Source organism: Dasypus novemcinctus, chromosome 18 (genome assembly GCF_030445035.2).
Source record: "Dasypus novemcinctus isolate mDasNov1 chromosome 18, mDasNov1.1.hap2, whole genome shotgun sequence".
Classification (NCBI taxonomy): domain Eukaryota; kingdom Metazoa; phylum Chordata; class Mammalia; order Cingulata; family Dasypodidae; genus Dasypus; species Dasypus novemcinctus.
In genome coordinates this window covers 62,966,031-63,078,727 of record NC_080690.1, presented here as the reverse complement: position 1 = coordinate 63,078,727, position 112,697 = coordinate 62,966,031, and the positions used below count along the sequence as shown (strand labels likewise).

General features: G+C 56.1%; 6 protein-coding genes across 8 annotated transcripts; 4 read left to right on the top strand and 2 right to left on the bottom strand.

Moving 5' to 3' along the window:
* The first annotated feature begins 3,660 nt into the window (after positions 1–3,660).
* On the top strand, positions 3,661–28,885 carry CIC (capicua transcriptional repressor). The gene is given in 22 exon segments (XM_058280324.2): positions 3,661–3,793; positions 6,129–8,936; positions 19,825–19,974; positions 20,057–20,291; positions 20,370–20,499; positions 20,594–20,609; positions 20,612–20,775; positions 20,862–21,027; positions 21,849–22,051; positions 22,149–22,374; positions 22,800–22,903; positions 23,169–24,405; positions 24,491–24,678; positions 25,103–25,224; positions 25,323–25,489; positions 25,593–25,880; positions 25,977–26,302; positions 26,623–26,870; positions 26,952–27,103; positions 27,182–27,313; positions 27,650–27,781; positions 27,888–28,885. Coding segments are annotated over 21 exon segments (7,539 nt in total). The 5' UTR covers positions 3,661–3,793; positions 6,129–6,151; the 3' UTR covers positions 28,256–28,885.
* Positions 28,886–30,198: 1,313 nt separating this feature from the next.
* On the bottom strand, positions 30,199–32,790 carry PAFAH1B3 (platelet activating factor acetylhydrolase 1b catalytic subunit 3). The gene is made up of 6 exons (XM_004463262.4): positions 32,657–32,790; positions 32,301–32,394; positions 32,023–32,112; positions 31,244–31,360; positions 31,043–31,165; positions 30,199–30,519 (listed from the first exon to the last, which is right to left on the bottom strand). Exons 2-6 carry the CDS (start codon positions 32,376–32,378, stop codon positions 30,232–30,234), a joined length of 696 nt encoding a protein of 231 aa, XP_004463319.1. The 5' UTR covers positions 32,379–32,394; positions 32,657–32,790; the 3' UTR covers positions 30,199–30,231.
* Positions 32,791–34,555: 1,765 nt separating this feature from the next.
* Positions 34,556–36,610, top strand: PRR19 (proline rich 19). Its single transcript, XM_058279490.2, has 3 exons — positions 34,556–34,843; positions 35,386–35,995; positions 36,079–36,610. The coding sequence occupies exons 2-3, from the start codon at positions 35,392–35,394 to the stop codon at positions 36,534–36,536; spliced, it is 1,062 nt and encodes a 353-aa protein (XP_058135473.1). The 5' UTR covers positions 34,556–34,843; positions 35,386–35,391; the 3' UTR covers positions 36,537–36,610.
* Positions 36,611–38,444: 1,834 nt separating this feature from the next.
* TMEM145 (transmembrane protein 145) lies at positions 38,445–46,394 on the top strand. Of its 3 annotated transcripts, none has more exons than XM_071209283.1 (15): positions 38,447–38,595; positions 39,344–39,418; positions 39,533–39,610; positions 39,684–39,770; positions 39,875–39,976; positions 40,075–40,159; positions 40,268–40,339; positions 40,483–40,551; positions 40,784–40,864; positions 40,969–41,047; positions 41,187–41,280; positions 41,964–42,136; positions 42,937–43,057; positions 44,902–45,108; positions 46,041–46,394. In XM_071209283.1, the coding sequence occupies exons 1-15, from the start codon at positions 38,476–38,478 to the stop codon at positions 46,119–46,121; spliced, it is 1,524 nt and encodes a 507-aa protein (XP_071065384.1). In that variant the 5' UTR covers positions 38,447–38,475; the 3' UTR covers positions 46,122–46,394. The 3 variants fall into 3 exon arrangements, with proteins under 3 accessions (XP_058136306.1, XP_071065384.1, XP_058136305.1); XM_058280322.2 differs by having other exon boundaries at positions 45,597–46,394; XM_058280323.2 differs by lacking the exon at positions 46,041–46,394 and having other exon boundaries at positions 38,445–38,595; positions 44,902–45,730.
* Positions 46,395–46,994: 600 nt separating this feature from the next.
* Positions 46,995–100,741, top strand: MEGF8 (multiple EGF like domains 8). The gene is given in 42 exon segments (XM_058280321.2): positions 46,995–47,949; positions 59,631–59,794; positions 60,069–60,275; positions 61,131–61,311; positions 61,391–61,479; positions 62,132–62,547; positions 63,001–63,146; positions 63,266–63,388; positions 65,222–65,376; positions 65,675–65,794; positions 66,109–66,253; positions 66,336–66,499; positions 68,040–68,240; positions 68,641–68,841; positions 69,282–69,509; positions 70,289–70,407; positions 70,487–70,618; positions 70,711–70,824; positions 71,370–71,618; positions 72,109–72,308; positions 72,648–72,858; positions 72,957–73,206; positions 73,716–73,848; positions 75,540–75,787; positions 75,867–75,977; positions 76,138–76,256; positions 76,602–76,809; positions 77,267–77,447; positions 77,959–78,122; positions 78,841–78,985; positions 79,597–79,828; positions 80,879–81,002; positions 81,189–81,402; positions 81,591–81,805; positions 85,822–86,029; positions 86,200–86,359; positions 86,771–86,963; positions 87,378–87,548; positions 87,688–87,818; positions 88,302–88,396; positions 88,399–88,433; positions 99,336–100,741. Coding segments are annotated over 42 exon segments (8,364 nt in total). The 5' UTR covers positions 46,995–47,756; the 3' UTR covers positions 100,605–100,741.
* A 4,980-nt stretch (positions 100,742–105,721) lies between these two features.
* On the bottom strand, positions 105,722–107,264 carry CNFN (cornifelin). Its single transcript, XM_004469497.3, has 4 exons — positions 107,106–107,264; positions 106,570–106,680; positions 106,030–106,166; positions 105,722–105,935 (listed from the first exon to the last, which is right to left on the bottom strand). Exons 1-4 carry the CDS (start codon positions 107,140–107,142, stop codon positions 105,846–105,848), a joined length of 375 nt encoding a protein of 124 aa, XP_004469554.2. The 5' UTR covers positions 107,143–107,264; the 3' UTR covers positions 105,722–105,845.
* Between the last annotated feature and the right edge of the window lie 5,433 nt (positions 107,265–112,697).

The following is a 112,697-nucleotide window of genomic DNA, read 5'->3' as shown; positions in this document are numbered from 1 at the left end:
TCCATCTACCATACAGGAGGTCCAGGGTTCGAACCCAGGACCTCCTGGCCCTTATGGTGAGCTGGCCCATGTGCAGTGCTGCCGCATGCAAGGAGTGCCCTGCCACGCAGAGGTGTCCCCTGTGTAGGGGAGCCCCATGCGCAAGGAGTGCGCCCTGCATTGAGCTGCCCTGCACACAAAAAAAGTGTAGCCTGCCCAGGGGTGGCACCGCACACACAGAGAGCTGACCAGCAAGAAGACACAACAAAAAGAGACACAGATTCCTGGTGCCTCTGAGAATGCAAGAGAAGAACACACAGAAGAACATACAGCAAATGGACATAGAAAGCAGACAACGGGGGGAGGGAGGCAGTGTAAAGGGAGAGAAATAAATAAAATAAATCTTAAAAAAAAAGAAAATGGTGAATTCCCGAATGGCAAGGACTTCCCAGGTCCCAATCCAGGACAGAGTACATAGACGTCCCAAGTCTCATTACTGAGCACACGCCACATGCAAAGCCCTGGGTGAAACATCTCAACTGAACGAGGTAGGTTCTCTAATTATCCCCATTCTTCAGATGTGTAGAGTGAGACTGAGAGAGGTTATGCACCAAGGTCACACAGCTGGAAACCGTTGCAGCTGGAACCACAATTGCATTCAAGCAGTAGGCCATAATGCCTCCTGATAGATTGATAAATGCCCATAACATGCTGAACCCCGGGATCCTTCTCCCCAAACACCCCATACTACCACAGCACATAGCAAGTAGAAGCCTCACAGACAAGGTTCCCAAGAAGACTGGGACAGTATAAACTCTTCAGTGGTGAGAAACTCCTGAGTAATAATAATTCTAACTGTAGCTAACATCTTCGAGCACTTACTCTGCTCCCAACACTGTTCTAAATGATTTGTCCATGTTCATTCATTTTATCCTCCTAACAACCCTATGTGTCAGGGTACTCTTACTATCCCCTTTTTACAGAAGTGGAAACCAAGGCACAGAGGGGTTAAGTGACTTGCCCAAGGTCACACAGCTAGGAAGCAGCAGAGTTGGGACTTCAGCCCTGAACAACCTGGCTAAGCCTGTGCTATCCTGCCTCCTGCATCTGCATCATCTCTTCCACCCCACATGACAGTGTGATTTCAAAGAACTGTGTAACTATGTTTACTGTGTTTTATATAATCGCTCCCCCTCCCCCACCCCAGGGCAGGGAACAGCTTCCAGTGTGCACCTTTCCTTCATGAAAGAGAAAATAGGTGGCCTCAGACAGTCTGAGCTTCCAAGGATAGGTCTCCTCCTTCATGCAGGGTATAACTCACATACACAGTGGGGATCCCTCTGTGGACATCATGATTATACCATAGTCAAGGACAATCCTGCTCAGACAGTGGAGACTTCCTTTCACTGCAGCAGAATGTTCCCAGAGCAGGATGATTTCCTTGATGGAGAGCAAAAACCATTCCACTTATGGTCTAATTCCATCTCTTACCTGATGGGCACTGACTGAGGAACATGAAACCACATCCAAAACACAATGTGAACGCCTGCATGATCTGACCCCCCATGTACAATGGCATCTCTTTTGTACCCATGAAGAAGTTAACACAGACAGTGCACATCTCTGTGCATGGGGGACTTCCTGTGACTACTGGGAACCACTTTTGTGACAGTATGAACCATTTTTCAGGCGTCTAATGTGAGCATTGTGAATTCCCTTGATTAGTGCAAATTTCAGCATAAACTGCCCAAAAGGTATAAAATTTCCCTCAGCTCAGGACTCATCCAGTATGGAAGCATGAACTCTCTTTTAGTATGAGATTAAATCAGTAATAATGGTATGATGGCACTAGGTGATAGTATAAATAATAATATAATAGCGAAAGGAATGGTAGACGAGTCCTTCGGAGTGTGAACTCCTAGTAGACAGTGAAATACATTTTCCCCATTCTCAAAGCCAATCCTCTGTGGACAGTGAGACCTTTCCATAGATAGTGGGAAACTCTTTCTCAGCGAACTCGGTGGATTCTGTTATTTCTTCCACCCCCTGTGTGAACTAGCCACACACCGTCACACATTCTCTCAGGCATAGTGTGAATGTTATGTGGACAGAATGGACCTGCAATAGGCTGGGTACATTTCCCTCACACCTGGTGTTAAGCCCGAGTGGCTACTGGGAACCCATCATAGGCAGCAGAGATCTCCCTTGCGGCCAGTGTCCATCGCTCCCCATCACTCCCTGTCCAGTGTAAGTCCAACGTGGACAGAGTGGGTACACCGCAGACAGGTTCACACTTTGTGTAAACCCCACATCTGGGCAGCGGGAATCTACTTCTTGACAGGGCATACATAGCTCTCCTTCAAACCCACAGAGTGAACTTCCCCCAGGGACCTTAAAAAAAACTCTCCCTCCCGCCAAGTGTGGACATCCACAAAAGAGTAGTTCTTCACAGGATGCAGTGTAAAGCCCCACGGGTGCTGCCTTTTCCTATCTCGTGCCAGTCTTCCCCCCCGCCCCCCCCAATGCCTGACACAGGCGTGTATGTCAGAAAACTGAGCCACTCTAGACGTTAAAGTCTTTACGGAGGTGACTTTGTCCCTAGGGCCCCCGAATCCCAGGGCGCGCGCGTTGCCTACACGGCAGCGCGCACCAACCCCCACGCGCGCACTCTCTCCCCTCCCGGTGGCAACAGGGCTTTCCGCGAGGCCGCGCCAGACTTTCTGGGACTGTTGATTGGTCACAGTCCCGGCCGCCCGACAGCCAATCAAGCGGGGGAAAGGTGACATCACTTGTTCTCCTCCTTTCCCCCCTCCCCCAAACTTCCCTACTCCGGGCTACCAGCAGCAACAACCACGTGGGGGAGGGGTAAGAGAGTAGAACCCGGTGAGGTCATTGCACCGCCCCGGCCACTGCTGATTGGTTGCGGGGCTCGCGGGTGGCGGTTGGCTGCTTCTCGCACCTCCCCCTCGTGCTGCTACCGCCGCCGCTGAGAGAAGCCACCGGCGACGCTAGAGCCGGGAATCTGGGTGAGTCGGGGCCCTGGGTCTAAGATGCTCCTGGTGTCCGGTGAGACTCTCGAGGAACTGCCCTTTCAGACTTTTTCTCTTCGCCCGGGTTCTTTCGTGCTCCAGGCACTCTGTCACATGGGAGTTGTAGTCTGCCTTTTACTATGGACTATGGGCCGGAGCCGTAAGAAGACTACCATTCCCAGCAGGAATTGCGACCAGCAGGTCAACAAACGTTCGGGCCACGCCTCCTCTCGTTGTTCATTGGATAGCTCGTCCCTTCGCCCCTCCTTCTTGCATTTAATTGGCTACTGTCCCTCCCAGAGGCTGGGTTCCGGCATAGGGTGCCTGACGACTGGGTACTGTATTCGTCACTCGGCAATAAGGCGGTCTGCAATTGGCCAAGACTGGTGTCCATCACTTGTTACGGGGCAGGACCCTGAGCAGATCGGGCGGTCGTAGGCTCAGGTTGGTGTCGGTCCCGAGGGGAGGGAGGTCTTGGACCTTGGCCCCTCCCCCTGGCGCTGCCGGGTAAGCGCGGTTGGTCGTGGCGAGCGTCGCTCGTCGTTGAGAGGCGGAGCCGACCAGGCTGCTAGTATCTATTGGTCCATGCCGACGCCGGTCAGCGGGGTTGTGGCCGCTGATTGGCTGGCTGCTCCAGCTGTTGCAGGTCCATTCACCATTTTGTGTGTTGGAGTAAAAAAAAAAAGGGAGAATCGAGAGGGAGAGCCGGAGGGGGGGCGGGGAGGGACCGGACCGGACCGAGCCGGAGCCACGGCCCCCCGCCCCGAAACCCCGCAGAGCCCGAGGTGAGGGGCGGGGCCGGGGCTGACACGGTCAAGGAGGGCTCGGGGGGCTTGGGGCCGGGAGGGGACAGGTGGCAGGGACCAGGAGGGGGGTACAAGGGGAAAGGGGTAGGCGGAATGGTGGGAAAGGGGAGACAAAGTGAAGGAAGTGATAGGGAGGAGGGTGACAGAAAAGGGGTGACTGGGGGAGGGGGTGGTGGGCAGAGCACAGGTAACAGGAATGGAGGGGTGACAGGACTAGATCAGGGTGACAGTGAGAGGGAGGGTACAGAGTTGGAGGGGTGACAGGGAGAGGTGATGGGTAGAGTGGGTGACAGGTCTGGCGATGGCTGACAGGAGAGTGACTGGGAGGTAGAGGTGACAGGGATAGATGAGGGTGACAAGGAGGGGTTGACAGAGGAGGGGGCCTAGGGCCTGTGAGGAGAGAAGTAGAGGTAGAGGTAACAGGAAGGCAGTGAAGCTGGTGCCGGGAGGGCTGATGAGCGCAGAGGGCTTAGGACCTGGCAGAGCTAGGGCTTGGGCTGGCCTGGGCTTAGGTAGTTACTGCTTAGATTCTGAGGGAGGTGGTGGCCTCAGCACCCTGGGGGGAGTCATCCAGGGAGGGGTAGACAGGAAGGGAACAGGGCCCCAGGGGAAAGGAAGAGGCTGGGCTGCGCAGCCGGGTGTAGGGGTACCGGGGCAGTATGGTTGTAGGCCCTGGGTGGGGTATGCCAAGGTTTGTGTTGGGGAGTTGGCAGGACTGGAGCCGGATCTCGGTACCCAGGCGGGTAGCCCTGTGGGTCAGTGGGGAGTAGGTGGCAGTGGCTTCCCAAGTCGTGGGCACTTGGGTGCCAGCCCCAGTGTGGGAAGGCCCAAGCTCTCCAGGCTCTGACTGGGAGGACCCCAAGATTGGCCCAGGAAGAGGACAGGCCTGGGACTGCAGGGTTCACTGGAGGAGCAGGCCCAAGTGGGAGAGGAGGAGGTCAGGGGTCCCGGGGGAGCCTGAAGACTACTGAGTCAGGGGTGCTTCTGATTGTGTTTGGCCTATGGTCCTTAGCCCCCTGACCCTCCCAGAAGCACCCTTTTGGCCTCTTAGGTCCTCTCAGTCACTTCGGAGTAAAGTTTTTTTTTTCCCTTTTCTTTTCTCAGGGCAGCCTGAAAGGGGGCGGGCAATAATGACTGTTCAGGAAGTGGGTGAGGTTGGCCTGCTGGGCTTGTCCTGCTTTCTTTGACCTTCTCCCACTTATCCCCACCTGCCGTCAGGGGGCATATTTGGGGGCCAGGGGAGGCCTACTAGCTCAGTCACCCTGTCAGAGCCAACCCAGCAAGGGTGGGGATGCATGCACGCCAGAAAGAGGGGGTGCTGGGCTTGCAGTTAGCACAATAGCAGGCTGGGTGCTGTGGGGGGAGGGGCAGGGTCCCCTCCAGTGGGACAGTGGGACAGCAAAACCCTGAGGTGTAGCTGTGTCCTACTGTGTGATGATGCGTGTGTGCCCGTGTGTGTGTGCGCGTGTATGTGTGCTCATGCATGGTCCCGCGGCAGCCCTGGGTATGATGAGCTCTTGCCCCAGACGTGCTGCTGGCAGGATCTGGGGAGATGGCTATACCCAGCAGGCCTGGGACTCTTGGCTGTCCACTCCTGCCCACAGTGCCTAGCCATACCAGCTGCCCGCGGTCTGGCCACTTCTGTTTCTATGACTGTGCATGTGCATGGCACGTGTGCATAAGCATGTGTGAGCATGTGCACCCTCGGGACAGTGACAGCATGAGCGTCCCCTCCAGATCATGTGACAGCTGGCACACAAGAAGGTTAGGAGCACAGACTCTGAAGCCAGATTGCCTGGGTTCAGTCCTGAGTTTGCCGTGTCCCAGATGGATGATCTTGGACCAGTTGCTTAATCTCTCTCTGCCTTGGTTTCCTGAAGTGTAAAATGGGGCTAATAGTAGCACCTGCCTCTTAGGACTGTTGTGAGGATGAAACGGGTTAATAGAGGCAAATTTTAGCATAGGGCCTGGCACATGGCGAATGGGTCGGAGGTGTGAGCTCTTACTGCTTCTCGCGTCCCCTGGAAGCAGTCAGGGCACGTGTGCATGTGTCTGTCGTGTCCTCTGCAGAGGGAGCAGGTGCATGTGAGCACATCCCGAGGAGACAGAGTGGATGCACTCAAGGGACACAGGTGCCAGTCTGCATCTGAGTGCTGGCCAGGGGCTTACATGGGCTGGGGGCAGCCAGGGAAAGGGCCTTGGGGACCTTGAAGTTGAGGTGGTGGCTTCAGCAAGTGGGAATTCTTAGGGGATGCTGGGTCTGCAGGGTCCCTGAGTTGCTCCCGATGATCCCTGTCTGCCCTCGCCCCTGCAGGAGTCTGAGGGTGTGCAGAAAAGATGAAACCAATGAAGAAGGCGTGCAGCAGCCTCCCAGGGCCCGGGAGTGGCAGCAAGTCCCCCCCAGCTACCAGGGCTAAGGCCCTGAGGCGACGAGGGGCTGGGGAGAGCGACAAGCCAGAGGAGGAGGATGACGAGGCACAGCAACAGCAGCCGGGACCAGAAGAGGCTGAGGAGGGCGAGGAGGAGGAGGCCGAACGGGGCCCTGGGGCTGAGGAGCCACCCCCAGAGCTGCATCCTGATGACCCTGTCCCAGGCCCAGCTGAGGACCCCAAGGGCGAAGGGGAGGCAGGCCGCTGGGAGCCCTCACTCAGCCGCAAGACAGCCACATTCAAGTCAAGAGCGCCCAAGAAGAAGTACGTGGAGGAACATGGGGCTGGCAGCAGTGGGGTGGCCGGGGCGCCAGAAGAGCTGGCCCGGACCCCTGAGGAGGCCAGCGCACTAGGCCTGCCTCCGCGGCCACCTGCCTCCACCCGCTCCTCCTCCACAGACACAGCCAGCGAGCACTCGGCGGACCTGGAGGATGAGCCAGCCGAGGGATGTGGTCCAGGCCCCTGGCCCCCTGGCAGTGCCAGTGGTGGCTATGACCTGCGGCAGCTGCGGTCCCAGCGGGTCCTGGCTCGGCGTGGTGATGGCCTCTTTCTGCCGGCCGTGGTTCGCCAGGTGCGCAGAAGCCAGGACCTGGGCGTGCAGTTCCCTGGAGACCGGGCCCTGACTTTCTACGAGGGCGGGCCAGGCAGCGGTGTGGACGTGGTGTTGGATGCCACGCCACCACCAGGTGCCCTGGCGGTGGGCACGGCCGTTTGTACCTGCGTGGACCCTGGCGTGGCTGCCTACCGCGAGGGTGTGGTGGTGGAGGTGGCCGCCAAGCCGGCTGCCTACAAAGTCCGCCTCAGCCCTGGCCCCAGCTCCCAGCTGGGCCCACCCCCCACCCTCTCACAGCCCTCACAGCCCCCACACCGGGAGCCCGAGGAGGCCGTGTGGGTGGCCCGCTCCAGCCTGCGCCTGTTGCGGCCCCCCTGGGAGCCTGAGGCCCTGCCAAGGAAGCCCCCCATGGGCCTTGAGGAGGAGCCGGCTGAGCCAGGGGCTGCTTTGCCCCCCTGCCCCACTGCCCTGGACCCCAAGCAGCCTGAGGACGCAGAGGTATCCAAGATCAGCTTTGGTGGCAACCTGGGAGCTTGCGAGGAAAGCGAGGAAAAGCACCTGCCAGCCCTGGGCACCCCAGCTCTGCTCCCATTGCCCCCGCCCCAGCTCCTGTCACCACCACCCAAGTCCCCGGCCTTTGCAGGCCCCGGCCGCCCTGGCGAGCAGCCCTCGCCCTGCCAGGAGGGGAGCCAGGGTGGCAGCCGTAGCAGCAGCGTGGCCTCTCTGGAGAAAGGCGTGGCACCGGCGGCCCGGGCTCGCACCCCACTGACCGCTGCCCAGCAGAAGTACAAGAAGGGCGATGTGGTCTGCACCCCCAATGGAATCCGCAAGAAGTTCAATGGCAAGCAGTGGCGCAGGCTGTGCTCTCGAGATGGCTGCATGAAGGAGTCGCAGCGGCGCGGCTACTGCTCGCGTCACTTGTCTATGCGAACCAAGGAGATGGAGGGCCTGGCAGACAGCGGGCCCGGCGGGGCTGGGCGCCCGGCCGGCGTGGCAGCCCGTGAGGGCAGTACTGAGTTCGACTGGGGCGATGAGACATCACGGGACAGCGAGGCCAGCAGTGTGGCTGCCCGGGGAGACTCACGCCCACGCCTAGTGGCCCCTGCTGACCTGTCCCGCTTTGAGTTCGATGAGTGTGAGGCCGCCGTGATGCTGGTGTCATTGGGCAGCTCACGCTCAGGCACGCCCTCCTTCTCACCCGTCTCCACGCAGTCGCCCTTCTCACCTGCTCCTTCGCCCTCGCCCTCACCGCTCTTTGGCTTCCGCCCTGCCAACTTCAGCCCCATCAACGCTTCACCCGTCATCCAGCGCACTGCCGTCCGCAGCCGCCACCTGAGTGCCAGCACCCCCAAGGCAGGTGTGCTGACGCCACCAGAGCTAGGCCCCCATCCGCCACCACCGGCCCCCCGAGAGCGCCACTCCTCCGGCATCCTACCCACCTTCCAGACCAACTTGACTTTCACTGTACCCATCAGCCCCGGGCGGCGGAAGACAGAGCTGCTGCCCCACCCAGGGGTGTTGGGAGCCCCAGGCGCAGGAGGTGGAGGGGCACCCCCGGACTTCCCCAAGAGCGACAGCCTGGACTCTGGAGCAGACGTGGTGTCCCACACGCCTAACCCCTCCACGCCATCTGGCTTCCGGGCTGTTTCACCTGCCGTGCCCTTCTCCCGTTCCCGCCAGCCCTCGCCATTGCTGCTGCTTCCCCCACCAGCCGGCCTAACCTCGGATCCAGGGCCCTCTGTGCGCCGGGTACCTGCTGTGCAGCGGGACTCCCCTGTCATTGTCCGCAACCCCGATGTGCCACTGCCCTCCAAATTCCCTGGCGAGGTGGGCACTGCTGGTGAGACCCGGGCTGGGGGACCTGGGCGGGGCTGCCGTGAGACCCCAGTGCCCCCTGGGGTGGCCAGTGGGAAGCCTGGCCTGCCCCCACCTCTGCCAGCCCCCGTGCCCATCACCGTGCCTCCAGCTGCGCCGACTGCCGTGGCCCAGCCGATGCCCACCTTTGGCCTAGCTTCTTCGCCCTTCCAGCCCGTGGCCTTCCACCCCTCACCTGCCGCCCTTCTGCCCGTCCTGGTGCCCAGCAGCTACACCAGCCATCCTGCGCCCAAGAAGGAAGTCATCATGGGCCGGCCTGGGACAGGTAAGAAGTATGGGTGGATGGGCTGGGCGAGAGCTCACTCCTTTGCCAAATGGGCTCTTCAGAGAGCGGTGAGCTGCCCTCCACAGGAGGGCTCCGAGGGGAGGCTGGCCTCTCTGCACAGATGTTACAGTGGGAATTCACATGTTAGGCCAGCAACCTCCAGGCTGTTTCCAGAAGGCCCCCTGTTTAGGAATGCAGCTCTCCACTCTCAATAGGCCTGTCAGTTGTGAAAACTTTATGGAGTGCTACTTCTGAGCCAGGCCTTCCCAGGCTGATGTGGCAGTAGAGAATGATGGCCAGCAATGGCTCCGTGCACTGGGTTTGGGTGGCGGGTCACTGTGCTTCACATTGCCTGTGGCTTTTCCTGCCAAACCCTCTTACACACCCACCCAGTAATGTGTTGCTCACAACCTGTCAGGCCCTGCTCCAAGCCCTTTTTGAAGATTAGCTCATTTTGTCTTCAGAACATCCTACAAGGCAGGTACTATTATTATGCTTGTTTAGGGGAAACTGAGTCCAGGTTATTAACTTGCCCAGGGTTCCGTGGCTGGTAAATACTGGTGCCAGCTTTCCAAGCCTGTGGTCTGGCTCTTAACCACGTTGCCACAATGCTGACTAAAGATGAGGAGACTGAGGCTCCTAGAGGTCCTTCCATCCGGAGGTGGCAGGCCCAGGGCTTGGACCCTTGTCTTCACCACTGCACCCAGTAAACATCATGGGCACAATCATTGCTTCGGTGCACCTCAGGGTGTGGACAGAGCCTGGCTGCCCTCGGGTCAGGGAGTGCGAGGCAGAGTTGAAGAATGAGTGGGAAGCCCAGAAAAAGGGTCCAATCCAGCCTGGGAAGCCAGAGGAGGCTCTTTTTATTTTTTAAATGCCTTTTTTTTTTTAGGAGGTATGGGGGATTGAACCTAGTACCTTGTACGTGAGAAGCAGGCGCTCAACCACTTGAGCTACATCCACTCCCCCAGGAGCGCCTCTAGCAGGAGGAGCCCAAGGCCTACTTACCAGACCCGAAGCGGGAGCAGGAGTGAGCCAGGCAGGCAGGCAGGGCACCTACCAGGCAGGAGCAGTTTGTACAAAGGCTTTGAGGTGGAAGCAGGTATTTGAAGGAAGTCAAATCTGCAAAGTGAAGGGCTCTAGAAGGCAGGTGAGTGTTGGTGTGTGTGGCTGGATGGTGAGCAAGGGCCAGGTCACATAGAGTCCTTACAAGACATTCAAACGTGATCCTGAGAGCACTGGGAGCATGGGAGGGACTGAGCAGATCCAGCCACTTTGGCTGCACCTTGGAGAGTGGGTTTGACTCGCTGAGGCCAGAGGCAGGGAGACCAGCAGGGAAGGGGACTGGTTTGTGTATTTGGGCAGGAGCCAGCCAGGCCTTGGGTTAGGGCAGGGGTCCCGATTTGAGAAAGGTCCTGGACCCTATCCTCACAGAGCTCCCAGCCCAGCCAGACCCAGGAAAGGCAGGGGTGGTGCCTGCCCTTCATGCTCATGTACTGAGGTGGTGAGGTGTAGCTTTTTGCCCCCCTCTCTCATTATTTAATGTGAACAAAGTTCCACAGAGGTGGACACAGTGGAGATTTCTGTCTTAGGCAGATGAACAGACAAGGAGAGGGGCTCTTATCTGCCCACCCCTGCATCCCCCAACTTTGCCTTCATTGCGTTGTCTCATGCTACAGTGGGTGGAGGGGTGGCACTGATGCAGGTGACACAGTTCTAAGAGGGCAGGCCCAACAGGGGTTCCTGCTGCTGTTTTTGGATGAGGAGAAGTGAGACCCTACAGAAGAGTCCTGATTGAGGTCCCCTAGCCAGGATGGGGCAGAATCAGGCCTTGACCCAGATCTCCTGAACCTCCAGATCACAGGACTTGCTATCAGGAGCTACAAAGATAAGAACTGGCCTTGGTCAGTAGTGTGGTTTGAGTATTTACTCATTGAATCTTTACTGTGCCCCAGGATGTCAGTACAGTATGAGTATTAGTGCCACCTGACAGCAGAGGAAACTAGTCCAGAGAGGTTGAGTGACTTGCCCAAGGTCACCTAGTGAGGAATAAATAGAGCTAGGATTTGAACCTAGGCTGCCACCTGGCTCCAGAGCCTACGTTCTTAACCACTCTCAATAATAACGCCGATAACAGTAATAACAAGCACTCCTTATTGAGCATTTATCTGGGCCCAGCTCCAGGCTTGGGGCCCAGGTATTATCAGCCCTGCTGTCCCGGGGAAACTGAGGTTCAGGGAAGGGAGGCCGCTCGCTAGAGGCCATCCTGTCAGAACTTGTGCAGCTCTTGCCTGGCGGTTCTGAGCAGTGACTCCCTGACAGCACCCATCCAGATGGCCCTCAGTTTCCCAGCCAGCAGGCCTTCTTGGTCTTTTCCCAGAGGCCTCCTTGGACTACTCTACACTCTTGGGAGCTAGGTTTCTTGGGGCCTTCTCCCTCTGACTCCCAGATAGGACAGACTGTGCCTGGAGGCATGGTGAAGCCTCGGTCCTGGCTCCTTTTGCCCACCCATGCCAGGGCCTGACCCTTGCTCAGAGGGCAGCAGGTGTGAGGGGCGGCCTGGGGGCAGCCTGCCTGTTCCTGCCCCCTACCAGGCATTTGCTTCCGCTGGGGGACATGCCGGGGCAGGCTGCCGGCATTCTCCACATTCTGTGCATGGCGGGGCGGGCCAGCTGTTGCTGCCACCTCCCTCTGACTCTTCCCCCTGCAGCCCTGGCCCAGGAGGCCAGATGTCTCAGCCTCATTCCTGGCAGCCTCCCTCCCAGCCTCCAGCTTCCTGCCTGGCTTCCCCTTACTGACAGGCATCACCCCTTCTTGTGAGCCTCTGTCTGACCGACCGTCTCTCTTTGGGCCATTGCATGTTTATCTGTTTCTCCCCTGGGGTCCTAGGTCTAGCTCTCTCTGGCTCTATTTCTGGGCCTGTCTACCTCTGGACCTCTGGCTGGCTGGCTGGCTCTCTCAGAATCTGACTCTATACCTTTCTAGGTTTGCTTCTCCCTGGGCTTCAGTCATTGTCTGAGCTTTCAGCCCTCCCTCTTTTGTGGCCCCCAGTCTTGGGATCCTATCTCTGGGCCCTTCCCTGACCCTCCCCCCCCCACTCTTTAGACAGACTTGCTGTCCCTGTCTCAACCCCCTTTCCCTTCCCCCTGTGCTTGTCAGGTGTTCTGTTTCTTGAAGTCAGTGGGCAGTGGCCAAACACCAAGTCCCCTACTCCCTTCTTGGGGAGCGTTGGGAGGTTGTCCAGGCCCTGCTCCTTGACAAATTTTTTTTGTTTTTGTTTTTGTTTTTGTTTTTTCTTTTTTTTTTTTTCCTTGACAAATTAACTGACCGTTACTGCCCCTGGAACCTAGTAAGTGGTGTTGGGAGCCTCCTGCACACCCATCCAAGCACCTGTTTCCAAGATGGGCAGGAAGGCGGGGGCTGTATGAGCCAGCCAGGAGATCCGCTGTGGGGGAACAGCAGGAAAGCAGCTCCTGTGCCCACCCACTTGCTAGAGGGCATGACCCAGTTCATCCCACTCCACCTTCCAGGAGACAGCTGGTGCCAGCTCCATTTAAATGAGTCTTGGATGTAGTCCACTCCAGTGGACTGGGCTTGGTAGAACTCACCAACTAGGCTTGGGCAAGTGGGGAAAAACTGAGGCCCAGAGAGAGGGGCTGAGGGGGTTGAGCATGGGTCTCCTGGCTCCCAAATCCAAATTCTGCCCACCAAAATTTCCATTTGTCTCAAACAGTGAACCCCATCTTTACCAACAAAAGTGGGTTCTCTCTTCATCCCTCTGCCTAGCTCAGGGCTAAACAGTCCTGAAGCAGGTGGTGGGAAAGGCAGACCTGAATGCAGGCACAGGCCACAGGGATCCCCAGAGACAAAACTCTGTGGGTCATGGGAGGTGAGGGAGGTTCAGCAGGGCTTCTCATTGGAGGTGACATTTGAGCTGAAGTGTGAGGAATGAGTAGGTTTCAGGCGGTGAAGGAAAGGGAAGGGGCAATCCAGGCTTAGCAGACACAGGAGCAAAGGCCAGACGGGGTGAAAGGGCATGAACTCTGAGTGGCTGGTTGAGGCTGGATCTGAGACTGGAGCCCCAGCTTGGCCGAAGGGTGCCATGGAGGGCAGGCCCAGCCCGGCAGACCTTGAACGCCAGGCTGAGAAGCTGGAGCTCTTATAGTGGGGAACCTTCTTTGGTTTGGATTGAGGACAGGGGAGGGAAAAAGTTGCATCTGAGCGTCAAAAAAAGATCCCTCTGGATTCTCGTGGAAAGGAAGGATACCCAGGCTGGGAAGAACAGACTGAGGATGGGGGAGTTTGTGAGGTTGCAGAAGTGTCTTGGTGACTTCGTGGAAGAGACCCTAGCTCCCCCAACTGCGAGGGGCCGCGCTGCCTCCTGGCGGCCGGCAGCGGTGAAGCGGGAGATGCGCGCATGCGTAGCGGGGGGGGGGGGGGCGGGGGGGGGTTGTGGCCGAGCGCCCCCGGCGCCCCGACATTAATGGCTCCATTAGCGGCTGGGAGGCCCATTAGCGGCGGCGACGGCGTCTGACTCCCATTACCACCGGCGGCAGCGACTGCACCGCAGGCGGCTGGACCCCAGCCCGCCGCGCCTCCTCCTCCGCCCGCTCCCCGGTCCCCGGTTCCTGCTCCCCACAGGGACCCGGGCCAGAGAAACACCCCCCCCCTCCCCGGCCCCATTTCGACGGAAAAGCTGATTGTGAAGTTTGGCAGACGAAGGATCAAATCCCGGCCGTGCCACCTGACTGCAAGATCCTACTCCCGTCTGAGCCTGTTTTTGCGTAGTAACCAGGGACACTTGGTGCAGAGGGGGCTTTACGGATGGGAACCCCGTAAGAGCCGCGCCCAGCTCCAGCCAGCCCTAAGGGGCGCCTGTTCCCGCGTCCCTAGGGGTAGGTCTCCGGCGTGGGCCTCCGGCCTTCCCATTGGCCGCCGTCGCGCACGCCGGCCACCGATTGGTCGAGGCCCGCTCCCCCGCCCCTCCGCAGTTAACCCCTGCGCAGCCGCGCCCTTGGGCTAGGTGGGGGCCCCCGGGGGGCCCCCCCCCCCCCGCAGACAGCCCGGGTGCCAGCTGGCTCGCGCCGTGCCGCGGCCCGCGTGGGTGTCAGGCCGGCCGGGCGCCCGCCCGCTCGCCCAGCACAAAGCGGCTTTATGAGGCCCGCCGGGGACTGGCTGGGGGCCAAGGAGCGAGTGGAAAATCTCGTGCGCGCGGGGAGGGGCGGGGAGTGCAGGGCGGCGCCCCCTCCTGCGCCGGGGCCTCGGCGCCTCCCTCAGCCCGCGCCGACCTACCCTCCCAGCCCCGGCGCCTGTGCGTACCCCCCCTCCCCCGCACCTTCCCATCTCAAGCCCACATCCCGGCCCCTGTGTCCGCATCCCGCCCGTTTCCACTCTCTGGGGACCCTCTCCCCTGCCTCTCTTTCCCTCCTGGTCCCCCTGCCTACCCCAGCCTCACTCACACTGACTCACCCCGGCGCTATTTTTAGCCCCCCAACCCTCCCGAGCCGCGCCAGCCCAATCCTGGGCTCGTTCCCCAGGCAACCCTGGCGGTCGCCGACGCGGCCCGGGATGGGTGGGAGAGTGGGTGTGTGTGTACGTGGAGAGCGGGTGAGGGGAGCTGGGGACACTGGGGCGGTGAGCCGAGGCGGGGACCGGGCCTGTAGAGCCGGGTGAGGAGCCACGGGCGGCAGGGGCGTGGTGCCTCGCAGGCACAATAAACGAGCCCTCGAGTTCAGAGGTGTCTGCCCCTCTCCGTCAGCATCCTTGGCTGTGAGCCCCGGGCCTCTGGGCAGGCCTCGTCCTGCGCCCCACGGGTGGCTGTCGGTGCCTCCCTTTCGTCTGGGCTCTCTGTCCCCAGGCCCGGGTGGTGCCGTGGGAGCTGTTTAGGGCCAAACCTTCTGGGTAGCAGGCCAGCCCAATACCCCTGGGGCGGGCTATGGCCCAGGTTAGGGAAACCCCTCAGTCCTTTTCCACCTAAGGAGGCCCCAGTTAGGGTGGGGTGGCTGGAGAGAGGTAGCTGTTTAGGAATAGGACCTGTTCCATCCCCTCCACCCCTAGTCACCCCACCCAGGGTTCCTCCACCGAACAATGGAAGCTAAGTATAGGGCTGGCCCAGAGCCCAAGGCAGGGGGGCCCTTCCCACTTAGATTCCTGCCCCTCCCTGCCAGGCTGGGCCCCCCTCTTGGCTGTACCCTGTTCTTCCCCATCCCCTCTCTGGGGGCACTGTGTCTTCTACCAGATGTGTAGCCTTTCCAGATGTGTGGGGCCCTCTCTCCTTGCTCTGCCAGGCCTGCCTCTTTTGCTTACCCAACAAAAGCAGGGGAGCTGAAGGCAGGGTCCCTCTGAGCTCTTCCTGGCCTGCATTGCAGTGGGGAAGGGGTTAAGTTGCCAGTAGGTGACTCACCGGTGGGGAGAGGAGGGGGCAGAGGTGGGGAGATAGCAGGCCACATTGATTTCAGCCTCAATTTCTGCTTCAAGTTGCAGTCCCTGGGGCAGTGAGGTAATGGAGGGTCTGAGTCTGGGGCTGCATAGGGAGGAGGGGGCAGTCACCTAATATTCCCTCGGGTGGCCCCTCCAGGCTCACAGCCAAGTGTCTGGAGGTCAGAGGGCTATAGGCCTCCCCTTCCCCTCTGCCTCTGGTTACCTGGTTTTTGCCCCCCTCCCCATGCCCTCAGCTCAGTGGATGGGACAGACTGGGAAAGGGGGTTGTCTCCTGCCTCACCTGTGTAGGGGGTCCATTAGGAGCCTGTGTGACTTTTACCTGACCAGGTGTGATCCCCAGGCCCTTCTTAGTGCTTCAAGACCTCTGCATCCCTACCTGGTAAACTCCAAACCCTCACCTGTACCTGTATGTGTCCTCTGATTTTTCTGTAGTTCGCCAGTCCTTCTGTATGTTGTCTGGCCATCTTCCTGAGCCTCTTGTTTCTGAGTCCCTGTCTGTGTCCACCCTGAGGTTAAGCAGTGAGTGCACTTGAGTTGGAGCACTAGGCTGCTATGTTCAGGCTGCGTGATCTTGTACAATTTAGTCAGTCTTCTGAGCTTTTCATTTTTTCACTCAACAGTGGGCACAGTAAAGTGTACTTCCTTAGATGGCTGTGAGGATTCAGTGAACAAGATCATACACATTAGCCCCCAGTACCTAGCAGCCCTGGTATGTTAGTGTCCTTTCTTCCTCCTGTCTCTTTTCGGGGGGGGGGGGAGCTTCTAGGTGATGGCGGCCCCTGTGCTGGGTAGCTGAATCTCAGTGGATGGTCATGGGGTTCTGTATACCTGTCGGGCTGGGTGCTAAAGTGGTTAGTGCCTGTGAGGGTTAAATTTATATAGCAGGTGAGGTCAGTATGATAGTGTGAGAGTTTGTGTTGGGGATTGGGGGCTTTAGGAGTGTCAGTAAGGCTGTAGGAGAGGGTGTGTGAAGGTGGAAGAGTGTGTTTGTGTGGGAGGACTGTGGGATGTATCTGCAGTGGCTGTGGTGATGTGTGTGAGATCATTCTGCTGTGTGTGATAGGCTATGTGTTTGTATGATGACTCATGTGGGCTGATGGGTGTGTGATGAGATACGAGGTGGTGGGCATGTATGGCACAGTATGTATGAAGTAGGTGATGTGAAGAGAACACTGGAGAATGTGCATGATGGCAAGAGGGGAGTACTGGGCTTTTTATGTGAGGTTGTAGGTATATATGGGAGCAGAAGTGTGACAATGTGGGCGTAAGACCAAGGGTATATGCTATATGTGGTCGTGGGGGTGTGTATAAGAGAATGGGTGTGGCACGAAAGTACGCGTAGGAGGAGGAGCGTGTGATTGATTGTGCTAGTGTGAGAGTTGGTGAGAAGGGCTCAGGGGTGGCTCGCCGAGTCCTACCCGCAGTTTGCCTGCTCTGCGGGCCCGTGCGCACCTTCCTGGGCATGAGGGAGGCGGGCCGAGCCGCGCGTTTTCGCGCGGGCCTAGACTCGCACAACACCTCTCTCAGAACCGGGACCTCCGCAGCGCAGCGCCGCGAACCGCCCCCCTGGCTCGGTGCCTTTACTGCAGTGCGCCCTCCCTGCCACCCTCCTCCTGCGGGCCCGCCCCCGGCCGGCTAGGGGCCAACCGGCGTCCGCCCCGCCCTGCCCTTATTTGCATATGACTGACGTTCCCCCGGGGCGGCCAATGGGGGCGGGCGCGGCGGGGCCTGACCTGCGCGCGCGGCGGCAGCCAATGGGCTTTCGCGCGGGGGGCCGGGCTTGCGCGGAAAGCCGCGGGGGAAGCGGGGAAGGGGCGGGGGGAGCCGCGGCGGGGGAGGGGGAGCGCGTAGTAGTGGCGGGGCGGGGGAGGCGGCGGTGGTTCGGCGCGGGGCTCGCTCGGAGCGCACGGACGCACGCACGCTGGTCCGTCTACCCGCCCGTGGCCGGAGGGCGACCCGGCGCTGAGCCCCGGCCTCGAGGCCCGGAAAGGCGGGGCGGCGGCGCCGGCAGTCCGGGCGCGCGGGGCCAGAGCCGTTACCCGCCGGAGCTGCGAGGGAGGGAGGGAGCCTGCGAGCGGAGAAGGGAGGGGGGCCGCCCCCGCGCACGCCGCGCCGCGCCCCGCCCCACCTGCCCCGCCCGCCGGCCTCCGCGCGGGAGGAGGGAGAGGGAGGGGGCGGTGCCGATGGCACCGGTGCCGCGCGCCCCGTGACGGCCCCCGCGGGCGCCGGGGGGCGGGGCGGGGCCGGCGCGCTCTGACCTCCCCCGCCCCCCAAGGCGGCGGGAGGCAGACGGCGCTGTGCGCAGGCGCGCCCGGCGGAGACCCCCGCGCGGGGCAGCCGGAGGGGGGGCGGCGGGGGGGGGCATGCGGCGACGGCCTCCCGCTCCCCCCGGGCCCAAGCGGCGACGGCGGAGAAGCCGGCGGCGGGGTGGAGCGGCGGCGGCCGCTGAGGAAGCGGGAGTCCCGGCCGGGCCCCCCCGCGCCGGACCATGTACTCAGCCCACAGACCCCTGGTGCCCGCGTCCGGCGCGGCCTCGCGTGGCCTCGGCATGTTCGGTCAGTAGCGCCCGGGCCGTGGGGCTGCAGGGTCAAGGGGGTCGGGGTGATCAGTGCGGAGTAACGGTGGCGGGGGTGCAGGATGAGAACGGTGGAGTCGGAGTAAAGGGTTGCTGGGAAAGTTACTGAGCTCGGGCAGCCGGAGTGGTTAGTGGCGGCAGGTGGGAGTGGAGCGGAGCTGGGAGCATCTGGAACAGCCATGGCCTTTAGATGATGGGCTATAACAGGCCCTTTGTAACTGCAGGTGAGAGGTGCAGAGCAGTGGGTTTTGGGGCTTGGCCCTAGGTGTGGAATGGAGCGGAGGACGGGGCCTCGAGTAGAGGGGCTAAGAACAGGCTCGCGAAGTGAGTGAGGCACTGTTTGCTTAACGCAGGGAGATAGGCTGGAGTGTTTGGGGTGTACTTTGCCAAGAGATGAGGAGTTCAGGAGGGGCAAGGACCAAATACTGGGCCCGGGCCCCTTCTTCCCCATCCCCCGGAAGGAAGAAGAGGCCCTGCTGAGAGAGATCTTTGTGAGAGAACAGGTCCTGGACCGTGGGGACCGGGATACAGCTGGAAGGCTGAGCAGACTTTGGGACCCGCTAGGGTTGAGGAGGGGCATCACAGTGCCCTCCAAGACTGTCTTCTTTATTCCTCTCCCTAGTTTCCTTAACATGTACTTTTTCATTTGTCAGTCTCTCACAGGATCAGGTTTGGAGGGCAGTGTCTCACACAGAGCTCCCCCAGTCCAGGTTTCTGAAGGCATTGGAGAGGGGGTCACCCCAGGTCAGGTTGACCTGACTCAGGGGGAGGCCTGGAAGGATGGAGACCAGGGCTAGGGCGTTTCCCTCCTCCTCTAATCGGCTCCCCTAGCACGGGCCTCCTTTGCTGGTTCCACTTCCCCCATGGAGCCAGGCAGCAAGAGGGGAAGCCCGGCCTAGCCCCAGGAACCCAACAGGGTGGGTCCCAGGCCAGGGCTTGTCCTCCTTCCATCCAGCTCATGGGGCCCAAAGATGGGACCTCAGGGACCGCCCCCTGGTGAGGGAAGTGCCTGCCGCTACATATTCTCAAGGAAACACCTGGCACTTAGGCCTGCCCTGGGCTGAGAGTTGTAACAATTCTCCCCTCTGCCCCATTGTCCCTGCCTTTTCTTCCGAGGAGTTTACCATACCCTCCCTTCTTTCTGGGCAGGGGCAGGCCCCAGGCTGGAGGGAAGATAAGCTCTGGGGTTGAGAGGAAAGGAGGCTGGGAGGCCTCTTCAGGGATGGTGGATTCTCTTTGGGGTGGAAAAGGAGAGCAGTGCAGCATCATGTGCCCAGCCCAGGGAGGGCAGGTCTAGTTCCCTGAGGTCTATGGTAGAGGGAAGGAGGCAAAGAGAAAGACCTGAACCCCACTCCCTGTGGGTGATGGGTGGGAGAATCAGGAGGGAAGGGGAGATGGGGCCATCTGCCTTAGCAAAGGGAAAGGGGATGAGGGGCTGGCAGCCTGGGGAGGGAGGCTGTATCAGATGGCAGCATGGGTTCTGGGGATGTGGCACAGCTGCGGTGGGGGGGTCCCTGGTCCTGCTGAAATCTTGGGGCTTTGGAGTGTGGGATGGCAGCTGAGCATGACCTGGTTTGTGGCAGGAGCCAGTCGTTCCTCTGGCTTGGTCCCTGGTGGCAGGGCCTGGGGGAGGAGGTTGTGCAGAAATGGGGTATGAGTACTGTTTGTTTTCCTTGCTTCTGCCTTTATAAATCTGGAAGCTTTTCAGGGAGAAGTTTTCGCTGAGTGACGTTGCATGGATGAGCCCAGGAGGCTCTGGGTTTGGGGAAAGGGGTGTAAAGGAGGGGGACCACCTCCTCCAGGTTCAGCAAGAACTGAGTGGGGGGGTTAGGGCAATCTCATGCTGCCGAGTTCACCTGGCTCCTTCCTCAGTGTGGACGAATGTGGAACCTCGCTCTGTGGCCGTGTTCCCCTGGCACTCCTTAGTCCCCTTCCTGGCTCCCAGCCAGCCTGACCCCTCTGTGCAGCCAAGTGAGGCCCAGCAACCTGCCAGCCACCCCGTGGCCTCCAACCAGAGCAAAGGTGAGGGGTGGGGGCTGTGGGAAGGCATGGGGATGGGGTCCAGGTGGCCCAGGGGCTCTCTGATCCGCCTCTCTGCCCCTAGAACCTGCTGAGTCGGCAGCAGTTGCTCATGAGCAGCCACCAGGAGGGACAGGGAATGCTGATCCTGGGCGGCCCCCTGGAGCCACATGCCCGGAGAGCCCGGGACCTGGACCCCCTCACACTTTGGGGGTGACCGAACCTGGCAAGGGCCCCCCTCCCACTACTGAGGAGGAAGTCCCTGGCCCTCCAGGAGAGCCCCGGCTGGACAGTGAGACAGAGAGTGACCATGATGATGCGTGAGTGCCCTGGGGGCTATGGCTGGGGAGGGGTGGCCAGGAACATGGCCCTCACTGTTCCTGCCTCTCCCACCATAGCTTTTTATCCGTCCTGTCTCCTGAGATCCAGTTGCCTCTGCCACCCGGAAAACGTCGGACCCAGTCCCTCAGTGCTCTGCCCAAGGAACGGGACTCATCGTCTGAGAAGGATGGACGCAGCCCCAATAAGGTGACTCATCTTCCCCCATCTCTGACCCTGCCTGGTCTGTCTTTCTACCCCTAACCATACCCCCCCCCCCCACTCGGGGTCTTGTCTCCTGCAGCGGGAGAAGGACCATATCCGCGACCCATGAATGCCTTCATGATCTTCAGTAAGCGGCACCGGGCCCTGGTCCACCAGCGTCACCCCAACCAGGACAACCGGACCGTCAGCAAGATCTTGGGCGAGTGGTGGTATGCCCTGGGGCCCAAGGAGAAGCAGAAGTACCATGACTTGGCCTTCCAGGTAATGCCCCCTCCTCTTGAGTCTTCTCAGCTTCCTCTAGTGGGGCAGCTCAGTGAGCAGTAGGTCCCCCTGCCTTCTCCTGCCAGGTGAAGGAGGCCCACTTCAAGGCCCACCCAGACTGGAAGTGGTGCAACAAGGACCGGAAGAAGTCTAGCTCGGAAGCCAAGCCCACGAGCCTGGGGCTGGCAGGTGGGCACAAGGAGACGCGGGAGCGGAGCATGTCGGAGACTGGCACTGCTGCTGCCCCTGGAGGTCAGCCAGTCCCTTGATCTTCCCTTTCTGCCCCTCCTGCCCCTTTTCTTGCTTGTCCTTGCCCTGGCAATGCCTGCTCCTCTCTGTCAATCACTTTTATTCGAGGTCCCTTACCTGAAAAGGAACTGGCATTTGTTTCTCAGGAAGGAGCCAGGGAGGTCCAGACAAATGAAATCTTCAAATGGCAATTTTGTAATCAACTGCCATTTATTGAACACTTACTGTGTGCCAGGTGCCTTTTAATCTGTAGTACTCAAAACCACACCCATTTTTAGACATGACTTAAGGCGGGGAGGTCATTTATTTGAAATCAGAAAACCTGTAAGCGACAGAACCTGTCAAGTTCCCAAAGACCATAGGTGGAACCACCGTGGCTCATACTGTGCTTGATCCACCGCTTCTTTCTTTTGAGGGTATCTTGCCTCCTGGCATACTGTTCTGGGGTGCTTTTTCTAAGTGGATAGGGCCCCACAACTTGATGAGGGTGAGAATGTTGATTTCTCTCTGAGATGATGGAACTGAGGCTCAGGGATGCCAGAGGTGTTAGGTATCCAGGGCTGTGTGAACGCATTTCCAGGCTTTCTTCCTCTCAGGAGGGCTGCCTCCCCATGATGAATGGGCTAATTTTTTGCAACCCTTGATGGTGGGAATCAGCAGGAGATGCTGGATTTGTGGGTGGAGTCTGTTCCCCACCCAGTGGCCCAGGAACTCCAGCCTGCGTCTGCCCTGTACCTGGAAATGTCTTTGGATGGCTGGGCCAGTCTGGGTGCTGGGGAGAGGCTTTCTGACTTTGTAACATCCCTACCTGCTGCACTCTACAGTGTCCTCGGAGCTCTTGTCCGTGGCAGCCCAGACACTCTTGAACTCAGACACCAAGGCTCCAGGGAGCGGCTCCTGTGGGGCAGACCGGCTGCACACAGTCGGGGGACCTGGCTCAGCCCGGCCCCGAGCTTTCTCCCACAGTGGGGTGCACAGCCTGGATGGTGGGGAAGCAGACAGCCAAGCACTGCAGGAACTGACTCAGGTCTGGGGTGCAGACCACCTGGGACGGGGGGCTGGTGGCAGGGTGGGCTGCTCGAGGCAGCAGCCCCGGCTGAGCTTCCTTGCCCCCTGCCCTGCAGATGGTGTCTGGCCCTGCGTCCTACTCTGGCCCAAAGCCTTCCACCCACTATGGGGCCCCAAGCCCCTTTGCGGCCCCCGGCGAGGGGGGTGCTCTGGCGGCTAGTGGGCGGCCCCCACTGCTGCCCACCCGAGCTTCTCGTTCTCAACGCACAGCCAGTGAGGACATGACCAGTGATGAGGAACGCATGGTCATCTGTGAGGAGGAGGGTGACGATGATGTCATTGGTGAGCAGCACAGGACCCAGAATCCTGCCCAGGGACTTGCAGGCTGAGTCTGGGAGGGTGGGAGCGACTTTGACCCAGGCCCTTCCTTTTTTCCTCGTCCGTATTTGTTAATGAGTGTACGCAGGTTCAGGTCAGGCCCTGTTGATTAAACTGGGTCTTGATCTCAGGAAGCCCCCGGCCAGGCAGGAAACCTGGGGGACATGGCATACCAGACCTTTAGGTGGTGTTTGTTTGATGGTCTTACCCGCGAGCCCCAGGGCACCTCCATCAGGCAGGTGGCCATAGCCCGGGCTGTGGAATTGGGCCTGCAGACACCACTGCCTGCTTGCGGCTGAGTTGAGACCAGGCCTTGGACTCCAGACTGTTCCTCCTGGGCAGCATGACACCCAGCTTCTCTACTGACGCTGTTCTCTCTGTTCCTGCAGCTGACGATGGTTTCAGCACCACTGATATTGATCTCAAGTGCAAGGAGAGGGTGACCGACAGCGAGAGTGGAGACAGCTCTGGGGAGGACCCAGAGGGCGGCAAGGTAAGGGTCTTGGGACGTGGCGCTGTCCCCTCACACTCAGTCCCAGGAGGGGGTGTATTTGTTCGTTCTTTGGGGTATTTGAGAGATGGGTGCTTAAGACTCAGAGAGGGCAAACTACCTGCCCTGTGGGGAACTGGGTCACAGCTAGGAAGAATCGAGACCATTAGCGGGCTGGGCTGGCAGGCTGGATGGAGGCGACTGGAGTGTGGGTCCTCAGGTGCCAGGGCCCCCTGTGATGGTGTGGCCCTCTTCTCCTTCCACATAGGGCTTTGGCTGGAAGGTGTTCTCACCTGTGATCCGTTCCTCCTTTGCCCACTGTCGTCCATCGCTGGACCCTGAGCCCCCGGGGCCCCCGGATCCACCTGTAGCCTTTGGCAAGGGCTACGGCCCCACTCCACCCCCCTCCTCCTCGTCCTCACCTGCCTCTGCTTCGCCATCTGCGGCCACCTCCTTTTCACTGGGCCCAGGAAGCTTCAAGGCCCAGGAGTCAGGGCAGGGCAGCACAGCGGGCCCACTGCGTCCCCCACCCCCTGCGGCTGGAGGCCCAGCGACACCTTCCAAGGCCACCCGGTTCCTCTCAACGGATCTTGCCACCTTCCGGCGCAAGAGACCTGAAAGCTTGGGGAGTCTGGATCCACCAGGCCCCTCAGTCATTGCAGCGCCTCCTGGTGGGGGAGGGAGTGTTCTGCAGACCCTGGTCCTGCCCCCAAACAAGGAGGAGCGGGAGGGCAGTGGGGTCCGCATGCCCTCAGCCCCAGCCCCATCGCTGGCCTTTGGGGCCCCAGCAGCCCCCCTGTCTCGCCCGGCTGCCACCATGGTCACCAATGTGGTGCGGCCTGTCAGCAGCACTCCTGTGCCCATTGCCTCTAAGCCCTTCCCCATCTCCAGCCGGGCTGAGGCCTCCCCAAATGACACAGCAGGGGCCAGGACTGAGATGGCCCCAGGAGCCCGGGGGCCTGGGGGCTCTCCACTGGGCGTCAGCTTAGTGTACTCGGACAAGAAGTCAGCAGCAGCCACCTCACCAGCCCCACACCTGGTGGCTGGGCCCTTACTGGGCACTGTGGGGAAGGCACCTGCCACTGTCACCAACCTGCTGGTAGGCACCCCGGGCTATGGGGCCTCTGCACCCCCCGCTGTCCAGTTCATTGCCCAGGGGACCCCTGGCAGTGGAGCTACTGCCGGCTCAGGAGTAGGTGCTGGGAGTGGCCCGAATGGGCCAGTGCCGCTCGGCATCCTGCAGCCGGGTGCCCTAGGCAAGGCTGGTGGAATCACCCAGGTGCAGTATATCCTGCCTACGCTGCCTCAGCAGCTTCAGGTGGCGCCTGCCCCGGCACCAGCCCCTGGGACCAAGGCAGTGGCTCCCAGCGGCCCTGCACCCACCACCAGCATCCGTTTCACTCTCCCGCCGGGCACCTCCACCAACGGCAAGGTCCTGGCTGCCACTGCACCCACTCCTGGCATCCCCATCCTGCAGTCTGTGCCCTCCGCCCCACCCCCCAAAGGTGAGGCCTGGGCTGGGCAGCCCTAGGTGAGGGCTCACAGGCCTATTCGGCTCTCTGGTAACCATCTCCTTTTTTGCCCCTTCAGCCCAGTCGGTTTCTCCCGTGCAAGCCCCACCCCCAGGTGGCTCCACCCAGCTGCTGCCTGGAAAGGTCCTGGTGCCCCTGGCAGCTCCTAGCATGTCTGTGCGGGGTGGAGGGGCCGGCCAGCCATTGCCCCTGGTGAGCCCGCCCTTCTCAGTACCGGTGCAGAATGGTGCCCAGCCACCCAGTAAGGTAAGGACAGCCCGGCCACGTCTCCCTTCCCTTCCCCTTTCTGCTGCTCTTCATCTGCGGCTCCCATGATTTCTGTGCTTTCCACCTTTTGTCTTCATTGTCCTATGTTTCCCTTTTTTTCAGTCTCTCTTTTTTTTCTTTCTTGACTCTTTGTCTGTCTGTGGGGTTTTTCTGCCGTTTTCCTGCTTCTGTGCATACCAACACTTTTTCTCTCTTGGTCCTCTTTTCTGTGTTTACACCTTGTTTCTTTTTTTGTACTCCCTACCTTCCCCTGCCCTCTCCTCTCCCTTTCTCTCTCCTGTCCTGCCCCAATTCCAAATTCTCTGTTCCCTGTCTCTGCATGGGCCTCCGTCCTAGGTCTTGGAACTCTTGCCCCATGCTTGGGCCACAGCTTACTCTGGCCCGTGGCTGCCCTTGCCCACAGATCATCCAGCTGACTCCTGTGCCTGTGAGCACACCCAGCGGCCTTGTGCCACCCCTCAGCCCGGCCACACTGCCCGGCCCCACCTCTCAGCCCCAGAAGGTCCTGCTGCCTTCCTCCACCAGGTAACTGCAGCTGACCCCTCCCCTGGAAGCCAGTCCTGGAAAGAGGTGGGGTGGGGCCAGCTTATCTCCCCTCTCCCCCTCTCCTCTCCCTGTGGCAGAATCACCTATGTGCAGTCGGCAGGCGGGCATGCGCTGCCCCTGGGCACCAACCCTGCATCCAGCCAGGCTGGAACAGTCACCTCGTATGGGCCCACAAGCTCGGTAGCTCTTGGCTTCACCTCACTGGGGCCCAGTGGCCCTGCCTTTGTGCAGCCCCTGCTGTCAGGTGAGGAGTGGCCTGGCAGGCAGGGCTGGGGACCCAGGGCGGGGCTGGGGCAGCCCAGGCCCTGACTCTTGATCCCTTTCTTCTACCCCTTTCTCTGGCATAGCTGGCCAAGCCCCACTGCTGGCACCTGGCCAGGTGGGCGTGTCACCCGTGCCCAGCCCCCAGATACCTCCCACTTGTGCAGCCCCTGGAGGTCCTGTCATCACAGCATTTTACCCTGGCAGCCCTGCACCCACCTCAGCACCCCTGGCCCAGCCATCCCAGGCACCTCCAGGCCTGGTCTACACTGTGGCTGCCAGCACCACCTCACCTGCCACCATCCTGCCCAAGGGCCCACCGGCCCCCGCCACTGCCACCCCAGCTCCCACCAGTCCCTTCCCTAGTGCCACAGGTAGGTGTCAGACCAGCCCAGGGCAGAGGGAATTGGGGGACCCAGGGGATGCGTTCCAGTCAGGCCTGGCTCAGTGAGCTCTCTTCTCTCCACCAGCAGGCTCTATGACCTACAGCTTAGTGGCCCCCAAGGCCCAGCGGCCACCCCCCAAGGCTCCCCAGAAAGTGAAGGCGGCCATCGCCAGCATTCCCGTGGGCTCCTTTGAGGCAGGTGCCCCTGGGCGGCCTGGCCCTGCACCCCGGCAGCCCTTGGAGCCTGGTCCAGCCTGCGAGCCAGCAGCCCCCGAGTCTGAGCTTGAGGGGCAACCTACAACACCAGCCCCTCCACCACCCCCAGAAACCTGGACTTCCACTGCTCGGAGCAGCCCCCCACCACCCCTGCCTGCTGAGGAGCGGCCAGGCACCAAGGGCCCTGAGACTGTGGTGAGTGCGCTGTAGGTGGTGGGACTGGACGGGGGTTGGTCTCCTACTGGTGTTTGCTTCTCCCCTTAGTCCAGTGTCCTTGCATTTGTCCTGCTTCTTGCTGCCCCTCCTTGTCTGTCATGTGTTCCCTCCCCTTGGAATATCTGAGGTCCGTGTCCTGGTCTTCCCCAGTCTGGGTGTGACCGGGCATTGCCAAGGGTCTGTGTGCCTGGCCGTCCTGGCATCCATCTCACTGTGTTTCTGGGCTGTGCCCTCACCCGCCTGCCTGCTTCAGTGAGTCTGAACCCAGTACCTTCCATCTCCTGCCCGTCCCACCCCAGGCCGGCAAATTTCCCAGCTCATCCTCAGACTGGCGTGTCCCTGGGCTGGGCTTGGAGAGCCGTGGGGAGCCTCCCACCCCTCCCAGCCCAGCCCCAGCTGCAGCCCCAACCCCGGGTGGCAGCAGCAGTGAGGGCAGCAGCGGGAGGGCGCCTGGAGATACCCCTGAGCGCAAGGAGGCGGCCAGTACCGGCAAGAAGATGAAGGTGCGGCCCCCACCCCTGAAGAAGACCTTTGACTCTGTGGACAAGTGAGCATGGACTGCAGACCTTGGGGGCGAGGGGGGGCCACAGACGGGGCAGGGGAGGTGACCCTGCAGGCTCTCCAGCAGGGTCCTGTCGGAGGTGGACTTCGAAGAGCGCTTTGCGGAGCTGCCTGAATTTCGGCCTGAGGAGGTGCTGCCCTCGCCCACCCTGCAGTCTCTGGCCACCTCACCCCGGGCCATCCTGGGCTCCTACCGCAAGAAGAGGAAGAATTCTACTGGTAGGCAAGCACTGCGCATCAGGGCTGGTGGGGCACAGACAAGGGCTGCCCCTGTTGAGCCTGCCTTTGTTTGACCAGACCTAGACTCAGCACCTGAGGACCCCACCTCGCCCAAGCGCAAGATGAGGAGACGCTCCAGTTGCAGCTCGGAGCCCAACACCCCCAAGAGTGCCAAGTGCGAGGGGGACATTTTCACCTTTGATCGTACAGGTGCAGGCACATTGGCAGGCAGATGGGTGGGAACCCAGGACCTGGCCGAGGGTGGTGGGTGTCTCGGGCACGGGGTTAGAGAGTGGGAGAGGTGGGCTGGGTGTCTAAGACGAAGAACAAGTCAAGGGCAGATTCTGGAGTCCAGCATACACCTCAGTTGCCAGGAGCCTTTGGGCAGGTCCCCTTTCAAACCTAGAAAGTGGAATTCAGTGAGGGCTCAGGTGCCCGATGGACTCAAGCCTGGGTGGTGGCAGGGAGGTCCAGGGGTTCATCCCAGGGGCCAGGCTGCTGCTGTAGCCTGGGCCCTGCTCCCTGTGCCCCCTGCATGGCTCCCAGGTACAGAAGCTGAGGATGTGCTCGGGGAGTTGGAATATGAGAAGGTGCCGTACTCCTCGCTGCGGCGCACGCTGGACCAGCGCCGAGCCCTGGTCATGCAGCTCTTCCAGGACCACGGCTTCTTCCCGTCAGGTGAGCGGCTCTCAGAGGCGAGCCACCAAGGCCTGGGAGCAGGGAGACACTGGGATGGGCCCCGCCTGCGCTCCTCACTGCCCTCCCCCGGTTTTTATGCCCCCAGCCCAGGCCACGGCAGCCTTCCAGGCCCGCTACGCAGACATCTTCCCCTCCAAGGTTTGTCTGCAGCTGAAGATCCGTGAGGTGCGCCAAAAGATCATGCAGGCCGCCACTCCCACGGAGCAGCCCCCTGGAGCTGAAGCTCCCCTCCCTGGACCGCCCCCCGCTGGCAACGCTGCTGCCCCCGCCCCCACTCCCAGCCCCACTGGGGGCCCTGACCCCACGTCACCTGGCTCGGACTCTGGCACAGCCCCTGCTGCCCCGTCACTGCCTGCACCCCCTGAGCTGGGGCCTGGACAACCTGGCTGGGAGGGGGCCTCCCAGCCATCTCCCCCACCCACCGGCTCCTCCACAGCTGCAACAGGCAGGTGAAGGGCCCCTGAGAAGACCCCAGGACCCACAGCGCCCCCCTCAAGACACAGACAGTATGTAGGTGGCAGGAATGGGGGTGGGGGGCAGGATGGTTACCTCCCCCCCAATAAAGCCATTTCGTCCTTTCCAGTTTGGGGCGGAATGAGACCTTCTCCTCTTGTATATACTCCCTCCCCCCACAGCTTCTTCCCTGTGATGGGGGGCAGCTGAGGGGAGGCAGGGCACCGGCTCCCCCACCGAGCCCCTGTACATAACCTGGAGTGTGTTACCTTCAGACCTTTTCACTTGTACTTTATGCAAAATGGCTCGTGTGAGGGCTGCAAGCTGGAGGGCAGTGAGGGCCTGGGGCCACAGGGAGGCCCCTGTGGAGTAGGGGAGTTCATGCACCCCTGTTTTCCCCAGAGGGGCTGGACTCAGGTTAGTTTGGGGGTGGGGGCTCCTGCACTTTGCCACAGGCATGGGGAGGGTTCTCTCCCCAACCCCCTCTGCCCTCCCAACTTGGGTTGTACTTTCTAAGAAGGTGATTCCCCCTTCCCTCACCTCCACCCCAGAACAAAACATGTTGATCATGTGCAATATTTCTTACTGTGCTGAGAAGCTGCAATGACGAGATTAAAGCTGTTTAACACACCTGTGTGGCTGCCCACTCTCAAGGGGGAAGGGGTGTTTGTTGTATCAGCCCTGCCCTCAGTGTCCTTGGAGCTTTCTATGAAGTGCAAGGGGAGCAAGTACACTTCGGTGCAGCAATTCCAGGAACAACCCCTACCACACACATACCAGAGAGACTCCAGGGGCTGAGGTTCCCATTGAGGGGACAAGCAGCTCAGCTCCAGCCTGGAGCCCTGATCCTGAGTGATGGCCAGGGGGTTTCGTGATGCCCATTCTGCCTCCTAAGCTGTCCCAGAGATAGGGTGCTGCAGGAAGGCGGTTCACCTTCAGTGGCCTGGGAATCCCTCTGACTCAAGAAACAGGTCCCCCACCCAACATGTACTGTCCCTGGAGTGACCCATGCTGCCCCCACATGGCCTGACCCAGCACTGCAGCCAAGCCAGAGTGAGTCTCTTGGACCACACCCTTCCCACTCAGCCAGTGGTAACAGGACCCTTCAACTCTCCTCCCTGGGGAGAAGGTGTTTGTACTTGGGGGAGTAATGACCATTGAGCTGGAGGGGCAGAGTGGCACCTCAACTAGGGCCATAGCACCAAGAGGTTTCAACCAGAGAGAAGAACAGCACATGCAAAGAAAGGAGGGACAGCTTAGGGAGGGCATTGTGTTCCCAGAATCCCTGCTTGAATTTGGTAATATGGGTGGTGCTAGCATATTGGCTTCACCTTGTGGTTACAGGTTGGTAATGCCTGCCAGAAGCACTGTTGTGAGAATGGAAATCTGCCTGACTACAAGAACTAGAGTGCCTGATGGGTTAGTGCTGTCAGTCCTGGGCAGAAAGAAAACACCCTGCTGAGCCATGGGGTTAGAGATCAAGGTGGAGAAGCAGATTTGGCCCAATGGATAGGGCATCTGCCTACCACATGGGAGGTCCAGGGTTACCTCCTGACCTGGGTGATGAGCTGGCCCACATGCAGTGCTGATGCACAAGGAGTGCCCTGCCACGCAGGGGTGTCCCCTACGTAGGGGAACCCCATGCTCAAAGAGCGTGCCCCGTAAAGAGAGTTGCCCAGCGCAAAAAAAGTGCAGCCTGCCCTGGAATGGTGCTGCACACACTGAGAGCTGATGCAGCAAGATGATGCAACAAAAAGACAGATTCTGGGTGCTGCTGACAAGCAGACACAACGCACAGCGAATGGACACAGAGCAGACAACTGGGGTGGAGGGGTGGGGAAGGGGAGAGAAATAAAAAAAATCTTTGAAGAAAAAAAAAAAGATCAAGGTGGAAGATGAGGCAGTAATACCCAGACTGAGCCACAAAGGAGGCAGCGGGAGGCTGAGGAGCAAGAATTTAATGTGATGGGGGTTGTTCAGGATGTGGGCTCTGGCAGTGGGGGGCCCTGGCCCTGGTCTTGGGCCAGCAGACGCAGCAGCAGGGAGTGCAGGGCCCGACATACGGGTGTGTATCCCAGGCGGCTCAGGTGCAGGTAATCATACATGTCATGGTGGCTTATGGTGCCATCTGAGTGCACAAAGCCAGGATCAGCATCCAGGAAGTGTGCCCTTGGGTGGCCAGCCAGTGCCACCCGGACCAGCTTGTTGACCTGTTGGTTCTTCTCTCGAAGTGGGTTGGGATGCTGGCCCCGTGGGAGCAAGCCCTGAGGAAGGGCACCAAGAGTCAATGGAGACATCCTACCAGCATCTGGGTACCCTGCTCTCTCTGCCAACTGTCCCCCAACCCTGGAATTCCCAGCTGCAGAGTCCAGTAGGGATGGGAAAGTGGGGGCCTGGAAGGGTAGTTCCTGATACTTTCAGGAACTCCCAGCCTCCATTCAGCAAGAACCTTCCAGGAGGAAAGTATGCTTTGCTAGCAGTGATGGATCCAAGATGCACCCTGGGAATGCCTGGCAGCTATTCAAGTGGGTTTGTTTGTTAGTTTTTCAGTTGGGCTCAGCAACCCCAGACACTCTCTCTGGCAGTCCTCCAGGCAAAAGGAGTTCAATGGTCCCCAAACCCATCCTCAACCACAGCCCCTTTGATGGGCACAGCAAGCTTCAATGTGGGACTTTGCCTGAAAGCCACTGCTCTGTGTCAAGCTTCCCAGAACTGCACCAGCTGTGGCTACATCTGAAGGGGCTCTGGCACAATGCCAGTCTTCCTTCCCCAGCTTCCCAGTCTCACCAACACCACGACCCGGGCCTGGGGCTGCCGCTGGTTCACCAGTTGTACAATGGCCTCGATGCCGCCAGTGACCTGCTCTGCTGTGTGCCCGTGGTTGTTGGTGCCCACCCAGACCACCACAATCTGTGGAAAGAGGGCACAAAGCAGTGGTGAGGGGGCAAGTTAAGGGTGCTCTCGATCCCCACCCCAAGCCCTACTCACTTTGGGCCGGATGTGTTCCAGTTCTCCATTCTCCAGCCGCCACAGCACGTGCTGTGTGCTGTCACCACCAATGCCAAAGTTAAGGGCATGCAGAGGAGAGAAAAGCTCTCGCCAGATCTGTAGGCATAAAGTGGTTTAGGAGCCGGGCCATCATCAGCGTGGACCAGCACTCTACCCCAGGAGCTAACCAAGTACCATTGTGGGAGACCCTCGCTTTATGGAAGCAGCCTGGTTAAACCTCTCCTTGAGCAAACTCCATTATCGTTGACCTGCACTTTATGGAAACCTATCAGTCTCATTTTCGACAAACCCCATAGAAGCAAGACTCACTTTGTGGAAAACCCTTCTGCTTGAGCCTTGTATTCGACCAACAGCATTACAATTGAACCTCCTTGCTTTGTGAAAAGCCATTACTGCCAAACCTTGCTTAAATGGAAAGATTTTGCTGATGAGTCCGGCTTTGCAGAGAGCTATTGCCATTGACTATAGTGGAAACCCATTAGGGCTGTGCAGTACTTTAAGCAAACAAAGAGTCTCCTCACCTTACTCAATCCGGCAGGAAAGGCTCAATTCCAGTCTCGCTATAAACAGATCCAACCTAAAGCACGGCATATACTTCCTTCTCAGTAGAGACTGCCCCTAAATCCGGGATTGCGGGTGCCAGGCGTTCCCTGCAGCCATTCGAATGCCCTATACCACGCCTGGCCTGGGCTCTGGGCCAGATGTGTCAGTGAGGGGAGAAGGCCTGGGCGGAGCAAGAGTAAGAGGATGGGGCTCACCTCGCACTGGTGCATTAACTGGACCAGAGAGTCCCCGATGAAGACGACTTCGGGTTCCTTATCTTTGCTGTCGGCTACAAACCGATGGTGCTGCGGGAACGTATCAGGGGGAGGAAATGGCACGCGCTCTCCTGGGCCGGGCCCGCCCAGCTTCCTTACGCAGCACCACCCCAACTGCCCTCAGTTTCCCCAAACGTGTAGTGAGAACGACACGAAGCAGCCGGTCTCCTGAGACACCCCACCGGGACTCTTCAGTAACGCGGGGCTGGGTTGCTCACCAGGGACATCCAGCGCCCGTCGCCCTGCACGTCCTGCACCGGCGTGGGCTTGCTGGCTGGGTTCTCCTCTCCCCTCATCGTGGCGCCGCAGCTCCTGCAAGGAAGAGCGAGCGAGGTCCACCCGGGAGCGCTCCGGGCGGGAGGCGGCTCCGCCACGCCCACTCAACTCCTCCCGGGCAACAATGGACGGCCCGGATGCCCGCGCTCTTGCGGAGGCTGATGGCCGACCCAGGGCTCCGCTTCCGCTCCAGGGGCGGGTACCTTCGCTTAGGAAAGGGATGGAATTGGGAACCCTCGCTCCCCCCACGGCGGCCGCGCAGTGAGCTCGCCCCGCGCAGCCCGCCCGGGGTACTCACTCAGGCGCAGTGGCAGCGGCTAGAGCACCGGGGACTGGAGGCGGGTTAAGGGGAAAGCGAGACCATCCAGCACTTGTGGCGGGGGGAGGAGGGAGAAACCATCCCACTGACCTCACGGGGAGGGGCGATCCGCCTGGGAGGTGGAGAATGGGCGGGGAAAATAGAGCGCGCTTCCTTGGAAGAAGGAACCATTTGCGGGTAGGGGAGAAAAATATGCGGACTGACAAGACGGGTGACTTGGTGAGGAGTGAGTGGACGAGTCCATTCTTGGATTCCCTGAAGGGGGTGCATGTTTGCACCTGGCTATGAGGTTACGCTCTTGTTTTCTACTGATAAAGGGGAGAGAAAAAGAAGCTATGAGAAATAAATATTTTCTTAAACACTCAGTTCTAAGGAGACATTCTACGGCCTCACTAGGGCTTTAGTGAGCCTATCTGTTCGTGGGTCTCCTCTGCTTAAAAACACCAGCTCTTTGTGGCATAAAGTCTAAATTCCCAATTTTTGCGTTTAAGGTACCACAAGCCCTGCTTGGAGAGTAGGAGGTGTAGAAAGAGAAAAGAAATTAGAGAAGTCTGCAGAACCCGGGTGGAGCCTGGCACCCCTCCTGCAGCTCATCTTTCAGATCTTGGGCCTCTTCTCCCGTCCCTAAACCCACGGGCATACCAAGAACTTCATTTGAGTCTGTTTAAGCTCCCAGATCCACATCCAAAGTGCCTCTAGGGTCATCTCCAGACCCCAATTAATCTTGTGGGGATCTCCACACCCACCTAAACGTTTTGGTGATTTTCCTATAGCCCCTCTCCTAAGTGGGACCTTAACCATCTAGTCATTCCTTGTAGGTAGGATGATGCCGGGAAATAGACATGAGTATTTTTTATTGCGTTTATATTCTGCCTCAATCCACTAGAAGATGAGCTCTAAGAAGGCAAGGATTCTCTCTGTCGCTCGCTCGCGCTCTCTTTAAAATTTATTGCTGTATCCTCAAGTGCATGGAACGGGCCTGGCACTTAGTGACTGCTCAACAAGTCCTCGTAGAATGAATATTAAATAAATGGGTCAGATTCTGCCTTTGACCCAAATTCAGACACAGAGCCTAAGAGGGTCGAGATTGTGATTGAGGGAGGTATTGGGGGACTACTTCTGGGGGAGGTGAAGGGGTCCAGGGGAGCAGGAGAGGTTTCCTGGGAGAAGTAGCATCTGAACTAGGTTTTGAAAGATAATGAAGATCGGGCAAGCAGAAAGATGAGACGCACAGGTAATAATAGCAGCTTATTAGGGGATGGAGAATGTCCTGGCATAGCTTGAGGGGACAGGTGCATACAGATAAAAGTTGGAGAAGTAGCAGGGGCAGTTTCTGAAAGAAAGTTTAGTGAGAATCAAAACTTGAGAGATTTATTCATCACCAGGCACTGTTTCAAGTTAGATGTATGGGCTCACTTCATCTTTATTATCAAGCCTATTTTACAGATGAGGAAACGGAAGCTCAAAGTGGTTTAAAACTTTTCCAAGGTAACACAGCTCAAATGTGCCAGTTTGGGCGTTTGAATCTAGGTAGTTGGCTTCAGAGCCTAGTTCTGATTTACGACACTATACTGACTCTCTAGAGATAAGGTCCAGCTTTGGGTAGCGCCCTGAGCAGATGGGAACTGCCAGCGACTTTCTCCCCTTTGAACCGCTCTAGAAGGAAAGTCCACCAATAGCTATCTAAACCAATCAGCATTTCAGGAAGGGGAGGGCCTAGCAGACCTCACAGCCAATTGGTGGATGGGTTGTGGCTAAGGCCAACTTTGAGGCGGGGCTATAACCGGCACTCTGAGCCCTACCGCAAGACTGTGGTCCTCGTGCCTCAGCCAAGAGCAGGCACCTTAAAGGGCTTGGAAGGGCCACGCGCATGCGTGTGGTGCGCACGAGGCCCGGAAGAGCACAGGGTGGCGTCGCCGAGTTGGGGTCACGGCTGGCGGAAGAGAAGCCATTGCGCCTTTCAGCCACGTGGGGTGGGAGGTGGCACAGGGTTCGTTGGGGCAGGAGAAGGTGACATGCCCCTCCCCCGCCTTGCCCCCACCAACCGTACCCCCACTCTTTACCCTCCCCCTTTACCGCCTCCTTGCTTTAACTGCCCTATGCTGCTTGTCTCCTACCCTAGGCCCTTCCTCAAGACCTGGACCCTGTCCCTGATGGCCTCTTGAGGTTTTCTCAGTCTCTCTAGCCTCTCCTTTCCCCCTGCCTTTTCCTACCATCTTTCTCCACTTTCTGCATCCTGCTGTACCTTTTCCATCCCTGGATTTCTCTGTCCAAAATCCCTTTCGGTCCCCCCAGTCCTTCTCTGGTCTCATGACTCTTTCCACCTCCTCCATCCTTCTGGTATTTCCTCATGTTCCAGTTCCTAAAGCCCTTTTATCTATGACTCCCTTGACTTCTCACTATCCCTGTGATGGCTTCCCTGATCCCCAAGCCTTGTCCAACTTCACTCCCTTCTGTTTGCTTCCATTTCTCTCCATTTCTAAGCACCATGCCCCCCTTACGCTCCTCATGTGTCTCATAACCCTAACTGCCCATCTTTGCCTAATAACCCAAGCCCTGCCCCTCCCTTTCACCCTCTGCCCTTTCTGGTTCTCTCGTCCCACTAACGAGTACCCTGGCCTCCCTCCAAACCATCTCCTCTTCTCACTGCTCGCTTTTAGGTCTCTGGCTTATCTGCTTGTTGATGACTACCTGTCTGTATTTTCCAGGACACCATGGACCCCCGGGGGCCAGCCCCCCAGAGGCCTGAGAAACCTGGTCGTGTCTGCCGTCGGAAGACCAGGCGAGAGCGTAATGAGGCCCTAGTGGGCAGCCGCCGGCCAACAGCCCGTCAGGATCCTCCCATAGCCAGCCGGAATCCAGCAGTGGCCCTCCGGGATTCTGTGGTCCCTGCTGCCCCCAAGCTTGTGGTCATAACCCAGGGCCGACTGAGTCGGGAACACCGGGGTCTGTTCAACCATGAAGTGAAATCCCTGGATGTGGCACGGCTGCTTAGCAGTAGGGCCCTGGAACCAGGCACCCCCCCCCTCCCCACCAGGCCTTCTCCAAGCCCAGGCAGTGCCCGGGAACTACAATTGAGGGGCAAGGAGAATCAAGTGCCTGGAGGCTCAGGTCCAGGCCCACCTAGTCCCTTGGAGCTCCCTAGCTTGGGACAGCTGCTGAGGGAGCTGCAGTGCCAGCTGATGCTGCCACAGGCCTTCCCCAGGAGGAACTTAGTGCAAGAGGCCAGGGATGCCATCGTGGGCACTTTACAGGCCTGTCATGGCTGTGTGCCTGACCTCTCCCTGGTGCTCCGGGGCTGCCGGCCACCCTTGCCAGGTGAGCCCACTTCCTGCCCCTGTTCTCCCATTTCTCTCATCTGCTCTTGCTGAGGTGTCCCTCATGTTTCTTCTCTTTGCCAGGGTTCAAGCCCAAGGACCCTGAGAGACAAAGGATGACCCCCTCCTGGATCAACAACCCTGAACAGGCCCAGAAAAGGCAACAGGGGGTAAAGGGGCTCACTTTCACCACGGCTCACACCTCTAGCACAACCACTGCGCACAGGGTGAGCCTGGCACCGCCACGGGGCCCCTGGCCTCCCCCCTTACCCTCATTGCCTTCGCCATCTGGAGCAGCCTTGGGCCCCCCAACAGCCTTTGACCTGCTGAAAAGCATCTGGCTGGTAGCCACACCACCCCCTCCCCGGCCCTGGGGTGTTGGCCCACCGCAGCCTCTGCCCCCGCAGCCATCACCCTTATTGTCCCGGACCTCTGCTCTGGACTGGAGCCCCAGCCCCCCTGCTCCACTACCCAGCCTCTCCTGGGTGGTGACCCAGAGCAGCCCTGAGGCCTGGTCCTTTCCACCCATGAGACTTTACTGAGGGGGGCTGAGGCTAGGACTGGAGGAGGGAACCTGCACTCTCCATCATCTCAATAAAGTACTTTCTTCATGGCCCTCTTGATTTCCAGTGAGTGGCTGGCAGGGGACAAGGGCCCAGGAGAGGAGCTTTCCTCAACTGTCTTCTGGGTCCAAGATGGAAGAGAAGATGCTGTCATTTGTCACACTTCTAGGACCTGGCCAGCAGAGTGGGGACACCCAGGGCTCCAGTCAGTTAACACACACACTGAGGCCAGCAGGGTGAAGAGAAGTGGGGCTCTAGTCAGTATCCACATGCATAAAAGACACTATGTGTGATGCTGGGACCCCAGAGTGAGTTGGACTGAGGCCCTGGCCTCAAGAGACTTCTAATCTAGTGGCAGTAGTGGACATAGACCGTCCCAGCCCAGTGGTTGCGTCTGGTGGGGAGAGAGAGAAAGAGGTGCAGGGGATTCCAAGGAACCTCAATGGGGGGAGGTGGTCTTCGTAGAAGAGCTAATAGACACCATGTTTTCAAGGGTTTGTAGAAGCTTATGCTAGTAGAGGAGGAACAAAACATTTCAGGCAAGGAGAATAGTATGTGCAAAGTCCAGGACAGCATGAATCAGGACGAGGAACCATTCTCATTCAGTCCCTGTCCCTAGGCCATGCTAGGACCTAGAGTGACTCACATCTGGGCCTTGTGGCCCTAGGCCATGCTAGTCACATCTGGGCCCATGTCCCTAGGCCATGCTAGGACCTAGAGTGAGTCACATCTGGGCCATCTGGGGAGCCCGATGTGTGCAGGAACAGGGCAAGAGTGGCAATGGGACCAAATCCACGTTTGAATCTGGCCACAGGCTTTTTCCTTTGGCCCATGATATGTTTTAAAGTTTTGAGTCAACTGCCTACTGATAAAATCAGGTAGTTTTGCTTGCTTTTTTTTCTTTAATTGCTTTTCTGCCTTCCCTAAAAAAAATTTTTTGGGGGCAGCATTCCTACATACCCCCTTGGTGATGACTGGCCCAGGCCAGGTGATAGAGCCTCTTTTCATGGGTTCAAGGCTCTCTGATGAGAATGTTTTGCTCAGGTTTCCTGCTTGGCCTCTTAGCTTAGAACATTTTTTTAAAATGGCATTTTGAGCAGCAGCAAAATTTTTGTGGTAGAGAGTGAAGCTAGAGATGTTTTTTGCATCAGATCAGGAAAATCAAGCGAGGGGCTTGGACTCTACATAGCCTTTCCAGGGCTCTGCATTGCTCACTGGGGAACTATAGGGTCAGAGGTGAAAGGCTCCCTTCATACTGGCATGGAGCAGACTGGACCGGGAGACCACGGGGCTAAGTGACTTGGCTGAGGTCATGTGATGAGAAAGTATCATAGGCAACTTATTTCAGAGTCCATGCTCCTGGGAATCTCACAACATCACTTCTGTCTCACAGCAATCTGGTTTCACACCCTGGTAAGTAGTGACAGTATGGGTTCGGGCAGTGGGTGTGCTGGTTGTGGCCAGAACAAGCAGCTTGCCCTCTCTGGTTCTCTGGGTCTCCATGCTCACCTGGCAGGGCATCAGATCTGGAAGCCGGCTGTTGGGGCCTAAATTGGGGGGTAGTGGGGACAGAGCTGGAGGCTGGCGGGCCGTCAAGGAGATGGCGGTCAGTGAAAGCCACGACTGGGGAGAATAGGAGTTCAGTTTAGGACACGGGGAGCCGGAGATGTCAATGAGACTCCCAGAGGGCAGGACTGGGCTTGGGGCGAGGTGGCAGAAGCCGGGAAAGCGGCGTCCCCTCTCAAGGGGAGCACGAAGGGGTCTGGCCGGGCTGTCCTGCAGCCGCGGGCGGGGAGCGCGGCGCCCGGCGGCCCCTTTAATCGGGGGCGCGCGCGGGGCGGCCGGCGCGCTCTCGCCGCCGTCGCTGGGCCGGAGCGGGAGCCGGAGCCGAGCCAGGGCCCGGGCCGGAGCGGGCGGAATGGAGCCCCCGCGCGCGCCCGCGCTGCGCCGCCTGCTGCTGCCGCTCCTGCTGCTGCTGCTGCCGCTGCCCCTCCGCGCCCGGGCCAAGTACGTGCGGGGCAACCTCAGCTCCAAGGAGGTGAGCGAGCTGGGCCTCCCCCGCCCGCCGGCCCCGGGGGGCTGGAGGGAGCGGAGGGGAGGGGACGCCGCCCCGCCCCTGCCGCCCCTCCCCAGTGGACCCCGGCAACCGCGGGGGCTGGGGCCGGGGGCCGATGGCGGGGCTGGGCCGGGGTCGGGGCTGCGGGGGCCGTGGAGCCGAGGCCAAAGTCGGGGGCTCTGGGAGGGACGTTGAGGTCAGGGCTGGGAGGGGGCGGATTGGGAGAGTTGGAGTTTGGTCGGGGGAGGGGCGCCCGCCGAGGTGGTGCTGAAGGGACAGCACTTTTCACTCGGCCGGGAGCCCGGAGTTCCTCTCGCTCCCGCTCGGAACCCGCAGGAGGCCGTCTGCAAGTTCCCCAGCGCGGGATGTCTCCGGGTCCCCCGTGGGGGCGGGAGTGGAAATGCGGGGTGGGTGGTGGCCGGGGCAGGAGGTGGCCCGACTGGGGATCTGCTCTGCAGAATCTTTCTCAGGGCGCCTGGCAGGTAGGAGGTGGAGTGTTTGAGGGGAGGAGAGGAAACTTGAGGGGGGGGGGGCGGGGTTCTGAGAGAGAAAGTCAGGGGGCGGGCAGGAAACTGGACCCAAGGGGAAGGGGTCAGGGAAGGACTTGGGAGGTAACTTGGTGTCCATGTCATACTTGGAAAACCAGGTGTCTGAGGGCAGGAGCGAAAAGTTGGGTGGGGGAGAGTTCTTGAAGGACTCAGAAGAGGTTCTGGCTGGGCCCCTTTTCCAGGACTGGGTATTCTTGACGAGGTTTTGCTTCCTCTCCGATTATGGCCGCCTGGACTTTCGTTTCCGCTACCCTGAGGTGAGTCTCCCCCAGCCACCCTCCATCGTGCGACTGGATCCTCCCTTAGCCTTCCAAAGCAAGGGCTACCCAGCTGCTCCTCTCCCCGAAACGCCGGCGTCGCTGTGTTTGCAGGCCAAATGCTGCCAGAACATCCTCCTTTATTTTGACGATCCATCCCAGTGGCCAGCTGTGTACAAGGCGGGGGACAAGGTGAGGACTGTGAGGAGGAAGGGCGCAAGAGGTCATGACTGGCCCGGCTGTAACCCTGTCCCTGCCTCCCCAGGACTGCCTGGCCAAGGAGTCAGTGATCAGGCCGGAGAACAACCAGGTCATCAACCTCACCACCCAGTATGCCTGGTCAGGCTGTCAGGTGTGAGCCCAGCGCTGGGGAGCAGGCAGGTGATGCAGGCCGAGAGCCTGGGGCGTGGTGAGGACATGCTCCGGACATGCTCCAGCCTTCTCATTCCACCCCAGGTAGTGTCAGAGGAGGGCACCCACTACCTGAGCTGCTCCAGTGGTCGCAGCTTCCGCTCGGTGCGTGAAAGGTGGTGGTACATCGCGCTCAGCAAGTGTGGGGTAAGGGACTGGGGTGGCCGCTTGGGCCTTCTCCTCTCTGCCTTCCTGCCCACCCCTGCCTGCCCGGGATCCCCCTTAGGCCTCCACCCTCCTTGCAGGGAGATGGGCTGCAGCTGGAGTACGAGATGGTCCTCACCAATGGCAAGTCCTTCTGGACACGGCACTTCTCTGCCGATGAGTTTGGTGAGTGTGTGGGGACACAGAATCCGGGATCTTTGAGGAAGCCTGGAGCTGGGTGCCTGCTGAGGGACACCCAGCCTGAGCTGTTTCTTCCTTGTGCCACATCTGCAGGGATACTGGAGACTGATGTGACTTTCCTCCTCATCTTCACCCTCATTTTCGTCCTCTCCTGCTACTTTGGATGTGAGCCCAGCACATGGTGGGAGTGAGGGTTGTTTGAGGGCTGGGGGGGGGGGCAATATTTGGAGTCCAGCACATGGGGAGCAGGCTTGGGGGACACTAGCTGCTCCCCCTTCTGTCACCAACCTTCCTCTTCTCCTTTCCAGATTTGCTGAAAGCTCGTCAGTTGCTCCACACCACTTATAAAATGTTCATGGCAGCAGCAGGAGTGGAGGGTAAGGCTGACAATGTCCTGACTGTGGAGGGACAGGGACCCTGGATTCCTGAGGCTTGAGGGAGGAAGAGGACCTTGGGGACACGAACTCCCAGGTTTCCTAGGAGGTCAATGGCAGTAAAAGGTCAAGAGCTCTAAGGGAGTGGAAGAGGTTCTGGTCACCTAGTGCCAGGGGACATGATGCCCCAAAGCTGACTTCTGTCCTTTCTTCTCTCTGCCCATCCTCCCCCCAGTCCTGAGCCTCCTGTTTTTCTGCATCTACTGGGGCCTGTATGCCACCGATGGCATTGGCAACAAGAGTCTGAAGATCCTGGGTGAGGGCGAAGTGGGCGTGTGCGGGGGGTGGGCAGCCCCCTGGGCCTGGGGTCTGGTCTCTCTGAGCCCCGGCTCTGAGCCCTTCTCTCCTCCCTTCTCCCAGCTAAGCTGCTCTTCTCCTCCAGCTTCCTCATCTTCCTGCTGATGCTCATCCTTCTGGGGAAGGGATTCACGGTGACACGGTGCCCGGGCTGTGGTGGGAGGGAGGCGCTTGTGGGCTGGGGAGCAGGGCACTGTGGGGGGGGCGGGTCTGGGGGGCCGCCCCTTCCTCCCTGACGGCCCCCCGCCCGCTGTCTCCCTCCTCCCACGGCCTGCCGTCAGGGGCCGCATCAGCCACTCAGGCTCCGTGAAGCTGTCGGTCTACATGACGCTGTACACCCTCACCCACGTGGTGCTGCTCATCTATGAGGCTGAAGTGAGTATCCCCCCCATTCCTCAAGGCTTTGGGCAATCCCTTGACCTGTCTGCTAGCCCGTCCCCACACAGCCACACAGTGTTCTGCCTGGCTCTCTCTCCCACTCTGCAGATTTTCTGCTCTTCCATCTGTCTAAGTGTAGTCCTCCCCTGTTCACCATCTCCCAGTCGCTTTCTTCCTTCTCCCTGTCTCTCACTGTCTGTTACATTTATATAAATGTCTGCTCAGACCTGGATTCCACTTTGAGCCTCTCCCACTTCCTCACTGGCTGACATTCGGCCATGACCCTGATCTTGAGCCTGTTCCCTTGAGCTTGGGAGGCTCTTACCACCCTAGGAGGCTCCTTGAAGGCTTTCCCCTGTATGGCTTTGGCCAACGGGCTTCCTGCTTAGCCTCAATTTCCTCCTCTGTGTACTGGGGTGATGGTTAAGACCTACTGCATAGAGTTGATGCTAATGAAAAATAGCTCCCCCGTGGGAGGTGTTTGGCCCTCTGTGGCACTCGCAGTAACTGAATCTTCCTATCTTTTGCACCTTCTCTCTACTCCTCTGTATGCTTCTGTCTCCATCCCTCGCTTATCTACTGCTTCGGTCCTGACCCAGGGGTGCCCGGGAGCAGGGCTGGGGGCTCTATGTGGAGAGTGGGTGACCAGGGCTGTGATGACCCCTCTCCCCTGGGTCCAGTTTTTCGACCCGGGTCAGGTCCTGTATACATACGAGTCACCGGCAGGCTACGGGCTCATCGGACTGCAGGTGGCAGCCTATGTGTGGTTTTGCTACGCCGTGCTCGTCTCCCTGCGCCACTTCCCGGAGAAGCAACCCTTTTACGTGCCCTTCTTTGCTGCCTACACCCTCTGGTGAGACGTGGTGTCTCTGTTCCCCAGACTTCACTGAAATGGCTGCCCCAAACTGAGACTCTCCTCACTGGGGGACATGGGCTTGCAGAGTCTGCCACTTACTCTGTGACCTTGAAAAAAACTACCTCCTTGTGCCTGTTTGCTTACCCCTAAAAGGGGAATGTCAACTGCAAAGGGTTACTTTCAGCATGCATGGAGCAGTGCATGAAGACTTAGTGTCTGGCACATATCAGTAGTAGTTGCTCAGCTGTAATCATCATTTAGCTTAACATAACGGTAGTTAGTTGTAATCATCATTTAGCTTAAAATAGTGGTAGGTTAGGTGGATTTCCAGACCAGACTGCCTGGGTTCAGATCCCAGCTGTAAACCCTGTGACCTCAGGCAAAGTCATTTTACTTCTCTCTGCCTCCATTTCCTCACCCGTTTAATGGGGATGGAAATTATAACAGCTTGGTAGTCACTGTGAGAGTTAAATGAGGCTCTAGGAACAGGCCTGGAATGCAGTAAGTCCTCTATTATTATTGTATGTTAGTTCATTCCTCAAACATCTATTGATTTCCTATCAGGTGCAAGGATTTGGGGCGGGGTGGAACCAATTTAAATTTAACCCATTTCTTGCTCCAAGAGCTTCCCAAGCCAGCAAGATTCCTGCCCCCTTTGACCTCTGGCTTCTGAAGGTCGTACTGGCTCCCCTCCAATTCAGACCTCCCTAGGGCCTGTCTGTGTTCATGGCAGGGGCCCTGGGGTGGGTGGGGACAGTGGGAGTGTCTCTACTGATGTAATAATACCTTTCCCTCAGGTTCTTTGCGGTTCCTGTTATGGCCCTGATTGCCAACTTCGGGATCCCCAAGTGGGCCCGGGAGAAGATTGTCAATGGCATCCAACTAGGGATCCACTTGTATGCCCACGGCGTGTTCCTGGTGAGGATGGCATCTGGGTGGGTGGCGAACGATGGGTGGAGGATGCACGAGGCTCCCCATCTGCCTGAACCTCTCATCCTGAGCTCTGGAACCATTCCCTTCACTCCATCCCTTTAGTCACTCCAGACATTTATTCCCTTCTGCATCCCCACCGCCTTCCCTGAGCCCCCGATCTCTACTCCACACTTCTCCCGACATCCTCCCCTCTCCGCCCCTCCATCACAGGCCATCGTTCAAGAAGGGGCAGCTAGGGTGGGACAGACTGGGGCTTCAAGGGGCCTAGACCTGAATGGTGTTGTCCACACCTAGGAGTCAGAATGGTACAGCACCAAACCCATTCTTTACCCTGGTTCTCATCCCATCCGGCCTTTCTGGTGAGTTTTCTCCATTCATTCATTCATTCATTTATTCATCAACCATGTACTACACATTTCTCTCAAACTAGACTCTGTCTCATGCTAGGAGCACCTGTACACATTTACTCCTGCCCTCTGGTTTAATTGTCAAAGCAGCTCCTAGGACAAAATAGATAATGGCCATTGTACCGATTATACAGAGGGGAAGCTAAGGCCTGGAAAGGGAAGGTGACCTGCTAGGGCTACAAGGCCTTTAGTGGCAGGACAGGATTTTATATCCTATCCTTCTCCAGCAGACCATAAGGTCTTGAACCAGGCGTGTGTGTGTGGGTGGGTGGGGGGGAGCAGATAGGGAAATAGGCATTCCTGAGGCCCCAGCTCCTGCCTTTGGGGTCTGCAACTGCTCTATGTAGGGAATGTATTCAGCCACTGAGTGAGGGGGCCAGGAACCCCCTTCTCCATCCCCAGTGTCTGAATTAGGTACAGACTTATTTGTCTTCCCTGGAATGGCTAAAAAGGGTCAGGAAGAGGAGACATGCTGAGAAACCACCATGCACCAGGCCTTGCTCCAGCATTTTTCATACCCACATCTTCCCAAGTAGGCACCACAATCCCTTTTCCCTGGTGAGGCTCAGGGAGTTTAGTAAACAAGTTCTAGATCCCACACTCAGTGAGCTGTAGAGCTGGAAGATGGGGCACAGGCTTAGAACGCCAAACACAGCATTCTTTCTGCTATATTTCACCTTCACCTAGTTTCCTTCCTAAAAACGCTCGTGTAAGCTCAGCACAACTCTGCATCTGGCATCCCACTGCTCAGGGAGTTCAACTCCTTCGTTTATTCAGCACAACCTCACAGGGCTGTGCTGGGCTTCTGGAGGTGCAGTGAGGGGGTCCCACACAGTCCCTGCCCTCATCCCTGCATGTGAACAATATTTATTGAGGGCTTACTATGTGCCAAGTAGTGTTCTAGAAGGTATTGGGGATTCAGTAGGGATCAGAACAGTCAAATTTCTATCCTCATGCGGCTGACGTTCTAGAATCTGTCTGGTGCTGTCCAACTGAACTTCCAGCCTTTATGGAAGTATTCTAGCATCTGCTCTGTCCGGAATGGTAGCCTCTAGCCACATGTGGCTCTGGAGTCCTTGAAATGTGGCTAGTGTGAGAGGGAAATAGAAAGTTTAATCTAAATGTAAATAGATGCAGGTGGCTGGTGGCCATCACGGTTCAGGACACTGATGCTTAGTCAGTGATACCGCAGAGTGAGTGGGCTCTGCGGGAGAAGCATGTGCACAGTAATAGTTGCGGTGAGGGGTGGGAGGGTCTGAGCCCTGGGCTCTGTGAGTCCAGAGGAGGCGCTTAATCCAGTCTGGAGGTTTTCACGGGGTGAGGAGGTGTGAGTGGAGGGTAATCCTTAGGACCCCACATTGATGGAGACAGCTTGGGACCTGGACAGTGCTTCTCCAACCTGTGTCTGGGCTCTTGCCCCAGATCATGACGCGCCCTTCTGCCGCCAACAAGAACTTCCCGTACCACGTGCGCACTTCGCAGATCGCCTCAGCCGGGGCCCCGGGCCCCGGAGGGAGCCAGTCAGCGGCCAAGTCCTTCCCGCAGCACGTCTATGGGAACGTGACATTCATCAGCGACTCGGTGCCCAACTTCACGGAGCTCTTCTCCATCCCCCCGCCCGCCTCCTCCGTAAGCCCCGCGCCCCCGGCGCCCGAGGAGCTGCTGGCGCCGCCCCTGGAGTACCTGACCCCGCTCCCGGCCCCACCGCCGCCCCCCGCGCCCGGGCGCCTGAGCCCGCCCCCTGCCTTCCGCACACCCCGCGCCCCAACGCCGCGCCGCGACCGTCCCCCGGCGCCCGCGCCCACCCTGCCCGACTGGGTCCTGGCGCTGTTGCGCACGCCCCCGCCGACGCCACGCGCCGTGCCCCCGCCGCCCGCCTTCCGCGGCTCTCCGCGTGCCCCTCGGCCGCCGCCGGAGTTCGCCCGGCGCGCCCCGACGCCGCCCCTTGAGTACCTGGCCCCGCTACCCAGGCGCCCCGCCACCCATTCCTTCCCCGACTGACACGTGCGCTCGCACCTGGGGTGGAGGGGTCCTTCGGGGGGAGGGGGACGGGCCTTCGGGGCCGCATCTGCCCCCCGAGGGTCCCGTACGGCCTCTGACCCTGACCCCCCTACCAGGCCGGGAAGCAGGTGGAGGAGACGGCGGTGGCGGCGGCGGTGGCCCCGAGGGGCCGCGTGGTGACCATGGCCGAGCCGGGCGCGGCCTCCCCGCCCTCTCCCGCCGGGTTCCCCAAGGCGGCCAACCCGGGCTGGGAGGGCCCGGCGCCGCCCTACCAGCCGCTCGTGCCGCAGACGGCGGCGCCGCACACCGGCTTCACCGAATACTTCAGCATGCACACGGCCGGGGGCCTCGCCCCCCCGGTGTGAGCACCCCTGTCCGTCCCTGCCCCATGGGCCGCGCGCCGGGTCCCGGCCGGGCCCCCTCCCCCCCCATCCCGGGCCTTCCCGATCCCTCCCCACGCTGCGCACCCAGGTGGGGGTGCGCTGCGTCCCGCGCCCCTCCCCCCCAACTCTTGTGCCAAATGGTCCCGCGGGAGCCGCTCTCCCCGTCCCCTCCCTCAGCCCCTGCCCCGAGCGGCGCCGGATTCTGGGCTCCCGCTGTTCCGCGACCTCCGGCCCCCCGCCCCCCTTCGAGACCTCTGAGCCCGGCGGACCCCGGCCTCCCGCGACGACCTCCGGGACCCTGCCCGCGACTCTCCAGGACTCCGCGACCCTGAGCTGCTGCTCCCGGATGGATATATAGAAGGTGGTCTCCACTCTGACAACGCTCCCGCGGATCTCTGTGGCTTCGAACCCGTGCTCTGTCCGCCCTGACCCTGTCACCATTACTGGGGTCCTTTCCTCAGGTCCCAGGCAGAAAGACTTCTTGCCCCGTCTTGCCAAAATAAAGAGGATTCGTTGAGGTTTTATGTATAAGGGTGGCCTCTTTAACATTTTTTTTAAATTTTTAATTCATTTTTTAAAAATATTACATTAAAAAAATATAAGGTCCCATTCAACCCCACGGCCCCCACCCCACCACTCCCCCCAAACATTTTTTTTTAAAGTAGGATTTTCTTTAATTAACGGCACAGTTCTAAGGATATTGCTCTTCACGATCTTTTACATCTTGATAGTGCTCAGTGGTGGAACTGAGCAAGAGTCGTTCAAGGCCCGGAACTCAGGATGTGAAATGGCATTCTGGAACCAAGGCAGGTGCCAGCCTGCACAAAGTGACTTATGTTGACCCAAAATCTGGCAACACTGAAGATAGAAATCGTCTAGCGGGGCGCTCTTACTGCACTTCCCTTTATTTGTATTTTCCCTTCCCTACTCAGGGGTAGAGGCGCCCTCCAGTGGCACAGGCTTTGCCTAGCCACCCGCACTCAGTTTACCATACGATTTTAGCACTGCGCATGTACGATCCCCCCTCTAACCAGGCCGGGGAGGTCACTGCGGCGCATGCGGTTGGAAACAAATGGGCGGGGAAGTTCCCGGAAGTCTCCCTACGCGGAGGGGTGGGGTTGGGCGCTCCGCAGTCCTCCCAGGGCCGCTCTGACTCGCCACCCCGAGACTTCTCGCCTCCTCTCTGTCCGTCTTCCCACAGCGGCAGCTCTTCCTCCGCTCCCTCGCCCTCCCAGCGGGTCTTCCCAGGGCCGCTCTGGCCCAAGCGTCCCCTCGTCTCTCTGATGTGGCCTATCCGGCTCCGGGACAGAGGCGCGGGTGGGTGAGCGAGCCGGCGAGTCTGTGGGGTCTGGGCCCGAGACCCTGAGGACAGGCTCCGCCCCCGGCACCCGCTCGTGCCCCGCCCCCGACTGAAGGGGCCTCTCTGGGCCCATCCTGTACGGGCCCATCCCGGCCTGTACCCTTCTCCCCGGCCCCTTCTATGAAGGTTCCCGCCGGGCTATGGAGTTCTTAGCCTTGTGGGAACCCAGCCGTGTATGAAGGCCGTTTTGGTTCGCGTCTGTAGCTGCTGGACTCCGTTTATGGAGGCTTTGCTATCCTATGGCGGCCCTTTTCTGTAGGGGAGTCCCACGGCCCCTAGGAGTTGGTCCCAACCATAGCGGCCCCATCTACTGGGGCTTCAGTGGGTGTATAGGGCCCGCCCCTCGGCTTCCTGAGCCTGTCGATGGCATCCGTTCCCTTTTCAGGGACTGCGTCTCCTGGACCTCTGGTCTACAAGGGCATGCTTGACCCGCCAAACAGGTCGCATTTGCAGGGGCACGTCCCTGGTGGAGGGTCCTCTCCCGGTCTTTAGGGCTAGCTTATATCTAAGGATCGGTGGGCGGTCAGGTAACCATGGCCCTGGACCCGGCTCTGTCCACGACACTGGCTCTGGCCCTGGCCTTGACAGTTCTGGGGCCGTTGTCCTCCGGGGTCTGGGCCGGGGACTGCAAGGGGCAGCGGCAGGTGCTGCGAGAGGCACCAGGCTTCGTGACGGATGGTGCGGGCAACTACAGCGTCAATGGCAACTGCGAATGGCTCATCGAGGGTGAGTGGGGCCGCCGCGGGGGTCACTAACTCATTCGGCAATTCCCTCAATGGTGCACCCATTCTGGGTTCTGGCCTAGGCCTTTTGCTCTAAAATGCTGAACCCCAGGGTTGCAGCCAACCTTGGCCCAGCTCTGGAAGGCCTGGAAGTCTACTGGAAGTGGAGAGACAGAATCAGACCCAGATGCATGATTACAGACCAGGACCATCAAGTGAAGGGTATTCTGAGGGATTGTTGAGAGCTCAGGCTCTGAGCCCAGACACTTGATCTTGAATTTGGCCACTACTACTTACTACCTTTGTGGTTCTGGGCAAGTGGCTTCCTTTCTCTGAGATTCAGTCTCTCCTCCTCCCCCCCCCCCCCCCCCCAAGGAGGGATAATTATGGTATCCACTTGATGGGCTTGTTGGGATTAAATGATACCAGGCATATAACATGTCTAGTGCCTGGCCCATAGTAAATGCTTAACAAATGGTATTAGAATTGTTTTTGTTATTTTTAAAGTATTGCAATAAAAACAACGTTTCAGTCATTCATGTGCCAGACATTGCATTTGCTACTGGGACCTAGAAGAGACCAGGACAACCCAAGCAATCCCTGATGGCTTGGGGCTTGGCATCAACAGACAGTGGCAGCCCAGAATAGTCAGGACTGCGATAGAGGAAGCCTAAGGGCCTGTCGGAGGCCCCAGAAGGTATCTGACCTGAGAGGGAGATGGTGAGCAGAGGTTCCTGGACAAGTAGGTATATGACCTGAGGCCTAAAGACCAATAGGAATCATTCAGGGGAAGGAGGAAGAAGAGCTGCCTGGGAAGTGGGAACAGTCTGTGCAAAGGTCCTGTGTGCAGAGAGAGTCTGGCACATGTGCTCTGGCCAGAGAAAGAGAGTGTGTCTTATTTATGGCTGTCTCCCAGGACCTAACACATCCTTCATTATGTCTTTCTCATTTATTTATGTTTTCATTCACTTACTATTCACTGATTGGTACTCTGTGCCCAGCCCTGTGCTGGCAGCGCTAGGGACGTGATACTGACTTTGATAACCCTAACCCTGCCCTCATGGGCTCGCAGTCTAGTGGGGAAGACACACCTGTTCCCCGGGGGTGGAGAAGCCCAGAGCAGGTATCTTGCCTACCTTGGGTCTGTCTGAGCTGAGACCAGAAGCATGTATAGAAGGAAGCCGAAGAGCATTCCAGGCAAGGAGAATAGCGATGCAGAGACCTGGAAACGGGAGCGTGATGCCTTTGAGGAACTAGAAATGCAGTGTGCTGGAACAGAGAACAGAAGAGGACAAACAATAAGCCAGAGCTGGAGGAGTTGGGAGCAGCCAGAGGGTATAGGACCTTGTGATTTTGATCTGAATCGTGAGGGCAATAGGGAGCTATGGAAAAAGTTAAAAGGCAGTGGCTAGAGAAGTTGAGGAAGGCTTCATGGAGGTGCAGATGTAGGAGCTGGTCTCCAAGGAGAGATAGGAGTTCCCCAGACAGAGGAGGCCAAAGGCAAAGGCCAGAGGTGTGACAGCGCCTGTACTGTGCATGGCTTCTCTGGCAGGCTGTGGAGCTTGGTCTCTATCTGGGGGCACTGGGGATCCATGGAATGGTTGTGAGCAGGGGAAGGGCATGATCTGAGTTACATTTTAGAAAATCTCTAGCTGCCATGTGTAGGATATGGATGAGGATGTGTTTCCTGGGAATGAGAAGGTCTAGCTGTTCCCAGCTTGGGGACCATTCTGCCAGGCAGGACATGAAAGCAGGATGGAAAGTACATTGAGGGAATAAACCCATTCTCTGGCCTTGAAGTGTCCCAGTCTGCTGGAAGAGATAGGACTGGATACAGACAGTCACAGACCCCAGTGAGCACAAGACTGGGATCGAGGGAGGTATAGGAGCTGGGGTGAAGGGCTTTAGGAAAGAAGAGGACTCTAGAGTTACAGAGGAGGAGCCACTGGAGCAAGATTCTGAAGCATGTATAAGAGTTTCATGGGTGGGAAAAGGGAACAATCTTTAGGAAGAGGTTTGTATGGTCTGGATGGACTGTTGACTGGGAGATAAGGAGGAAGCCAGAAGCAGGAAAAGAAGGGCATTGAATGTCATGCAGAGCAGTGTGGTCTTTTTCCTGAGGTTGATGAAGAGACATGAAGGATTTTGAGCAGGAGTGGGTCATCTCTCACAGGCTGAGTTGGAGGTAGAATGGAGACTTGGTGTGATGATCTCACAGGAGAGGATGAGTTCTTAAATGGAGCAGGTGGAAGGAGGGGACAGCACAGAGAGATGTTTGTGAAGTTTCACCAGAGACTTGGAGACCAACTAGCTGGATGTTGGAGAGAGGGAGGAGTCCAGGAGCCCTCCAGATGCTCCTTGATCTCCCATCCTTCCCAAAACCTGTCACCTTTAAGAACCAACATATTTTCTCATCTTTAAAAAAATAAACAACCTGAGAAGACTGTAGGAAGTTGGTGGAGTAGGAAGCTTCAGGAATCAGTCCTGCCTCAAAAACGACTATTGAACCACAGGAACTGTCTGAATCAATTATTTTGGGACTTTGAAGTCTAGTGGAACACTATGTAGCATCCAGGGACAAGCTAGAGAAAGAGGGTGGTAAATTGTGGTAAATTTCAGTGAATTTTATCCTCTCTGCAGGTGCTACCACCCCCTGTCCCCCATCTGCATGGCAGGCAGCTGTGGGGACTGCAGCCGAGGCTGCTGGTGCAGCTTGCTGATGCCAGGGTCGGTTATAAGGACCTAGTCCTCAAAATTCCAGGGATATATGGTCTGATCATTGACCATAGCTTTTGATCAGCTACTTCAGATCATTTGGGGGCTGACTCTGAGGGCAGCTATTTTTCACTCAGCCAAAAGCAAGAGTGGTTTTAAAGAGACAGTACCTTTTTTTCACCCTTTCTCTTTTCTCCTTACATTCCCTGTTTGGAAGCAGAAACAATTTGAAAAAGTCACAAATTTCAGCTCCAGCCCTCAGCAATAACAACAACCACCAAACCTAGGAAACCCAATGGAACGGGTAAATTAGATTTCCAGATTTATAGCAAGATAATACTAAGAGTGTCCAGTTCTCAACAAAAAATTACAAAACACACAAAGAAACAGGAATTTATGGCTCATTCACAGGGGAAGAAGAAAAAAAAGAATTTTCCAGAAGCCATCCCTGAGGAAATTCTTCCCTTGGAACTGTTAGCCAAAGACTTTAAATCAGCAGTCTTAAATATGTTCAGTGAAGTAAGGCACTCATATACAAATAACTAAAATTTATCAGGAAAACATCTGAGAAAAATAAAGAGATGGAAATAATTTAAAAAATGAAACAAATTTTGGAGCTGCAAAATACAGTAATTGAAAAACTTGTCAGATTCAACCACATTTTGAACAGGCGGAAGAAAGGAACAGTAAGCTCGAAGACAATTGATTTATTTTTTATTTATCTCCCCTTCCCTGCCCTCCCCCCCAATTGTCTGTTCTCTGTGTCCATTCTCTGTGTGTTCTTCTGTGTCCGCTTGTATTCTTGTCAGCGGCACTGGAAATCTGTGTCTCTTTTTGTTGCGTCATCTTGCTGTGTCAGCTCTCCGTGTGTGCGGCGCCACTCCTGGGTAGGCTGCATTTTTTTTGCGCTGGGCGGCTCTCCTTACAGGGTGCACTCCTTGTGTGTGGGGCTCCCCTACACAGGGGACACCCCTGCCTGGCACAGCACTCCTTGCACGCATCAGCACTGCGCGTGGGCCAGCTCATCACACTATGTCAATGGGTATACATTGTATAAAGATGTAATCTGTGACATAACAATATAACTAGGTTAGTACTAGTTGAACTAGGTTAGTTTAAGATGTTAATGATCATTACAAAGGTAACCACTAAAAAAATAACTAAAAAATATAGAGAAGAGGAAAGAAGAAAGGAAACAAAATGGTACACTACATAAAAACAACTAAATACAAAAAAGTCAGTAATGGAATAAAAATCATACAGGACAGGGAAGCAGATGTGGCTCAAGTGATTGGGCTCCTGTCTACCATATGAGAGGCCTCGGGTTCGATTCTTGGGACCTTCTAGTGAAGGTAAGCTGGCCCATGCCATGGAGAGCTGACCACAGAGAGCTGGTGCAGCAAGGTAACACAACAAAGAGAGATACCGCAGACCAGGGAGCTGAGGCAGCTTAAGCAATTGAGGGCCTCTCTCCCATATCAGAAGTCCCAGGATGGGTTCCCCGTGCCTCCTAAAGAGAAGACAAGAAGAGAAGACAAGCAGACACAGAACATGCAGCGAATGGACACAGAGAGCAGACAGCGGGGGTGGAGGAATAAATAAAAATAAAAAATCTTAAAAGCACAAAATGTACAGGACATACAGAAATCAAATAGAAAAATGACAGAAGTAATTCCTTTCAGTTATTACCTTAAATGTCTATGGATTAAATTCCCCTATTAAAAGGCAAAGACTGGCATTCGGATGAACAACCATGATCCATCTATAAGCTGTCTACAAGAAACTCACTTTACAAAGAAATAAGAGGTTGAAAATAAAATGGTAGGAAAAGATATCCCTTGCAAGCAGTAATCAAAATAGAGCTAGAATGGCTGTATTATTGCCAGACAAAATAGACTTTAAGTCAAAATAGATTGCAAGAGAAAAAGAAGGATATTTTATATTGATAAAAAGTTCAATCAAGCAAGACAATAATGATTATAAACATATATACACTTCACAACAGAGCCCCAGAATATATGAAGCAAAAATGGACAGAATTAAAGGGAGAAATAGTTCTCAAAATAGTTGGAGACTTTAACACATCCCTAGCAATAATTGATAGAAAATCTAAACAGAAGATCAATAAGGAAATAGTGGACCTGAACAACACTATTAACCAATTACTTCTATTGGACGTGTATATATTACACTCCACCCAACAACAATAGAATACATACTCTTTTCAAGCACACATGGTACGTTTTACAGGTAAACCATATGTTAGTCCACAAATCAAATCTCAATAAATTAAAAAACTATTGAAATCATACAAACTATCTTTCAGACCAAAATGAAATAAAGGTAGAAATCAATACCAGAAGGAACACTGGAATATTTATAAATAGGTGGAAATTAAACAACACAAGATTAAACAACCAGTAGGTCAAAGAAATAATCACAAGAGAGATTAGGAAATATCTTGAGACAAGTTAAAAATGAACACCAAAACTTATTGGTGGCAGTGAAGCAGTGCTCAAAGGGAAGTTTATAATTCTAAATGCCTGCATTAAAAAAGAAGAAACTAGAGCAAGTAAAGCAAACTAAACCTAATGTTAGTAGACAGAAGGAGTTAGGAAAGATTAGAGAAGAGAGTGATGAAATAGAGAATAGAAAAACAGTAGAATTTTTAAAATTTGATGTTTGAAAATATCAATAAAATTGACAAACCTTTAGCCAGACTGACAAAAAAAAAACAAAACACAAAAAACGAGAGGACTCAAATAACTACAAAGAATGAAAGGGAGTACATTACTACTGACCTTACAGATATAAAAAGTATTATAAGAGGGTACTATGAATAATTATATACCAACAAATTAGAAAACCTAGATGAAATGGACAAATTCCTAGTAACGTACTAATTACCTTATCCAATGCAAGAAGTAGAAAATCTCAACAGACTTACAACAAGAGATTGTATCTGTCATAAAAAGTCTCCCACAAAGAAGAGTCCAGGACCGGATGGTATCACAGCTGAATTCTACCAAACGTTTAAAGAACAATTCCTGTAAAACTCTTCCAAAAACTAGAATGAGGAAGGATTACTTCTTTACTCATTCTATGAGGCCAGCATTGCCCTGCTATCAAAGTCAGATAAAGACAGCACAAGAAAAATTACAGGCCAATTTCCCTTATTAATAAAGAAGCAAAAAACAAAACAAAACAACCTCAGCAAAATACTGGCAAAAGGATTATACCCCATGACCAAGTGGAATTTATTCCAGGAATGCAAGGATGGTTCAACATAAAAAAATCAATGTAATATACCATATTAATACAATGAAGAAAAAACAACACATGGTCATCTCAACACAGAAAATGCATTTGACAAAATACAACATCTTTTCATGCTTTTATCCTTTCATGATAAAAACACTCAGAGAACTAGGATTGGGAACTTTCTTAACATGATAAAGGGCATTTATAACAAACTCACATCAAATACCATACTCAATGGTGAAAGACTGAAATCTTTCCCCCTAAGATCAGGAATAAGACAAGGATGCCCCCTGTCATCTCGGTTATTCAGTCGTGGAAGTTCTAGTCAGAAGAATCAGTCAAGAGAGAGAAATAATGTGGCATGCAAATTGGAAAACAAGATCTCAAATTATCTCAATTATGGTACATGATATGATCTTATATGTAGAAGGTCCCAAAGAATCCACAAATAAGCTATTAGAGCTAATAAATGAATTAGCAATATCGCAGGATACAAGGTAAACACATGGAAGTGATTCACCAGTAATGAACAATCTGAAAAGGAAATCAAGAAGATTCCACTTACAGTAACATCTAAAAGAAAAATACCTAGGAATAAATTTAACCAAGAAGCTGAAAGACTTGTACCCAGAAAACTAGAAAACATTGCTGAAAGAAATTCAGTACCTAAATGAATGGAGAGACATGTTCATGGATTGGACGACTTAATATTGTTAAGATGTCAGTACTGCCTAAAGTGATATTCAAATTCATGCAATTCCTATAAAAATTTCAGCTGTCTTTTTTTGCAGAAATGGAAAATGTGTTTCTCACATTCCATGAAATTGAAAGGGACCCTGAATATCCATAGCAATCTTGAAAAAGAACAAAGTTAGAGGATTCACATTCCTGATTTCAAAACTTACTACAAAGCTACAGTAATTAAAGCAGTGTGGTGGGAAGCAGATGTGGCTCAAGCAGTTGGATGCTTGCCTACCACATGGGAGATCCTGGGTTTGGTTTCCAATACCTCCTAAAGAAGACAAGCAAGACAGCAAGCTGATGTGATGCGCTGGTGTGGTGAGCTGATGCCACGAGATGATGCCACAAGATGATGCAATAAGGAGGCACAACAAGGAAACACAGTGAGAGACACAACAAATGGGGAGCGAAGGTGGCTTGAGTGATTGGGCACTTCTGTCCCACATGGAAGGTCCCATGTTTGGTTCCTGGTACCTCCTAAAAAGAAGACGAGCAGACACAGGAGCACACAAAGAACAGACACAGAGAACAGAGAGCAAGCGCAAACAATGGGGGTGGGGTGGGGGAAGAAATAAATAAATAAAATCTTTTTTAAAAAAGTGTAGTACTGGCATAAGGATAGACATATAGATCAAGGGAATAGAATTGGTCCAGAGATAAATCTGCACATTGTTGGCCAGCTGATTTGATTTTCAACAAGGGTGCCAAGTGCATTTAACAAACAGGGAAAGAGTAGTCTCTTCAACCAGTGGCACTAGGATACCTGTAAATCCACATGGAAAAGAATGAATGTAGACTCCTACCTCTCACCATATACAAAAATTAATTCAAAATAGGTATACAACCATTAATATAAGACCTAGTACTATAAAACACTTAACAAGAAAACATAGGGAAGTATCTTCAGGACCTTGTAATATGCAGTGAGTTTTTAGATCTTACACTAAAAGCACAAGGAATAAAAGAAAATATAGGCAGTGGACCTGGCCCAGTGGTTAGGGCATTCGTCTACCACATTGGAGGTCTGCGGTTCAAACCCCGGGCCTCCTTGACCCATGTGGAGCTGGCCCATGCGCAGTGCTGATGCGCGCAAGGAGTGCCATGCCACATGGGTGTCCCCCGCGTAGGGGAACCCCACGCTCAAGGAGTGCGCCCTGTAAGGAGAGCCGCCCAGCACGAAAGAAAGTGCAGCCTGCCCAGGAATAGTGCTGCACACACGGAGACCTGACACACAAGATGATGCAACAAAAAGAAACACAGATTCCCGTGCCGCTGACAACAACAGAAACGGACAAAGAAGACACAGCGAATAGACACAGAGAACAGACAACCAGGGTGGGGGAGGAAGGGGAGAGAAATAAACAAATAAATAAATCCTTAAAAAAAAAAAAAAAAAGAAGAAAATATAGACAAAATGGACTTCATAAAAATTAAAAACTTTTTTTCTTCAAAGGACAAAAAATAACAAGATAGGGAAAAGACAAACTGTTGAATGGGAGAAAATATTCGGAAACCATACATCTGACAAGGTTTTAATATATAGACTATATGGAGAACTCCTACAACTTAACAACCAAAAGACAACTCAATTAAAAAATGGACCAAGGTAGGGGCAGGGGAACAGGGGGTCAAGGATTTGAATAGACATTTCTCGAAAGAAGATATTCAGATGGCCAATTACTATATGAAAAGATGCTCAACATCATTTGGCACTAAAGAAGTGCAGGTTAAAACCGCAGCGTGATACTACTTCACACCCACAAGGATGGCTATTATTTAATAATCTGAAAATAACAAATGTTGACAAGGATGTGGAGAAGTAGGAACCTTTGTATTCATACATTGTTGATGGCAGTATAAAATATTGCAGCTGTTGTGGAAAACAGTTTGGCAGTTCCTCAGAAATGTAAACATAGAATTATCATATGACCTGACTATTCCACTTGGACAGATATTTGTACACCAGTGTTCATCGCAGCATTATTCACAATAGCCAAAAGGTGGAAGCAACCCAAGCATCCATCAACAGATGAATGGATAAACAAAATGTGGTCTCTCTATACAATGAGATATTATTCAGTTGTAAAAAGGAGTGAAGTGCTGGTACATGCTACAACATGGAGGAACCTTGAAGACAACATGTTGAGTAAAATAAGCCAGATACAAAAGGACAAATATTGTGTGATTTCTTTTATATGAAATACCTAGAATAAGCAAATACATAGAGACAGAAAGCAGAATAGTGGTTACCAGAGGTGGTAGAAAAGGGGAAGAGGGAGTTATTGCTAAATGAGTATGAGTTTGGGTTTGAGATGCTGAAAATAGTCTGGAAGTAGTGAAAGTTACATAGCTTTGTCAATGTACTTAATGTCAAAGAATTGTCCACTTAAATGGTTAAAATGATTTTATGATACGTATATTTTATCACCACTTAAAATAAATAAAATTAATTTTAAAAATCTACTTTTTTATCATGTTCTTTATCACACATAATTCTTGTAGCATCCTCACGAATGAGAGGCATTTTGGGTGCTTTTGTGTAGGGGGATATCAGAGTCAGGTCTCTACCTGGGCTGGCATGGCACTGGGTGGAAACAGGAGACCTTGAATTTGGGAAGGAACTTGGGGAAGGCAGATGGTGAGCCGGCCTCCAGCAAGCGTTTGACAAAGATGTACTTGTGATTCTGGGAACAGAGCCTTATCGCTTGGTTGAGGCTGGTAAACTTCCAGGAGGTCTGGTTGCCGAGGCCGGCTGAATGGTTCTTTGCATTCTTCAGACCAGGCGTGGGGGTCAGTGTGTGCTGTCCATGGGGGCTCTGCTCAGAACGCGATGGAGAACTGCCAGCTCCAGTATTCTCCCTTTCGTGTATTTCTGCTTCCTGTCATCCAGCATTTCCTCAGTGCCAGGCCCTGTACTGGGAAAGATCAGGGAGGGACCCCGAGGTAAATTAGGTCCAGACCCTGCCCTGGGGACCTACCAGGCTGCAGGGGGAGACAACCTGGACATAGATGGTCCTGGCCTAGAGAAAGGAGGGTTAAATGGGATGTGGAAACCCTGAAGAGAGGCACCTAACCCAGCAAGGGGGCATCAGGGAGGACTTCCTGGAGGAGGTAGGGAAGTTTGCTGAAAGGGAGGGAGAATGTGCTCCAGATAGAATGTGTAAAGGCCCAGCTCCCAGTAGAGCTGTAAGCAAGTGGGTCTCAAATGCCAGCTTAGGTTGCTGATCTTTCTCCTGGGGGTGATGGGGAGCCAAGGAGGGGCATTGAACAGGGCAGGGTCAGACAGGGACAGATATCCACAGTTGGGAAGATCCCTCAGGACCCCATGTTAAAGCAGGACTGCAGACTGAGAGGCCAGGAAGGAGGTGGATCAGTGGTCCTGATGAAAGGACGAGGCTGGGCTGAGCAGGGCACATCTGTGGAACACCTTCTCTCCGAACAGGCAGTTAGATCTATCATCTCAGTGAATGTTCACACCAGCCTTGGTGGGGAGGGAGATTCATCCCCATTTTCCAGTTAAGGAAACCAAGGTTCAGAGAGCCCTGGAACTGGCTCAGGATCACACAGCTAGTGAGCGGTGTGTGTGTGTGAGCATCTCCAATATCCAGATGAGTGTACTGAGGGCATGCGCAGAAGGGGCTGGCCCAGGGCCCTCCAGCAGGTCAAGGGCAGAACGGGGACCCAGGTGTCCTTGTTTCCTCAGCCCAGACCACTTACCTGCAACTGCCTTTAGTGGTCTCACTGAGTCCCCCACCCTTGTGTGGGATGTGGGGTGAAAGAACATTCTAGAACCAGGACTTGGTGGCGAGCAAGAGCAGTGGCAGTGCTAGGAGTCGTGGCACTGAGGATGTGCCAGCCCCCACTATAAGCACTTAACCTGCAGGGTCACTTCTCCTGCAGCTGCAGTCCAACATTGGCTGGCGCTTGGTGATCCAAAGGCTCCTTGGGGCTGGACAGCCAGGAACACTTGCTCAGAGCTGGCAGTCCATGCTGGCTAAGAGGGAAGCACGGCGGGGCTGTTAGCCAGAGTGCCTACACGTGGCTTCTCTTGGTGGCTTTGACTTTTCATAGCGTGACAGCTGTGTTCTGGGAAGCAGCCTCCCATAAGGCCCACGTGAGAGCATCAAGGCTTCTTATGATCCAGCCTCGGGGGTCCCAGCATTTCACTTCTGTTGCTTATTATTGGTCAGGCAGTCCCTAAGGTAGGCTGACCCAGCTCCAAAGACCTCACCTCACAATGGGAGGAGCGGCCAAGAATTTTTAATCCCCCAGAGTACTGTTATTTCCCCGTTTTAGAGGTGAGGAAACACATCCAGAGAGGTTAGGTGACTTGCCCGGGGTCACACACTAGCGCGAATGGCAGAGCCAAGATTGAGCCCCAGAATCCGTGCCCTTAGCCGCCGCAGTCAACAAGGAGGTGAGGCTCTGCTGGGGCAGAGCGGAGCTGCGAGCCCCAAGGTCAGGCCTCACTCCAAAGGGAAGAAATGGGCCTCTCCCCTCGGAGCTCTGGCCTGGAACAGAGGCCTCTCTCTTGTCTGGGTAGTACACCTCTCTGCTAGGGCCTGGCCCCTGCCCCTCAGGCCAGGCACGTCCAAGGCTCGGGCATCAAGGGAAAGAACAGGGCACGGGACCCCTGTGGTTCCACCCCGCGCGTGCCTGTTGGGATGGCGTTTCCTCTCTGCCCTTCAGTTTTGTCTGAAAAGGGGGAGGTGGTCATCCTGACCTCAGGAGTCCTTGCCAGGACTGGTCTGTAAATCCTCCTCTGGGCTCCTGTCCCTCTTGCTGCCACCGCTGTCACCTCTCTGGGCTCTGGGACCTGGAGCTCCTCCAAGGCAGGGCCCAGGCCTGACTCATCTTTGGGTCCCCAGCATCACCTGGAGCAGGGCTTGGTGACTGTGGGTGTCCTGCAGGGAGGTCTGGGGAGAAGGTCCACATTCGAGCCCAGCCCCTGTGGTTCTCACCCCCCAGCTCCCAGCCCCCAGCACCGGATCCTGCTGGACTTCCTCTTCCTGGACACAGAATGCACGTACGACTATCTGTTCGTGTATGATGGCGACTCCCCGCGTGGGCCCCTGCTTGCCAGTCTGAGCGGGAGTACCCGGCCTCCGCCCATCGAGGCTTCCTCGGGCAAGGTCAGTGGGGTGGGGCCTGTGGGGGCTGTGGCAGGAGGCACCAGGTAGGGGGAGTGGGGGAGAGAGAGAGGGATAGGTAGGCAGAGGGAAACGTGAGGTGGGGGAGGGGCAGGGAGACAGCGAGAGGGACTCAGACAGACGTAGGATGGTGGGGAGGGGCAAAAATAGGGCTCTGGGTCCCGCAGGTCAGCTGGGGCAGGGGTGGGTGCCCCCCCCCCGCCCAGCCCCCAGAACCCTGCCCACCTGGCCTGGCCTGGCCCACCTGTACCCGCAGATGCTGCTGCACCTCTTCAGCGACGCCAACTACAACCTGCTGGGCTTCAACGCCTCCTTCCGCTTCTCCCTGTGCCCGGGGGGCTGCCGGAGCCGCGGGCAGTGCCGGCCTCCCGGTGTGTGTGCCTGCGAGCCAGGCTGGGGGGGCCCTGACTGCGGCCTGCAGGAGTGCACGGCCTACTGTGGCAGCCACGGCACCTGTGCCTCGGTGAGCCTGGCCCCGCCACCTGCTACCGCTGACCCACCCTCCGTCAGGATCAGAACCTTGCCCGGGGCCTGAAGCTACCCCGCCATCCCACCCTTGCCCCTGACACCGACCCCACGAGGGTCCCTGCTCTCACTCACCATATGCCCCTCTCCTTCCAGAATCCACGCCACATGTTACTCCAACCCTGCCCCACCTCTACCTCTGGCCCCTCCCCTGCCTGAGCCCACGCCTATCCTCCCCTCTAACCCCACCTCTCACCTTTGAACTCAGCCCTCCTTCCTCTTGCCAGGCTGATGCCGTCCTCCCTGGCCACTCTTTCTGGCCTCAGGGCCCCTGCCTTGACTTCTGACCTTTGTCCACCAGCTGTGGTCCTAAGCTGTCCACATCCAGCTGTGGTTCTGGATCCCTGGAGCCCTGCCCTGAGCCCCCCAGATTTGAGCTCTTTCAGCCTGGACTGAACATCGATCCCACTGACTTTCTCCTGCAACCTGTCTTCTGTCCATCTGTCCCCATTTTGCACGTGTGTTGGGGTTTTTCTCTTTTTCTCCCTTTTTCTCTTGGGCTCCGGGTATGGCTTCTTTCCTCCACCTCTCTGCCTCTCTCTGGTTGTGTCTCTGTGTCCCCCGTTTCTTCCTTGCTCTGTTTGCCTGTTTCCTTCCTGGCCCTCTCTCTCTTTGCCTCTCTATCTCTTTCCCATTGTTTTCCTTCCTGTCTGTTTCTCTCCTTCTTCCTCTTTCTGTCCCTGTCTGCCTCTCTGTCTCGGGATCTTTCTGTCTTCACTTTCTCTGCCTCTCCTCTCTCTGAGTCTCTCCCTCTTCCTCTTTCTCTTTCCCTGCCTTCTGTCTTTTTCTTCAGGCTCTAGGGCCATGCCGTTGTGAGCCCGGCTTCCTGGGCCGCGCCTGTGACCTGCACCTGCGGGAGAACCAGGGGGCTGGCTGGTGGCACAACGTGAGTGCTGGGGACCCTGCCTTCTCTGCCCGTATTGGGGCAGCTGGTGCCTTCCTGTCCCCACCGGGGCTGTTGGCTGTTTTTGGAGGTGAGCAGATGGGGGTGCGCCTGGAATCAGGAGGCCCAGTAGCCTCTGGCCAAGGCTTGAGACCACACCCCCTCCACAGGCCAGGACCTCAACAACGCCCTGGGCGACCTCGTCCTCTACAACTTCTCCGCCAACACCTGGGAGCGCTGGGACCTGAGTCCTGCCCCGGTATGGACCCCACCCCTGCCCTACCAGCGCACCCAGCCCACTGACTGCCAGGCCCAGCTGGGGCCCCACAGCGACCCCGTCGCCCTGTTCTCCCCTTCCTCCCCGCTACCCGGCAGTGTGGTACAGGAACACCCATGCCTCTCTGCCTCTGCCTTTCTCTGTCTGATTTTCTTTCTTGCTCCACTCCTCCTGTCCCTCTTCCCCCACTCTTTCTTTCTGTGAGCCTCCTGTCTCTTTCTCTTGGTCTTCTTCTGTTTTTGTCTGTCTGACTCTTGGTCATCTGCTCCTTCTCAGTCTCTGGGTCTTGGTCTCTGGGCCTGAATTCCTCTGTTTCTCTCTTTCTGCTTTTCTCTGTCATTTCTCCTTCTATTCCTGCCTGCCTCCTCTTTTTGTCTTCATCTCACATTCTCTGTTTTACTTTACACACCTCCGCTTTTCTGTACCTGTCTTCTCTCTTTGTGAATCTGTCTTTCTGTGTCTGTCTCTGTCTCACCTTCTCTCCTTTCTCTTGCTGTATCTCTGTTTTCCTTTGTTTATCTGTTTCTTTCTCTCTGTCTTTTTGTGTCTGTGTTCCTCTCTGCCCATCTCTGGCTCTGGCTTTCTCTGTTACTCTCTTTCCCCTCCATCTCTGTTTCTTTTCTCTTCTTCACAGGCTGCCCGTCATTCCCATGTGGCCGTGGCCTGGGCCGGCTCCCTGGTGCTCATGGGTGGCGAGCTGGCTGATGGCTCCCTCACCAGTGACGTGTGGGCCTTCAGCCCCCTGGGCGGGGGCCACTGGGAGCTCCTGGCACCGCCTGCCTCCAGCTCCTTGGGGCCCCCAGGCCTGGCCGGCCACGCGGCTGCTTTAGTGGATGACGCCTGGCTCTATGTGTCCGGTGGCCGCACCCAGGACGACCTTTTCTCCTCCGGCCTCTTCCGTTTCCTCCTTGACAGCACCAGGGGGGGCCACTGGGAGCAGGTGGTCCCGGCAGGTGGGCGGCCCCCAGCGGCCACTGGCCACTCGATGGTGTTCCATGCCCCCTCCCGGGCCCTGCTGGTCCATGGTGGACACCGGCCCTCCACTGCCCGGTGAGTGATCTGTCCCACAACCCCCAGTGGGCAGGGTCTGGCTCAGTACCCTGAGCCTGGCAGCCCCACTCCCATCATTGTCCCCTAATGGACTCCTGTGGTCCCTCAGTCATGCCTGCCTGCCTCCCTGCCTTCCATCCTTCACTCACTCATTCAACCACCCACCTACTACGCACTCATTCTCTAGCCTTTTGCTCCGTCTCTTGGTCAGTGCTGCCCCCCACACTCCCATTCTTCTACCCATTCAACAGACCCTTCTTGGTGTCCAGCCCTTGCTGGATTAAGCAAGAAACTCAGAGAAGACCTGGCCCTGGGTCCTGCCCCAGGGAACTTCTGGTCTGGAGGGTAGAGATCCAATCATGGCAGTCTTAGCCCTGGGTCATCACACGACTCCTGAGAGCCCAGAGGAGGGGCCCTTCCTGACCTGAGCCCAGACCTGCCCCTTTGCCGCAGGTTCTCGGTGCGGGTGAACTCCACGGAGCTCTTCCATGTGGATCGGTGCGTGTGGACCACCCTCAAGGGCCGGGACGGGCTGCAGGGCCCGCGGGAGCGAGCCTTCCACACGGCCAGCGTTTTGGGGAACTACATGGTGGTCTACGGTGAGGGCAGCCCCGGTCCTGCCTGCAGGGACCTGCACTGGCCCCGGGCTGAGGCTCCCTGCGTGCAGATCCCCACCTCCCCCAGGCTTGCCAGCTGTGCCCCTTTCCTTCTTTCCCAGGGGGCAATGTGCACACCCATTACCAGGAAGAAAAGTGCTATGAAGATGGCATCTTCTTCTACCACCTTGGCTGCCATCAGTGGGTGTCGGGGGCCGAACTCGCCCCCCCAGGCACTCCCGAGGGTGAGTGGCCCCTGAGGGCTTCCCTCTCTCCCAGTGACTCTGTGCTTTGGCAAGAGCCCCCTTGGTCCCTGTCAGGGTGAGTCAGACCTATTGGGCCTCTGGACGCAAACCCGGGCTGGAGGCAGGACTGGGGCATTGTTACCATAGAGACGGAGGCAGTTACAGCGGCTTCAGATCTAGGTTCCATCCAAGTTTTGCCAGTTTCCAGCTGCCACAGGGAACTACCTAGGAAGAAGCAGCCTGTCCAGCTTGTCCACTGTTACACAGGGGCAAGTGGCAGAACCAGGACGGCTGGCCCCAAATAACCAGCTGTACAAAAACCATCACACTAAACTCTGTGTGTCTCAGTTTCCTCATCTGTGAAATGGGGATGATGACAACACTGAAGCCATTGGGCTGCGGGAGAAGACTGGGGTGCTGCATAAAGCCAGCCTAGTGAAGGTCTCCACGCACTGTAATAGTGTTGAGGATCCTGCCGCAGGGCTGGGGCAGGGGGGGCTCTGGAGAAACCAGGGAGGGGTTCTGGAGAAACCATTCCCAGCCCTCTGGATCAGAGACTGCTTTGAGAATTGGGGGAAAGCCACAGGCCCTTTATTCAGAAAGACACTTGTACACGTACACTGAAGTGTCATTTCAGGGGCCTTGGACTTCCCAGAGGCCCATCTGTCCCCCACCCCTGGAAAAGAAGAGGACAGAGGGCAGGAGTAAGGAAGGAACGTTGGCCCCTGTGGGGTGGGCAGGAGGACAGAGCCCTGCGTGCCTGTCAAGAATATAGTCTGGGCCTGGTGTTGGCAGCCCCCATTCCAGGGCTCCTCTGCCTGTCCTTGTCCCTTTTGGGCCCCTCCCCTGGCCAGAGTGTGAGGTTTCTGAGGCCTCTTCCTCCTTCCCAGGCTGATGCCCTAGGCCAAGGCCTGTGCCCTGACGGAGCTCTCAGGGCAGGGAGAGGGCAGGGGAGCCACCGTTCACTGACCACTCACCTGTCTCCTGCTTGTGTGTGACAGAAACCCACCCCAGCTGGCTTAAGAAACAAAGAGAATTTCTTGACTCTCATGGGTGGAAGCTCCAGGGTCTGGCTTCAGGCTGCCCTGGCCTCAGGGGCCCACTCAATGCCATCGCCCCTGGCTCCCTCCGGGACCCGGCCGGGCTCACTCCAGTCTCTAGCAAGGCCACTTTTTGTAAATGGTCACCAGCAGCTCTCGATTACATTCTACCCTTAAGAAACCCCGGGGGGGAAGAGAATGCCTTTCCCCTGAGAATTGTAGCAAAAGTTCTGGGGTGGACTCATATTGCCCATTTTTCCAAAACTAATCAGTGAGACTAACTGGCTGGGCTAAAGCCCCCTTCTGCAAGAGTCTCATGGGCTGGGAGCCGGAGAGGGTGGTTTTCCAGAGAAGTATCAGAGGCCAGCACTGGAAGGCTGGTGCTAGACAAACAAAAACTGGTGAGAGCCCGCAGCCTGCTCTCTGCTCCATGTGGGTGGAATGATGGTTCCATTTATAGAGAAGGTAACTGAGGCTCAGAGAAGGCAAGTCATCTGCCCAAGGCCGCACAGGGTAGATCACGATTTGAATCCAAGTCTTTCTGACTCTAAATATTATGTGCCATCTGAAAGATTATTTGAGGAGAGACAGGTGGGAACTCAGAGGTGGATGGGAGAACTAGAGCTAGTGCCAGGCCAGGCAGGCTTTTCTCGGGCAGGTGGGCTTAAAGCAGGAGGCTGAAGGCTGGGCTCAGGGCTAAGAGAGTCCGGGACAGCTGCCCGGACAGGGGGGCCAGGCAGGGTGTGGTGGGGGGCTTCGGGGCTGATGTTCTTGGGGGTCTGTGTTCTCCTAGGCCGAGCAGCGCCTCCCAGTGGCCGGTACTCGCATGTGGCAGCCGTGCTTGGTGGCAGTGTCCTGTTGGTGGCTGGGGGGTACAGCGGCCGGCCCCGTGGGGACTTGATGGCCTACAAGGTGCCCCCCTTCGTGTTCCAAGCACCTGCCCCAGACGTGAGTACTGGGGTGGTAGGGAGAGGGGGCTGGGCGAGGGGACAACATGGTTCCCACAGATGAGGGAAGAAGAGGCTGGGGGTCCCTAGGGTCATGAGAGGAGGGAGGTCCCTGGGTTCAGGGAAGAGGAGCTAGCGCATACCTGTGCTAAGGTCCCTGGGGCTGGCAAGGGGCAGGGGGAGTGGGGGAACCCTCCGGCTGCTGAGCAGTCTAGGTTCCCTGGGCGACTCAAAGCGAGACTTGGAAGACAGCCCGCAGGTCTGAGTAGCCCCACCTCCCATCCACCGTCTCCCCACAGTACCACTTGGACTATTGCTCCATGTACACGGACCACAGCGTTTGCTCCCGAGACCCTGAGTGCAGTTGGTGTCAGGGGGCCTGCCAAGCTGCACCCCCTCCTGGGACCCCCTCAGGGGCTGTGAGTGACTGCCCTGGACCCTCTGTCCCCTAGCACAGATTCCCTGCCCTCAGTGTCTCCCTCTGCCTAAACTGAGAGGAGAAGGACCTCCCCCCAATTGGGAGACTGGCTTTTCATTCTTGACTCCTGACTGCTGACCCCCCAAACTTTGACCCTGTGGATCTCTGACCCCTGCCCTTTGATTTCCCACATTCCAACCCCGGTTCAATTCCCTAGTCTCCTTTCTGCCCCTGGACCCCCGTATTCACGGCCCGTCCCAGATCCCTTGAGTCCTGGTGGGTCAAGAGCCCTGTCGTCTCCCCTCCTCCCTGCAGTGCCCAGCTGCCAGCTGCCTGGGCCTGGGCCGCCTCCTGGGCGACTGCCAGGCCTGCCTGGCCTTCAGCAGTTCCACAGCCCCTCCCCGGGGGCCCGGCACCCTAGGCTGGTGTGTGCACAACGAGAGCTGCCTTCCGCGGCCCGGTGAGTGTCCGGCGGGAGTGAGGCGGGGTGGGGTTGGGGGACCTAGTGCCTAGTGCTGACAGCCCCCTCCCTCCCATCTCAGAGCAGGCCCGATGCCGAGGTGAGCAGATCTCAGGCACGGTGGGATGGTGGGGGCCGGCGCCTGTCTTCGTCACGTCCCTGGAGGCCTGCGTCACCCAGAGCTTCCTCCCTGGACTGCACCTCCTCACCTTCCAGCAGCCGCCCAATACCTCCCAGCCTGACAAGGTGGGCACCAGGGGATCGGGCCTTTTTGCTCTTATGTTTACCCCATTAGTCTTTACATCTGAGTGTCAGATTTTCCTGATTGATTTTAAAAAGTGTTTTCTTGTGGTAAAATACGCAAAACATAAAATTTACCATGAGTGATATTTAGTACTTTTACAATGCTGTGCACCTGGCTTCACTATCTATTTCCAGAACATTTTCTTCCCTTCAGAGGAAACTTGTACCCATTAAGCAGTTGCTTCCCATGATCCCTTCCCTCAGCCCCTTACAACCACTAATCTTCTGTCAGTCTCTGAATTTGCTGACTCTAGATATTTTTTATAAATGGAGTCATATTTTATGTGGCCCTTTGAGTTTGACTCCCTTCACTTAGCATCGTGTTTTCAAGGTCTTTCCATGTTGTAGCATGCATCAGAGCTTCATTCCTTAGGCAGGAGGAATAATACTCCACTGTTTGGATATGCTACATTTTGCTTATCCAGTCCTCAGTTGATGGGCATCTGGATGGTTTCCACCTTTTGGCTGCTATGAATAATGCTGCTCTCAACATTGGCGTGTTTTGTGTGAAAACCTCTTTTCAGTTATTTTGGGTATATGTTCAGGAGTAGAATTGCTGTGTCGTATGGTTATTCTGTGTTTAACTCATTGAGGAACTTTTAAACTGTTTTCCACAATGGCTATTTAATGATTTTAAAAATAGGTAATACATTCACATGGCCCCCAAATCACAATGATATAGAAAGTTATTGAGTGAAAAGTCTTTCCCATCTTCCCCACTACCCCTCAGTGTCCCAGAACTCTCTGGTCTCAGCATCTCTCCAATTTAAGACTACCCCAGAAGACCCACTTAGATTTCCATTGTATTCTTCCAGTACTCCTATTCAAGTACAAGTAAATAACATTTCTTTCTTTCTTTTAATTTAATTGCTCACAAGCTAGTATGCTATCCATACTCTACTACCGCTTCTTTTTTTTCACTGAACTTGTCCTGGTGACCTGATAACAGAACTCAGGATGCACCTTCACCCTTGTTTACAGCTGTGTAATATTCCACTTGTATTTCTTACACCACAGTGCTGTAGTTTATCTGGGCAGTCTCCCACTGATGGGTACTCCTGTTGTTCCACTCTTTTGCTATTATAAAATCACATACTAGCAATAAATCATATGGAATGTATGTCCCTTTGAAAGTTGGATTTGGACTTGTAGGCACTTAGCTGGAGAGTGGGGAGCTGGGGAGGTGGGTACTGGAAGGCCTAGGTCCTGGAGCTTCAGTGAGAGGTGGCAGTGTACAGGGGCTGGAGGAAAAGGTGAGTTCTGGGACCCCTTTGTCTACTGTCTGGATTTGTGTCCTGACTCTTCTCCCAGAGTGACCCTGGCAAGCTACCTAATCTCTGGCCCAAGGTCTCTTGTTGGGTCAAATGGGGAAGGAGGTTGAGTCAACTGGTCTTCCCTGGCTCTGATGTGGCCTGAGGGGTGTTGGGACGCTGGGGACAGTCCAGAGAGGTGCTCATGCCTATACCCCATCCCTGTGGAGCAGGTCTCGATCGTCCGCAGTACGACCATCACCCTGACCCCCAGCCCAGAGACAGACGTGTCCCTGGTCTACCGTGGCTTCATCCACCCACTGCTGCCGGGAGGCCCGGGCGGGCCAGGTGCTGAGGACGTGGCCGTGTGGGCCCGGGCCCAGCGCCTCCACGTCCTGGCCCGGATGGCCCGCGGCCCCGACACAGAGCACATGGTGAGGGCACCTGGGGTGCTGGGGGTGTGGTGCAGGGTGTCTGGGCGATTTGGGTGTCCTGGGGGAGAATTGAGGGAAGTCAGATGCTCAGGATATACCCCTGGTGGAGGAGAGAGTAGGGCCCAGAGGTTAGGGAGTCAAAATAGTGGGTTTTCAATTGTGTACACAATTTGGGGGAAATTTTGAAGAAGACGGGGAAGGTCTGACTTACCAAGCCAGTTTTCCTGAGAAGGAGGTGGGGCGCTAAGTGCGTTTGGGATGGTCTCAGGTCCGGGGAATTCCGAGTTCCTGCTCTTCCCAGGAGGAGGTGGAGCTCTAGGTGGGTTTAGGGGCTCTAGGAGGTTTCGGAGGTCTGGGAGGTTTCGGGAGTTCTGAGGCCCCCAACTGGCCTTGACCCCAGGAGGAGGTGGGGCGCTGGGCAGCGCAGCAGGAGAAGGAGACCAGGCGGCTTCAGCGGCCCGGGTCGGCCCGCCTCTTCCCCCTGCCCGGGCGGGGCCACAAGTACGCGGTGGAGATCCGGGGCCAGCTCAACGGCTCGGCCGGCCCTGGGCACAGTGAGCTCACCCTGCTCTGGGACCGGACAGGCGTGCCAGGTGGCAGCGTGAGTGTCTGGCCTCTGTCCCCACCCCCCAGGTCCTGGCTTCCGTCTCCTGTACTTTCTAACCCCCTGGACCCTGACGGGGTCCTTGACTCTTAGCCCCTGAACCCTCGTCCTCGCCTCTAACCCTCTAGACCCCAATGTCTGGTCCCTGGACCCTGACCTCTGATCTGATATTTTGACCCTTGTGCACATTTTCTGACTCTTGCCCTGACCTTGCTGACCTTGAACTCTTCCATATTTTGCCCTGTGATAGTCTAGATTCCCTTAAACCCTGGTCCCCCCTTTTCTGTAGATTTCCTAACTCCTGTCTTTCTATGATGTGCCTCAGCGCTCAATCTTGTCTCCAAACCCTAACCTCTGACCCTTGCCCAGACCTACTCCCTGCTTCCTGACCTTGACTTGGAGCTGGCCCTGTGTGACCCCTGCCTACCCCCTCCCAGGAGATCTCCTTCTTCTTCCTGGAGCCCTACCGCTCGGCAGCCTGCGCCTCCTATTCCTCCTGCCTGGGCTGCTTGGCAGACCAGGGCTGCGGCTGGTGCCTGGCCAGCGCCACCTGCCACCTGCGCCAGGGCGGGGCCCACTGTGGGGCTGGCGGGGCCCTGCTGGTGCTCGTGCCTGCCCTCTGCCCGCTCTGCGAGGAGCACCGTGACTGCCACGCCTGCACCCAGGTGCCTGCCGGGCTGCAGAGGGCGCTCTCGAGTCGGCGGGGGTCGGGCAGCCAGGACAGGCAGCCTGGGGAAGGAGGAGGCCCTGAGCTGGCCCGGGGGGCTTGGGGCTGTTGTCCTGGACCTGCAGGCAAGAACCAGGTGGGCCTGGAGGAGATGGGGGTACCTGGGGGCCAGAAAGCCCAGCTCAGCCTTCCCCAGATGGGGCGCTTAGCGTATTGCTCCAAAGGAAGGGCGTGCCCATGGATGGTCTTGAGGCCTGGCTAGCCCCAGGGCTCCAGATGATGTAGTCAGGTATCCTCCCTCCAGTCCGTGTCTGCATTGTCCCTGGGAGGCCATTCCTTGAGTGTCAAGGGAACCCCAGGGGCTCCAGGCTTTCGTCTCCCCGCTCAGCCACCCAAGTTCTGAACAGAGAGAGCCCAGTTCTCGTCCCCGCCCACCCCCACGCCCAGTCCAACCGTGTCCAGGACTGCGCTTCAGCCTTGGGCAGATTCCTGGGCGGGTCGCTGAGGTGGGGAGAAGGGGCTTTGACTACTTGCCCGTTTCTGGATCCCCCAGCCCCACGCAGAAGGGGCGCTGTTGCCCAAGAAGGACAGGCAGAAACCCAGGTGCCTTGGTGAAAGGGGAGTCCAGAGAGGCAGCTCTGGGGGACAGCTGGGCTTGGAGGGGGTGGGCTGTGCGGGGGGCAGTCGAGGGAGGCAGCTGCGAGTCTGGGGTGGGGGGACTGGGATTGGGAGCCCCAGGGAGAGGCTAAGCTGGGCTCTGACTCCTCCCCCCTCCAGGACCCCTTCTGTGAGTGGCTTCAGAGCACCAGCCGCAAAGGGGACGCAGCGTGCAGCCGGCGGGGCCGGAGTCGGGGCGCGCTGAAGAGCCCAGAGGAGTGTCCCCTGCTCTGCGGCCAGTGAGCCCGGCTGGGCCCTGGGGGAGGTGCCTGTGGGGGTATGGCCCGGGGCCGGCAGTGACCCCTGCCCTGCCCCTAGGCGCCTGACCTGTGAGGACTGCCTGGCCAACTCAAGCCAGTGCGCCTGGTGCCAGTCGACGCACACCTGCTTCCTCTTCGCTGCCTACCTGGCCCGGTACCCGCACGGGGGCTGCCGTGGCTGGGACGACAGGTGTGGTCCCCGGTGGGGGGGTGGGGAGGGGTGGGTCCAGACTGGCCGAGGGAGCTGGGCACTGACCGCCTCCCACCCCCATCCCTCTGCAGCGTGCACTCGGAGCCGCGGTGCCTGAGCTGCGACCGCTTCCTGACCTGCCACGAGTGTCTGCAGAGCCATGAGTGTGGCTGGTGCGGCAATGAGGACAACCCCACTCTGGGGCGGTGAGCTGGGGGGGCCTGGGGAGGGGCTGGGGTGGCGGTGAGGGGAAGCGGTCGGGAGGGCTGGGACACTGAGCTGGGCTCGGGGCAGGGGCTGGCTGGGACATTGCCTGCTCATTTCTAACTGCCTGTTTCTCGGCCCCTTCACCCCGTCCCCCATCCCTCTGCTTTTCTTTACCTTCCTCCCTCTCTGGATTTCTCCCCCTCCTCCTCTTTTTCTTGCTCCTTTCTTCCCCGCCTCTCTTCTGTTGTCTTTCTGATTTGTTTTCCCTTATCGTTTCTTCTCTATTTTCTTCCTTTTCATCTTTCCTTCTTGTCTCTCTCCTCTCCCCCTTTCGCTGTATCCCCCGTCTCTCTCTCTTCTACCTCTTGAAATCCCTTCCATTATTGCTCTTCCATTTCTCCTCTTTCTGTCCTTCTCTCCATATTCCTCTTTCTGATTCTCTCTCTTTGGCCTCATCTCTCCCCCCCTCCCCATGTCCCTGTCTCTGTCTCTTGCTTCTTTATTGCCCCCACTTTGGCCCCCATCTCCAATCTCCCACCCCCAGGTGCCTCCAGGGGGACTTCTCAGGGCCCCTGGGTGGGAGCAACTGCTCCCTGTGGGTGGGGGAGGGCCTGGGGCTGCCTGTGGCCCTCCCTGCCCGCTGGGCATATGCCCGCTGCCCGGACGTGGATGAGTGCCGCCTGGGCCTGGCACGGTGCCACCCGCGGGCCACCTGCCTGAACACGCCCCTCAGCTACGAGTGTCACTGCCAGCGGGGCTACCAGGGCGACGGCCTCACGCACTGCAACCGCACGTGAGTGAGGTGGGGTTGCCATGGAGATGTGGCCCCCAGTGCTGGGGTGCCTGGAGGTGGGTGGGTGATGCGACCAGGTGCTGGGTTCCCTCTGGTGGGACCAGCACCCCAACTTAGCCTGGCATTTATACCTGGTAGACTAGACCCTCATGGGCGTAGCAGGGCATCTGTGGAGACCAGGTCACCAAGGTAACGCTAGTTACCATGGAGATGGGCCACCATAGACTGTGGACTCTAGTCTTTAGCATTGCCATGGAAGTGGAGGAGGACCATGTTGAGGGGTTTTTGCAGATTATAGGTCACCTCTGGTGAAATGTAGTTACTCAAGAGACAGCAGTTAGCACATGTGGTGGGGTTTCCTTGAAGACAGGGTCACCCCCGTAGTCCAGGGCAGTGTAAACGTGCCGTAGCTTGTGGTGGTGCTGTGGTGGGGATGGTGGGCGTTTTGGGGGCTCTCGGCCCTTCTCCTGACCCCGCCGTGGCCCCTCAGGTGCCTGGAGGACTGTGGCCACGGCGTGTGCAGTGGGCCCCCCGACTTCACCTGCATGTGTGACCTGGGCTGGACGTCCGACCTGCCCCCACCCACGCCCGCCCCGGGACCCCCTGCTCCCCGCTGCTCCCGTGACTGTGGCTGCAACTTCCACAGCCACTGCCACAAGCAGGGCCCTGGCTTCTGTGACGAATGCCAGGGTGAGCAGCCCCCCAGCTCCCCCTCCCCAGGACTGGCCCAGCCCCTGCCACTGCTCTTGGGAGCCTCTGCCCTGCTCTGGGCTCCATCTCCTCTCATTCAGCACTGGGTCCTGCAGCCCCCTTCCCTGCTGCTGACCTCAAACGTGTTTCAGAGCCACTGGTCTCTCTGACTGGGTCTCAGTTCCCCCTCTTGGGACTTGCTGTATCCTCCTCCCTATCCTGGGCCCTGGTTCCCCCACTTTCATGCCCCGGGTGGGGGACTTCATGGGCTGAGCCTGTTGGACCAGGCCCCTTCCCACCCTTGGCCCTGACTCTGTCCTACCTGCTGGGCCTCTGCAGACTGGACATGGGGGGAACACTGCGAACGGTGCCGGCCCGGCAGCTTTGGCAATGCCACGGGCTCGGGTGGCTGCCGGCCCTGCCAGTGCAATGGGCATGGGGATCCACGCCGGGGCCACTGTGACAACCTCAGTGGGCTCTGCTTCTGCCAGGACCATACCGAAGGCGCCCACTGCCAGCTCTGCTCCCCCGGCTACTATGGGGACCCCCGGTGAGCTGAGTGGCCAGGAGGGCAGGGCCGGGTGGGGTTAGGGACGCAGTGGGGCAGGGCAGGACTGCTCTGATGCTGGCTCTCCTCCATCTCCCCAGGGCCGGTGGCTCCTGCTTCCGGGAGTGCGGGGGCCGCGCCCTCCTCACCAACGTGTCCTCAGTGGCACTGGGCTCTCGCCAGCTTGGGGGACTGCTGCCTCCCGGTGGTGGGGCGGCAAGAGCCGGGCCAGGCCTGTCCTATTGCGTGTGGGTTGTCTCAGCCACTGAGGTGCTACAGCCTTGTGCCCCCGGGACCCTCTGTCCCCCGCTCACCCTCACCTTCTCCCCCGACAGCAGTACCCCCTGCACGGTGAGCACTGAGGAGACAAGGGCTCAGGCCCACGAACCAGACCCATGTCTCCCCCACCCAACATGTGGTCCCACATCTCTTTTTTTTTCATTCTCCAGACCCCAAACCCTATTCCTCAGAACCCCAGCCCTTTGTTCCTAAACCCACAGACCCCCACATTTCCCAGGTCATCTCCTGTTTCCTGGACTCTGATTTCCCATCGTTCAGGTCTTCAAATTCCCCTTCCCCAGCTCAGACAGGGTAAATAGTTTCCCCTTGGATGTTGGCTCTGGTGGCTTGGTAAGGGCTGCTTAGAGCTTTGTATCGAGAAGGAAGCTCAGTGGGAGCGCCTGCTCGATTAGGCACGTCTGCTCTGAACACAAGACGGGCAATGGGAGCATGGTGACAAGCCTGCCCTGGGTCCTTGACAACCCAGGTTGCCTTCTCCTGAACTCCTCCTCCCAAAGCCCAAGCGTCCCCCTTTCTCATCCTCTTTGTCACCCCTGACCCTCGGTTCTGTACCCCCCCAGCTGAGCTACGTCCTGGCCTTCGATGGATTCCCTCGCTTCCTGGACACGGGTGTCGTCCAGTCAGACCGTAGCCTCATTGCTGCCTTCTGCGGCCAGCGGCGGGGCAGGCCGCTCACTGTACAGGCCCTGACAGGTATGGGGCCTGGGGAGAGGGGGACCTCTTTGTCCCTTGCCCCCGCACCTTGCCGTCTGCGTGGGCTCTGAGGCCCAGATACCCACCCAGCCTTGCCACTGACTTGCTGTGGGATGCAGATCTTTGCCATCTCTGGACCTCTGCTTCCTCAGTTGAGAGGAAAAGAGAGAGGTTTGTGCTGGCTGAGGTGGTTCTCTGTGAAGGGTGGCCAAGCAGGGCATGGTTGGTGTGAGGCCCCCGGAGCATCCCGACCAGGGCAATCTGGTCACATCTGGAGACACCGTGATTGTCACGCTTAGGAATGCTAGTCTGCAGTGCCTAGGACAACCCCCCACAACAGAGGGTTACCTGGCCCCGAAAGTCAGCAGCGCCGAGAAGTTGGGAAACCCTGCTTGGTCTAATTAAGAAGTGGTGCAAAGAATCTGTTACCCGTGGACGTTAAAGGGTCTGAGTTTGGAAATGGCTCTCCTTTGTCGTGAATCAGTGGTTCTAAGGCTGAGAGGGACAGAGGGGAGTTGTGGCCTCTGAGGACTGCGTGAAACCCCTCACAGCAAGCAGCTCGAACGGAGGTGCCCTCTATTTCATTTCACTCAGCATACGTTTACAGGGCACCGAAGGTGACAGAGGTGGGATGTGGCAGCGAGCGAGGGACACGGGTCCTGCCCTCATGAACTGCAGTCCAGTGGGGGGTAGGCCGAACAGCATTCGGGGAAGTGAACTCAAAATAGATACGCCTTCACTGAGGGCGGGAGAAAGTGGAAGAGGGGCAGCACAGCCTCCTCTGGGGAGTTGGGAGGGGCTGCTCTGTGGTTGAGAAAGGTGGCTGGAGGCCTTAAGGGAGGGGGTGGGGAGGGCGACTGTTCCCGCAGACGGAACAGCCTTCAGAGGCTCTGAGAAGCATCAGGAAGGGCGCTGGGCCATGGGGCTGGAATGCAGAGGGCACAAGAGCAGAGGTGCAGAGGCAGTGGTTGGAGGATCTGCAGACCCCTGAGCCCGAGAAGAAGACTTTAAAAATATATATATATGTGATTTTATGGAGGTGTATTTCACATATCATGTAATTATCCCCTGCCCCTCCCCAAGCAGCCACTGATCTACTTTCTAAGAGCAGTAGGTACTGTGGAAGGGTTTGGAGCTTGGCAGTGGCAGAAACAGATTTATATCTTTATTTTTATTTTTTTAATTTTAAGTGGTACCAGGGATTGAACCCAGGACCTCATACCTGGAAGCAAGTGCTCAACCACTGAGCTACATCCTCTCCCCAGTGAGAGTTGGTTTTTTTTTGGTTGGTTGTTTTTAGGAGGTACTGGGGATTGATCCAAGGGCTTTGGACATGGGAAGCAGGCGCTCAACCGCTTGAGCTATATCCTCTCCCTGGATTTATGTTTCTAAAGGATCACTCTGGCTCCTTGAAGAGTGGAGTGTAGGGGAGCTGGGAAGACCAGTGGGGGGCCTGCAGGTGTCCAGGCGACTTGTAGCGCTGACTTGGATGGCGGCAGAGGTGGTAGCAAGCAGTGGATGGATGAGAGAGACTGAGGCTGTATAGTCGACAAAACTTGATGGTTTAGGCAAGGGAGGGGTGCGAAGGAGACTGTTGCTCCCTGCCCAGTTGTGCTCGCGTTTCTCAGACCCTGGGAGTGGCCCGCACCCGGCACCCACTTTGCTAAGAGCCTCCTCCTCTCCTCTGGCAGGGCTGCTCGTGCTGCACTGGGAGGCCAACGGCTCCTCGTCGTGGGGCTTCAACGCCTCGGTGGGCTCTGCCCGCTGCGGGTCAGGGGGCCCCGGGAGCTGTCCTGTGCCCCAGGAGTGTGTGCCCCAGGACGGGGCTGCAGGAGCGGGGCTCTGCCGATGTCCCCAGGGCTGGGCTGGCCCCCACTGCCGCCTGGCTCTGTGTCCTGAGAACTGCAATGCCCACAATGGTGCAGGGACTTGCAACCAGGTACAGGTGGGACAGTGCCAGCCAGGGGGGACAGGGGTGGCGACCGGCCCCCCCTGAGCCTCCCTCTGCTCCGCTCCAGAGCCTGGGTGTGTGCATCTGTACCGAGGGCTTCGGGGGTCCCGACTGTGCCACGAAGCTGGACGGTGGGCAGCTCGTCTGGGAGACCCTCATGGATAGCCGCCTCTCGGCCGTGAGTTGTGGAATCCCGTTCTCTGGGGAAGCTCCACGTAGTGTGGCTCCTGGATCGTTCTCTCGTGACCTCTCCTGGGCCCCACCCCACCCCCCAGACCCTACACCCAAGCCTGGCACTGTGCCATGACCTCAGCCTGACTCCTGCCCCCGCCCCCCAGGACACTGCTAGCCGCTTCCTGCACCGCCTGGGGCACACCATGGTGGAGGGACCCGATGCCACCCTGTGGATGTTTGGGGGCCTGGGCCTGCCCCAGGGGCTGCTGGGAAATCTGTACAGGTGAGGATTGTCTTGGCCGTTGGGATACCTGAATGAGAGATAATCACCTCAGGGAATGCTAAGGCGTCTGTCACACAAGGGTCACCTCGGGGGCGTTGGTAAACTGCTTCAGGTGAGGGACACCCAAAGGATGTGAGGACACTTGTCACAGGAGGCTCACCCCAGGGTCTGGAATACTTACTTGAGTGGTGCTGCCCCAGGAAATGCTAAGATGAAGGTTACCCCAAGGCCTAGGAGGCTTACCTCTGAGGATTCTGGGGAACCTGTGAGGGAGGGTCACCAGGGGATGCTATATGACTGTACAGTCAGGCTGTTTTGAGGCCACTCCCTGCCTCTCGGCCCCAGGTACTCAGTGAGTGAGCGCCGGTGGACACAGATGCTGGCAGGAGCCGAGGACGGGGGCCCCGGCCCCTCACCTCGCTCCTTCCATGCCGCCGCCTATGTGCCTGCTGGCCGTGGTGCTATGTACCTGCTGGGGGGGCTCACGGCTGGGGGTGTCGCCCGCGATTTCTGGGTCCTCAACCTTACTACCCTGCAGTGGCGGCAGGAGAAGGTGAGCATCTCCCCCGGCCCCCAACCCCCACAACTAGACTGACAGGGTTGGCCAGAGCAGCTCCCCCCAGCTTCGCCGCCAGGGACAGGCTTCCTCCCAGGGCTCCCAGTGGCGTCCCAGAGCTGAACTTCACCAGGGCAGCCGGGGCGGGAGGCTCTTGTTGGCAGGTACAGTGAGCTCCACCGAGCCTGTAGCACGAGAGCTGAGGGGCAGAGGCTTCCCAAAGAAACAGCAGGCTGCTCCCATCTGAGAGTGGGTGTGGAGCAGGTAGAAATAAGATGTCTCCTACGCACCTGCTGGTACCACAGCCAGGTGAAAGCCCTGGCACCTGACCCAAGGAGCTCACTACCTTCTTGGAGAGTCAGAGGGGCGGGCAGGGAACTGTGAGTTGGCTGTCCACCCGCAAGGTGACCCCTGGCCTCCAGCCTCTGGGTGACCTCCACCCTCCATCCCCCAGGCCCCTCAGACTGTGGAATTGCCAGCAGTCGCTGGCCACACCCTCACTGCCCGCCGTGACCTCTCTCTGCTCCTGGTGGGCGGTTATTCCCCCGAAAATGGCTTCAACCAGCAGCTGCTGGAGTACCAGCTGGCGACCGGCACCTGGGTGTCTGGAGCCCAGAGCGGGACGCCACCCACAGGTGGGGCTGGGGACCAGGAGGGCTCGGCACTCTTTGACCCCTGCCCTGTAGGGCATTGCGAAGCCCTTGTCCACTCCCACTCTCTCCAGCCACTGTGACAGCACCTTGTTATCTGTCCCTCCCCTCAGCTTCTCTGGGGGCATTTGCTTTCTGTGTTTGCCCCTCCCAGACTCCATGATAAACTGCCCGCCTCCTGCCCAATAACAGTGTGGTCACTGCTTCCAGAAGGTTCTAAGATCCCTGCCCCTCAGGTATTCTCCTTTCTCTCTCTCCTTCCATGTTTGATGACTGTCCCTGGATATTCTGGACACCCCGTGCCCCACCTAAGAGCCTTACAACTCTCCAGCAATCGATCACGCTCTCTTCCCGAGTCTCTAGTGATTGTCCTTAGGGAGGGAGGCATGGAGAAGGGCCCCCAGGTCTCTGTGGTCACCGAGGAAGGGCAGGGTGGGAGTGGGGCCTTTCTCACCACCAGCCCCTCCCCAGCTCCTGTGGTCACTGTCCCCACCAGGTCTCTATGGTCATTCTGCCGTCTACCACGAGGCCACGGACTCCCTCTACGTGTTTGGGGGCTTCCGCTTCCACGTGGAGCTGGCGGCCCCGTCCCCCGAGCTCTACTCCCTGCACTGCCCTGACCGCACTTGGAGTCTGCTGGCCCCTTCTCAGGGGGCAAAGGTCAGGAAAAGAGGCCAGACAAATGGATGTGGGGGCAGGAGGGAGGTGCCCCATTTCCCAGGACCCCAGGGACTGGCCTGATCCCTTTCAGTCCCCTAAACTGGGGACTTCTTCTGCCTCTGATTTGGAGGAAAAGACTCCAGGACCAGGAGGCCAGAGGCATGGGTTCCAGCTCTTGGTAGGGGCCTGGCTGGTCCCTCCTCCTTCCTGGGCCTCCTACTCTATAAAGAGTGGGACTGAGGCCCCTGGCACTTCCTGCCTCACAAGGTCCAGAGGCAGTGTGGGGGTGAATGTGGAGCTGCACATGTGCTGGTTGGAGGCAATTGCGTTTTTCAGTCCGTGAACACACTTCCAAGCCCCTCTTGGGGCTGGCCTGAGAGGCAGGCAGAAGTAGGATACCCGGGCCTTGCCCCCAAGATGCCCCCAGCCCAGCTGGCAAGGTCGGACTCATGCCAGAAACGTGGATGTTTATCTCAAGTAGCTCACGCTCAGTTCCCGGGGAGCAGCGCGGGGTTTGGGGGTTACGGGAGCCAGCACTGGGGGCTTCTGGGGTAGACGGGAGGCTTCCTGGAGGATGCAAGATTTGAGGAAGGTGGGGTTGGGTGGGCTGGTGGGGGAGTAGGGAGACACAGGGGTGGCAGGTGGGCTGAGAGGGAGCCCGAGGAGCAGAGGACTGCGGGCTCTGAGAGGCCGTCCCTGCCACGTGTCTCCCCCACAGCCCCGCCCCCGGCTCTTCCACGCCTCGGCCCTGCTGGGGGACACCATGGTGGTCCTCGGGGGGCGATCGGACCCTGACGAGTTCAGCAGCGACGTCTTGCTCTACCAGGTCAACTGCAATGCCTGGCTGTCCCCCGACCTCACCCGTGAGTCCTCATCACTCTCCCAGGGGCTCACTCAAGCCCCTTCAGACCCACCGACAGCCCTGTCCCCTCGAGTCCCTTTATGGTGTCTAAATGCCCACAGACGCCATGTTTTTTTTAAAATTTATTTTCTTTGAAAAGTTTATTTTTAATTCTCATAAAAGTAATAATATTCATTGTTCAGAATTTGTAAACTCGGAAGAAAGCAATTACAAGTAATCCCATTTTCGGGCTTAGCTGTTTATAGATAGAAACAGGCTTCCAGGTTGCCTTCCTATTTTGGAGCGACTGACCCCGTGTGTTCTGGGCCCGTCTCTTGTTCTTTTGGCAGCTCTCTCTGCCCTCTGCCCTTTATTTCTTAATTTACCAGTTCCACTCCTCTTGTGCCTCTATTTTTGTCCTATTGTTTTGTTTCTTGTTTTTCCCTCTTTTGCTTTGGTGTGTGTCTAATTCTCCTGCTCTGTCTCCATCTGCCTTCTGCCTTCCTGTGTCTGCCTCTGCTCTCCTGTGATTCTGTCTTTCTCTACCCTCTCTGCATCCTTCCCTGTCATCTTTGTGTGTGTCTCTTCCTGGGTCTCCTGCTCTCTCTCTGAACATCCCATTCTCGCCCCTAGGCCCAGCCTCTGTGGGGCCCCCGATGGAGGAGTCTGTGGCCCACGCTGTGGCGGCGGTGGGGAGCCGCCTGTATATCTCTGGGGGCTTCGGGGGAGTGGCCCTGGGCCGCCTGCTGGCCCTGACCTTGCCGCCTGACCCCTGCCACCTGCTGCCCTCTCCGGAAGCTTGTAACCAGTCTGGGGCCTGCACCTGGTGCCACGGGGCCTGCCTATCCGGGGATCAGGCCCACAGGTAACCATGGCGACTGACAGCCCATCAGCAGGTGGTACAGGCGCCCTCCTTGGGGGGTTCTGTGCTAGGCCAGGCTGGGAGGGAGGCAAGAGATAGGACTCAGTACCTGCCCTCAGGAGCATCAGTCTGGCTGATGGATCAAGGAGGGACTAGGAGGCTGTGAGTGCTTCCTGCAGAAATTGGGTCTGAACTGGGCCTTAAATGAGCAGTAGAGTGTAGCTCAGCAAAGGCTCAGAAGTGGGGCTCCATCTGACATCTCTGTTTGAGGGAAGGGGCTGGGAAGGTGGGTGAGGTCAGCTCAGAGAGGGCCGCCAGGAGCTGGCTGGGGGCTGAGCTCCATTCAGATCCACAGACCCCTTACCTGTAGTTTGAGAATCTAGACAGCTCTGGAAGGTGCGAACGCTTTCCTAGGTTTAGCACACACTCCTTTGCCTGTTCAGTTATCCTAACTGATGAGAGGCTGTTTATGGGCTTTATTTATCCCATTCAGTGTGTTCTAATACTTACTACAGAAAATTAATAGATTTGATTACAGGGCCCTCCCACTGGGGGTGTTATGTAATAATCCATAAACCCACTGCTTTTCTAAAATGTGAAAAATTCTGAAACTTGTGTGCCTCCAAGGTTTTTGGATGAGGGGCTGTGGGTCTCCACTGTGGGTGATGGGGAGCCACGGAAGGTTTGTGGAGAGCAGGGGCAGGGTCAGGCCTGAAAGAAAGGCCCCCTGGGGCTGTGGTGAGGTACAGAATGGTGAGAGGAGCTGCAGGTGGGGACCCAGGAGGAGGCTGGGGTGAGAGGAAGAGCCCTCAGCAGAGCTAGGGGTCACAGGGGTGTGGAGGAGGGGACTGTCCCAGGAAATTCAGGAGGCAGGAGGGCGTTGGGTATCGTCCCAGCGTCCCTGGCCTGGGTGATGGGGGGATGTTGGGCCATCACTGGAGGGGGGACAGGCTCAGGAAGATGTGCAGGGGGCATCAGGAAGGGGCGAGGGTGGGAGGAGGAGAGGACGGGGCCGGCTGGCTGTGAGTGAGCGCAGGCCTCATGCCCCCCCAGGCTGGGCTGTGGGGGACCCCCCTGCTCCCCAATGCCTCGTTCCCCCGAGGAGTGTCGACGTCTGCGGACCTGCAGTGAGTGCTTGGCCCGCCATCCCCGAACGCTGCAGCCTGGAGATGGAGAGGTGAATGGTGAGGGGTGGAGGGGCCATGGGTGGAGGGGCAGGGAGGCCTATCTCCACCCCTGGCACTGTCCTCACCCACCCACCCCAGGGTCTTGGGGCCCACCGTGCTCTTCAGCTGCAATTGGGTGGGAAGAGCTGGGTGGGTCGAGGTGCCGGGGACCCCACTGAGCCTGTCTTCCCCATCAGGCATCTGCTCCCCGCTGTAAGTGGTGTACCAACTGCCCGGAGGGCGCCTGCATCGGGCTCAATGGCTCCTGCACCTCGGAGAACGACTGTCGGATCAACCAGCGAGAGGTCTTCTGGGCGGGGAACTGCTCCGAGGCCATGTGTGGGGCTGCCGACTGTGAACAGTGCACCCGGGAGGGCAAGTGCATGTGGACGCGGCAGTTCAAGAGGACAGGTGAGCGCCGAGGCCTGGGCAAGGGGCTGGGGGCTACCCCCGGGTCTGAGGGAGGAGGGGGCCAGGGGTTCTGGGTTCTGGACTCCTGGGTCTGAGGGTGGAGGGGGTCAGTGGCCCAGATGCCTGGGTATGAGGGCCGGCACTGGGTGCCTGAGCTGGGTCCTAATCACTCTGCCCCCAACCCCTAGGGGAGACCCGGCGCATCCTCTCAGTGCAGCCCACCTATGACTGGACTTGCTTCAGCCACTCTCTGCTTAACGTGTCCCCTATGCCAGTGGAGTCCTCGCCCCCGCTGCCCTGCCCCACCCCCTGTTACCTCCTGCCCAACTGCACCTCCTGCCTGGACTCCAAGGGTGCGGACGGGGGCTGGCAGCACTGCGTCTGGAGCAGCAGCCTCCAGCAGGTATGATGCCCAGCCGGAGCCGGGGCTGGTCCAGGGCAGGTCTCCCTCCTCTCCCCTGCCAGCGCTAACCCTCCTCCCACCACCTCCTCCTCTGTCCTTACTTCTTCCTCCACCTCCCTAGCTCTGGTCCCACAGTCGTGCCCTCCCTCTCCTCCCACTTCATGTTCCCTCCTCCCCCATCTCTTGCTGGTCTCTCTCCCCTCCTTGCCTGAGTTTCCTGTGTCTTTTCGCTGTCTGCTGGGCCACACCTTCCCAGGCTCCCCAGCCCCTGCCTTGCTCTAACTCTTGTTCATGGTCTCCCCACCTCCTCCCTGTCCTTCTTCATCCCATCACCCCTTTACCTTCTTTTCTGCTTTCCTCCTCAATGTCTTTCTCTGTCAGCTTTTGGGATCTTTTGGTTGTAAGAAACAGAATCCCCCTTGAACAGACATATGTAAAAGGGAATGGGTTATAAGTGTCTGTTAGAATCCCAGGATGGAAAGCCCTGCTGCTCTGTAGCTCTCGGCCACATCTTGTCTCAGCTCTTCTCTGCACATCTCCATCCTCTGGTTTCTCTTGGATTGACCTTCAGCAAATGGTAGCCTTTGACCCGGTGACTTCCTAATTCCTGAGACCGCAGTCGTCTCTGTGTTCCTTGGTTAGCTCACATTCTCAAGGAAAGCTGACTCTGCTCCTAAGTTAGATGTCTAGCGTTGTCCGGTGAGTTGTGCCAGGGAGGGGTACAATCACGCAGTTCAAACCTGGCAGCTCAAAACCACCCCTTCATCTGTGGCTATGGGGTGGAGAGATGATTCCTGCAAAAATGGGTGTGGTCTGGCCAGCACCAATTGTGTCTGTTGGAGTCTATCCCTCGACTGCTCAGCACCTGCTCTCATGTTCCCATGAAGTCCATTCCCCAGATGCCTCCACCTAGCATGATTTAGCTGTCCCGGTGGCAGACTCAAAGGCATTCGCCCCCTGCTGCAGTGGAAAGTAACTGAGATTCGCGCCCTGCTGCCACGGAGCCTGAGTCCTGAGTCTCTGATTCCCCCTGAGATCCACTCCTCCTCTAATAGTGCAAGGCTTAATCGCAGCATGACCACCTGCCATCCCGCAGGCCATGAACGAAATGAGCAGTGCACCCTCCACCCACGTGCTCAGTAGACAAGAGTGGAGGGAAGCCAGGGCACTTGTCGTTAGAACTCCCACTTGGAGAGGCGACTAAAGAGGGAAAGCATCAGTACCGTGGTCTGGGTGGCCGGCACGTCTGTGTGCTCCAGCCCGGGAGGGTGGGGCCGGGAGCCCAGGAGCGCACGGCCCTCGGCCTCCTGTCCTAGAAGCCCAGCCCTGGTGGGGCCGGCTGACTCGCTGCCCAGCAGTGGTCTGCCTTGGAATGAACAAAGCACAGGCTCTGAAGTCAGCCAGACCTGGGCTCACCCCCGGCCCCGCCATCTTCCCAGCTGCTAGACCTTCCCTCCTCGGCCTCAGTGAGTCTTTGGTCAAATGGGAATGATGTCAGTACACCCCATCACACAGGGAAGTTGTATAAATTAAACAAGCGAATTTAGAGTAGTAAGCCATGCCTGCCATTCAGTCAGAGCTCAGTAGCAGCCAGTTATTACTAAGTTGTTACTGTTATTGTAACGAGAAGTGGTGAGAGAGCCAGTCTAGCTCCCACTGGGAAGATTTCCAGATGTCCACGGTCTGGGACATAACAAGAGGGGCATTTTGGGGTTCCTTGTGTGGCCTCTCATCTCAGTGTGGCCAGAAGGGCAGAAGTCTCTTGTCCCCAGGCCTGGGGTCCTTCTGGTGATACAAATTCTCCCCCAATATTGGAGTTTCTATTCATCTTTATGTGGACTCCAGGGTCCAGAAGCCAACCCCGAGGCCCACGCCCCTCCCCCTGCAGATACATGCCTCTCCCCCGGACATCGTGCCTGCCAGGCTCTTACCTGCCCCCAGAGCCCGGGTGGCTAAGGAAGTGAGGGGAGCCAGCCAGGTGTCAGGCAGGCTGTGACCTGGGTGAGGCTGGTGATCTGGGGAGCACAGTCCGCCATGGGGCAGCCCCTTCTCTGCAGCCAGGCACAGAGCTAGTGCTGCCTGGGAATGTGAGAGCATGCTTGCCAGGTCTTCCTGTTTCTGTGAAATCTCCTAGGTTGAAGTGTTGCTCGAGGCTTTTTTAAACCCCCATCATGCAGGCCAAACGTAACAGGTGTGCAGGCCAGACCTTTAATGATTGGCTCAAGAGCTGCCAGATTTTCATCATCTGGCTTTGTTCTTTTTATTTTCTCATCTTTTTTTGAGATTTATTTAATTCTTTCTGACCCCCCCTCCCCATTGTCTGCTCTCTCTGTCCATTTGCTGTGTGTTCTTCTGTGTCCGCTTGTATTCTCATCAGGCGGCACTGGGGATCTGTGTCTCTTTTGTTGCATCATCTTGCTGTGTGTCAGCTCTGTGTGTGTGTGGCACTACTCCTGGGCAAGCTGCAGTTTTGTGTGGGGTGGCTCTCCATGAGCAGGGGCCACTCCTTGTGCAGGGGGCACCTGTAGGCAGGGGTATCCCCATGTGGGCCAGCACTCCTTGCGTGTGGGCCAGCTCACCACACGGGCCAGGAGGCCCTGGATATCAAACCCTTGGACTTCCTATATGGTAGGTGGACACTCTATCTCTTGAGCCACATCCACTTCCTGGCTTTGTTCTTTTTAACGGCTGTGGCCTCCAAGCCTGGGGTAGGTTGCAGGGCACTCTTTCTCCTGCCTGGCCAACCTACCTGCCTTCCTAGCATCCTAACAAGGACTGACTGACTTCCTCCTTCTCTCCCTCCCTCCCTTCAATAAGTTGTTTCTCAAACACCTTCTTCATGCCGGGCACTTTGCTAGGCTCTGGGTACAGAGCAGCGGACAAGCTCTGACCCTGCTCTCGGAACTCAGGTCCATCCGTCTCTTCCAGGAACGTGGGAAATGTGGCTCAGGGTGCTGGCCATTACTGCATTTGTCCACTAGGGAAGTCACAGCAGAAAGTATGGTACAGGGACTGAAGACTCAGGATTCTCCAGCTTCTCTGCTGCCTCCCAGATTATCTGCCAGCTGGTGCCCTAAATGTAATCTAGAAGGCCAAAATGGCAGGGAATTGGCCGCTGGCTGTTCAGCACAGCTCACATGGCCGCCCTAACCCTCAGCAGGCTCAGAGCTCTGGCCACAGCGATCAGCATTTTCTATTTCAAGATTGCACAGGTGCTTTGTTGTTTCCTAAGTGCTTTCAGTCAGACAACCCAGATTAATCTCTTTCCTCTTGTACTTTACTTAAGGCCCAAGCAGTAAATAAAATGCTCTTATATGCTCAGGTAAGTCCCCAAGAGTCTGAGCCTCATGGTACAGGCTGTCCAGGTTCCACTTGTCAGTGGTGACCTACGAGTTGCTGCACTACCCCTAGCCAAGGATTCCCCAACTTCCCAGCCTAGAGTGGGAGATCCTTGTCCCAACAGCCAGGTTGACATTTTCTAAGTGACTGTGGCTTTTCGCCCTAGTCCTGATGCTAGTTCCTGTCTCCATCAGGGGTCGTTTTGGCTGGCAGGAACAGCAGAGTCCTCACCAGTTAGGGAAAGGGGACTCACTCCACCAGCACACTGGCACCTCCTGGAGCCCAGGGGAAGAACTTACAAGGGACTGGAGACGGAGCCTGAAAAGCTGCCCCTCCGTCCGTCTTTGGGGCGCACGTTCTCATCACTGCCCGTCCGCCTCTCCCTTGCCCTCCCCTGCAGGTTCTCTCCGCTGCTCATCCAGACAGCCCCTCCAGCCCCTGTCTGTGCCATCTTTCTGTTCCTAGTGCCTCCCTGGCCTGACTTGCAGTCTTCCCTTCTAGCCACCAACGCTTGAGAGAGAATGTGAGCCCAGCTAATGTCCGCTTTGGTCCACTGGGCTGTGACCAGGGGGGGCAAGTTCTTAGAGAAGAGGGTGCAGTCTAGAAGACTCCAGAATGCGTTTGTTTGACCCTCTGTCCCTGCCTCTCTCTCGCCCCACCTCTCCTCCCCTCCACAGTGCCTGAGCCCCTCCTATCTGCCCCTGCGCTGTATGGCTGGAGGCTGCGGCCGGCTGCTCCGGGGTCCTGAGAGCTGCTCCCTGGGCTGTGCCCAGGCAACCCAATGTGCCCGGTGCCTGCGGCGCCCCCACTGTGGCTGGTGTGCCTGGGGTGGACAGGACGGTGGCGGCCGCTGCCTGGAGGGTGGACTCAGTGGCCCCCGTGATGGTGAGAGGGGTCGTGGGTGGGTGAGAGGGAGCTGGTCTGGTGCAGAGCATGAGGGTGCTGGGGGCTGTCTCAGGTGTGGGGCTTAGAAGAGTTGAGGGAGGCGGGGTTGGGTTGGGGTGGTGGGTGGTTCAGTGGCACCCCCCAAGTGAAGCCCTGGTCCCCGGTGCCAGGGCTGACGTGTGGGCGTGCTGGGGCCGCCTGGGCCTTCCTGTCTTGCCCGCCTGAGGACGAGTGTGCAAACGGGCACCACGACTGCAACGAGACACAGAACTGCCACGACCGGCCCCATGGCTACGAGTGCAGCTGCAAGACGGGCTACACCATGGACAAGTGAGGCTGCCGCTGGACGGGTGGGGGGGGCAGGAGTGAAGGGGCCCCACGGGGGGGTGGGGGTGGGTCTGTGGGGGGCAGTAAAAGACGAGGCAAAGGCCATAAGAGGGGGGGGGAGAAGAAAGGCCAAGGTGTGAGGAGGTGGGCTGGATCGCAGAGGGGAAAGGAGAGAACCTGAGTGTAATAGAATACTCCTGAGATGAGAGAGGGGCAGGCTAGACCCTGGAGAAGTGGGAGAAGGTGCTGGGCTGGACCTCAGAGGCTGAGCCTGGTGGAACAGACTGTGATGAACGGCTTGAGGGGAGGGCGGGGGCTGGACCACGGAGCAGTGAGGTCGGTGGGCCACACCTGGGCTCAGGCAGGGTCGCAGGGGCCTGGCGGCCTGAGCTAACTCCCCGTCCCCGTCTGCAGTGTGACAGGCCTGTGTCGCCCTGTGTGCGCCCAGGGCTGTGTCAATGGCTCGTGCGTGGAACCCGACCACTGCCGCTGCCACTTTGGCTTCGTTGGCCGCAACTGTTCCACCGAGTGCCGCTGCAACCGCCACAGCGAGTGCGCCGGCGTGGGGGCGCGTGACCACTGCCTGCTCTGCCGCAACCACACCAAGGTGGGCTGCCAGTGCCTTTCTTCCAGCCTGGGCTTGGGCACCTTGATATGCCAGGGGCTGGGAAGAGGGGGCAGAGCGCTGCCCCGGTGAGGTGTAAGAGGGCTCGGGGACGCCCACAGGAGGGGACAGAGTCCATGCTGGGCCAGGGAGGGCAGTCCTGTGGAGGAAGATTTGGAATGGTGGAGGGAAGCGCTTTCTGAACTCAGGACTTCAGGCTGGGGGGACGTGAACTCCCTGTCCCTGGGAGTGTGCAAGTGACTCCAGGGCACCAAACCCCAGATGAGCCAAGATGGCCCAAGACAAGTGGCCGAGCCCCTGCTGGCCTCCAGCGCTGCTCCTAGAACCCGCCCTGCTCCAGCCCCATGCCTCCCCTGATTCTCCAACTCCTCTGATCGCCCTGTCCCTCGTTCCCAGGGCAGCCACTGTGAACAGTGCCTCCCGTTGTTCGTGGGCTCAGCTGTGGGGGGCGGGACCTGCCGGCCCTGCCATGCCTTCTGTCGTGGCAACAGCCACGTCTGCGTCTCCAGGAAGGAGCTTGAAATGGCCAGGAGGGAGCCAGAGAAGTACTCGCTGGATCCAGAGGAGGTGAAAGAGGCTGGGGGACAGACCCCCGGGTCTGAGGGAGGAGGTGGCTGGGGCTCAGACCCCTGGGTCTGAGGGAGGAGGCAGCTGGTCTCTGCCTGGCCCATGTTTATTTGTGATCAGCTTGTCTTTCCTTGGCCAGATTGAAAACTGGGTGACAGAGGGCCCCAGTGAAGATGAGGCCATGTGCGTGAACTGCCAGAATAACAGCTACGGGGACAAATGCGAGAGCTGCCTGCATGGTTACTTCCTCCTGGACGGGAAATGCACCAAGTGAGAGGGAGGGACCCACCTGGGACTCCCGCCCTTTTTAGGAATCGTTCTGGGTACCAAGCCCTTCTCACCAGTCCTCTGCACTCAAACAGCCTGCAGGCTGGAGCAGGGTGGGGAGAGTAATGAGCTGGCCTCAGATGGGAGACCCCCTACCTCAGAGGCCACTGCTGAAATCCAGGCTACAGAGCAGCCCGGATCAAGAATGGTGGGCAAAGGGAAAGGGCCACTGAGGGAAGAGGCCTCGAGGTAACCTACCCCTTCTGTCCCCTTCCCTCTGAGCACTCAGTGAACTCTGGAGTCAGTCTAACTTAGGTTCTAATGCCAACTCTGTCACTTTATGGCTTGGTGGCCTTGGGTAAATGGCTTCATGTCTGGGAGCCTCAGTTTCCTCTTCTAACCTGTTGCACAGATTCCAGCTCACGTGCAACTTGGAACCTGGGCCCCAGCAGGTCGTGGGAGCTCATAACTGCCATCTTCTTCCAGGTGCCAATGTAATGGCCACGCAGACACATGTAACGAGCAAGACGGGACAGGCTGCCCATGTCAGAACAACACAGAGACAGGCATGTGCCAGGGCAGCTCCCCAGCGACCGCCGAGACTGCTACAAGTACCAGGTACGACTGGAAAAGCAAACATGGGCTGAGGGCCCACCCCTCCCAAGAGGTCAGAGCTGGGATGAGGTAGCCAGGCCAGGCAGGATCAATAACGAGGTTCTGATATCTGTGCTCTTGGGCTCAATAGATGATTTTTGAGCCCCAGTCAGTTTCAGGCCCTGGACAGTGGCATTAGGGACACAGAAACAAGCCCCTGCCCTTGGGAGGCTCTCAGACTGTAGGGAGACAGACTGCATCACAGACTGTCATAATTTGAAGGTTGTTAATTCCAGAAAACTCATCTCGTAATTGCTTAAGCAAAAAAGGAAATAAATTTACTAGCTCTGAAAACTGAGATGTGGAGCTTCCGGCACAGCTGGATCTGGGTGTTTACACAAAGATATTAGGATTTTCTCTCTCTGCATTTTGATTCTGCTGTCCTCTGATTGGCTTCAATCATAGAACTGTTCTCCCCAAGTGACAGCCCCTTTCTGATGCTCTGGGGCCATCAGGGGATCTCATGTCAGTTCTGCAACCCAGATTCAAATTCCCCTTGAGTCCTTTTCCCTCCTCTTCTGCAGGGGGACTCCTGGAACCCTTCACTGACCATCCAACTGGTTGCCATGTTGCAGGCTTGCCTCCCACAGAGAGGATATCCCAAGCTCCCCCGTTGGAATACAGCTCCACCCACCCACACACCCACCTTCTCTCTCCAGTTCTAGAGAGAAGAGAAAATCCCCTGTTTTCCTCAGTTCCCCCCACCCATCTGCAGAAACATCATCTCTGCAAAGATGCAACTTTACCCACAATGGCCATAGTTTTATAAATCCTCACTGATCCCTAACTTCTCCATCCTAGACCAGACTATTTGCTTTCTTGATGAACAATCAAAAGACCTGGTACCAAAACAGAGAGCCCTAGAGATGAATTCAGACCTCCTCCTGTAACTAAATTGTTGGCACCTCCTAAGTAGCAGCTTCTTTAGCTTCTTTAGCAGCAGTGGCTCTTATGCAGGGAGTGCTGTGGATATGGGGGCAACAGCACAGATGTGGAAGGCTCCTCAGGGCTGTGCTGGGGCCTTGCTAAGGCCTTGATAACCCAGTAATAGTAAGAGGAAAAGGAGGCTCAGAGACAGGCAGAGTTTTGTTTTTAAAAGAATTAACTTATTTTTAATTTTGGTAAAATATACATAATAGAAAAATCATTTAAACCATTTTAAGTGAACAATTCTTTGGCATTAACTTACCTTGACAATACTGTGTAGCTCTCACCACTGTTTCAGTTTGCCAAGGGAGTGCTGATGGAAAGTACCAGAAATGTGTCGGCTTTTATAAAGGATATTTATTTGGTGTAAAAGGTTGCAGTTCCAAGGGCGTCCTCTCTCAGGCTCAGCTGCTTCGCTTTTTTCCTGATTCCAGCGGCACATTATCAGGTATAAGGCACCTCTTCTCTAGACCTGCTCCGGGGGCCCAGCCTCTTGGGGGCTTCGTGCTTAAGCTATCTTCAAGTCTTCTCTCACCGGCCTTGTCTCTTAGGGCTTCTCTCCTTGCAGCTCAGCTGTGGGCAGAACTGGCGTCTTTCCTCTCACATGGCAGTACCAAGCGTGGCACTTCCCTTTCCCCTGTCAGTGAGTCTGTCTCTCCCTTTCTGTCAGACCCAGCAGTAGGGTGGAGACTCGACATGCATCACGCCCCACTGACGTAATCCAGTCAGATGGTCTCACACGCACGGGAATGGATTAGTCCAAAACATAACATTTCTGTTTTGGGATTCATAAAATAATCTCAGATTGTTTTAATCATCCCAAACCAGAACTCATACTCATTTAGCAATAACTCTCCTTTCCCCTCTCCCCGGTAACAGCTGTCCTATTTTCTGTCTCTGTGAATTCACTTGCTCCAAGTATTTCATATAAAAGAAATCATGCACTATTTGTCCTTTTGTCTCTGGCTTATTTCACTAAACATGCTATCTTCAAGTTTCACCCATGCTGTCACATGTATGGCTTTTTACAGCTGAATAATATTCTATTGTATGGAGAGTCTGCCTTTTGTTGATCCATTTGTCTGTTGATGGATGCTTGGGTTGCTTCCACCTTTTGGCAATTGTGAATAATACTGCAGTGAACACTGGTGTACAAGTATCTGTCCAAGTCCCTGCTTTCAATTCTTTGGGTTATATACTTAGGAGTGGGATTGCCAGGTCAAATGGTAATTCTATGTTTAACTTTCTGAGGAACCGTCAAATGGTTGTCTAGCAGCTGCACAATTTTACACTCCCACCAACAATCTACAAGGGTTCCTATTTCTCTTTGTATCTTTGTCAACACTTGTTAATTTCAGATTTTTTTAGTATAGCCATCCTAGTGGATATGAAGTGGTATTTCATTGTAGTTTTAATTTGCATTTCTCTAATAGCTAATGATCCTGAACATCTTTTCATGTGCTTATTAGCTATTTATCTTCTTTGGAGAAATGTCCTTTGCCCATTTTTAAAATTGTGTTGTCTTTTCTCATTGAGTTGTGAGAGTTCTTTATGTAGTCTAGATATAAACCCTTAACAAATATATGGTTTCCAAATATATTCTTCCATTCTGTAGGTTGTCTTTTCACCTTTTGGATAATGTCCTTTAATGGACAAAAGTTTTTAATTTTGATGAAGGCATTTTATCTATTTTTTCTTTTGTTGCTTGTGCTTTTGGTATAAAATCTAAAAGTCCATTGTCTGGTACAAAGTTTTGATGATCTTTCCCTATGTTTTCTTTTAAGTATTAGCGCTTGTATTTAGGTTGTTGATCCATTTGAAATTCATTTTTCTATATGGTAAGAGGGAGGGGTCCACATTCATTCTTTTGCCTATGGATTTCCAGTTTTCCCAGCACCGTTTTTTTTTAGGAGGTACCAGGGTTTGAATCCACTCCCCAACACTATTTGTTGGAGAGACTATTCTTTCCCTGTTGAATGGACTTGGCACCCTTATTGAAAATTAACTGGGCATAGATGTGCAGATTTATTTCCGAACTCATAATTTTATTCCATTTGTCTATATGTCTATCCTTATGCCAGTATCACACTGTTTTAAGTAGTAAGTTTTATTTTGCAGCAGGAAATGTGAATCCTCCAACTTTGTTCTCTTTTCAAGATTGTTTCGGCTATTCACGTCCCCTTGTAATTCCATATGAATTTGAGGATCAGCTTTGCAATTTCTGCAAAAAAGGCTGCTGGAACCTTGATGGGGTCTGCATTGAATTTATAGATCCCTTTAGGCAGTGTTGACATCTTAACAATATTAACTCTTCCAATCCATGAATAAAAATGTCTTTCCGTTTATTTAGGTCTTCTTTAATTTCCATCTGCAATGTTTTATAGTTTTCAGAGTACAAGTCTTTCACCTCCTTGGTTAAATATATTCCTAGGTATTTTAATCTTTAGATGTTGTTGTAAATGGAATTGTTTTCTTGATTTCCTTTTCAGATTGTTCATTATTGGTATATTAGATACCCAACTGACTTCTGCATGTTTGTCTTGTATCCTACAACTTGGCTAATTTCATTTATAAATTCTGGTACCTTTCTTGTGGATTCTTTGGGATTTTAGCCTTTCAGCATAAAGTATGGTATTTGCTATGGGTTTTTCATAAATAACTTTTTTTTTTAAGGTTTATTTATTTATTTCTCCCCACCCCCTCATTGTTTTGTTTGTTTCTTTTTTAAAGATTTATTTTTTATTTATTTCTCTCCTCTTCCCCCTGCCCCGACCAGGTGTCTGTTCTCTGTGTTCATTTTGCTGTGTGTTCTTGTTTTTTTGGTCTGCTTCTGTTGTTGTCAGCAGCACAGGAATCTGTGTTTCTTTTTGTTGCATCATCTTGTGTGTCAGCTCTCCATCTGTGCGGCACCATTCCTGGGCAGGCTGCACTTTCTTTTGCACTGGGTGGCTCTCCTTATGGGGCGCACTCCTTGCGCGTGGGGCTCCCCTACACGGAGGACACCCCTGCATGGTACGGCACTCCTTGCGCGCATCAGCACTGCGCATGGGCCAGCTCCACACGGGTCAAGGAGGCCAGGGGTTTGAACCGCGGATCTCCCATGTGGTAGACGGACGCCCTATCCACTGGGCCAAGTCCGCTTCCCACACCCTCATTGTTTTGCACTTGCTATGTCTGTTTGTTTTCCTTGTTTCTTTGGGAGGCACCAGGAACTGAATTCGGTACCTCCAATGTGGGAGGCTTGAGCCACCTCCATTCCCTGCTTTGTTGTGTCACTCATATTGTTTTTTCCTCTATGTGTCTTTTGTGTCAGCTTGTTGCACCAGCTTGCCGTGTCAGCCTGCTGTCTTGCTTGTCTTCTATTAGGATGTACTGGGAACCTCTGCTCCCTGCTTTGTTGTGTACCTCGTTATGTTTTTCTTCTTATGTCTCTTGTTGGTCATCTTGTTGCATTCGCTTGCTATGCTTGTCGCACCAGCTTGCTGTGTTCTTTAGGAGGCACTGCAAACTGAACCATGGACCTCTTGTGGTAGGTGGGAGCCCAATCGCTTGAGCCACATCCACTTCCCCATAAATGCCTTTTAATCATGTTGAGAGGCTTCTTTTCTATTCCTAGTTTTGAGTGTTTTTTATAATGAAAGGATATTGGATTTTTTCAAATGCCTTTTCTGTGTCTATTGAGATGATCATGTGAGTGTGTGTTTTTTTCCTTCATTCTGCTAATGTGGTATATTACAGTGAATTTTTTTCTTAAATTGAACCATCCTTGCATTCCTGGAATAAATCCCACTTTATCATGGTGTATAATCCTTCTAATATGTGGTTGGATTTGGTTTGAGGATTTTTACATATTTATTAATAAGGGATATTGATGTAATTTTCTTGTACTGTCTTTATCTGGCTTTGGTATTAGGGTAATGCTGGCCTCATAGAATGAGTTAGGAGGTAATCCCTCCTCTTCTATTTTTTGGAAGAGTTTGAGAAGGATGGGTGTTAAATCTTTTGGTGATGTTTGGCAGAATTCAGCTGTGATACTATCAGGTCCTGGACTTTGCTTTGTTTGGAGGTTTTTTTTTTTGGTCTTTATTTTTTTAATGTTACATTAAAAAAATATGAGGTCCCTGTATACCCCCCACCCCCCTCACCCCACTCCTCCCCCCATAACAACCACCCCCTCCATTGTCATGAGACATTCATTGCATTTGGTGAATACATCTCTGAGCACCACTGCACCTCATGGTCAATGGTCCACATCATAGCCCACACTCTCCCACAGTCCACCCAGTAGGCCATGGGAAGACATACAATGTCCGGTAACTGTCCCTGCAGCCCCACCCAGGACAACTCCAAGTCTCAAAAACGCCCCCACATCACATCTCTTCCTCCCACTCCCTACCCCCAGCAGCCACCATGGCCACTTTCTCCACACCAATGCCACATTTTCTTCGATTACTAATCACAATAGTTCATGAATAGAATATCAGAAGTCCACTCTAATCCACACTCTATTCTTTGTTTGGAGGTTTTTGATTACTGATTCAATCTTTTGGTTATTGGTCCTGTTGAGATATCTTGTTACTACTGTCATCAGATTAGGTAATTTGTATGTTTCTAGAAATTTCATCTAGCTTTTCTAATTTGTTTGTGTATATTGTTCATAGTACTCTCTTATAGTACTTTTTATTTCTATAAGGCTTATAGGTCCCTACTTTCATTCTTTCTTTATTTTTTAAAATATATTTTTTATTTATTTTTGAAAAATAACATAGATCACACAAAATGTTACATGGAAAAATACAGGTGGTTCTCATGTGCCCCACTCCCCACATCCCCTGCTTTCCCCACGTCAACAACTTCTTTCATTAGTGTGGTAAATTCATTACAATTGATGTACCTACTTTCATTCTTTTTTTTTTTTAAGATTTATTTTTATTTTTTTCTCTCCCCTTCCTCCCTCTCCACCACCCCAGTTGTCTGCTCTCTGTGTCCATTTGCTGTGTGTTCTTCTGTGTCCACTTGTATTCTTGTCAGCAGCACTGGGAATCTGTGTCTCTTTTGTTGTTGTTGCGTCATCTTGCTGCACCAGCTCTTCCTGTGTGCAGTGCCACTCCTGGGCAGGTTGGACTTTCTTTCACACTGGGCAACTCTCCTTATGGGGCACACTCCTTGCGCATGGGGCTCCCCTACCCGGGGATACCCCTGCATGGCAGGGCACTCCTTGCGCACATCAGCACTGCGCAGTGGGCCAGCCCCACACAGGTCAAGGAAGCCCTGGATTTGAACCGTGGACCTCCCATGTGATAGGTGGACACTCTGTCTGTTGAGCCAAGTCCACTTTCTGCTACTTTCATTCTTGTTTTTAGTTATTTGTCCCTCTCTTTTTCTTTGCAGTCTAGCAATTTTATTGATCTTTTAAAGATGTTTTTGTTGATTTTCTCTATTGTTTTTTCTTTTCTTATTTATCATTTATCTCTGCTCTAATCATTACTCTTCCCTTCTACTAACTTTGGGTTGTTTGCTCTTTTTATTCTAGTTTCTTTAGTTATGAAGTTAGGTTATTGACTTGTGATCTTTCTTATTTTTAATGAAATTTTTTTTTAAAGATTTATTTATTTTTTAAAATTTCTCTCCCCTTTCCTCCCCCCCAGTTTTCTGCTCTCTGTGTCCATTCACTATGTGTTCTGCGTCCAATTGTATTATTGTCAGTGGCACTGGGAATCTCTGTCTCTTTTTTTTGCATCATCTTGCTGTGACAGCTCTCCATGTGTGCGGTGTCACTCCTGGGCAGGCTGCACTTTTTATGCATGGGGCAGCTCTCCTTACGGGGTGCACTCCTTGTGCGTGGGGCTCCCCTAAGCAGGGATACACCCCTGCATGGCACGTCACTCCTTGCGCGCATCAGCACTGCATGTGGGCCACATCACCACACAGGTCAGGAGGCCCTGGGTTTGAACCCTGGACCTCCCATGTGGTAGGCGGATGCTCTATCAGTTGACAAATCCGCTTCCCTGTAATGATTTTCTTGCATCCCATAAGTTTTGGTATGTAGTATTTTCATTTTCCTTCATCTCAAGGTATTTCCTAATTTCCCTTGTGATGACTTCTTTGACTTACTGGTTATTTAATAATGTGTTATTTAATTTCCATTTATTTGTAAATTTTCCAGTTTCCTTCTGTTATTATTTTTTAGCTTTTATTACATTGCGGTCTGAGAAGATATTAATACTTTGTATGATTTCAATATTTTAAAATTGGTTAAAATTTGATACATGGCCTAACATATGGTTTATCCTGGGGAATGATCCAGGTGCACTTGAGAAGAATGTTCTGTGTAGCAGTGTATTCTGCTCTCATTGGATGGAGTGTTCTACACATGTCCATTAGGTCTAATTGATTAATAGTGTTCAAGTCTCTATTTCCTTTTTGAATTTCTGTTTAGATGTTCTTTCAGTTATTGCAAGTGTTGTATTGAAGTCTCCCACTATTAACGTAGAACTATTTCTGCCTTAAGTTTGGTCAATTTTGCTTCATATCTTTTGTGAGAGCATATATGTTTATAATGATTTTATCTTCTTGCTGCTTTGAACTTTTTCTCAATATTCAGTATTTTTCTTTGTCTTGTATAATCTTTTTTGACTTAAAGTCTATTTTATATGACAATAATATAGCCACTCTGGCTATCTTTTTTTAAAAAGGATTTATTTACTTATTTCTCCCCCACTCCCCATTATTTTTGTGGTTGCTATCTGCTCTCTGTGTCCATTCACTGTGTGTTCTTCTGTGTCTGCTTGTCTTCTCCTTAGGCAGCACCGGGAACTGATCCTGGGACCTTCCAAAGTGGGAGAGAGGTGCTCAGTCTCTTGTGCCACCTCAGCTCCCTGGTCTGCTGTGTCTCTTGTTTTCTCTCCTCTGTGTCTCTTTTTGTTGCGTCATCTTTCTGTGCTAGCTCCCTGCATGGGCCAGCACTCCTGCGCGGGCCAGCATGCTGTGTGGGTCAGCGCTCTACACAGGCTAGCTCTCTGCTCAGGCCAGCTCGCCTTCACCAGAAGGCCCCAGGAATCAAACCCTGGGCCTCCTATATGGTAGAAAGGAGCCCAATCGCTTGAGCCACATCCACTTCCCTCTGGCTGTCTTTTGATTTCTGGTTGCATGGAATATGTTTTTCTATCTTTTTTTTTTTTTACCTCAACCTCTTTGTGAATTTGTACCTTAAGTGAGTTTCTTGTAAAAAGGATATAGATGGATTATGCTTTTTCACCCATTCTGTCAATGTCTGATTGTAACAGGGGATCTTACTCCATTCACATTTGAGGTAATAACGGGAAAGGAAGGCTTTATCTCTGCCATTTAGCTACTTTTTCTGTGTATCTTATGTGTTTTTTATCAATTACTCCATTATTCCTTTATTTGTATTTAACTCATTTTTACAATGTCTCATTTTGATTCCTTTCTTCTTTCCTAATTATAATGAGCATCACAAACTAATAACCTAGTTCAACTAATACCAACCTAGTTTCAGTAGTATTCAAACACTCTACCCTTACATATCTCTGTTCCTCTCCCTTTATATTATTATTTGCTCAGATTACATCTTTATACACTTTATGCCCGTTAACATAAATTTTAAATGTTATTTTACACATCTGCCTATTAAGCCTTTTTTTTCCCAAAGATTTATTTTTCATTTCTTTCTCTCCCCTTCTCCCCCCCCACCCCCCCAAGTTGTCTGCTCTCTGTGTCCATTCACTGCCTGTTCTTCTGTGACCGCTTCTATCCTTATCAGCGGCACCGGGAATCTGTTTTCTTTTTGTTGCGTCATCTTGTGTCAGCTCTCCGTGTGGGGCAGGCTGCACTTTCTTTCGCCCTGGGCAGCTCTCCTTAAGGGGCGCACTCCTTGCATGTGGGGCTCCCCTACGCGGGGGACACCTCTGTGTGACAGGGCACTCCTTGTGCGCATCAGCGCTGCGCATGGGCCAGCTCCACATGGGTCAAGGAGGCCCGGGGTTTGAATCACGGACCTCCCATGTGGTAGACGGACGCCCTAACCACTGTGCCAAGTCTGCTTCCTGTGCCTATTAAGTCTTGAAGCAGGGAAAAGCAGTTACAAACCAAAAAGTATAGTAATACAGGATTCTGTATTTACCTATGTATTTTAAGCTGTCTTTTTTTCTATGGATTCAAGCTACTGCCTTTTATTTCAGCCTGAAGGATTCCCTTTGTCATTTCTCACAGGGCGGGTCTTCTGGTAATGAACTTTTTCAGCTTTTGTTTATCTGTAAATGTCTTGATTCTCCCTCATTACTGAATGATAATTTTACCTGATATAGAATTCTTGGTTGATAGTTTTTTAAGTTCTTTATATATGCCTCTGCACTGTCTCCTGGCCTTCATAGTTTCTGAAAAGAAGTTGGTTCTTAATCTTATTGGGGATCCCTTGTATGTGACAGGTTGCTTCTCTGGCTGCTTTCAAATCCTGTCTTTGGATTTTGACAAGTTCACTATCATAGTATAGTTCTCTTCGAGTCTTTCATGCTTGGAGTTCATTGAGCTTCCTGGGGGAGACGGTGTAGCCCGGTGGTTTGAGTGCCTGCTTCCCATGTATGAGGTCCTGGGTTCAATTCCCGGTACCTCCAAAAAAAAAAAAAGCTGTGATCAGCAGTCAGACCACACACCCCCAAATATTGAAGGAATAGGTCCTTATACCACGCACTGGCACCACCATGCTGCACTCGGAACCTGGGTGCAGTCTCCACTGCTGCCTGCCCCCCACCTGGGGGATGGGAGATGGTAGCTGCCGCAGGCACATGCTGTTCACTGATATTTACCACAATTAACTAGCCTCTTCCTCCAGTTCCTCCCTGGATGCTGCAGTGTTCCATTGGATTGTGGACTTTCAAAGTAGTTGACTGCAACAGTTGCTGCCAATTACATAGTTACTTTGACAGAGAAACTGATTCCTTGGTCTTCCCACAAACCTTTTTTTTTTTTAGCTAGTCAGGTTTTGAAGCCTGGATTGAATTGTGGGCTAATCTCAGGGCCCAAACTGTTTTGTCTGCGCTCCTGGAACCATAGTAGCTGTCATCATTCGCTACCCACTCATTCATTCATCCAGCACGTATTTTTTGAGCACCAGCTCCATGCCAAGCCCTGTGCTAGGTGCTGGGAACACAGTAGGGAGCAAAACAAAAAGTGTCCTCAAGGAATTTACATTCTCATGGCGGCATCAGGCAATGAACAGACAAATACGTCAGAGGTAACGCTGTGTTAGATGATAAGTGGCAAGAAGAAAAACTAAGCAGACGGGGCTAGGAAGTTTTGGAAACTGGAAATGTTAGATACAGTGGCCAGAGGAGGCTTGAGTGAGAAAATGATACTGCATAAAGGAAGACCAGATGGTAGTGAGGGTGCAAGGCAAGAGGTGGGTGGGAGAAGAGCCATCCAGGTGGAGAGAGACCCCAGCCAGTGCAAAGACCCTGAGGTGGGAGCCCACCTAGCATAGTCAAGGAGCCATAGGGAGGGCAGGTGAGGCCGCTGGCCCTGTGCTCAGGGCTGGGCTGTCCTGTGAGCGAGCCGCTGTTATTCCTGTGTACAGAGGAAGAATTCTAAGATCAGCGAGGCTGTCACTAGCTGAAGGCCACACGGGATTCAGCAGAGCCCTTCAGTCCTGTGCCTCAGGGTTTCAGAGACATCAGGGTTTATGATTCCTGGGGTGACACCAGGGACAGCAGTGCTAGAGTGTGGCGTCCTGGGGCATCTATCCTGTGGCAGAGGGGTCCAGGGCCTCACATCCCGAGGAAGCCGTGGGGCACTGGGAGGGCCTGGGGCCCTGGCCCCTTACCAGCAGGTACAGATTGAACAGCAGGCCTGCCTGGGGTCACCGGGACCCAGCTCAGCCCTGATGGTCGCCTCCACCCCCCCCCCCCCGGTCCCCATTCGCAGTGCGCCAAGTGCCGGGAGTCGTTCCACGGAAGCCCGCTGGGTGGCCAGCAGTGCTACCGCCTCATCTCGGTGGAGCAGGAGTGCTGCCTGGACCCCACGTCCCAGACCAACTGCTTCCACGAGCCCAAGCGCCGGGCACTGGGCCCCGGCCGCACCGTCCTCTTTGGCGTGCAGCCCAAATTCACCAACGTGGACATCCGCCTGACACTGGACGTGACCTTTGGTGCCGTGGACCTCTATGTCTCCACCTCCTATGACACCTTCGTGGTCCGCGTGGCCCCCGACACGGGTGTCCACACCGTGCACATCCAGCCACCCCCGCCCCCACCACCCCCACCACCCCTGGCTGATGGTGGGGCCCGGGGGGCCGGAGACCTGGGGGGTCCCGGAGCCGGGAGTGGGCCAGGTGCTCCCGTGGAGCCGCGGGTGCGGGAAGTGTGGCCGCAGGGCCTGATCACCTACGTGACGGTGACAGAGCCGTCAGCGGTGCTGGTGGTGCGGAGTGTGCGGGATCGCCTGGTCATCACCTACCCGCACGAGCACCATGCCCTCAAGTCGAGCCGCTTCTACCTGCTCCTGCTGGGGGTGGGGGACCCAGGCGGGCCCGGCGCCAACGGCTCAGCCGACTCGCAGGGCCTGCTCTTCTTCCGGCAGGACCAAGCCCACATAGACCTGTTCGTCTTCTTCTCCGTCTTCTTCTCCTGCTTCTTCCTCTTCCTCTCGCTCTGCGTGCTCCTCTGGAAGGCCAAGCAGGCCCTAGACCAGCGGCAGGAGCAGCGCCGGCACCTGCAGGAGATGACCAAGATGGCCAGCCGCCCCTTCGCCAAGGTCACCGTCTGCTTCCCGCCTGACCCTGCTGCCCTGGCCCCTGCCTGGAAGCCGGCTGGGCTCCCGCCACCTGCCTTTCGCCGCTCTGAGCCCTTCCTGGCACCCCTGCTGCTGACGGGGGCCGGTGGCCCCTGGGGCCCTGTGGGAGGAAGCTGCTGCCCGCCGGCCATCTCTGCCACCACAGCCGGTCTCCGAGCTGGACCCATCACCCTGGAGCCCACCGAAGACGGCATGGCGGGCGTGGCCACGCTGCTGCTCCAGCTGCCTGGCGGGCCCCACGCACCCAACGGCGCCTGCCTCGGTTCAGCCCTTGTCACCCTGCGGCATAGGCTGCACGAGTACTGCGGGGGCGGCGGGGGCACTGGGGGCAGCGGGCATGGCACTGGCGCAGGCCGGAAGGGACTGTTGAGCCAGGACAACCTCACCAGCATGTCCCTCTGACCCGCTGTGGGGTCCTTAGCCCTTGCAGCCAAGCCCTCGATGGGGCTTCCTCGGACTTGGGGTTCCTCCTGTACCTGGGGGAACCCTGGATACTATCTCCTCAGAGACTTCTGGCTCTGGGGGGTCCCCAGGCAGGGCCTCCTTTGTTCTGCATTTGACAATTATTTATTGAGCACCTACTGTGTGGCAGGCAAAGCAGGCACCAAGACAGCAAGGTTCCCTGATCTCACAGAACTTCGGCTGTAGTGAAGGGAGACAATCAGCACACAAGTGGGCGACTATGAGTGTGTCAGACAGGGGCGCATACTGTGGACATCAACAGGAGGTGGCATTGAGGGACTGGGGTGGGGGGTGCGGTGGAGTCTGCTGGGCATTCAGAGAAGCCAGACTTCGATCCGGAGATGAACCAGGCACAAGGAGGGCTGCGGGAAGCATGCTCCAGGCCGCAGGAGCTGCAAGGGCAAAGGCCTGGAGTTTGTTCTGTGGCCGGGGGAACCCGGCTCAAGTGTGAGGAGACAGCGGCCAGGGTGGTGGCAGGGAGGGGCCAGGTTGCCCAGGACCTTGCGGGCCCAGGAAGGGCTCTGGGGTTTATTCTCAGGGCAGTGGGAAGTCACTGGACGTTTTATGAGGGAGAGTGATACCGGAATCCAGTGTGTCTATTCAAGAGGCCGCTCGGCTGCAGTGTGGAGAATGGGTTGGAGTGGTGAGAGAGGGTGGTGGGCCTGGGCAGGGGGCGGCGGTGAGGGGGTTGGGGTCAGAGGCAGGATGTAACAGTGAAGTGGCTGTCGGGGCGGGGAAGGGGAGGAAGGCAGGGTGAGCTGCTGAAGTGTGAGTGGACAGTGGGGTTGTTTATGGAGGTAGGGGAGAGCAACAGTCCCGTTTTAAACACGAGATGCCCTTTAGACGTTGCTTCATCTGGGCCCAGCAAGGAGACGGAAACCACTCTTGAGTATTTAAACAGAAGGAATTGAGTGCAGGGATTTGGTTGCGCTGGTGAAGAAGACAGTGCAGTGCCCAGAGGTGAGCAGGAGCAGGAAGCCGCTGCTGCCACCTGCAGGCTGGAGGGACCGAGTGCAGCGGTGCGGAACCGCGGGGCGGGGCTGGGTGGGGGGCTCAGAACGCTGCCACCCCACCTGGGGCTGGGGTTGGGGGCTGTCGAAGTGGAGATGAAAATGCAGAACCAACTACACGCAGCCTCGTCCCAGACTGCTGCCCTGAAGAGTTCTGGGTCCCCAGGCTCCCCCCACCCCACTGACTTCCTTGGACTTCTGAGCTCTCCCCTACCCTACGGGGACGTCCCCTCAAAAAATAAAAACAAAACAAAAAACCAGCTGTCTTCTCAGACTCTTTCTTTCCCAAGACTCCATCCCCCAACTGCTTTTCTGGTCCTTGGGGGGTGGACTCTGCAGCTTCCCCTCAGCTCGGGGCCTGTGCCCCGCGTGCACGTCAGAGGCGGGAAGAGGAGAGCGATGGAGGTAACAAATAGCGAGCGTGGGGGAGCCCAGGGGTCCACGCACACTCTGGATGCTGGGGAGGGGTGGGGGGCTTGGCTCCTGGGCCTGGGCCTGACTCCTGGCTTACAGGGCAGGGTAGGGGGATGTAGGGGGGTACCACCACAGAAGAGATAAGACCCCTCCCTACACAGGGAGACCCCATTTGTCCATTTGTCGCTGAGGGAAGACAGTGCCTCGGTGCCAGGCCCTGGTTTTACTCTGGGCTCAGCTCTAAGAGGGAAGCGCTCAAGCCAGACTGCCTGGAGGGGGACAGGAGGACATAGCAAGATGAGCTTTCTCTAACTCAAGGGGACTCAAAACCGGAACTATCTGCCAGCGCCCAGGGCAAGCAAAAGCCCTGACAAATGGGAGTGGGGGAGCAGGCAAATGTGTCCCCTGAGTGGGCAGCAGCAGCTCAGCGAGGGCTCCTGGCTGGGCCTGTTAAAACTATGCATTTTGGAGCATTACTACACAGCCTGGATTACAGTTGATGTTGTAGTTTACACTCTCTCCCAGTCCATTCAGTGGATTATGGCAGGATATATAGTGGCCTGCATGCTCCAAAATGTCCTCATCAAATGCAGTGAATGTTCCACACTAATGAAGAAAGTTGTTGAGTTGATGTGGGAGGAGTGGAAGGTGGGGGGGGTGTGGGGAGTGGGGTATATGGAAACCTCTTATACTTTTTAATGTAACATTTTGTGTGATCCATGTATCTTTAAAACAAAAGATAATAAAATAAAAAATTGAAATAATAAGAACAGAAAACAAAACAATATGCGTTTTCCGTACAACTCACCCCGAAGCTCGGGCCAATTGCTTCATGTGGTGCTCAGCCCGAGGACGCAGCTGGACTTAGGGGTGTGCGAGTCGCCGCTGTGGTGCGGAGATAACATGTTTTCAGGTGTTATGGGCAATTTAAGGGATTTTCAGGGATTACTTTGAGCGCAGGAGTTTTGCCTTCAGGAGCTGACGGCAGACCTGACCTCCCAGGTGCGGCTGTGAGCTGCCGTCCATCGAGTTCCATATGCTGACAGTTGGCTCAGCATGTTACAGCTGTGGTTTCACTTTAAAAAAGCGTTTCAGCTTGAAGTAATTCTAAACTCACAGGACAGTTGCAAAAATAATACAAAACCCATACAGAGAACTCCACCATACCCCCCAGCCAGATAACAGATGCACCACTTTTGACATTTTGCCACATTTGTCATAGCTAGCTCTCTAAGTCTATCGATCTACCTAACTACTTGCTTTCTAAACATTTGAGAGTAGATTGTATACATCCTGCTCAATCTACAATATGCTAGAAACTAAAAAGGCATCTCTGTAATGATTCAGTAACTATAATCATTTAACTCTTAACTTGGTTATACCTTCTCTGAGCTGGCATCTCCGCACCTGTCCTCACGCACTGTCTCCACTTACAGTGGGCCCCACACTGTGTTCTCGGGGCTGGGGAAACAGCCGCAGACAGGTCCCTGCCCTCGCAGAGCTGACAAGCCAGGGAGTTCCCGATAATAAACAAATAAGTAAAAGATGCAGCATGTTGGAAAGTGACAAGGAAAACAAGGCAGTGAAGGGGTGGGGAGGGTGGGGCTGGTACTTGCTATTACATGTGAGAAGGAAAGGCTTCTCTCATAAGCTGTGGGAGCCGAAGTGGGAGTGAGCCATAGGGTGTCTGGGGGAAAAGCATTCCAAGTAGAAGGAACAACCAGGGCAAAGGCCCTGAGGTGGGCATGGGCCTGAGGTGGGGAGACAGAGCCACGGAGGGCTCTGAGCAGAGGAGGGCTGGCACCTGTCATAGGTGTTCACAGGGTACCTCTAGCCGCATGTGGGAAAGACACTGTAGGAGCAGGGGTAAGAGCTGGGAACCCACTGAGCAAGCTGCTGCATTAGCTCAGACTGGCGAGGACGGTGGCTGGACCGGGGTGGGGGCGACAAAGGGGAGAAGTGGTGAGATTCTGCATCTGTTCGGAAGGTAGAACCAACAGGATCTGCTGACAGACTGGACGTTGGGTGAGAGACGAAGTGAGTGAGCACCTGGAAGAATAGAGCTTGCTATTTTTTAAGACGGGGAAGACTGAAAGGAGCAGGTTGTGGTGTGGTGTGTGCGTGTGTGTGATCAGGAGTGAGGTCTGAGACAGATTAAATTTGTGATGCCTTTTAGATGTCCACATGATGATGTCACTGGATAATTGGATACACAGATCCAGAGAGAGAGAGGAGAGATACAAATAATATGCTAATGTTACAGTAGTTGCAGTATTATTCACAATATAATAGTAATAACAATGGTTTATTGCATTCACATTTTGGCCTTTCTATCTGTTCCATCTCTTGCTCTCACAGTAGCCATATGATGCATCAGAGATTGTATCCTCACAGAGGAGGAAACAGGCTCAGAAAGGCTTACTAATTCCCTAAGATAACACAGCTACTAAGTGACAAGAGTCAGGACTGGATCACAGGTCTGTCCAGTTTTGAGCCTGAAAGCTTAATCGGCTAGTCACCTTTGCAGTAAAAAGGGTGTATTGGGGACGGACTTGGCCCAGTGGTTAGGACATCCTCCTACCACACGGGAGGTCCGCGGTTCAAACCCCAGGCCTCCTTGACCCGTGTGGAGCTGGCCCATGCGCGGTGCTGATGCGCGCAAGGAGTGCCCTGCCATGCAGGGGTGTCCCCCACGTAGGGGAGCCCCATGCGCAAGGAGTGCGCCCCATAAGGAGAGTCGCCCAGTGTGAAAGAAAGTGCAGCCTGCCCAGGAATGGTGCCGCACACACGGAGAGCTGACACAACAAGATGACGCAACAAAAAGAAACACAGATTCCTGTGCTGCTGACAACAAAAGTGGACAAAGAAGACCCAGCAAACAGACATAGAGAACAGACAACCGGGGTGGGGGGAGAAATAAATAAATAAATAAATCTTAAAAAAAAAAAAAAGGGTGGGTTGAACTGGATGGCCCTTCAGGATTCTGATTTGCTCCAGAGAGCATTAAACTTGGCTGTTGTATGTTTTGGAGACAAGGGGCCCCCCACACCTGTTAGAACTGTGTGCAGCCCAAGAGTCCATAGGTATTGAATGAGCAAGAGGGTGCTCCTTTTTTTTTTTTTTTTAAAGTATATTCTTTTTTTTTTAAAGATTTATTTGTCCTTGCACGTGGGGCTCCCCTACGCGGGGGACACCCCTGCGTGGCAGGGCACTCCTTGCGCATATCAGCACTGCGCATGGGCCAGCTCCACACCCGTCAAGGAGGCCCGGGGTTTGAACCGCGGACCTCCCATGTGTAGACAGACGCCCTAACCACTGGGCCAAGTCCGCTTCCCGAGGGTGCTCCTAAACTTTACCTTTAAACTCTAGTGCGCGACTGCCTTTCTGGTTTTGCATATTTTCCGGATCCCAGCAGCTGAGGTTTTACTTGTTTAGGTGAGGACACCCTAGCTTAGAGACAGTAGGGACCAGCCAAGGTCATCCACAGCCAGCCAGGGTCAAAGGCCCCACCCTGGAGCGTCGAGTCTCCTCCCCTACCTAGGTATCCTTCCTCTGGCCGCACCTCCCTCACCAAACCTCTCTCTCCGCCCGGATTCCTTCCTTGGGACAGAAAAGGACGTAGGCGTTGTTGGCTTTCAGGTTTTTTATTGTGGGTGTATTTTCAGCGGGACAGCGGCGGAGGGGCAGGCCCTCCCAGGAGGGGACACAAGGGGCCAGGCGGGACGGCAGGGGAGGGGGAAGAGGATGGAGGACAGCTTTACTGCCGGATCTTCAGTTCCCGCGCCATCTGGCAGAGCGCGCAGGGCAGACAGAAGGTGAGGGTCGCCCAGTCGTGCCCGATGGAGCCCTGAGGGGTGGAAGAGGGAGGTGAGGGCCCCTGCCCTGGGTGCCCGAGTCCGGCTCCGCGCCCCGGCCCCCCTGGCTGCCGGCCCGGCGCGCACCTGGATGCAGTAGCGCTCGCGCATGCCGGTGCGGAGCGAGTGCAGGCCTCCGGGCAGGTAGGGCGCGCAGCAGCACTCGCCGAAGTCGTCGGAGATGCGGCAGGCGAGGCACAGGGGGGCGAAGGTGCCGCACAGACCTGGGCGGGCGCGCGGCCGTCAGGGCGGCGCCTCCTGTGGCTCCGCCCCGGGGACGCGCGCCCGGGGAGGGGGCCGAGGGTCCCCGGCGGGGTTGAGAGGTGCAGGAAGCCAAGGACCGGTCCCAGAGGGAATCCGGGATCCGAGGAGGGGGTGGTTTGGAGAATGGGAAATCAGGGTTTCAAGGGGGAAGTTGGGGGGCACGAGGAGGGAAGGCGAGGGTGCAAAGGGGGCGCTTGAGGGTTCGAAGAGGACGTGAGCGTTGGGGGGTGTAAGGGTCCCAGGGAAGGTTAGAGGGTGGGAATCGCCGGGGTCCCCGGAAGGGCGGTGGGCGTGGGGGCGTGGGGCGCGGGAGCGGCTGGGGGACCGTCCCCCCGGGCCTGGGGCGGGGCCGCGGGCGCTCACAGACGGGCATGTCGTTGCAGCAGTCCGTGAGGCCGGTGTGCCAGTCGCTGAGCTGGGTCTGGTAGCTGCTGCTGGCGCACTGGGGCTGGCTGGTCACAGGGTAGGACATGGCTGCGGGGGACACCGGGGGTCAGCGGGCAGCCTCCCAGCGTCGCCGGGGCCCCCAGCCGCACCCCCCTCTCTGCCGGGCAGATGGGGCGGGGCCTCTGGGCCGCCCGCGACAGGGACAGCACTGCGCTCCCCTTTCCCTCCTGTCGCATCTGGGCAGGGCGGGGGCTCCACACGCCCTCCGGTCCCTGCTGCCGCTGCCTCCTGCACGTCTGGTGGGGCTGGGGCTGGGGGACTCCTGCACGTCTGGGGAAGGGGGGCGCCGCATCAGGGCGAGGCCAGGACCAGCCGCTGCCTCCACCGCCTCTGGGCCTGGGGTGCTGGCTTCCCGCATTTCGGGGGCCTCTGGGGTGGCAGTAGGCGCCGTCTGTCTTCGCAGTGAGGATGCCCCGGGGAGGGAGGGTGGCTGATCCATCCAGCAGTCCCACCTTTGCCTCTCACGTTGTCGTGCATCTCAAACTGCATCTTGCAGGCCCTGAGGAGGTGGCGTTGGGGACGGCGGAGGTGGCTGCGTCGACAGCGGCGGAGTCTGTTCAAGGGACTCTAGAGACTGGGGGAGGGCAAGGCACTGGGGGGCTGGGGGCTGGGCTCTGGGGAGGGGGGAGCTGGGGAGAAAGAGGCCAGGTCAGCCTGCCGCTGGGAGAGACGTGCAATCAGGGATGGGGGGGTGGGGGGCGAGAAGCTCGCCCATCTCTTTAGAGCGGCCCGACAGACCCCAGGAGACCTCCTCAGCCCAGAGGCAGAGCTGGAGAGAGAAACCAAGGGACAGAGACAGGCAAAGGCAGAGGCCGGCGGGAGAGACAGAGCCAGGTAGATCCCGAGAGCGCTGCCGGGCCGCCCACACCTGTCCAGCATTTCCAAGCCTCTGCAGGCCCATCGGGCAGATGGAACACCCAGGCTCCGAGCAGTGAAGGGAGGGGTCGAGGGGGGGTCCTGGGCCCCAAGACTTCCAAACTCAGCCCAGCGCCACTAGGTAAGAAGGGGAGATACACTGGGAACCCAGAGGCAGAGGTGGCCCGAGTGTCCAGGCAGCCAGAGCTAGGAAGGGAGAGAGAGGTGAGTGGGGCGGGACGAGCACAGAGCGGAGGCTGCCGGCGGAGAGCTCCTACCTGCGGGGCTGCGAGGGCGCGGCGACAGCGATGGGGCGGGTGCAACAGAGATGCGGGCCACACGGGCACTGAGTCCTCAGCCTCCAGCCAGCAGCCGCTGCTTTTATTACGTTGGGGCGGGCCACGCGGGCCTGGGCGTGGCTGTGACCGGGATGCTCAGGAGGCCCAGCCGGTCTGGCTGACCCTCTTCCCCCACCTCCCTCCGCATCCCCCTCCTGCCTCACCTCCCAGGATTGAGGAAACAGTGGAGGGTCCCCGGAAGAGAGATGGGGGTAGACAGAAACAGAGATGGGGAGAGAAGGCGGGGGACAGCTGGGTCAAAGTGCAGAGGCCAAAAGGAGGGAGAGACAGAGAGGTCAGGAGGGAACGGGAGACGGGGAGACGGCAGGGGAGACAGAGACATGGCGAGGTGGCAGAGATAGATGAGATTCAGAGAGGCAGGGAGAGACAGGAAGACAGGAGAGACACGGAATGGGACGTGCAGGGAAGCGCAAAGAGCTGTGGAGAAGGGAAAAGGGGAGACAGATTCCGAGAGGAGAGACATGAAGTCTGAGAAGGCCAGGCAGGTGGGGGGGCCGCAGCAGAGGCTTAGAGGGAAGGGGGGAGGGGGAGGGGGCCATGGAAGAACGCCATGCGGGAGACACTGTAGGTGTGGCGTCCCCTTGGGGCCTCCCCCCATCCTATTCAGTGGTGTCCCCACTTCCCTGGGAGAGAGAGGCAGTGAATTCCCATCCAGGGCTGCCGGGCACATGGCGGGCAGCGTTTTGGGGGGCGATGAAGCCTGGAACCAAAGTAAATACACACACCTTGCCCCGCCTCTAAATTGGGCTGGGAGGCGCTGAAAACCGAGAAGCCGTGGTTCCTGCGGACCCCTGGGTCCTAACAGAGGAGAGGGGTGGTGGTCTGGACTTCTGGGTCTTATTAGGCTCGGCCGAACCCTGCAGGTCGGGGCCCTTGGGTTCCAGATTGCTGGGCTCCTGAGGGGTGCAGGGGCTGGGGGCCTGGATGCCCGAGTTAAACCTTCCCCCAGACAGGCCTGGCGGGGTTGGTAGTGACTCAATGAGGGAAGCTGTGGTAGAGCCGGGTGGGGTTCCCCATTTGGAGGTGTCACCTCCAAAATGTAGGAGGCACCAGAAAAGTGGGGTGTCACCTGTAGAGAAGGTGGTGTCATCACCCCACTGGGTATGGGCATGGGGTGATGGCAGGCGGTTCACCCAGCTGGCCTGGGATCCCCACCTCCCCCAGCCCCACCCCCACACCAGGCCCCCAGCCTTGGCCTTGCGGCACCACCCGGATGGGCAGCGCACCTCCTGCCGGTGGGCGCCCACCATGTGGTCTGGAGCCTGGTCGGGAGCCTGGACGGCCGAGGGGCTTCTCGTTCTGGTCCATTCTCTCCACCTCTGCATCTTTCTCTGGCTCTCAATCTCTTTCCTCAATTCTGCATGTCTCTTTCCACATCTCTGGCTCTGTCTACCATCTCTGGGCCTCTGTGCCCTCAGCTCCGTCTCCCTGCGTCCACAGCTCTCCTCAGCTCTGCCATGCTCGCCCTGCCTCCAGGCTGCCCCGGCTCCCTAGCCTGTCCCCCCAGCTACCTAGCCTATGGGCCAGGGTGACTCAGGGTCCGTCATCTCCCAGGACCCAGGACTCCTACAACGACAGTCTGAGGTGTCCTCAAGTTTCCTCTCCCCATCCTGACACAACCTGGGGGCCCCAATTAGACACAGCAACTCATGCAGATGAGGAAATGGGGACTGGGAAAGCCGTGAGGTGGCCAGCTTGGGGCACGGTGGGGGTGTGGGGACTGGGAGCAGGAAGAGGAGCGGCCTGGAGGGCTGAGTGACCGCCACATCAGCGGGAGCCTGGCCCCACCCCCTCACAGAGCGCTGGCATTGAAAACACAGGGCGGCCAGTTAAAGATGAAATTCAGATGTAAACAAGGAAGACATTTTCAGTGTAAGGATACCCCAAATGTTGCGCGGGACGCTTATACTAAAACAGTAGTCATTATTTACTTGAAATTCAAATTTAATTGGGCTTCCTGCCTTTTTACGTTCTAAATCTGGCAACCCCGCCCTCAAAGCCACAGGAACCCAGGCCCATCCAGCCCCCTCTTTTCCTAGAACTCAGAAATTCGGATCCCAACCCTCCCTTCTCAGGAACTGAGAGTCTTGGACTCTGTTTCCTCCTCCCTCAGACACAGGAGTCAAGACGCTTCCTGCCCCCACCTCCCCTCCTCCCCTGGGACCCAGGAATTGGGCACCCAGCCCCCAACTCCCTCCGGACTCAAGAGTCCGGGGTTCCCAGCACCCCCACCTCCCCAGAGCCCAGGTGTCCAGGCTGGGTCTGGGCGCAGTTGCCCAACATGGGTTTCACAAGGCGGGCGGTGTCAGCACGGTCCTGGTGGAACTGGTCAGGCCGAGCAGACAGGTGAGGTGGCCCCTCTTCCCATCCCAGGCCTGCTTCCCTGAGGACCAGCCCAGCGGGACTGGGAGTGGAGCGGGAGGGACTGAGGGCGCTCAGGGTGCGTCATCGCCTGGGTTTGGGTGTGCTGTGTGTGTGTGTGGCCGTGTGACTCTGGGTGCTGCTTGTCTGCGTGGGGATGGGCACGGTGTGTCTCTCTTTGCCTTGTTTCTGCATTCTGGGATGCGGGTTTCTGTTCAAGTGCTGGCATTGCCCTCCCATGATTCCACACACACCGTTCCCCTGGGCTGGGTGTCCTTGGCTGTGTGTTATGGTTCTGTAATTCTGACTGGATTAAGGCAGCAATTACTTATTGAGTAGGTAGCCTTGTGTGGTGGTCAAGAGCATGGACTCTAGAGTGAGAAAACCTGGGTTCGAATCCTGATTCTGCCTCTTCCTGGCTGTGAAAGCTCGGGCAGTTCATTGAACTTCCCTGGACCTCAACTTTCCCATCTTCTAAAAGGGCTGTCGCAAATAGGGTTGTTGAGAGGATTAAACAGGCTAATTCATGTAATGTGCTTAGAGTTGTGCCTGGCACTTAGAAAGCAATTTGTAAGTGTTTATGATGGTGATGATGACAGGATGTTTTAGTTGCTGGGGATATGATAATGAACACAACAAAGTGTTTGCTCATGGTCCTTCTAGCAGGGACTGGATGAGTGGCCTATCAATGGCCGAGCACATAAATGCGTAACTTTGGTGTGTATGTTTTGCATGTGGAATAGGATATATCTGAGTGTGCTGTGTGGGCGATTCTGTGCCTGTGTTTGTGCTCCTAGGCAACAGTGTGTGTGCTGCTCTGGTTGTGAGGGTGTCTCTGTGAGGGCACGTGCTTGTGTTTGGTGTGATCTGGCATTTGTCTCTGAGGGGTGGGCATGTGGCTGGGGTCTTGAGAACCCCTCCAGCCCCACAGCCATTCCCGTCGGGGTCCCACAGGTAACCCTGGGATGGTGATTCCTTGTAAAATGGGCCTTCATTTCTCCCTAATGTGGATGACAGGATGGGTGGGCCCGGTGACTTCAGGAGAAACACAGGGGTGAAAGGGAAGGTGAGAGGAGGCGGTGAGGCCAGAGAGAAGCTGAGAAACATGATGGGGACCCAGGGAGGCATGGATGGATGGAGGCAGAGCACAAGCTGGACAAGTGGAGAGACGTGGATGTTTGTCCATCTACTCTGTAAGTATTTGCTGAGCCCATGCGATGTTCCAGGGCCTGCAAGAGCATCCCTTCACGGTCTGGGGGAAAGTAGACCCAGAGAGGCAAGGCGGGTCCACCTGCTTCCACAATGGGCCTCAGTTCTTGAGTGGATGAGTGAAGGAGATGCAGAGATGGTTGAGGGAGAGGGAGGACCCTCCCAGTCCTCTGTCCTGACCTGTCCTCTTTAAAGACAGAGGCTGTGGGGGAAAGGCCCTTCCTGGACCAAGGGCACTCCCATGAATCACTTTCTTATCACCTCCTAATAAGATAATGACACACCTGCCCCCTCCTAATCACTGTTTTGACCCCAACCAGGCCCCACACCCAAGACATGCCTGGTATCATGGAGTCAGGGAGGAATTACCCAGTGGCTCCTGTATTTGGTCCTTCCTCCAGGCCCCAGCTCGCTCCTCCCTCAGACCCAGGGGTCCAGGCCCCCAGCCCCCTCCTCCCTCTGGGTATCCAAACTCTCTCCTTTAGTTCTCTCCACCTTTTCTTCTCTCTCTGGGCCTGTCTTTACCTGTTCGTCTGCTTTTCTTTCTTTTTTCTTTTTTGTCTTTCCTGTTTCTTTACATGGTTATCTTGATTCTCCCTCACAAGGCCTCAATTTTCTCACTTGTAAAATGGAGATAATAATAATAGTAATCTGATCTCTGAGAGCCGTGATGAGGAAGACAGGAGATAATTCTGTAAAATGCAAAGCACAGAACCCGTCCAGAGTAAACAGAACAAGATAGCTATTATTGTTATTTTTTATTTTTATCTCCCCATCGGTATCTATGTTTGTTCCCAAGCGTGTCTCTAGTCTCCTCCTTCTCTGGGCTCCTCTTGCACCCTGCCCCTGACTTCACCCGGCCCCTGACTTCACCCTGCCCCTGACTTCCCTTTTAGGCAGGAGGGAAGGGCACTTCCAGGCTAGAATTTGCCCGAAGCGCTTTTCCTTCTCCATCTCTATTCTAGGTCCCGTCTCAGGGCCGAGCACTCTTGACTGGGGCGCCAGGCTGGTTCCGATCTCATAAACAGTCTCATTAAGTCCTGAGCCCCAAATCTGCCATCCTGGGGATACAGAAGTCCCGGTACCTGGACCCCAACCTTCAGGTCTCCAGCCCCCTCCGCTCTCAAAATTCAGGAGTCCAGACCCGAAGTTCCTCCTCCCTCAGGCCCAAGAAGTCTGGGCTGTCGGTCTCCATCCTTCCTGTGGTCAGTAAAGAGCCCATGCAAACGCCGCCAGGTGCCCCCCCAAACCTCCATCCTA

What these genes read in the sequence shown, in the direction of transcription:
- PAFAH1B3 (XM_004463262.4), bottom strand. Translation starts at nt 32,378, where the DNA reads ATGAGGGGAGAGGAGAACCCAGCCAGCAAGCCCACGCCGGTGCAGGAC. An exon ending in ACGGGCGCTGGATGTCCCTG is followed by an intron (nt 32,113 to 32,300) that starts GTGAGCAACCCA and finishes ACGTTCCCGCAG; the next exon opens with CACCATCGGTTTGTAGCCGA. An exon ending in AGTTAATGCACCAGTGCGAG is followed by an intron (nt 31,361 to 32,022) that starts GTGAGCCCCATC and finishes TTATGCCTACAG; the next exon opens with ATCTGGCGAGAGCTTTTCTC.
- PRR19 (XM_058279490.2), top strand. Translation starts at nt 35,392, where the DNA reads ATGGACCCCCGGGGGCCAGCCCCCCAGAGGCCTGAGAAACCTGGTCGT. An exon ending in CTGCCGGCCACCCTTGCCAG is followed by an intron (nt 35,996 to 36,078) that starts GTGAGCCCACTT and finishes TCTCTTTGCCAG; the next exon opens with GGTTCAAGCCCAAGGACCCT.
- TMEM145 (XM_058280323.2), top strand. Translation starts at nt 38,476, where the DNA reads ATGGAGCCCCCGCGCGCGCCCGCGCTGCGCCGCCTGCTGCTGCCGCTC. An exon ending in GCAACCTCAGCTCCAAGGAG is followed by an intron (nt 38,596 to 39,343) that starts GTGAGCGAGCTG and finishes CCCCTTTTCCAG; the next exon opens with GACTGGGTATTCTTGACGAG. An exon ending in TTTGCTGCCTACACCCTCTG is followed by an intron (nt 42,137 to 42,936) that starts GTGAGACGTGGT and finishes CCTTTCCCTCAG; the next exon opens with GTTCTTTGCGGTTCCTGTTA.
- CNFN (XM_004469497.3), bottom strand. Translation starts at nt 107,142, where the DNA reads ATGCAGTTTGAGATGCACGACAACGTGAGAGGCAAAG. An exon ending in CTGCAACGACATGCCCGTCT is followed by an intron (nt 106,167 to 106,569) that starts GTGAGCGCCCGC and finishes GCGCCCGCCCAG; the next exon opens with GTCTGTGCGGCACCTTCGCC. An exon ending in GCGAGCGCTACTGCATCCAG is followed by an intron (nt 105,936 to 106,029) that starts GTGCGCGCCGGG and finishes TCCACCCCTCAG; the next exon opens with GGCTCCATCGGGCACGACTG.